At 44.5% G+C, this 102640-nt stretch overlaps 3 protein-coding genes across 7 annotated transcripts; 1 reads left to right on the top strand and 2 right to left on the bottom strand.

Annotated features, from left to right (window-relative positions):
• Positions 1 to 14664: 14664 nt before the first annotated feature.
• On the top strand, positions 14665 to 50359 carry HLF (HLF transcription factor, PAR bZIP family member). Of its 3 annotated transcripts, none has more exons than XM_051798032.1 (5): positions 14665 to 15017; positions 16159 to 16494; positions 42828 to 43048; positions 46124 to 46311; positions 46445 to 50359. In XM_051798032.1, exons 1-5 carry the CDS (start codon positions 14912 to 14914, stop codon positions 46458 to 46460), a joined length of 867 nt encoding a protein of 288 aa, XP_051653992.1. In that variant the 5' UTR covers positions 14665 to 14911; the 3' UTR covers positions 46461 to 50359. The 3 variants fall into 3 exon arrangements, with proteins under 3 accessions (XP_051653992.1, XP_051653990.1, XP_051653991.1); XM_051798030.1 differs by having other exon boundaries at positions 46124 to 46335; XM_051798031.1 differs by having other exon boundaries at positions 46124 to 50359.
• A 9059-nt stretch (positions 50360 to 59418) lies between these two features.
• Positions 59419 to 100655, bottom strand: MMD (monocyte to macrophage differentiation associated). 3 transcript variants are annotated; one of them, XM_051798035.1, is made up of 7 exons: positions 100600 to 100655; positions 70503 to 70584; positions 64135 to 64295; positions 63278 to 63352; positions 62846 to 62947; positions 62392 to 62461; positions 59419 to 61618 (listed from the first exon to the last, which is right to left on the bottom strand). In XM_051798035.1, the coding sequence occupies exons 1-7, from the start codon at positions 100638 to 100640 to the stop codon at positions 61418 to 61420; spliced, it is 732 nt and encodes a 243-aa protein (XP_051653995.1). In that variant the 5' UTR covers positions 100641 to 100655; the 3' UTR covers positions 59419 to 61417. The 3 variants fall into 3 exon arrangements, with proteins under 3 accessions (XP_051653995.1, XP_051653996.1, XP_051653997.1); XM_051798036.1 differs by lacking the exon at positions 100600 to 100655 and adding an exon at positions 76876 to 77069; XM_051798037.1 differs by lacking the exon at positions 100600 to 100655 and adding an exon at positions 75651 to 75736.
• A 68-nt stretch (positions 100656 to 100723) lies between these two features.
• Positions 100724 to 101604, bottom strand: SMIM36 (small integral membrane protein 36). Its single transcript, XM_051798040.1, has one exon. The coding sequence runs from the start codon at positions 101051 to 101053 to the stop codon at positions 100724 to 100726; it is 330 nt and encodes a 109-aa protein (XP_051654000.1). The 5' UTR covers positions 101054 to 101604.
• Between the last annotated feature and the right edge of the window lie 1036 nt (positions 101605 to 102640).

Here is a 102640-nt window from a genome sequence, read left to right as displayed (position 1 = left end):
CTTCAAACCAGAACTGTTGCTTTAAAATAAATAAGCAGAGAAGCAAAGCACAGCCAGCAGATCTGCTGAATTCCTGGGTGCACTGAATAAAATCAGTCATGTGATAATGATGGGATTTTCTAGAACACCTTTTAGGCATGCAATTTCTCCATTAAATCTATTCAGACGTCCCTAGAACATCTGTTTCTTCTATAAAATGGGAGTAGCAGCCACTTTTTACAGTGCACTGACAGCCACAGATAAAAGCCTGGTAATTGCTAGCGGGGACTACTTCAAAGTTAACCTGCCAAGATTTTTAGGACTATTGCACATGATAGCCCTGTGCTGGTTCACACAAATTTGGGAGGTGAGGTACATGTTAAAATTGTAGGTAACAGTGGGATTCAAACAGATTCCAGCCTCTCTTGAAGCCAGATCAGAAGCAGGCTGATGCCTGGAGTCACAGTAGCAGAGGGAGCAGAGTAAATCCCCTGATTCGCTGTTAATGTGACCTAAAATCAGTGGGAGCTGCTTTAGCACGTGGGTGCCACGAGCTGCTCTGCCTCCCTTCAGGGAGACACCAAAACACCTGCTAAAAGCCTGGATATCCCCGAAAGAGAGGAGCCATTTATAGCTCCTGCCCGGGAAGATCCACAGCTCTGCAGCAGCACGGGGCCTGGCTGCTTTTCATCCAGCTCTCCCGATGTTTATTCATGAGTCGGGGTGCAGGGAAGATGAAAAGGCTGCTGGCAGACTTCTCCCTGGAGTCTCCACTTGAAATGGCACCACATTTCCAGGGAAGCCTCACTTGTGCTCATAACAAGGCTGATCCTCATGGGAACACCGTTGTTCCTCTGTAGTTCTCAAGGCAAGCAAACATTGTCCTTATTGTCCAAACACTGAGGCACAAGGAGAAGTCATTAAACCTCACCTGCTTTGGTGAGACCCAGAGCTGGAGTGAGATTATTTCAGTGCTCTTGAAAAGCCCAGTGGCAATCCTGTGATTTGCTTGGTGCCTCTGGGCTTTACAGCAGCTGTAAAATAGCACCCAAAAAACCAGGGGCACAGGGACTGCTGGCACTCAGGGCTCGAGCAGAGCAAATTCTGCTGCAGAAAAGCCACCTGAGATCTTTGTTTGTAACAGGGAATGGCAGGTATTGGAGAAAAAAAAACCAAACCAAACCAAAACAAACAACTAAACCCTTGCCTGTATGAAAAGGAAGTGATGTTGTGGAGGACTTCTGAGCTCGGAATAGCTGCTGCCATCCTCTGTCACAGCCTCACTTCGTGAGCAGGGACAGCCAGGGACAGGCTGCCAGGGTGCTCAGTTCTTGTGTGCAACATCCTCTGCTAAGGAACAGCAGTTACTCACTGCCTGGAGAACCTACAACCTGGGGAAAAAAAAAGCTAAATCAACCCGATTTTTTGTAATTTTGAAGGGAAGTGTTTTAAATATTGAAAAGAAATCACATCTCCTGTTAGGTATTATAAAACTGGAAAGCTTAATTTTGCTTTTTTTTCTCGGTTGATTTGCAAACTCCCCCCAGTGCTGTCGGTGCTGCTGCATCCCGGGGGGCTCTCTGGGGGCTGAAAAGTGTGTTCTCCAAACAAACCAAACCCAGTGTTTTGTGCCTGCACCTGCAGTGTGTATGAGAGCTGCACAACTCTTTCCCGTGAACTCAGGCAGGTTTTATTTACTTTGTGTTCAAATTTACAAGCGCCTTCAATCAACAACAAATCCCACATGGATAACAAAGTCAGGGTTGCCTTTCCACCATGGACCCTTTTCTGACACTTATGCCAGAAATATGACATTTCCACAGATTTCTTTGGCTTTAAAACCTGTTCCCTGTGGCAGGGAGCTGTAGCACCTTCGAAGTTTCAACAGCCTAGTGAGAGTGAATTGTTCTAGTAGAGATTACTCAAGAGCTACTAATCTTAGCATAATAAAGCCTATGACTGACTTCCAAAGGACCTCAATGCATGTGGTAAGTAAACCACTCTCACCTTCTTTCTGGTCTTTCTTACAGGAAACAGAGTGAGAGAGACAGCAGTGATGGAAACTCAGTCCAAGGTCATGCAGCAAGTGGTGGCAGAGGCTGGAGAGGTGAACACTTGGTCACCAGCCTGGTGCTTCCACTGAACTGTCTCAGTAAGACTCCAGATCAGGTGTAAAAGTTTAAATTAGAAGAAAATTTTATTTTTCAAACACAGTATTAAAAAAAAAGCAACGGTGTTTAACTCCCCCATCTGGGTCTAACACCTCCCGCTCGAGAAAATTAAAATAATAAGGCAATATGGGCTTGCAGAAGGGACAGCTTTTGCAGGGAAGAACTCACAGAACAGAACAGTTGACAAGACAGTTAGATAATGACCCAGATAAAATGGTGGTGCTGGATGTCTGAGCAAGGCATCAGAGAAATGTTCCAAAAATCTTGTCTAAAAGTCTGGAGCAGTTGAAGCTTTGTTTCTGTTGCATGGAAGCTTTTTGGCCATGGAGGCACTGCTGTCCCCAGCGGCTCCAGCCCTCGCCAGGACAAGGAGGAAGGAGTTCCCCGAGGAGCAAAACAATCGCTGAGCTGTACAAGCACAAATGCAAAGTGCTGTGAGAGGCTGATGGTGCTGAATGGAGCCAGTGGATGGATCGTTGTATCCATGGCACCTGAGGAGGTGACTCATGTCACAGCTATAAATACAAACCTGCTTGTAAAGGACACATTCTAGTAAAATCTGCAAGAGCTCAACACAATTTGGGTAATTCAGTGTTTGCTTCACTCAGAAACAAGTCACCAGCTCCTCTCTGACAGGGGCAGGGCCATCAGGTGTTGAGAACAGAGTTGATGGCACCTGGATGGAAAGGCAGCTGCAAATGGGATAACCATTAAACAGCCTCCCGCCAGCTTATTTGCATCTTTCCTGGGAGCCAAGAACATTGCTCTGGGGGATCTGTGAGTTCCTAGAAGAAATCACAGACCTCACAAGGTAAAGCCATCAGGCAGAGCTCTGCTGGCAGGCTGGACTTCACATCAGCACATAGTTTGGTGCTGTTTGGGATGTTTGCACTTGGAGAGGAGACTGCCAGTTGCCTCCCCAGGAAAAAAAGGGAAAAGGATAAAAGGCAACTTCTCCAAATTGAGAAGTGCCATTTGCTTCTCAGCTGAGGGGCTCTGTGCCCCTGAAGTGAATGCAAAGACATCTGGAGTTCAGACCATGCTGCTGCCCAGCCAAGGTAATGAGTGTGGAGATGTGTTTCTGCTCCTCTTCTGGTTAAATGGTGAGGGATGTGATTAAATCAGTGGGAAAAGAGAGCTGCATTCATGGCTGTTCTGTAGTCAGAGGTCTTTAAGGGATACACCCAGGACTTTTAAAAAATAATATACTGAATTCTGAATGATTTTTAGGAGACACAAACAACTTTCTCATTACAGTGACCTTCTTCTCTCCCTGTGTTTAAATATTCCCTGGCTCAGTGAAGGTGGAAAAAAGTCAGAAAGCAGAGTTGGTTCAACATTACAAAGCTTTGAAAAAAAAGTAGTCATAGACAATTTCTTCCTCTCCATCCAGGGTCACAAAAGAGATGAAATCTCGCTGCTCTGGCAATTTTTTGCATGTGTTATTGTATGGCTTAAGATTCTGATAAAGTGGAAAGATAATCAAATTGGAATCCGATTTGTTTGTACCTTTTGGAATATTAGTAATTTCACAGTATATTAATTTTTTCCTAGGTTAGTTTCAATGTGTAACAGCACTTGAGTTAACAGAGACACAGGGGCAGACAGTATTCCAACATTGCTGTGAACATCTGTTCCGAGTTACCAAAATTCCAGCTCAAAAACAAATATTTCCCCTATAAATCAACCCAAACATTATCCTGAGTGTTGTAACAGATGCAAAGCGATTCTGGCTCCCTCTGCCCTGTGGTTTGGCTCTTTCCTTAAAAGTGATGTGAACATATTTATTTAAACACTTCAAGAAATACACATCTGAAATGGCTATTTAAGCTTCCTTGGAGTATGTCTGATGTTGGTTCAAAGCTGATGGTCAGTTGACAGATTGTCTTATTAACTACAGATCCTGTGAATTAGTATAAACTCAGGTTACAGCTTTGCAGATAAAGCTGGTCTAGAGCAACATTTAAACTCCCACTCAAGTGTTGTGAACACTTCAGCCCAGCACCACAGAAACGATGACCTGGAGTTTGTACAAGGGGAGGTGTTTGGTTTGGGGTTTATATTCATCCTGTTCTGGTGCCCTTTGGTGAGTTCTTTGCCCCCACTGTTACTGCTGCTGCTCCTCTTTCATTTCATGAGCTAAATGAATCAGAAGAGGTATTGATTTAGCTGGGATAAAGAAATGAGATTTGTTTACTAAACATGAAATTTGGAAAAAGGCCTTGCAGGAGAGTTCCCAGTTAATGGCCTGAGTATGTGAATAAAAATGTTTGCTTAGGCAGAAGCAGCAATTCCATACTCTGAGGTGTTTAATTGAATTAAGCTGCATCTGAGCAACTGGGATCCAAATCCTTTTCTATTTTTTTTTAAACAGTTTCTGTGTAACAGCTCAGCCAGAGAAGGAGAGGAGTGAACTATGGTACCACAGATACCCACAAAATCTTGCAAAGGGGAAAGAGAAAAGTCCTTTTGGTTCCTCCCTCGTTGCACAGAACATGTTTTAGGGGCAGGAACTGTGCTGTGAGGATGAGGTTTTGGAGTTGTTAATCGTTTTCTGTCATAAATGCTTGGAGAAAAACAGTGTGTGTGTGCACTAAATATAACTGAGCCTTTAGTGCTGGTTGGGAAATGGGAGCTGCAGGCCAGTTCTCTCCCACAAACAATGGGAACACATGGGCCACAGGGAGACAGGAGGATGGCAAAGGGAGCACTTGGGAAGTGCCAGAGCCAGAGCAGGGGCTGCAGAGTCTGTGCCAGTCAGAGGAAATCACACGGCCATCAGAACTATCCCCTTTAAAAAAGATCTCAAAACCATTAGGAAGTTTAGAACCAGGTTTTTCCAAAGGCAATTTGTTAATTTAGGCATAAAAGTAAAAAAAAAAAAAAAAAAAAAACCAACAAAGCAAACCCTGCATATGTGTAAACCAGCATAAAAATGTGCATTTTGTTCAACATTTCTATTTGTAAAGAGATGGAAGCCCGTTCTATATGCAGTAGGCTGCATCCTTCTATGGCATTATACATTTGCTTTATATATTGTTAATTAGACCTAATTTAGGCCTCGGAAAAACCTCATTAAAATTCTGATTAGTGCTGCTGGCAAGCAGCCATCTAAAAAGCCTCTATTTTTTCCTTTGATAAGTTTGAAGCTGCTATAACAAACAGTAAAAATAAGATCACAGCCTTCTTTCTCATGCCAATCAACGTAATGTATTCTCCAGGTCAAAGCCACTCGAGGGAAAATACAGGAGGAGAACATCTTTATTTCCCTCTTCATACATGCTGTCAGGTGGCTACAGAAAACTGGGAGTATGTTTATGCCCTTTGGCAGTTTAAAACAAACAAATAATACATATAAAACCCCAAACAAAATAAAAAAACCAAACCCATGAAACATGAAAATGCTAATTGTAAGCGTTCAATAACAACTTACTCTGCAAGACAGTTAAATAAAGGGGTTGTTAAGGCTTTAAAAATGAATGGGAATAAAAAACAATACAAAGCTGGCTTAATATTACACTAGTTCTGTCTGATGGTTTCAGTGTAACTTTCAATACAGCTTGTGCTCTAAATGCCTGACCAGGAAAACACATGGCACAAGAATATCCTTAGTCCAAATACAGTCAGTTATGAACCCATATTGCTGCAGATTAGAGCAGATAACTTTAAAAGAAAACATGGCATTAAAAAAAGGGGAAAAAAAAAAGAAGTCAAAGGCAGAATAAAGCAACAAACAATAGCAGGGCTGCTCTGCTTCCTTGTGCCTGTGTGTGTGTGGAGGGGTTGTTATGATACAGCTGCCAGCTATCATTGCATTCACCTCAATTAACTCCAACATTTCTCTTTAATGCAGAAAAACAACTTTGCAGGGCCGGGCGCTGTCTGAGATGGCAAACACTGCGGGTTTCTGTCCCTGCACTTCGTTTCTGGGCACATCTGTCCTCGCAGGAGACACGAGCAATTAGCCTGGTCTTCCAGAGGAGCCACCAGGAATCGTGTGGAGCTGCTGACTCCAGCTGGGAGAGGCAGGAGGGCTCCGAGCCCGTCCCTGTCCCTGGGAGCACAATCCCCACTGTGCAGCTGCTCCATCCCACATCACTGCACACGGTGGCCCTGGATGTGGGTGAGGCAAAGCCAACACATGATTATGGGAAAATACCTCCTTTTTCCTTCTGATAAACACCCAACCATGCCACTGAAATCCAGCTTTGGGATGCTACCAGTAAAGCTGATTCTGTGTTGGAATATACATTAAAAAAAAAAAATCCAAGTTACTAATACTCTGTTTTTCCAAGCTCTTTTAAACTGTAATCTTTAGAGATCTAATCAGACTTTCTGTATCAGATAAAGTAGGGAGATGCACACACAGAATCCAGGGTGCATTTGTCTCTTAAGACAGCGTTCAGTCTGCGTGTTGCATTATGGTATTTGCATAAGTAGGTTTCCAAAAACCTGGGAAGCCTGGTAGGCTGATATTCAACATATCCATGTGCATATTCTGATCTGAGATAGCAACTAGTTTCCAAGTGAAATTTTTGATGAGAGATTTGAACAGAATAAAATGAGCCATGAGAAATGTGGTGATTTAGCAGAACCCCCTGGCTGGGGGTACCCAGGAAGGGCACTGGGAGCTGGCAGCAGTGACAGGAACCTGCTCAGCTGCTGCATGGAACTGAGAGGGGGAGTACATTAAAAAAGTGGGGAGGGGGAAACCCCCAGTCTCATCAACAAGATTTAATGAATCTAAACCTGCAGGATAAACTGTGTATGGTTAATAACGTGCATTTCTGCACCACTTTCTGCTGTTACGATTCTTTCATAAAGAAACATAGCATGACTTCAATGCTGTTATGTTTAGAAGCCTGATTTCTGTCTGCAGGAATTTTCCCAGTCTTCTGCAGAAGGCCAGGCTTTCTTGCCAAACAGAAGAGAGGTTTATCATGTTTCTGTGTTCTTAATAATGTAAATTCACAGGATTAAAATGCTTTCTGCATTTTTTTTTTAAAGGGAAACCTGGGAGCAAGGTGGATGTCACAGAACTGATCACAGAAGTACAGGACAGAAAGAACCCCCAAGCTTGGGGTGGCTTTGCAAGTCTGAAGCCAGGGATACAAGTTACTTCAGTGACTTTCCCAGACCTCTGTTGAAGAACCCAAGTTTGCAGGATCAGGCTGCCCAGATCCAGAGCTGATAAGCCCATGCATGCGGAATACTTCAGGCTAAATTCTGCCTGACCTTCCCCAGCACCATGCCTCAGGCAAGCTCTCTGAAAGCAGCCATTTGAAGTCAGAGAAATCTGGGTCATTGACTTCAATAGAAACTCTGATTAAGGAGGGGATGCTCAGCTCCTGCACCTTTCACTCCTCCCTTTTGCTGCAGCTCTGCCTGGGGATGGGCTGTTTTATTCTGTGCTCGTGGGTGCTCTCCTGTCTCCAGTAAAACCAGTGCCAAATTCCAAAATCAAACAGTCTGAGCATGTAAGAACAGCTATTTCTAACTGTCTTCCTGCAGCAGGCGAGCCAAAAGTGAGAAAGGAAGAGGAATGGAGTGCACAGGAATAAATGGAAGGATCAAGTTGTTTTTCCCATTGGCACCAGCTGGGAGTTGTCCTTATTCAGGGGAAGGTCTGACTGCAAAACAGGCCAGCTACTCCCTTATCACTCATCTCAATCCAGTCCTGTCATCTGGCTGCTTACACCTACTGGGCCTAAATAATTTGCCAAGGCACTGAGGGCACGAGGTGCCTGGAATGGCCTTGAGAGGCTGGTTAATGCTTTACAAGGGTAAGGTTGCTTTAAAAAGCGTAGCAGAGAATTTGTTCCAAAACTGTAGTCATCACTGAGAGCCACACTTGCTGAGTTCAAACCAGGTCAGCTGCCCAGGCAAGTACATGTATTTGATCTACTGTCATGGTAAAGGCTGACTGTAAACTTTGGCAGGGAAAATTATTAATCTTTCAACTCGCAGCATATAAGCAATGACTGGTAATGCCTATTTTTCTGAGAACTGGAATGCCTTTTGGAACCACCCCAGATTACTTAAGAGAAGCTCCTCTGCCATCACCCAAAAGCAGTTCCAAACCTGTCTCTCCCACATTCAATTAGACTTTAAAAAAAAAATCAAAAATTAAAAAATAATAATAATTAAAAGGCGGAGGCAGCTCATGGTTCATTCAACAGGCATTTTTGCTCTTGTGAGGAGCCACAGCAGCTCACTCAGCTGCACCCCGCGGGGACAATAAACATCCAATTTTCGGTAATTCAGCGCTGTGGGTAGCAGCTTTCACTTGGAAAGCCAAGCAAGGGCTACATCCAGAACCTCTGGGAAAGGGAGGGAAGTGGGGAGCAGGCCTCCCAACCTTCTCTTCAGAAGCTGCTGCTTTTCTGCTCCAGTTGGGTGTGGGTATCTGAGCGTTCTCATGTGGCTTTTCACGGAGCTCTGAGTTATGCGTCACATAACGGAGCTGCCATCCCAGGCCAACCTGGGAACCTTCCTCTGCCTTGGGACAAATTAGAACAAAAAGGCTGAATCTTGGGCCTCTTCAAATTCTCTTCATTTTTTTACTCAATCCCTTCATCCATCGTTTTGGCTCCCAAAGGGCTGAGGTGGAGATCCACTTTGTGGATAAACCAGTGGGTATTTAAGGTACTGTGTAAACCATTTGCTTTTCCAACCTGTCCTGGGCCTTGACCCAAACACTTGTTCTGCATTATTTATCCCCTCCAAATTGTAGCTTGTTCTCTGTTCACCTACTTTTGCAGTTCTTTTCTCCAGACAAAACATATTTAACAGAACCTGATAGAGGAATTAAGTGACAGTGGCAGTCCAGCTGTGACCATACACATACCTGACCAGAGGAGGTTTTGCTCAGGCTTGAAAGATTTCCCACACTGCACACACACTATTGGCTTCCATTTAACCATGAGAGAGAGAGAGAAAAGCCTGAATTCTTCAAACCAGTCTATATTTAAATACACACAGAGCTCTAGATCACAATCTGTGTGGTACCTGTGTCCCAGCACAGGAGCAGGTGTCTCTCCATCTACCAGTATTCACATTTCTGCTGAGCCATGATTATTGCATTGTCTTCCAGCCCCACTTTTATCCCCTTTTAAGTTTTTTTTTTTTTTTTAATACAAGCAGGTCCTCTGGAAGATACTGGTCAGCTGGATCCCTAAAAAAGCCTTTCCCTCCAGCTTTCTGCATGGGGAAAGAAAATCGCAGTGATGTTTCCAGGAGATATTTCAGGACAGAATTCCCAATTTCCATTACAGGCTATGCCAGTGCAATGGGCAGGAGAACAGGAACTGCTGCAGAACAGTGGAGAAAACACATCTTGCAATCTGTGCTGAAGGTTTGTGGGTTTTTTTTACCTAAAACATGCAGTGCCTTCTTTGTAAAATGAGCTTAAAGTAACTTGGGGCAGGGAAGCAGAGGGGAAGGACAGGGACTTAATACTGAGTTTTAAACGAAGGGGCATGAGCAGATTTAGATCCAAGGGCAGGACAAGGTGCAGGCCAGGCCAAGGGTCACACAAACGCGTCACCGGCGGTCCCCGCTGTCCCTCCAGCTGGGACATCGCGACCCGAGCGCGGCCTCTGAACCGCAGCGCTGCCGGAGCAGCTTCGCCCCCGCGGGAGCGGCACCGCAACCCCCGAGGGACCGCCGGGGCCGGGGGGGGCTCCCGGCACACAGAGGGCACGTCCCGCACGGTCCTCCCGGAGGGGTCGGACACGGGACACGGCGGGGACACCGCGGGGACAGGGCGGGGACACGGCGGGTCACGGGAGGTGACGCGGGGGGGCGGCAGCGCTGCTGCGCTCCAGGGGTCGGTGCCGGAGCCGCCGCGGGACCCCGGCAGGAAAGAAAGACATCCCCGTCCCCAGCGGGGACACCATCCCACCACGGGACACCCCCCATTTCGGCAGGATAACCCCCCCCTCCCCTGGTAGGACACCCCCGACAGATCACACACACATCCCCTTCCCGGCAGGACATCCCTCCTGGGCGGAACCCCCGCCCGGCAGGACACCCCTTCTCCCACCGCGACACCCCCCATTTGGGCAGGACACCTTCCCCCTCCTCTCTGGCCCCACGGCAGGACACCGACACCCCCCGGGAAGGACACCCCCCTCCTCCCGACAGGACACCCCTTCTCCCAGCAGGACCCCCCCGGCCCAAGGCTGGGAGTGTTTTGGGGGGTGGGTTTTTTGGGGGGGGGTCTCTGTGCGCGCTCCCGCCCGCGGGCCCCGCCATTGGCCCAAAGTAGGTCACGGCCCGCGCGCGCTCACGTGACGGATCCGCGCGCGCTCCCCCCGCGCCGCGTGACCGGGGGGGGGGGGGAAGGGGGACACCCGTGTCCGTGTGTCCATGTCCGTGTGTCCGTGTCCGTGTGTCCGTGTGTCCGTGTCCGTGTGTCCGTGTCCGTGTGTCCGTGTGTCCGTGTCCGTGTGTCCGTGTCCTCGCCCCTGCCCAGCCCCAGCGGCCGGTGCCGCGCTCAGCGCTTTGCGGGGGTCGCGGTGTCGCTCCCTCGCCGAGAGCGCGTCCCCGGGGAACGCACCGGGAAAACCCCACCCCCGTTGGCCGCCCCAGCGATGCCCGCGACCCGCTGGGCAGGGCACGGGACTGGGGTTGAAACTGGTAAAATTCCAGCTGGAATCACCAAAACCCATCGTGCACTGGCTGTGCAGGGATGGGTGCCTGTGAGTGCAGTGATGGGTGTCTGTGGGTGCTCAGGGCTGTGCAGGGATGAGTGTTCATGGATGCTCAGAGCTGTGCACTGATGGGTGTCCATGGATGCTCGGAGTTGTGCAGTGATGGGTGTCCATGGATGCTCAGAGCTGGGCAGGGATGGGTGTCCATGGATGCTCAGAGCTGGGCAGGGATGGGTGTCCATGGACACTCAGAGCTGTGCACTGATGGGTGTCCATGGATGCTCAGAGCTGTGCACTGATGGGTGTCCATGGATGCTCGGAGTTGTGCAGGGATGGGTGTCCATGGATGCCCAGAGCTGGGCAGGGATGTTTGTCTGTGGGTGCTCAGACCTTTGGCAGGGACTCCCAATCCAACACCTGTCCAGATGGGATGGCCCAGGGCTGTGGTCACCTGGCAGTCCCAGCCCATGCTGTCTGCATGGCACCAGAGATATCTCATGGCTGTGTCCTGAGCACACCTTGGTAGAAGGACCCCTGAAAAGTGTAAAGGAATTTCAAGTTTAAAATCGTCTTCTAGAATTGTCTTTGCTAAAGAAAATAATCACATTTAAAAAAAAAAATCTTAATGGTACATTAAGTGATAGGTAATTGGTGTGAAAAGAATAGGATCTGTGGGCCATATAAATGATCCCACTTCTGTGGTGGAAACAGCCAGGAGCAGAAACACAAAAATGGGCTGATATTGGTGTTTTTTTTCTTAATATGACACCCATCAAGATAATTTCTATACAAAAACTAAGCAGCTGCATAGTCTTTCATAAATCATAAAATAAACATTTCATGGGTGAATGCTCAGCTAAGAACAGGTGCCAACAAAAGAGTATTTTGGTTGGGAAACGGAGAAATGCAGGTAGTGTATCATTAGCTGTGTTTTGTCTTGGTTGGCCTTACCTGGACTGCAGCATCTGGGGTCAGCCAGTGGTCAAAATAGCACAAAGGAATTGTAGCCAGTACAAATCAGTAACCTGTAGGTACAGACAGTGGTGTCGTGACAGTCTGGAATTTAGGCTACTTGGGAGGAAACCTGCCTGTGCGGTAAGGCTGGAGTTAAGTTACTGCTCCTGTTGTAGTGTGAAACTGAAAATAACAGCTCCAGCACCCTGCTCAGGTACTCACTCTGTTCAGCTTTTCTGGCAGGTTCATAAATCAGGAAGAGTTGTTTTGGCTTTCTCACCCAGGAGATTCCCAGCTCCTGGGTGTTGGGAATGCGGGGTCTGTAACTGTACACGGTGCTCAGTGTCTGGTTCTTCCTTTTGTTCCACTCTTGCACTGATCTACACGTAATTTTCCCCATTTTGTGTCAAGCAGTGAGGCAGTGCAGGTTTCCCGTCGTTCTGTTGCGTTGAAAATGTTGTTTCTTTCTGCCTCAAGCTGAGTTTCCTTTGCACCCCGAACTTATCTTGTTAGTGGTGTTTCCCAATATCCCCATTACATTTACATCTTCTGTTCTGTTTACTCCTCTTCCCTGCTTATCATATCTCCTAAATGTATCTATTTTTCTTTATGCAGCATAGAAGAAACATTCTGTACCACATCTGCATATGGATTAGCAATTGCCCTAAGTTTCATATCACTCATCTGTACCTCTGTAATTAAAGGTTTCCAGTAACCAGTAATTTGGCTTTCTGAAGCAATGTTGGTAATAATCCAGTGCTTTTTTTTCTTGGTTAGGTGACCCTTAAAAACCCCTGTGCTGATACTGTCACACTCCTGCTCCAGTCGTGAGCCATGTGGCATCTGTGGCATCCAAAGCCCTGCTCAGCTCTGCCCTGAGTCTGTTCATGTCACTCTGTCTCTGGTTCTGCAGGGCCTGACGGTCACAATCCCCAGCCTTCAGGTTTTTGGTTGTGCCAGTGCAGTTTTATCGATTTGAATGTACTTTGGACTTTGATTAGTCGCTTGGTTTAGCCAGATCATTTGATGACACGCTGGTCAGTGCACGGAATCACGGAATATCCTGAGCTGGAAGTAGAAGGGACCCACAAGGATCATCGAGTCCAACTCCTGGCCCTGCACAGGACACCTCAACAATCCCACCATGTGCCTGAGAGCATTGCCCAAATGCTCCTTGAACTCTGGCTGTGACTACTGCCCGGTTTCAGTGCCAAACCACCCTCTGGGGGAAGAACCTTTTCCTAATATCCAACCCAAACCTCCCCTAACACAGCTCCAGCCGTTTCCCTCGGGTCCTGTCACTGGTCACACACAGAATAGCTACAGGAGAGAATACATCTCACACTCAGGGCAGCTCTCTGTTCCTCAGGCAGCTTTTATTTCTAAATACTGGGCAGTTAATGTACATAATTTACCTTTATTTCCTTATAGTGAATATTTATTATTATTTATATTTGTTTGTGGTAAAAGAACTGTCTTTTGAAGAAAGAGTGACAATTAAATACAGATGGTAAAGCTTTGAAAAATGCCATCCAAAAAAAGACAGGTGAGAAGAAGGGAGATACAGATGCCCAGAGGCACCTGAAGGGTGATGTTACTCTGGCATGAGTACGGTTCTTGTGCAGCCTGCACGGCAGGTGGCTGAAGGCCTGAGCAGATGGAAAGTCAACTGTGCTTGACATGAGGATCTCAGCAAGGGGAGGAAAGTCCCTTCTGAGGCAAAGTGGGATCTGGGAGTCTAGGTGGGTGACAAGTTGACCATCGGGGTGCATCAGGAAGAGTGTGGCCAGCAGGTTGAGGGAGGTGATGCTCCCCCTCTGCTCAGCCCTGATGAGGCCACATCTGGAGTGCTGGGTCCAGTTCTGGGCTCCTCAGTACAAGAAAGGTGAGGAGCTACTGGAGAGGGTCCTGTGGAGGCCATAAAGATGATGAAGGGTCTGGAGAATGTCTTTTATGAGGAGAGACTGTGGAGCTGGGCCTGGTTAGTCTGGAAAAGATCTTATTAATGCAGATAAATATCTCCAAGGCAGGTGTCAGAGGATGGTGCCAGACTCTTTCCAGTGGTGCCCAGCAACAGAACAAGGGGCAATGGCCATAAACCAAAATACAAGAAGTTCTGCCTCGGCATGAAGACAAACTTCTTTCCATGCAGGGTGGCAGAGCCCTGGAACAGCTGCCCAGGGAGGGTGTGGAGTCTCCTCCTCTGGAGACATTCCAAACCTGCCTGGATTCGTTCCTATGTCACCCGCTCCAGGTGACCCTGCCCTGGCAGGGGGTAGGACTGGATGATCTCCAGAGGTCCCTTCCCACCCGAAGGAGATTATGGGAGCCAGCCCTGCTCGCGGCGGTGACAGCGCTGTCACCCTGGGTACCGGGTACCTGGGAGAGAAGCACTGGGAGCACTGGGAGGCACTGGGAGCTGCAGGAGCTCCGCGCAGCTCCAGCCAACCCCCGCAGTACCGAAGGCCGATTGCCCCCGACACCGGTGGGAGCCCCGCGCCCGCCGCCCGCCCCTGACCCACCGGGGTCCCGCTGCCCCTCACGCTCGGCTGCACCGCGTGCGGGGGTCAAACGTTCAGGGCTCGTTAACATCTCATTAACATCTCATTAGCGCATCATTAACATCTCATTAACGCATTCCTCCCGGTTACCGGGGAGACACGGGGAGGGGAGCCGCTGACGGGGGGGTCAGCCCGCGGTTTGTGTCCCCCCCCCCCCGACGCCCCTCACCGTGCCGGCCCCGCGCGTGCCGGGGCGGGGCCTCAGGGGGTGGGAGGGGGCGTGGTCCTCCCCGGGGTGGGCGGGGCGCGCCCGGCGGGCCAATGGCGGGGCCGTTACCGGGCGTGACGTCAGCGGCAGCGGCGGGTGCACGTGCGCGCGGGGCGGGCGGGCGCAGAGCGGCGCAGAGCGGGCGGCGGGAGCGGCGGCGGCGGAGCTGCTGCTGCTGCTGCGCGACGGAGGGGCCCGACCCGCAGCCCGGTCCCCACAGCCCTGTCCCGCGGCCCCCTCAGCGCCCCCCATCGCCACCGGCCCCGCGCCCGGCTCTCCGCGGCGCAGGAAGGGGGGAAGGAAGGGAAGGAACCGCTCGCCGCGCAGCTGCACCCCCCCCCACCCCCTCACCCCTCCTCCTCCTCCTCCCGCCTCACACCGACCATGTCGCGGCCGCTCCCGCTGAACCCCCCGTTCCTGCCGCCCACCTACGGCGTGCTGAAGTCGCTGCTGGAAAACCCGCTCAAGCTGCCGCTCGCTCACGAAGACGGTGAGGCTTCTCCCCGGGGGCAGCGATCGCTCCCTCGGACTCTCCCCTTCTTGGGACCCCTCGGGGGCCGCGGCGTCGCTTTCCCTTCCTTTCCCTTTCCCCCCCCCCCCGTCCCCCGGGCATTGAGCCCCGGGACGGTTCGCTCTGCGGGGCCCGACCTAACGGGACGGGACGAGCGCGGAGGGCACTCGGTGCCTCCCGGGGCGGTGTTGGGTGTTGGGACCCCCCCGCTCCATCCCGGACCCCCCCAGCAAACCCCCGCCGGCCCCGCGTCCCCCCCGGGGCTTAACGGGAGAAAGTTGCGGGTTCTGCGGGGGTCGGAGGCACAACCGCGCCGCGTATTGCGATGGATCAAAACCAGAAACCCCAGGGAAGGTCTTGCAGAGCCACAAGGCTTCTTCCTGTGTCCTCGGCTTCCCGAGTCCCATTCCCAGGCTTTCACCGGGGCTGTTGCGTGAGGTTAAAAATAAAACGCCGCGAGGGCTCGGTGGTTTGACAGGAAGCTTTATCAGTTCGGATTTCTTGCAAATCCCGTAGAGAAATCAGGCGTTTCGCTTCCAAAATGTGTATAGGAGTCACTGGGTGTTGTAAAATGGGGAAGCATCGGTTTAACTTTTTCTTTGCTTCTACCTTTGAGTTTTTCGTTGTCTCTTGTGCACATCAAAATCGTGTTCTGTCAAGCCTTTGCCACTGTATGTTGGTAACGTTAGGAAATGCTGAATTTCAGGGCTTGTGAAAGGACCAGCAAGACTGGGACCTTAATTTAGAAACATGTCAGGATAACAGATTCTGGGTATTTTAGGTTAAGACTGTTCCTTTTCAACGGAATACACCAACAGCTTCCAGTTTGCTGGAGTATTTATACTCACTTTTAAGTCTGTTGAGTACTTATTGAAGCTGACATTCAAAGCCATGCATGCAGTGGAATTGTTAACTAAAAATAGAGATCTCATAAAACATGGTTAGATCCAGCAAAGGTGCTCAGTTGGCTCAACTGTCTATCAGGTAGAGGGAATCAATATTTCTGAAGGGAGTATTCCTTTCTTACCACCTGTGAGTGCAGCAGAAAGGATGGAAATGTAGTAGCTAATATTTTTATTATTAAACTCTTACGTTTTTATTATGGTTTTTTTTGTTGAAGCATTCGGTAAAGAAAAAGACAAAGAGAAGAAGTTAGATGATGACAGCACCGGTACCACAGTCCCTCAGTCAGCTTTCTTGGGTCCAACATTATGGGACAAGACACTGCCATACGATGGAGACACTTTCCAGTTGGAATACATGGACCTGGAAGAATTCCTCTCAGAAAATGGCATTCCACCCAGCCCAAACCAGCACGAGCCTAGCCCACACCAGTCAGGTCTCCAGCAAGCTACCTCAGCATCACCTTCTGTCATGGACCTCAGCAGCAGGGCTTCTACTTCAGTCCATCCAGGCATGGTGTCGCAGAACTGCATGCAGAGCCCGGTCAGACCAGGTAAATCAGCCCTAAGAACTCCCCTGTGGAATTTGGCAGGAGCCCTCCTCCCCAGTGTAAATCAGTACTTCTCCCTGTGCACTTGACAGGCAGCTTAGAGCACATAGGATTCAAGTCACTCAACAGTCCAGAAAATAAAAATAATAGTTCTTGTTATCGCTAAGTTGTTGCTCCACCAGGATTTTTGTTTAAATTATCTAAGGAAGCTGTGGGAATTCCAAGGAAACTTCTTTCCTTTGTTGGTAGCCTTGCTGTTAGCATGTAAGAGCATAGAAAGGCATAGATGCCATAGTGTTAAATGAGCAGGGCAAAGGACTGTCAAAGAGAATATGCCAGTATGGGATGTGAGAACACAGGAGTGGGCAGTTATTTTGGAGTTAAAGCTCAATGCTTCCTATTTGAAATTTTGGCCATAATCTTACTCTCTGTTGAGCAAAGTAAAATTTGCCACAGGAACTGAATTTTGGAACTACATAATAATCTTGCTTAAATTGGCATAAACTTGAGTGCAACTCTGACCTGAGTTCATAGCTTGCATCTGTAGTCACCTTAAGCCTAAGAAAACATCATGGACTCCAAGGTCTGGTTGTAATGCACAATTTCAACCCCTTTGATGTCAGTGGAAGTCTTCTATTAGTTTATTAGCACTTGAGATCATCCCTTTAGAGACACTAGTATGAATCCAGAATAACTGCTCTGGCTTGACACCAGCATGGCTGAGATCATGGCCAGTGGAATAGTGTCAACACTGAAGTTTGGAAAACATGAAGCTTTGCCTTTTTTCTTTAAAGAAAAATAAAAAATACCACCGAGAGTGACTTATTTATTGTGCTCTTCTGCTCACACGAGGTGTGCTAGAGCAAAGTGTGCTCCTGGCAGCAGGAAACCACTCCTCTACTTCTGCTTGATCCTTTGCCATGCTCAGCGTGTGAAGTCATTGTCAGAATCATCTGATAAGGAGGCAAAATAAATAAATAGAAGGACAAAAGTTGTGGAGCAGGACGAAATAAAAAAGCCTTGCAAGGCTGTAACATTCCTGTCCCGTTAAAAAGAAATTAAACACCCCCCAAAACCTCTCAAACCTGTCAACAGACTCCTTTGGCCCCCCCCATCAGAAGTGTGTGTTTGGTCATGGATTTCATTTACTTTTACTTTCTGTGGATTTGACTTTGCTTTGCATTTCAGTTTCAAGGCTTTTCATAGTTAACTAATAACTTCTAAGGGTTTCCAAAGTTAAAATATATTTGGAGTTGGCAAGAGCAGGATATAAAACCCTTTGCTTTTTCTGAGCCAGCTTTAAAAATAGTGCTTCTGTGCCCCACCGTATTCTGTCGCATATGCACTCACAAAATTAAAAGCAGATAATCTGTCCTCATTCTCTTTTTTTTTTTTCCAGAGGAGCCTGGTTATGAGCCAGGCTGTTAACGATCACCTGTCAGAATGTATCTGTAATCAGCTGTCTGTGTGACTTTTCAACTCATTGATTTTTTGGGAGTTTTTTCCTGAGCCATTTGCAGCTCAGGGTTACGAACTTATCTCGCTGTGCACTTTTTTACTGTTGGAAAGGACATCATGTCTCTTGGGGTGGGATAAAACATCTAAATTTGCAGTTATTTTTCCCCACACCGTTTTTCCTTTACAAGAATAGAACGTTTTGTTGAATCTGTTTTTTATAAAAGGGAGCTCATTTCACTCCTTAAATAATATTTTTCTTGCCCCCCATTACAGATAGGAACTGTGACTTAATTAACAGTAGTCTGGTTTATCATCAGGTCGTTGAAATTTTTATGTGCTGTGATGTGAAAATATTACTTTGACAATCAGCTTTGAAGAGAAGATCTTACAGTTTAGCATCTGAGCAAGTTTGAGAATATAACATATTTAAAAAAAAATTGAGTAAAAGTGACCATTTAGGGTTGTCATAAAAGTGCCAAGGCAAATGTGCTGTTTTGAAATATGGAGGTGAATGTTAAAATCATTACAATGGAGCCTGTTGGTTAATAGATCTTAAGACTTTTAAACAGATTTTTTTTTTTTTAACTACCACATGAAGAATTTTTAATTGCTGTGAGCTACCATTCCAGTATGCATGGCTGTTGTGATTTGTACTGTTGCAATAAACCCAGGCAAAAATAGCATAGAGTATACAATTTCCATATAAATTCATTTCATGTGATCTTCCTACTTTTAGGAAAACTGGATTTTTTTAGGTGATAGTAATTCTCCTAAAAATATTTCACTGGTGTGTCTTCTGCCTTTTGCCTGGCAGTGGAAGCCTGTTAGAGGGTGTGGAGCTGAAGGAAGGGTCAAACCCTGTGGTTCTCGTGTCCCTGCTTTAAATGGCTCTGTGGGTTTTGGCAGCACGTGCAGGTGGTCAGAATTCCCAACTCCAGGGGTGGGAGTTCACCTGCACGTGGAACCCCGAGTGTGACTCAGGGACCTTCCCTGGGGTGTCTGGGCCATGGCTGGTCTGTGGAAGAGCAGCATAAGGAGATTTGATTTTGTGCATGCGTTGAAACACAAACCTTATCTGTCTGTAGAAGTGAGTGGCATTGCCCAAACTTGTTTTATACCATCTCTGGAAATCAGGAAATCTGCACTGGCGTAGAGTGAGGAATGTCATCAGGCTCAGCAGAGCGGTGCTGTAGATGTGACATTACCAAAATCTTCACTGATTTCCCCCCTAAAAAAAACTAACAACAAAACGGTTTTGTATAAATGTAACTTAATTCTGTATTTCCAGCTCACATTGTCTGCTCACTGGAAAAATGTTTAGGCTCACCAGTTTATCATCTGCAAAGAATTAAGGAAGCACCTACTTCCCATACATTTCTGTTCAGGGAATTTACATATAGCAAATGCTGGGGTTTTTTTGATGAGGAGGGACAGAGGGCAGTGACTGTTGCAAGGCTGGAACCACGTATTTTTCACAGCACTGATTTTGTTAATGAAAAATAGTATTTTGATTTATTTTAGCATTCCAGACCAACAGTCGTCATCTTGTGTAGATGCATTTATAACTTCTTTTTTGTCTTGGTATTGGATGCTGGTAGGTTGGTTTTCAGATTTTATGAAGCTTTTAAAGTAACCCATTACTGCAAACACATTTTTGTGGTTCTTCATCTCGTGCACCACACCTTGTGTTGTCTTTTGCCGTGTTTTTTGGTGGAATGTAAATTTCTGTTTAACTGCAGAGTCCTTAAGGAAATTTGGAGTAATTTTTAGTGGTTTGTGTGTAAAGGGAAGTACATATTTTGCAGGTAGCTACGTGGTTGTTGCCTTTTTTTTTTTTTTTTTTTTTTTGGCTCTTTTCCCTGGTGGGGGTGATTGGGGCAGGTACTGTAAGGGGTTTGAACGGTGTGAATTAGAGTTCAGAGGCATCAGGCTGAGTCTGGTGAAGGACCCTAATTAGGTTTTTGGGATTTTTGTGGTTTAGATCTGAGTTTTCTGTTTGCCCCCTGGACGTGGGGCTGTGCCTCGGGGATAACCAGGTGTTGTTTCTGCCCTGCTCCCTGAGGAGGACGGGGCTGTCAGAGGTTCTGAGAGAGCTCGCTCCTGCTTTGTGCTCTGTGATGGTGGTTTTCAGTCTCTGGTCCCTGGATGGCTGGGTGCCTTTGCCTACTTGCCAAAGATTATTTAAGGAAAGAAAAAAGGAAAAAAAACAAGCTTTGTAATCCACTGCAGAAATATAACTGTGTGCAATATCTGCGAGGCTTCACTTTCAGTTAAAAAAAGAAAAAAAAACAGATTTTGAGGCTTGTTAATCAAAAAGCTGAGAATTGTTTGCATGTGAGGTGCACTTACACCTCCCACCCCCCTCTAAGAACACAAAGATTTTTATTAAATGTCGTGGTTTATTTATTCAGCTGAGATATTCCATGTAGAGTGTAAGTATCCATTACCTCTTGCTCCTTAACGCAGCCACTGAGCTGCAGTGACTGACACCAGGCGGGGCTGGGTGGGTTTTTTGGCGTTTTCTTGGAGCTCTTGTTTGTGACAGGCGCAGCAGCCAACTGGGAGAGGTTTGTTCTTGCTCCATCCAGCCTCCTGGCTGGATGCTGGGGATGACTGGGTGCAGGGGCAGCCCAAAAAGGGTGTGTGTGCAACACTCCCTGTATTGCAGCCTCCCTTCCCCTGTGTTTCTTAACGTGACCTCCTCCTCCAGCACAGCCTCGCAGTGCGAAGGGCAGCATTCCCAGCTTGCGTGCGGAATCCTCTCCTGAGCTTTAATCGCTGTTTACAAGCAGGAAGGTGTTGCGGGAGCCCCCCTCTCTGAGAGGCGAAGGGCTCTACCTGCGGCAGCGGGAGGAGCTGGGAATGTCCTGACCTCTGGTCTCACACGTGCCTGTGGGAGTGAGCAGCTAAACCAGCTGCTGGGGCTGGGACCGGCAGCTGCTCTGCACATTGAGCCTCACGTGAGGCTCCCGGTGCCTGCAGGACCATGTGCTCCAGGCACGGATCCCTGCCCTGTGCAGCCGGCTCAGCACGGCTCTGCTCCTGCCATCCCCACCAGCCCCTGCCCAGGTGGCAAAGCTTCGCCCTGCGCTGCCACAGCAAAGGAGGCTCGGTCTGCAGACGAGCCTCACAAGCTCTCTGGATCAAAGGGAGATGCAAAATATATTCAGGCAAATATTAAAAATAGCCTGTCACATGATAACAGGGGGGGAAAAAGTGCTGAACGCACAAGGCTCGTTAGTGCTGGAAGCAAGAACACTGTGTCTCCTTCAAGGGAGCTAATTTTAATATTCACTGTTAAATGTTGATTATCGGTTAAATAATTGCTCGACTGCGTGAAAGGACTTGAAGTTAACTCAGAGTTCAAACAGTAAATAGCGTGAAATAATCTTGGGTGTTATGCTATACTTTCAAATATCCCTGGCCTGACTCTCCAGGTCTCACTGGGAATAGTCAATTCTACACAGGTAGAGCTCCTTGGGCAAGTAAGGGCTGTCCACAGTTGGGAAGAGGATACACACAGGGTTGTTGGTTTGTTGGGGGGTGGTTTTGTCCCCTTAAGGGTGTCTTGAGTGTCAAACTTGTTGCAATTACCTAGAACAAGCACAGTGACTTTCTCAGAGCTTTGCTTCCCATCTCAAAGCTCTTTGGAGAGTGATTGCAGGATTCTCTGGGCAGTGATTTGATTTTATTTAAGAAGCAAGTACACCCTGAAGTCTTTCATAAAACAATACATTATAGTGAAGAGAGCAGACCTCATCAGGAGGTGTATACAAAGACATCGATATTATCTGATTAGATGAAGCTACTTGGAAACACATTAAATTGTTCAATCTCTACATATTTATATGACAGCAAATTGGCAATTGTGGAAGCTGCAGAGGCCAGATTCTGCCAATTAATCTGAGCAATAAGTACTTTACTCCTCATGTGGTCTCACTGATTTCTGTGTGGCTCAGCAGGCAGGCAGATTGTTGACTGCTCTCCGTCAGCTCCCAGGTGGAGCAGCAAAATGTCACCATTCACTCACTTGTCATTCATCTTTCTGGAATTATTTTTTTTTTTTTAATGAGGGTAACAGCTCTCAGTGCACCAGTGGAGTTTTCACAGGATGAAAGGGCATAGTCACCATCAGTAAAGAGGACTTCAGAGCATTGTGAAATCAGAAGCTTGGTTGCCTGGCAGTACTGCTGTTTAGTATTTATATCACACAAACATGATCATAAATTTCCTTTTTTTTTTTTTTAAGTTTTCCTCTCATAACAAATAATTTTCAGTATTTTGTCTGAATTTGACGAAAGGCTGGTAATCAGAAAAAATATTTCAATTAAGTTATATTCAAGAAAAACTGTAGGTTGGTCTCTTCTACATTAAGTAGGTAATGAAAGCTCTGAAAAAAACCATTTGCTTAAACCTCAAATCTGTTCCATTTAATGGACTAAGTTATATATAGGAAATGAGTTTAAAATGCACAACTGTGTCAAAATGAATGTATGGCAAACAGATTTTTGTAGCTTGTATCATCTTTTTTTTTTTTTTTTTTAATGAACAAATGGTGTTAAAGAAGCTTTCTATTTATCAAAAAGCTGAATTTGGTCCTGAGAGCTTCAGAGCTGCTGTGGGGAGAGCTAACACAGAGGTAGGTGAGGCAGCACGTGTTGCAACATTTATTTTTTCTTTTTTCTTTTCTGCTGGGGCTCTTCACAGCTCTTCAGCCCTGCAGAACTGAGGTGTTCTCCATCACGTTTTAAACAAATGCCGGTTATTGTTCAACCTCTCACGTTTCTGACACTCCTGGAGCTGTTGCACAGTTCTGCTTCCCTGCCCATTCTCTCAATTACATTTTGCCAGGGTTAAATTTGGCCCAGATTTTCCTTGTGTGCCATCCAACACCGTGGCTTAGCTCCTCCAATGTGGCATGATCTTGCTTCAGGGTCCTCTCCTCAAGTTTGAGAGAAACAGCTTTAGCTCTTCGTCTTGCTGGCATTATTCTCTTTTTCATATTATTTGGCATTTAATGAAAACAGGCATTGAGCATCTTGAAGCTCTTGGCTTGTGTTTTGGTGTGTGGCTGTCGGTAGGAGGAAATAAAAAAAAAATCCAAATTTCATTAGGATTCTAGAAAACTGAGGCTCCCTTTTAACTGGAACACAAATCTAGATTATTACTGAAACAAAATTTGACAGGAACCCACAGATGGATTCATTAACATGCATTTACTACAAGCAGAAGCAGAGTGAACTAGAGCAGTAACTCACCTGTAACAAAATGCCATCCTTAGCTATGTAGGTGTATAAGCAGAGAGGCAAAAATACAGAGTTTGGCAAAGATTTGTTGAGGATGGAGAATAGTTTTAAAAAAAAAAAAGAGTTCTTTTCCAATTAGCCTTAGGGAGCTCAGCTTGCTGTAAATTCTTTGTTCTGGAACATGGCTGTGGACAATAGGTCAAAGATTAAGTAATTCATTACAGTACTGGTTGATTCTCCTGAATTTAATAAACAATTGAATGAACAGGGCTCTCTTCCATAGCAAGATCCATGATTTTGTGTGGCAATGATCAGATTTTAAGTTTTAAATAAAACACCTGCAAGGCCTCCCCACTTAGTGAACGTGTGTTTGGACATCGGTGTATTTGAGGTGACCTGGTAACAGCAACCCTGGTACAGCTGAAAGCACTCAAACACAAATTAAATGTGGAGAGGAAGGAAACTGTAAGTAGCATTTTGAAAGAAACGAAGGAACAATAATGTGAAACTTGAAAGCACAAAATACTGCAGAAGTGTGTTTATTGGAGCAATCAATATTTTTAGGGCAGCGAGATTACCGAAATAATAGCACTAAACCTTCTTGTAGGAGAGTGCCCTGCACAGGCTGCAAACATAAAGCACAGGCTCAAGGCGAGAGGGCTGCACTGAAGCAGAGCAGATGACTTAAAACTCTTCAGTCATTTTTACAAACTCACCATTGCAACATTTGGAAATGAGTCTTATTCCGGCAAGAAGTCTGCTTAAAAAAACCAGCTGTGGGCTTAGCTTAATGCTTAGTAAGTAGGAACTAAGCACTCCAACCCAAATCCTGTTCCTCATCAAAACAGAGGGGGTTAAACTGACTTAATTTGAAGGACCCTGTAGCAATCAGCCACAGCACTGTTCCCTCTTTGTGCTGCATAGTGGAAATGTGGATGTTGGTGACGTCTGTAATCCCTGCAGCTGCAGCCCCTCGGCGGGGGCATCGCCCCTCCTGGGGATGTAACTCCTGCAGCTCTTGCTTGCTGGGAGAGAAGGGCACTGGAGGGTTTCTATGAAAACAAACCAAATCCAGTCGTGCTAGGTATGTGTGGTCTCTTGCCTGTTCCTGCTTGCTGATTTTTTTGGAGGGTATTGGCTCATTTTAACCGCATGTGGCACAGAAGTAGCGATTCTGAAAGAATAGTTACAGTCCTAAAATTTCATGAAAATAGAGGAGGGGGTATAGGAGTGGATATAGGGTGGGAATACGTTGCTGAGCAGGAAGAGTAATATAAATGTGCATTTTCTACATCAAAAAAATCACATAAGACCTTTAAAATGCCTGATCCGTGTGAAATGTTTCTAGAAAAGCTGACACCCTTCTAGACACCGTGAGATGCCAATTCACTGTGAGAAAAGAATCTGCAAGAAACCAAATTTAATTGGTTTAGTGTGTGTTGGAGGGACTGTGGGGGGGTCACAAATTTTTTCCCACCGTTATTCTTCCTTGGAAATCCTCAGCTTCTTGAGCTTTGTGATTTTTATGAGACTCTGGGGTTTTATTTGAAAAGAGAAGTTAGAAAACCAGCTATAAGGTTTATAACCATGATCCTGGAGGTTCTGATCCTGAGCAGTGGAAGGGGCTTGGTCCTCTCTCAAATTGAGCAGTTGTTTTACCTAAAAACTTTCTGAACTTTTCCATGACCTTGCAATATCCTGTTCCTCTTGTGCAGCAGAATGGCCCCATCTCTGCTGCCTTGTTTGAAACTACCTTGTGGTGAGATAACTTCAGATTTGAGGGCTCTTCTCACCAGTATGGCAGTATCACATGTGGGCAGGTGTCCAAGTGACTTTGTGTGCCCATCTCCCCATTCATCCCACGCAGCACTGGCTCAAACCTGGGAAACTTTCCACTCTGCACCGGGGTCTGTGCTGGAGAGAGGTTAGGAGGGAGTGAGGAACAGGGGAGAGTGAGAGTGGGCTAAAAATGTTGAGGGATCAAAGAGGAAAAGTAGGTCGTGCAGGGTATGTGCGCTGGGAGGAGGGATAGGGGAGCACAAGTGAGGGGCAGATTTGTTTTCCCATTGGTCTTTTCAAAGTTGTGCAATTTAAGAATTGGATTAACCTGATATGACTTTGTTTTTCTGCCAGATTAGATATGTTGAGTTTCTTGGCTTTGTGAATTGTACAGTACATTGTGTGCTGTAAAATATGGGTGTGTCGGGCTAAGGCTGTGGTGACACAGCCCGCTCCCGGTGTAATGCAGCTCTGCTGGGTGGACCCCCCTGCTCCCCCTGTGTCCCATTCCCTCTCCCCCAAACACACACTTGGAAGGGCATTTACAAATGGGACAGAACCTCTCTTTGCCCCTGCATTCTGTTTCCAGATACCCTCTGTGGTAAGGTAACACTTACCTGAGGTCCCAAAGCCCGTTTGGTCTGGCAGTTGTGTATTTGATGTGAAGTACCTTTAAAAAAAAAAAAAAGCTGTATGAAAAGACACTCAAGAGTTTCTTCCTGTTTCCTCACTCAGGATTTTGGAGAAAGTTTATTGGGAAATGTTGCAATTTTTTTTCTCTGCCTCTCCTTTTTTTGGGGGGGTTAATGTGTCTGAAATATTACCTTGAGCTTAACTTTGGAAGAGTGAAAAATCAGATACACATCTGAAATAACTGCAAGTGCTGAGCTCACTGTTGTTTGAAGTACACCACAGCGGCATATCAATGTCAAAATAAAATTTTCACAGCAATATATGTTTGCTCAATGGTTTGTTGGTTTGGTTTTTTGTTGATTTTTTTTTTTTTCAGTTTTTTGGTGCTGCATTCATCCTGAGATAATTTAGTTTGGTGTATCCTTTTTATATGCTGAGCTGGCCCCGTGGAATAAACCAATTCTCTTTGCTTATTGAAGGGTGAGGGTGGAGTAATGCAACTAGGCAGCTAGAGGAGGGTGGCCAGAATCACAGCCCTGTTGAGCTGGGTGATCCTCTGATTAGTAAAGAGTGTGCAGATTTTGGGGAGTGAAACTACAAATACCTTAGGGCACTGCTGTTCAATTCCCACTCTCCATTTCCTGACTTTTCCAGGGACCTCAGCAACCCAAGCAAGTTAGTCACGAGGGACTGACAGATATTCGTTCAAAAATGAGGAGTTAATTCCCCTGCCCGTAGCAAAGGTTGTTTCCCTTGGAGGAGAAGAGCATAAATAAGAGATCAGGTTAATAAGTCACATATCTAGATTGTGTCATGCTCCTCAGCCATGTGCTGCTACAGTGTCTTACTCCACTAATTCACAAAAGCCAAAGGCAACGGGGCTTGCTCACCAGCAGAAGGTTTTTCTGAAGTGGAGTAGAATGGTGACTGAACCATTTTTTGAGAGCAACACCAGTTGAGTAAAATGGAGCAGGAGGTTGACCTTGTGAACACTGGCATCGCTCAACTCTATATTACATGAGAGAATTAGGAAAGAGCGCAGCGTATTTAAAGTTAACCTGCATATCTGCCTTCTGAGGAGGTTAAACCACAAGCCTTCAGTTACAGATGTTGGTCTGCTTGAAACACCTTGGTGCCTTGGCACTTAAAAAATCAGGGCATGGATTGTCCAGACTCCAAGGCCTGGTGTTCATGCACCTGTAATCACGTGGCTGCTCTCAGAAAGGCTGATCCTTCAGTTGGACCGGGCTCACCACCAGGTTTAAGAAACACTTTCCCAATGTCTCTTATCTGCTCAATTTTCTCAGTGCGACCTGGTTGATGTCATTGTTGAAAATCGTGGTAGTCTCAGTCTGGAAGCTGCTCTGAACACGTGAAAAGGACTCATTAGCCAGAGCCAGGGAGAGAACTGGAGGTGTAGTTGTCAACTCGTGCGCGTCTCTGTTTTCACCAGGTGCTGCACGTGTCTAGTTTATCAATTTATTTCTCTTAGAGAGTAAACAAATCTCACTTTTCTTAGGTGCTCTGGTGACTGTTTTAGCTGAGCTGCTCTTATCTGTAGCAGGGATGTACTTCTGAGATCTTGTGTTTGGAGGCTTTTCTTTCTGCACCCACATGTAACGTGCTCTCACGGGTCATGTGCAGCTCTGACTCTGGCCAGGGGTGCTGGTTGTCCACCCTTAAGTCAGTTATTTAAAAATATTATACTACTATCAAAATATAATACCTTATCCTTGATGCAGCTTCTAGCCCTTTAGACTCTGCATGTTCTCCCGATTGAATTCGTTGGCCAAATTCTGTCGCACTTCATGAATGTTTCTTTGTGTTCAGTGGTGCTACTGGGTGGCTGCACGGTCTGAATCCCAGGGGGTGTCCTGGACCACCTTGGGCCACATCCTGGGAGGCCTGAGCACCTCTGAGTATGGAGTTCTCAGTATGGAGTTCAAAGTCACTCAGCATTTTGCATTTTTGAACCACTGCTGGGTAGCTCTCAGTCCTGTACAGTGGAGAATTTACAGTGCCTTTGCCGCTCAGGTTCTCTCAGGATCTGCATCCTGAAGGAGCTGATGGGGTGTAACTCCCGAGCAGATCCAGGTGAATGCCGGGTGCTCAGCACCCCCGTGGAATGTGCTCAGCCCAGGAGCCCAGTTAACACCTCATTAACACCCAGCACTGCAAACCCCAACCTTTAGGCAAACTCCTCAAGTGGTTTTATGCTGCCCTTCAGTTTGTAGCCCGTGGCTGGTTGTTTCCCACTTTCTCACGTTTTCCCTGATGTGTACAGTCTGAAGATCACATTTAACCAACACAAGGAAATCAGCTTGGCCCGACGGGCTTCTCCATCACGTGGCTGCAAATGTGTTCACTCTGTTCTGCCAGATTATGGCTGGCTGAGCAAAATACAGTGGAGCTCTGGGCTGCTGGCCAAGCTTTTATTTCAGTTTGGAGCTTACAGCCACATATTTGCTATTTGGCAGGACATCCACTGGGGTATATTTGGATAGTAATCTAGCATTGTTTTGCTGCTTTTTTCTTCTCCTTTTTTTTTGTGTGTGTGTGTTTTTTTTGTTTTAATGCACACAGAGAATATAATCCCAACACTTACTTGGGCCAGTCTATACAAGGTTTCTCAGTGTGCACCGTTATGTATGTGCACTGAGAACTTGTAGTCATGACCTTTGATAAATATAAGTCAAAGCAATTAACTTTCTTTTATTGAAAAACGCTGGATGTCCTACTCTTTGCCCCCTCTGTGCCGATAACAGAGCTGTGTTGTTACTCTTTCCAAGATCAAAAGCTTCACTAGGGTTTGATTGAAGTCCAATTATGGAAGGAAGTAGCTGTGCTGGAGCTCTGAAAATAGCAATAATTGTTAAAATAATAAAGTGTGTCCTTGTGTGTCTTTATAATATTTAGAACTTCTTTTGGGGGGAAGGGGGTGGCTTTCCTCTAGTTTTAAAATGAAAATATTAGCAAATGTCTTGGGAAAATAGAAGTGTGCTGTTAGAAGAACAAGTATCCCTCTCTGGGTTTCTTACTTCAGTTCTGTTCTCCACCCCAAGTTGCCTTCCTCAGAAGCTGTTTGCATGCAGCCTGACTCATGCAGGAAAATAAAGCTGGATTTGATTTTTAGCTGTATGGGAGGCTTTGGGTTTGGGGGGTATAAAGCCTTTGTGATGCAAACTCATTTATTTCTCTGTGAAACAAAAAATGGGCTTTTCAAAATACAGTGTGTTATGGAAAATTGGCTCTGGGTTTCAAACTCCAACATCTCCGAGGGCACCCATGCATGAAAAAGTAGTACAAAAAGACATAATGCCTGGGGAGGGGGTACAAAATATGACGGCAAGCAGGAGTGTTTGAGGAGCAGTTCCTGTTGCTTTATGAAGGGACATCTCTTGAAATATAGTGAGGGGGTTGGTTGGTTTATTGAACTGAGAAACCTGTTTGTAAGGTAACTTTATCAGAGCTGTCTCTGAGCAGAGACATTTCTGGCAAAGCTGAAATACTTTTCTCCAAATCTGTATGTTGTTGTTTAGAATATAAATATATGTTTGCTTTCTCTTAGTCTCTCCTGCATCCTCAGAGATAAAAGGACTGACCTGGGAGGAAAACTGTGGTGAGACTCACCTGGAGTCAACTCTCAGAGCTTCAGGAAGGGAGAGCTTGGGTCTTAGTGTTAAACCTCAGCGTGTCTAAATGCCTGTTTATCAGTTGTTTAGTTCATTGAAACATCAGTGTGAAGAAATAGAAATGAAGATAGTATGGGCTGATGGCTGTAGGGGTTGCTTTGGTGGTTATACAGCTGTGACTCTTTTGAGGTTGCAGCAAGACTTTACCCGGGTTTGGTTTCGTTTGTTGTTTGTTTGTTTAGCTCACGTGCTTGCACACAGGTCTGATATAGGTAGGACAGGATAATCCTTGTGTGAAAATCAACCCTTGTGTTCATTTTTTTAACCAAATGGACTCAAAATCACTAAGTGCACAGAGTAAAACCTTTGCGTTATAGATAAATGGTATCAAGTAATAAGCCCAGAGGATTGTACAGAGCAGGATTAGAATGTTCTTGGCCCCTTAAATTATTAGGACAGAACCTGTTAATTTATTCATTTGAGTCTTACTGTTACACTCTCTCCATTGCAGTTAATAATTATTTCATTTTTCTCCATTCACTTAAACATTTTTTTTAAAAATCATTTCTTTATCCTGACTGTAAGCTTTATGTTTATAACATCTATAAAATACTCTGCCTTTTCAGTTCCCTGCTCTTACTGTGTTGGGGGATGGATCTTTGGAATACAAACTGCTTCATTGCCTTCTGGAAATTTTACTTGTCAAAAAAAAAAACAACAAACAGCCTTAGCAGGGGTAGGTACCCTGTTGTTCAGCTTAAAGGTGTTTATCCATCGACAGCTCTCAGAAACAGCCCTGCCTGATCTCTGGGAGCTGCTGAAACTCATCAAGCAGGTTCCTGCTCACCAATTATCCAGTTAAGCAGAAAGAGGAAAGGTGTTTCTCTTGCTTGTTTTCTTCTTGGCTGAGTTTAACCTGTTCTTCCCCAAGCTGGAGTAAGGGTGGATGTGCATGGCATGGGAATAGCAGCAGTGAGAGTGAGAAGGAAAAGGGTTAGAGGGGACCTCTGGTCTTGGCACAGGAACACACAGATCAGCATTCACATCCCTCAGGTGGGCAGGGACATGCAGTTTCCAGCATAAATCTAGAGCATTCTGATTCTCAGCTGAGTCCTACCCAACGTCCCTCAAGCAGCTTTTTGTCTCGGGTTTTAACAAAATCTTAAAAAACATTAAAAAAATTCCCCCCTTCAACCAAACCCCTCCCCACTGCAAACCCAGTAATGAATGTTCATTGCTGCCAGAGCAAATTTGTTGATTCCCAAACACTCCTACTGTGAGGACTTAAATTGCTTGCATAATAAGTGCTGCGGATAATATAAAAAAAGCTCTTTCTAGTAGAGTTCTGGTTTCCAGGACACATTATAAGAATAAATAAATGCTGGGGTGATACCAGACAGCTGGGTTGTCCACATCTGACTGTCTTCTACATTGATTTTTAAGACAGGACATGTGCATAACTGTTTAATGGCTATCAATCCCAGATGTGTCTGCATGGAATTCAGAGAGATTGTCAAGTGACAGTGCAGTTGTGAAACAAATAATTTTGCTCATGATTACTGAAAATAGTAAATGAGTGGGTAGAATAAAGTGAAAAGATACTCTCAATACCAGGAGAGAACAAGAGGATTAAATGACCTCTGAGTGCCATTAACAAATGGTAACGCTTTTCTTTTTTCCTTCTTACTGCCTGCCCAGGGAATCAGTTCCACGAGCAGCACAATCTCTGTGGGTTCCCTGATGTGTAATGAGCTTTTTCATTTGCATGGTTTTCACAAAGCATGTGTGGATACCCCTCTGCCAAATTTGTTTACAATTGGCCAACGATTTCCAGAGTTGTTGGGAGGGGGCTGGACAGACACGTGAACAGCACGATTGCACAAAACTCATTTCTCTGGGAAACTGAGCTAAAGAGTAACTGTCAACAACTGGAGCACTGAAAGGAAGTTTGCAAAGTGATTGAAGGAACTGAAAGGCCATTTGTTAACTTAATTTCATACGTGACAGTTAACCAGGTACACAAGAGACGGTTCTTGCCCACAGGTTGGATCCATGCTGGCAAATTTCCATCTGCCCAGGACCTGTTTGTAGAAGCAAAGTGTAATTTGGTGACTGCACTGATTGTTTTGGAAGTGACTGGAAATGCTTAGGATGAAGCAGATATAAATACCAGCTCAGGCTGTGGCAGAGCTTGATCTGGTGGTCTGAGCTGTGCTGGCAGCTGAGTGGTCTGAACAATAACCTTTGACTATAGGTCGGGCTTTTCTTTTGTTTCCTGAGTAACCTGAGGGTGTAACTGAATATTTACTACTGTTCCACATTGCTCTTTATATTTTTTAAAGGAAGACCCCTGAGTGCACGAGTTGGAATGCATGTTAATAACAAAAATTGAATAGGGCCTTTCCATCATCAGGATTTTATTGAGTTTTGCTGCTGCACTGAATCCTCAAAGACCTTATCCAGGCAGTAAAATGGAGGCAAAAGAGGTAGAGCCAAACTCTTGGGTTACTGAGCAAGGGTAAAGCTGGGTGACCACCTCATCCCTAGGCAGCTTGGACAAACCCTCTGAAACAGGTAAGGATGGGTTGAGATTTCTGCTTCAGTAGGTGCTTCTTCCAGGCTGCAGGTTTAGCAGGTGAGGTTGTGTGTGGTGGATGGGCAGCAGCATCTAAGCTGGGTGTGAGTTGTGTGGAATGTAGGCACATAAATAACCAGGTCATGAGGAAGCAAAATGTTTTCACCTGTGAATAGATGAGTTACTTCTGCTGAAGTGCACAGGAACACTTAGCTTCTGCAGGAAGAACACATTAAAGGTGGCATAAAACATCTTTATCGTGAGACCAGCCCTTAATTTATTTCTGAAAATCTGGAGCACCATAAATCTGTCAGTGCCATTTTCTATATTCCTTCTGCTACATTTGAAAAAAAAAATCATTTATATGACACAGCTCTATTTTGTATGATTTTTTATATCCAAAATGCAGAGGGCTTTAGAATAGATGAAGAAAAGGTGCATATCTGAGTTTAAGATAAAATAAGATGATCCCTGTGACAGAGACAGCAGAAATTATGTGATACGACAGTTGCTGTAGCAACACCACCTACTTCATGAAAATCAGAGTTAACAGGAGTGTAAAAGGTAAAACCCACATAATTTTCCAAGCCTATGAATTGTTGCTGCCCTCAGCCTGCAGTGCTTTCCAGCTCTCCAGGGTTCCTCCTTCCATTTGGGCACAGATACACCTTTTTCCACATGTCCAACTCCTGCAGACCCCATCCTGTGTTGAGCAGGGACACACAGTGGGAGTTCTGCAGTGCCTGTGCCTGCAGCTGACCTGTGAATAAGAGGGAAAGAACAGGAAGGGTTGTGTCCTGTGCTGTCCTCACCACAAATCCTCCCAAAAGCCCTGGACAACAAAATCCTGTGAGGCCTGTGCTGTCTCACGGGTGTCCTGTCCAGAGAATGGGATGGCCACCAGTGTGAAAAGGAAACCAGGCAGTCAATTTACTTTTGTGGGAATCAGCTTGTAATAAGGCCCTGGTATGTTTAATATGAATTATTAAGTGTTGTAGAGACTGCAGGTCTCAGAAATAAGTACCTTGGCACGTTCCCCTCTCCCAAATAAACCCCAAATAGTGATGTTCCATCCCGGTGATGTGTTGCCTGTGAAAGTAGGAAAGCACATTGTTTTCAGTCAGAATGGTGCTGAGCTGGTTGTCTGGGTGCTGGGAGGCCCCAAGTGCAGCACAGCATGCAGGGAACTTTATTCCCCTGAAATTTAATGTATCCAAAGGGGGTAGAAGGGTCTCCAGTAAAGAAATGTTTCAGAACCAAGGCATCATATGAAAGTCATGGGGTATGTCTGCATTGGCAGCTGATTTTGAAATTTGCAGCTGTGGATGCTGGAAGAAAAATACTGAATTAAATGTATGGTTACTGTAAATAAGGCTGCTGTTGGCTCACACTTCTCTTTATGATGATTTTCAAAGGACAGTGTCCTCTGTGTTTCTGTCTCTTTATAAAATGCAGGCACCCATGTTTAAAAGCTCCCATATGCAGTGAACTGATTAGTGATTTGCCAGTGCATGTTGGCCTCAAGTTTCAAGAAGAAATGGCAGTTCTCAAATGGCAGTCGAGTTTCCCTGATGCCTCCTGGAGACATCCCAATAAATGCACTGCTCAATAAATGGAAGGAGGCTTGACTTTTGTGTCTTGGGGCATTTTAATTTCATTTTTGACATAGTTCACAATCTGCACAGGTTCAGCATGCCTGTTGCATTCACAACATGCGTCAGTGGAGTGTTCAGAGGCTGAGGCCAGGGCTGTGGGCAGTTTGCAGAGCAGGAAAATAGAAGGAAAATAAGCATTAGGATTCCAGGATTTCTTCCAAGAAGTATTCCATCACCAACCTTTATCACTGCCTCTATTTTTAAAAGATAAACCCAAATATTTTGGTATGTGTTGGCTTTTCTGGTCAAAGTGAGGTGCAGAAATCTCAGCAGGCATTAGTTTGAGTTTTGAGGCTCCTCAGCAGAGCAGGTTCTTGCCACTTTCAGTGAATTTATCAGACAGTGTCTTGCCCAGTGTTGTAATTTCTTTTAATTAGACTTGCTTTTTGAAGTTCCCAGTTTTTGTCTGGTGTGTCTGATGTGCCACCAAAACCTCTATTTTGCAGCAGCTCTAAAGTAGTTACAGACACACAGGTAAAATCCGTATTCCACAGCCTGTTCTCCTGGAATTTTCCCTAAACCTCGGTGACGTGTTCCCCTCCTCCTCTGACCCCTTTTTCAGACTACCCAGGCCTGGTGCATCTGTGTAGTTTATAAATGAAGATAAACATATCAAAAGAGAAAAAGCTACAACCATACAGCCTTGTGCTTTCTTTCTGTGTGCTCCTTGGGAATAAAACCAGTATATAAAGGCAGATTAGACCTCTGCAGCTATTGGGCTGTAACAAACCAAATACAGTTTTTTGGGTTTTGCTGTTTGGGATTTATTTTCCAAAACATGTTAAAGGATCCTAATTTAAGGCAGAGAGAAAATAAAATGTACTCAGGCTTACTTAGAAGGTTATGGGAACAGCGTGTTCCCATTCTGGCATCCCTAATTCTTAAAATGTGATTATTTTACACAAATCCCCCTCTATGAATTGTCACATAAAGAGTGAACTTTCTTTTAGTGAAACAGAAAGTGAAAAAAAGTAAAAAAATTAAAAATACAAAGTGGCTGCAAGAGATAATTCTGATTTGTGTGCACAGAGCAGATCAAGAGAGAAGCTGAGATTTTCAAGTTGCTGTAACTCTGCCCAGTGACCTCTTTTTCTGGAGGGATATATTCCGAAGGCTGCTGATAGCATCTGTTGTCTGTCTCTCGGGCTTGCCACGAGCTACTGATTGGGAGGCAGAGGAAATGTACCTCCTGCACGTGGCCTTTCCATGCCAGCTGAAATCTCACTTGGGTGTGTTTTGATAACACACCCAAAGCAAGAAGGGCTTGGGTACCAGAACTGGGTGATAGATCCATGAGTCACGGGTGGCATATGCTGTCAGGATTAACAGGGTGGCTTTTTGCAAGACCTGTTTACTGGCTGAGAGCTGTCCTGGATAGACAAATAAAGAGAACAATGGGAGAGGAACTCACCTGGAGAGCACGTTGGCAGTGGCATGAACCCATCCTGAGGAGAAGTGTTGTCTTTGTTTGGAGCACTGTTCCACGTGAGGGCATATTTGAGGTCGGAACAAGGTGAGGGTCTCCAGGCAACTAGTGGTAGGACAAGAGGAAACAGCCTCAGGCTGTGCCAGGGGAGGTTCAGGTTGGACATCAGGACGAATTTCTTCACTCCAGGGTGGTTAAGCATTGGAACAGGCTTGCCCAGGGAGGTGGTGGAGTCCCCACCCCTGGAGGTGTCCGAGGAATGACTGGACATGGCACTCAGTGCTCTGGGCTGGATGACAAAGGTGGGGATTGGTCACAGGTTGGACTTGATGGTCTTGGAGGGCTATTCCAGCCTAAATTATTCTATGATTCTGTGCCATATCAGGCTTTTACATCAAGCAGTTGCCCTCTCTAAAATCTAGTGGTGATTGGTTTATTAAAGCCGGGTATTTAATGTCCAAGGAAAGGAAAATGGATCTTTTCATCTCCTTTGGAGAGGGATGACAATTGTGATGCTCTTCTGGGACCTTCCCTTTAAGAAAAGAAAGAATTACTGCACTTTTGAGGAACCTTACTATATGTGAATTGCCAGTTAATGAAAATATACCAAAGGATGCCATGAAGTTACAATGCACCAGAGAATATCAGCATCTTGAAGTGAGACATGCTTCTAAGCCAAGTGTAAATCAAAATTAAAACACAGTGTGAATGCTCTGCCCTGCAGCTTCTCTTCAGGCCCTGTCCTCGCTGAATGCCATCTTGGTTAATCTTTATAAGGAAAGCAGCATCCTACAAAAAAAAACCAGAAAGACATTTAGGAATGCTGTAGATTTCATGCTTTTCAAGAATTTTAAAATGCCCTTGCAATCAAACCCTCTGTTTCTCCTTGTAGCACTTCTGCAAGGGAAATGTTCAGAGCAGGAACAGCTACTGTCAGGTGTCTTGCAGGGGTAGTTTGAGAGGGAGTAAGTTTGATTTCCTGATTGTTTTCAGAAATGGGCCTCGTTGAGCTGAGTAAGTGCAGCCGTCTGTAGGTCGAGGTAGGGCTTTCACAGGATGGATCTTACAGAAGAGTAGAGTCCAGGAGACCTGGTAGAAAATTTTACCTGCTGGTGCCTCATATTTGTTTGTTTATTGCTTTTGAAGGGCAGAACGTTACATGTACACCATGTTAAACACATGCAGGAGCTGCAAGTCAAGCCCTCCAGGGTCTGCACTCGACTGAAGGCCACGTGTGCAGCTTCAGCCAGCAAACCCCTCCCTTGTCTGCTTGGAGATGCAGCTTTAATTCCATTATATCCTCTCTTTTCCCTTTTCCTGGTCTGCATGTGGAGGTCAGACCAGCTCTGGGTTGAATCAGGGCCGTATCAGGAAGGATGTGGGTGTCTGTAGGATCTTGGATCTTGACCTCATTTACTGCAGATGTGAGAGGATACAGGGAACAGCAGGGGCAGAAGGGAAAATCTGGCAGGAAGGACAGAAGGATTTTGTCTGGAGAGACTGGACTTTGCATAAAGTTTCAGCAGAGTTCTGAACAAGCTGTTTGATTATGTGAGGGTGTCAGTGTGTGTTTGCTTCCCTTTTCTGTGAGGAGCCCAGTGTGACACCGTGGCTGGCCCTCACCTGCAGCTGGAGTCAATGAGGGTTGATTTGAAATGCAGGCAGTGCCTACAACATCTGCTAACCTGAGGGGCTGGATCTTTGATTTAAAGTGTCTCTACTTCTGTCCTTCACCTGCAAAGAGAAGTGCTGCCCCTTCTTTCACGGGAGTCTTGTGCGTTAAAAAGTAGTTTCTGTGAAGCACACAGGTGCAATAGTTGTCAGTGCTGGAGAGAACCCCTAAAAAGTTGATGATTGTGTCTCTACAGGAGTTTGGAATAATTTGTGGCAAGTAATATAAGGGTTCATTTGCGTAAATCAAAATGGGTCAAACAAGCATCTCCTTAAGGAGGAAAGAATGTGGAAAAGACAATATATTATTGAAACTTTAAAGACTGTTGCAACCACGACCGTGCATCTTAAACAGCTTTTGCACTTAAAAGCAAACTGAAAAAACAACCTAGACTTTCTCATGTGCCACTCTTACAACAGACATATTGGAATTGTGTAGGAATGGAGCTGGCAGCCACCCCACAGTGTCCTGATGCTCGGACTGAGTAGAGGATGACAACTTACCCTCGCTGTAAGGAGCTGAAGGAGGACAGGGAGCTTTGCCAGTGCACTTCAGTGTTTGTTGAACAGGATCTGTGGGACACAGGAATGTGGAGCTGTGTTTGTGCCATCAGCACAGGCACTCTTCTGCCCTGTTCCCTTCGATGATGCTCTTCTGCTGAACTTGTTCATCCCAGCCTTTGCTGGAACAGCCTCCCTCTCCCAAGCTCTCCCTCTCCTTTTTGGCTACCAGGCTCCCTCATCCTTGCCTTCCTCACCTTCTTGCCCCATTCTCAGCTTTGAGTTCAATCACTTATTGAAATTACCCCCTTCTCTCCCAACCTGACCGTGGGCACAGCTGGAACAGGCAGCCCAGGGAAGTGGTTGTGCCACCAGCTCTGGGAGGTATTTAAAAAATTGTGTAGGTGTGGAACTTAAGACATGGTTTGGTGGTGGAGTCAGCAGTGCTGGGGTAATAGTTGGACTCTCAGAGGTTTTTTCCAATCTAAATGATTCTGTGATTCCATGAAATAACCTGCCCTCTCTTTTTCGGGAAACTGTAGAACCATTTTGGCAGAAACGTAACTGGCACACAAGAAATCCAAACAGAATGGTTGAAATCTGGCAAAGGCCAGAAGGAACTGAAGGCAGCATCCTCTAATGGGAAGTGTCAGACAGTCTTAATAAGACTACCAGTCCTGCCTGGAATAATACTGTAGAGGCCCAGAGCAGGAGGCATACAATGCTGAGAGGGGAAATGACAATTCTTTTGTAATTAAATGCACAAGGTTTGTAAACAATGCTGATATCTTTAAAAAGTACACATTTTCAAAACACTTTCATGTGCCAGTCTTTGAGTGTGTGTTAAAAGCAGCGAATTATGTTGTGGTTGCGTTGGATTAAGATCCTTCTTTCCTCAGGAAGTGTTTGCAGTCACCCCATGTTCGGCAGAATTGAGTTTGTTTAAGATAAGAAATAGAGGAATGTCTGTGCTGGGTTGGAGCCCTGGACAAAATACACTGATCTCCTGTTGCCTGAGAAGAAAATAAAGCTCCTCTAATAAGTGCTAACATAAACACACCCAGAGGTGAAAGTGTCTTCTTCACCCCCAGGCAGAGAGTGGTTGGGTTTGAACTTCCAGGTGAGGGCTGGAGGGTCATAACGTGTGGCTTATCCACCTCAAGGGCTTGGTTTCTGGAAGACACTAAAATCCTGATAGCAGGGAAATTAGATAGGAAGATAAAAGATTGCTTTTAATATTGTAAGTGAGGAATGATAACCTGACAAGATGCTGTCCTTAGATAAGTCTTGACCTCAAGAATCTTCCTTTTACTTTGCTGCCTGGGGATTTTTGCCTGTTTCAATCCCTGCTCGCTGCTGCTGCCGTGTGTTCTGCAGTGAGAGAGCTTTTCCTGGAGGCAGAAGGAGTTAATGCAGAATTGGATGACAGATTAGTCTGGGACAGGCTGTGATTTGGAGTGAGAGAACTATCCCAAATAGCTGGCCAGCTGCCAAGGGGATAGACTGGTTTGGAAAACACATTGGCAGAGCAGCGGCGTCCTCTGGAGCAGCTCTGGGTGAGGATTATCTGTCAGTTTAACTGCTGTGCTGTACAGCCTGACTGACACACACACAGTGCCTTCAGTTTGTATAAAGAAAAACAATTAGCAAACACATGTTTTATCTCTGGGCTGCTAATAAATTGAATAAGAAACTCCTCTTTTATTTCTCTCCAGTGTGTGTAAAAAAATAGGGAAAAATATTTTGATTAGAACATTTTCACTCCCTTTTCTTTTCTTTCTCTCGGAGCCGTTCTCCAGCCAGCTGTTGAGCTGATGAGGAGAGAGTGGAAGGGCTGGGAGAAGGGAGATTTTTCTGAGCATCAGACACATTTCTATGGGAGTTGAATGATTCAAAATTGAGTTCCACATAATTTACCAGGGATCTCTTGCAGTACAGATGAGAAGCCTGTCAAGCAGTGGTGCAGCTGAAGAGGTTATTTCCGTCTTAACTCTCCTGGGCACAGCTGGTAGGTGGGATGTTTCAAAAAGGGGAAATTAAGAGTCAGGATATGATGATTGAGCACCCCACGATACCAGATCAGCATTTGGGTTTTTCTGGGTATATAAAAATGGTACTGTACTTTTGAATTGTGAATTTTAATTATTGCAGGCAATTAAAAACTGCTTTTTTTTTTTTTTTTTTTCAACCAGCCATTTGGTGACCTAGATGACACGAGTGAATGGCCTCAGTCCATTTCTCTTTGAACAAGGAGCCACGCTGAAAATATTGCCATTACACTGAACTTCCTCACTGGCAGTCTCTGCCCAGAGGAGGAGGAGGACTGAAAGGGTTAGAACAGCCAACTTTCTTTCAAGTCCTTCTTTCTGGAAAATTTGCTGCTATTGCTCATGTCTGCCAGAGCAAGACCAAGAGCATTAGCAAAGGCAAGACGTTGGGGCAGCTGTAACTGCTGGGGTTGTCAGAACCTGCTGATCCCTTTGCCAGGAGACACCTGAGGCTATGTCTGTCCTGGCATACTCCCTGTTGCTTGAGTGGAGCTCTACAAGTGGGAAAGGCCCCAGACAAAAGGCCAGTGTTGACATAGTTGTGGTCTCTCCAGGGCATGGTTGAGACACATCACTAGGGTGGTATGAGGGGAAGTTTCCATTAACAATTGTTCCCGGCTTGCATCCACCACCACCACCACCGTGGGGTTCTGCAGCTGGATCTCCAGAAGAGCTCAATGCTTAAGAGCTCTCATTTCAGCAACTTAAATAGAGGGGTAAGTTCTTTCCAAAACACTTGGCAGTCGTCAGCCCCCATTGAGAACAAAGCTTAAGCACATTAAACAGTCCAGCCACTTCACTGCTGAGAAAATTTGGCCGCGGTTGGGAGCACAGAGTGTTTAAATAACACAGAGCCTGGCAAAGGCATCTGGCTCCCAGTGCTGGGCATTGAGGTGCCTCACCTTGCCTGGCCCTGGCAGCTGGCAGAGTGGGCTTCCTCCTTGGCTGATTCCTTGTGCATCACAGCCTCTTACCAGCCCTTTTCTCTGGATGTTGTGACAGCTGGGAAGTTTGCTGATGCGAGGATTAGTCGGCTGCCGGGCACATGACGCTCAGATCGCTGTGCTTATTTGACCTGCCTCTGATTGCGAGGAATTTTAGTGCATAAAAATAACACCCAGAATAAATTTGGCAGAAGGAGGCACAGCGAGAAGGGCCGTGCACACACGGGGAGAGGAGCTCGGGGAGCGATGTAACGCGAGGCCGCTGCGCTCCTGCAGTGCCAGCAGTGCCAGCAGTGCCAGCAGTGCCAGCAGTGCCAGGGCCAGCGCTGCCCACGCCGTCGTCTTGGGTTACGGAGGGTTCCAGCACCACGGAGATGCCGTGGCCATTGGCCAGTAAACTAATGAAGACAGGTTCCTGGCTTGCATTACTGGCAAAAACTTGATTGAATAAATAAAAAGATGCCGAGTGCCAGGAGCTGCCTCACGTAAAACGCTGCGCGAGGCAGTGCTGGTTCTTCTGCTCGGGGCTTGTTAACTCTGTTCTCAGGGGAGCTCCTGATGGTTTGCAGGAGCATGGCAGGACAGAGAGTTGGCTCACACAGGCTGAGGGGTGTGTGCCATGTGGCTGTAGGGGTATCTTACAGGGCAGTGCTCTTTGGGCTCCTCAGTGTTCAGGTGTGTGGGTGGTTTGTTCAGGCTTTGCTCTAGAACAGCGTTCTCCTTGAACGAGCTTCACACTGGCACTGGGACATCTTGTGTTTGCTGAAGGGCTGTGTTGGCTCTGGAGTTGTGAAAGCTCCTTAGGCTGGGGGAGATGAATGAAATGTGTGCACGTAGGAAGCCAGGCAGGATCTTGTTTGCCGTAGGTTCTTCCCCCAGGTCACCGTGGAGATGCATCACTCTTTATTTTGCTGTTGCAAATAAGATGCAATGCCTCGATTTCCCATGTTTAAAAGGAGTGGTTTTGCCCTTTTTCTGAGTGATATTGTAATATTTCTTGAGGCCAATGATTACAGAGCTCATGTAATTGTGTAATATGGCATGTTACAGATAAATGATAATATGCAAACTTATACTGTGTATCAAGAACTTCAGCAGCATTTAAATACAGGCTCTTTTGCGTGGGGCAATTGGAAAGCTGGGGTAGATTTCACAATCCACTTGACTTTTAGAAACACCCCGTGTGCTCACCAGAAATGTAAAAGTATTCAGCTCTCACATCTTGCTTCATTTTTATCTGTATTACAGAATTTGCCCGATTTGTGTGTGGATGTGTCTGTGTATTTGTGTACCTGGCTGCTCTGGTGCAGGCATTTAAAGGAGCCTTTCCTGTGTTTCATCCTTTAAATAGGATGCAGCAGCATCCTTTCCTCTCCCTTCCTCTACCATAGCCGTAGATACATATTTTAATAACTTTGATCCTCCTTTTCTCTTCTCCCCAGCCATTACCAGCCTTTCCTGAAAGCTGATTTTATCAGCTTTTAATAGGAGTTACAAAAGACAAAGCTCTCCCTTAGCAAGCCCTGGTTTGCACAACACAATTCCCTGGTGCCTTTTCCATGTGATTCCAATATTGTTGCCACGATCTTCTAGATTAAAATAAAACTTACATTGTTAACGCTGGCCTTGGTTTGGAATTAGAAATGACATTTAATGTTTACCATTTTACACCCTAAATATTGCAGATGTGGGCACAAAAAAGGAAATATTACACAGTCACAGGATGTTTTTGTAGTTATAAAAGCCGTCAGATGGCTAAAGTCAAAGTGAATTAACAAATAGCCAAAATTATAAAAGAATATCTGCTTCAATCAGAAGTCCTCCCTCTGAAGTCTGTGAGGCTTCTACTTCTGAGGCATGTGAAAACTTCTGAAAATTCTGCCCCCAGGGAAGGTCCATGTTTAGGCAGCTGACTTCAGGATCCTATTTTTGGAACCTTTGGTTGAGATTTTAAATTGGATTTTTAGTGGGAATGGTGCCTGAATTGGTGCTGTGGGATCTTGAAGGCTGTATCTAAGATAAAAAAAAAAAAAAAAAAAAAGAAAAATGGGAGGGCTAGCATTCATTCTCTGGGGTTAGGTTCCTTTTTATTAGATTTTATATATCATAAAAGAAATGCAGTATCAGTAAGTGTTCTTTCATTTTTGCAGAGCATTTTTAAGGAGTTGTAACCTTTCATGTTGCTGGTTTCCTTCACTGTCTTTTAGAATATCACTGGTAGGATTTCACAGAGAATTGATAGAGGTCTTCTTGGAGTGCTTCAGCACAGCTGAAAGTACACTCTCATGAGATGCTATCCATGGCAAAAACTGTACATTGATTGATTGTAAACTAAACATCCCCCTAAAGGTGTATGTGAAGAAATCTGTGCATGAGATAACCAGGAAGGGTTGCAGTGTGGTGGGTAAATCTGAAGCTGAGTACTCATGACTTGTTCCTGAGGATGGGATCCTACTGAAGTGGCACAGGTTGGAGCAATGTATCTTCTGCCTGCAGTCCAGTGCACTCGGTGTTGGATGAAGTGATCTTATGTGGGCATCCAAGATTAGCAGCTGGAAATAGGAATATAAAGGTATGAGCATGTCTGGATCTGAACAGGCACCCTAGAGAACAGACAATGTGATATTTAGCAACACAGATACCGAATTCTCAGGGAAAGCTTAAAGAATCATTGCTTTTGAACCGTGTGGAGATCTTCTAAAATCCCTGTTCAGTGCTATTATTTACATACTTTTCTGACATGCCTGTATTTATCTGTATTTCTGCAGGTCAGATCTTGCCAGCAAACCGAAACACACCGAGTCCCATTGATCCTGAGACTATCCAAGTCCCTGTCGGCTACGAACCCGACCCTGCAGATCTTGCTCTCTCCAGCATTCCTGGCCAGGAGATGTTTGATCCTCGTAAGCGCAAGTTCTCTGAAGAGGAGCTGAAGCCCCAGCCCATGATTAAGAAAGCTCGCAAAGTCTTCATCCCAGATGACCTGAAGGTAAATTGGAACTGGTGACGAGGCTGTTCCTGCAGGGCCTCTCACAGTCACTGTCTGAGGTGCAGCTTTGAGTGTGAATCTGTTTTCTCACATGAGGTAAATCTGTTTTCTCACATGAGGTAAATGTTTTCTCTTGTGAGGTCAGTCTGTTTTCTCGTGTGAGGTAAATCTTCAACCTAAACACAGCTCTGTTGTAGGATGAAACTGTTAACGGTTCTGAATGAGACTGGCAGGAGGATGTCCCTTATTAGTTATGCAACAGTTGAAATTCATGAGCTCAATATTCATTTCCTTTGTATGCCAGAAACTTCCTGTGTGACCTTGGATGAGCTTCCTTTGTCCCATATTTCCCACTTATGAAACAGCCTGATCATGTTTCCTTCTTCTTCATCTTCTGTTTATTCAGCATAGATTTGGAATTCTTCAGGGAGGAGTCCCTCTCCTTCAGGGTCTGTGGAGCACCCTGATGATAACAGAATGAAGTGTATTGTGTATTGTTTGGATGGTGCTTTAGCTCTGTGTTTAATAATGAATGGGAACACTACAGTAAACACTGCATTTCACTAATATATATTCACTAATCCAGGTGAAAGAATCATAGACAAGTTGTAGGAAAACAGAACAGAATTATTCAGATGAGAGGTGTGTTTTTAATACAATAGTTAAAACATAATACTACCACAATATTTAAAAAGAATGAGCACCCTGTCTGTGCCACTCACTGCCTCTGAGATGTGAAGAGCAAAGAACATGAAGACAGCAGGAAAATCGATCAACTGATCTAGGTTATCAAACATTGTGAAAATTATTATTTGCAAGATTGTTTTCCCAATATGTGCTTTTCCAGAAGATCTTTTTTATCAGGGGCAGTCAGTGCAGAATTTCATTCTGTTGTTGCTGCTGCCCCCAAGACACACACTGAGAGCCTGCTGGAGTGTGGGAATCCCTGGCTGCACGTGCACAGAGGCAGGGATGCCATGTGTTTGCACCAGATTGATGGCATTAGGGAAAGAGGCTATTTTTATCCCTAAGGATACTGTGGTGCAAGTTAAGAGCACAGAAATCACAACTCAAGGAGTGTTCAGGTGGTGTGTTACTGTTGCTTTGTAGTATCCTCATCTTTCCTTTGCAGAGGTTTGTCTGCACCTTGTTGCTTACCTGGGTGATCCCTGTTGGGTTGCAGTGTTTGGAGTTCTGCTTAGAGAGAGCTGTTTGTCACAGGCATGGCTGGAGTTTGCTCCCTAGTGCCATTCCTCACTGTCATGTCTCCCAGGTATCCTTATTCATCACAGCAAACTCCTGGCAGAGGTGCTTTTGGCTCCACATGTGGCACCCAGCAGCGCCCAGGGTGCAGCAGTGGGGCACTTAGTTTCCACTCGAGAGGGAACTAAAAGTTCAGGGTCTCTCATTCCCTGGGGATAATCCCCTGGGTTGCCCTTGACTCGTTTCAGAGCGCTTGACCCACGCGCTGCCTCTGCCCTGGCATGTGGAGGGCCCTGGGTCCTGGGGGAGGGTAAGCAGATTAGACCAGTCAATCGTCTCTGGGCTGCATGTGATTTGGAAATGCCAGCCTTACCTCTTTCAGGCCTGGATTAAGGGATTTGCCATAGCAATTTGTTAAAATAAAGAGGGATGAAGCCTAGGTGGCACACTAATAAATTGCTTAAAGCTGATTTTTATGGAGTGGAATGAGATGGGAAATTATAAACAAGATTCGGGTCATAGCTTTTTGCTGCGTGCTTGTTTTTAAGAGGATTTTTGGGGGGTCCCATCTAAGTACAGGTGAAGAGCAATTTAGAGATAGCACTGGCTCCAAATCAGCATTGCTGCACACCTTGTTGAGCCAGACATAGAAAGCAGTTCAAGAGTCCTCCTGCCAGCAGTTGTTTTGCTCCTGCTTTGCCTTAAGGAAGCAGCAGCAGAAGGTGCAGAGCAGCAGGATTAGGCTGGGAGTGCTCCAGGCTGAAGGACCCAGGAGTGGTGGGTGTTTGTGTGCTCAGTGCAGCGTAGGAGCAGCTGGGTCCTGTGCCCTGTGCTGGGCATGGTGCTGTGCTCCCGTGCTCGGGAGCTACACAGGGAAATGGAAGCATATTAAAAAGGAGGGGTGACCCTGGGAAGGGAAGTTTGACCTGTATGACCTGGCCAGGCAGTTTGAGGGTGAATGGCTGCATCACTCTTACTCTGCAGGGGGCTGAATTTCACTTTTCCTGAGAGATTCAGCCCACTTTGTATTTACTGAGTTGTTCCAGATTTCTAGAACTTGATTCAGTTTAAAAGAACATCAAAGCTACCATTTCACTGAAGGCCACTTCATTGGAAGGTGGAAAAATCAGGTGGAATTCAGTAGTTCCTTCGAGCCTTTGATGCACCAATGCAGTGAGGTGATAGAGGCAATCCTTCAGGAGTAACACTTTGGGAATGTGTTGGCTTATGAAACTTCAGGGGAAAGTGGAAGTATTTCTGGGAATACTTCCTTTTTTTCTCCCCAGTAATTGTACTAATCTCTGTGGTTGGTACCAGAGCAACCATTGCTGTTGTGCCAGGGAATCCTCTTCCAATGACTTGGTGGTGCACACAGGAACACTTTGGGGCTCTGTAGAGAGCTTTGAACAGAAAAAAATGAGCTGAACAGTAGATGAAATGGGTGATACCAACAAACAGAGTGAAGCAGGTGTTGGCTGGCAGAGCTGAGCAAGGCCAGAGGTAATTAGTGCTGCTCCAGCCACTGCAGAGGATGAGTCACGGCACGCGAAGGTGGATGTGCTAACTAGGGCAGCAGAGATGTGAGAGGGTTTGTACCACTGGAATATTCCTTCACTTTTCCTTGGGGGAATTCACTGTCAAGAGGATGAGGGGGTTAGTGTAAACATTTTGACAGAAACATGCAAGGGCATCTGTGCTCCCTGGGTGGGTTGTGCCATGTAGAGCCGCGACTCCTGTCCCGCCGTGCCCGGCGCTGTCGGGATGGGATGGCACCGAAGTCCCGGAGGCGGTGGCTGGGGAGCAGGTCCGGGTGGCGGCTCATCTTACCGAAATCTAATACCTTGTTTGTCTCTGCCTGTGTTTAATGAGCAGGATGACAAATACTGGGCAAGGCGCAGAAAGAACAACATGGCAGCGAAGCGCTCGCGGGACGCGCGGCGGCTGAAGGAGAACCAGATCGCCATCCGCGCCTCCTTCCTGGAGAAGGAGAACTCGGCGCTGCGCCAGGAGGTGGCCGACCTGCGGAAAGAGCTGGGCAAGTGCAAGAACGTCCTGGCCAAGTATGAAGCTCGACACGGCCCCCTGTAAATCTGAGAGGGGGGCAAGTGGGGTTTGGTTGTTTGTTTGGTTTGGTTTGGTTTGTTTTTTTTTTCTTTTTCCTTTTTTTTTTTTTTTTTTTTCTCCTTGTCGCAGGTTGGCATTTGACTAGATGGACAATGTGTTTCCTGTTTGATAGCACCACGCCCAAACCAACCTTTCTGTCTTCAGCACTTTACCAGAAGCAGAAACAAAACTGACTTAACGTTGGTTTTCTGTTTTGTTTTGGGTTCGTTTTGTTCTGTTTGCGTGTGCGTGTCCCCGCGTGCGTGCATGTGTGTGTGTGTGTGTGTGTGTGCACATGTGTGTTCCCAGGTCTGTGTCCGTGGGTGTGCCTGTGTGTGTGGGTGTGCACGCATCTCAGCACTTCCCATTTTTATGAACCCTCTTCAAAGGGTGCCACATTTTTACCTGGACTGTTGAGAAACCACCATAGTAAGCTTTTTATTATCTTTTTTTTTTTTTTTTTTCAGTGCTGCTTCAGAGTAGGGTATTTACGTTCTTGTAATCAGTTCCATCCTCCTGATTTTACTTGGAAAGATCCCAGTATAAATTACTTAAAAAAAAAAAAAAAAAGGAAAAAAAAAAGAAAAAAAGAAAAAAAAGTAGATCTCAGTTTTTTTTTCAAGAGTAACAAGCTATCGTTTTACGTCTGTCTAATCAGAAAAGTTAACATGCTAATAAAGTGCACAAATAATAATTTAGTACTACACTGCAGAACTATTAATTTATAGATCGCTTTCGTTGTATTTTAAGTTTTTTGGTGATAATTGTCTTCAGATTTTAAAAGTGCTGTTAGACTGAGTTAGCTGTACTCATTATAGATCCCATAATGGCTTCTCTGTAGCTACTTAAGGTTCCTTTTTCTCTCCACGGACCCCAGGTAGGTAGGTAGGAGTGTGTGGTAGAGCACAGAGTTTGTACCTTGCACTGCCTGTACCTGAAGCAATAATCCTGTCGTGCGCTCGCGTGCATGCTGCCCGGATGTTCCCACTGGAAGTAGGATGGTTCCCTACCCAACAGGAGTTTTCCTGTCTCTGCCAGCAAGTTCCAAAAGTCAGAGAGACGTTTCTGTGGGCACAGTACCTGTGTCCCCGTGGGGGAGCGCATGTGGAAGGAGCAGGATAATTAGTTGAAGTGAGAACAAAATCCGTTAGAATCAAATCAGATCCGATGTCAAAATCAGAGGGGCTTTTCTGTTTTCAGTTAGTTATTCCATTTTGTGATTAAAAGTTAAATAAATACCTAAATTCAGTTGGTTTTTCCCTCCCTCCCCCCCCATGTTTTGTAATATATTTTCTGTGGATTATATCTTGCTGTTTTAAAAATCACTTTTATTCAGTTAGAAGAAGTCACTGGTTTGCAAAGCCCATTTTTTCCTAGTGATTGTTGTTTTGAGTGTGACATGAACTGATGGTTCTGAACTTTATTGTTTTAAACTCTCTGCTTTTGAACATGTATGTTCTAATATAAAGTGGACTTCTGAAAAATGAATGTAAGAGACACTGGTGTATTTCAGGAGGGGATGGTGTTGTCATATACTGTGGTTAATCCAATCAATCTAAGTGTTTACTCTAGACCAAAAGGATAGATATTATAAAATGTATAAAGTTTATACAGAATAATTATAGTATGTTCGTTTTGTACAGTATTTTTCAAGTACAAATACTGACAATGTATTTTGAAAGACATATATATAGCAAAAAGAAAAAGCTATTCCATGTTTAAAATATATAGCAAAGATATATATTCTCCATTATTGTACAGAAAGGAAATGCTTAGGGGTTTGTTGGTTGTTGTTTTTTCTTTTTTTTTTTTAATCTTTTAATATTTTAAGCCTACCACTGGCACACCGACATGTTCTGTGCTTTAAATTAAATTTTTATGGAAGTAATATGGATTTCCAGGATGTTCCATATTACTGAAAAGGAGAGACTTTAGTATTTTCCATCAGAAACACATCAAGAAACTGTTTAACAGGGACAAAGCACAACATGGATTTTAGTCAACTATTGATTGGACAATACAATATTTTGTAATGGCAGGAAAATAACATATAACACAAAACCACTCACAGGCACTTCTGATCTGCTGCTGCTGCTACAATCTGTTTCCAGCTGAATACTTTTTTTTTTATAAATAGCTCAGACCCTGTACACACTTTGTGTACTGCATACAGTTAGTAACACGTGAGGAAAATAAGGTGCTACACGTCTTGCTTGCAGTTTTCTGAGTGTTCTGACATTATTCTCCAATAAACAGGTTGTTCATTCCATTAAATCATTTTTCATGCCTCAGGAGAAGGCAACAAAGAACTCAGCATTTTGGTCAGCATTAAAAATCCCCTCGCATGGATGGCATTTTCCCAGTATTTTTCCACAAACACACCTGGCTTGTCAGTGCCCCTTGACATGCAGGACTTGCCTGTGGAGCATTTATTGGGTAAGCTGAATTTCCACGTGCTGCAGCAAACTTTGAAGCGCAGTGAGTTATTCCCTGAAGGTCAGTATGAGGCACTGGGTGCTGGGGAGACCCAGGAGTGTGTGGCACAGGGCTCAGAGCTGCTGTGGGCACGTGGCAGCAGCACAGCAAACTGCAGCAGCCCCAGTCCCCCCCCGAGGGGTGTTTTTGGGGTGCCCCAGGAGCAGGAGTGAGGTCAGCAGTGCCATCGGCGAGGGGTGGGGTGTGACCACAAACCTTTCTGTGACACGTCAAAGGCAGCTTGGGGAAAAAAAAAAAAAGTGACAGAGAATTCTTTTGTTTCTTTGGGCAGGGAAGGGGTGGGTGTAACAGATTTATTGTTATGGCCACAGAGGAGCACAGAGGTTTCCAGCAGCTGCCTGGCCCAGCGGTGCCAGAGCTGCTCCAGTGCCTCCTCACCCCTGGGAGAACAGGAGGGACTGGGAATGTGCACAGGCTGCAGCTTCTCCTTTGGGGTGAGGACTTAACAAGGAGCCTGAGGGATTTAGGCACTCCCCATTTGCTGTGGGAGTGAGGTACCTTGGCTGCTGTGAAAAGCTCATTTGTAAAAAAAAATTAGCAGTTAAAAAAAAAAAAAGGCAAAATATGTGGGCCGATATCTGGAAAAACCCCAGGTTATCTAGCCAGGTTGTCTCCCCAAAATAATAAATAAATGGAAGTTCAGCTCATTTTCAGTTCCCAAGGACAGCTCAGCTGGGCTCATCACACCTCTGATGGCTTTGTTGCTCATGAAGGAGCTTGTAGGTATAAGAGATTGTAATTTTATAAAAATAGAAATATATATATTTGCAGAATAATTAATAGCTTATCTAAATAATTCACTGACCTCTATTAAACTTATAAGCATTGGTAAAATGCTTGTCTTCTCTTTTGTTTTTTTGCTGAAACTTAGAAGTGAATTTTTTTCTTTTTAAAAAAGAATGCCCTCTAGAAATCAGTGGGACTGGAGATGGATTTGTGATCCGAGCACCTTGGGGCTCTCCGTGGGAAAGCCCGTGGCAGAGAAGGCAGGGGGGGTATTTCTTTTTCTATTTTGAATGGTGCTGAAGTCACTAAAACCAAGCACCATGGAAATAAAGTTCTGACTTGAATCCACAAAAGCAAGAAATTCAAAATGCAGGGCAGGAGCCCGAGTGAGGCTCCGAGCTGTGCCCACGGGGATGGGGTCGGCTCACACCCCTCACACTTGAATCTCTTGCCTCTGTGGGTTTGTAATACCCCCAGTTATTGCTTTAAAACTATTTTTGCATGTAATTTACGATAGAGATGTGCAGTTTATTTTTATTTCGTCGACTTCTTTTTTTTTATGTGAAGAGATTAAAAAAAAAAATATATATTAAAACTTACAAGTGATCAACCATCGTATTTCTGGCAACACCACAAGACAGCATTAAATACAAGTTTAACAAACAGATCAAATTACCTGTATGACAAGAAGTGGATTGCATCCTGTATGCTGTTCAGCCCAAATATTTTTTTTTCGTCTGTTATTCTTAATGTTTAATAAACTTTTAAATTTTTCTTCTCTCACCTGTGTGCTTGTTTTGGTGTGTCGGGGCACGGGGCTTTTGGGAGGGGAGGTGTTGGAATTTTTCTCCCCCATCCTCTGGTCTGTGAGTGCCCAGAGCCTCCAGCCTGGATTGTGTCACATCAGGGGATGGACCCCAGGTGGGTGCAAATGTCCCCAAACCTGCCCAGCTGCCACCAGGGTTGGGTATAACCCCAGAAAATGGGTATTTACACGAGGGAAAATATTTCTAGTTGTAGTATAGTTAGTGCTTCTTATTATTTTAATAAAATGTTTAGCTTAATAAGTATTAAAGGGATACAGTGTAGGCTATATTCATCATTTATATATATACACACACACTATATACACTTCATATATCATGAGATGTGATCATTCCTTTGTAATACATTCACAAAAATGCTGCACATTAAAGAGTATTTTTTATTATAGTGTACAACAGAACTCATTAATTTTACTCTCCATCATATCTGATATTTTGTATAGACCACATGGCAGATAATACATACTGCAGGCTTTTAGATACCTAGTTTATATATAATAAAGTACAGCCAGTGAGAGAAAAATGTAACTCACTACTAACACTTCTTTCTACAAGTTATTAAAATGTGTATGTGTATGGGGGGGTGTATTTATCTGTATGCATAGAGGTCATTGATATAAAGGTCTAGTTTTAATAAATATATATATATATATTTTTTTAATATATATATATTATGCTCAAAGTACATTTGTTACACACGTGTGTGCACGTGCAAAATCACACACAAACACATCTATAAAAGTCTACATTTTAATATATAGTATATATTAGGCATAAAATCCATGTTTTAATAACACAGATGCATTCGGTCTCTTGCTTAATTTCCCCTTTGTCTGTGTGCATGCACTCATTAGTTTTATATATGGCTATAATAAATAGAAATAAAGGGACATATTTAAATGCACATATTAAAGGTATGTGTGTATACAGAAGAAAGTTAAAATTACATTTTCATATATTTATCATAATTGCTTTTAGCTTTATATTTTTATACGTGTTTATAAATATATAAACTAGACTTTATTAATACAAAGGTTTTAATGAGACAGAAGGTGTGTTTGTCTAATTCACACACCCTGTGCATCTGCACAAGCACATATATCTCTACATCCATATGGCTATACTTTGGCCAATTAGACTTTCATACAGCATATTAACAGCATTTACTCTATTAATAATACATCTTTTTATCATTTTAAAATACATTTCATTGCTATAAAGGTCTGGGTTTGCTATATATGCTATGCACAAAATATAATTTCTGTAATAAACAAGCACAGATGTCAGTGTGGGCACACAAGTCCTTGGAGCTCTCTCTCCATACAGATATGGCTTATATAGTTACAAATTTAATAATTGTATTTCATACAGAATAAATTCAGAATTTATTAAATTCTCTCAGAATTTAATTATTAAATCCTTTTAGAATTTACTCCTTGGATGCAGCTTTATAATCCATATGAAAAATATTGTTATCAAGGTCTTTTTTGTGATAAGACATAATGCTCTGATTATGCACAGGAGTTGTCTTAGTACACCCATATAAATCAATATTCAGTACACCCATATAAATCAATATTCCCACACTCATCCTTGTACCTAAATAGCTGCAGATCTGTGTCTTTGTACTGTATATATACATAAATATATATACATACATACATATATATACATACATATATATACATACATATATGTATATGTATGTATACACACAATATATTAGAATAATAATATTATAAAGTTATGCATATACATATATATCATACATATGTGTAGCATAATTTATATATTTAATATATGTACACTATAATATGTATTATCTGTGTATACTATGTATATGTATTACTTTATAATATTACTGTATATTTATGTGTGTATATATACATATATACAGTAATATAAAGTAATACATGTACATAGTGTATATATATAATATAAATATATGCTATGTATGTGTATTATACTATAATATGTATTATATATACTCTGTATAATCTGTATTATACATAGTATATATACACTATTTAATATGTATTTTATATAGATACTATGTATTTTTTATATATATATATACACTGTGTATTTGAGATATACATACACTATATATACACAAATATACACTATATATGCTACACTATATTCAGGCACATATATAGAGATACATATAGTGTGTATATATATATATATATAAAATATATATATATATATATATTGTGTCCTAATACTGTTGTATACACTGATATAAATTCAATTAAATTTTCATACGACATATTTAGCAGAATTTGATAATCTAGGTTAATATTTATATTATTTATATAATTTATATAAATTATTTATATTATTTATATATCTATATATATCTATAATTACCTCTTGCTATAGAGGTCTGTTTTTACTATACATTATGATGCACAAAGTGTATTTGCTGTAACACAGACATGTATGAGCACACACACACTGCCTGTGTCTGTCTAGTCAGAGAGAAATTTAATAATTTTATTTCCCTAGAGCATATGGAACAGAATTAATAAGGTTTTCATTCATATTTTCTATGAAGATGCATCTAAAAATAGTCATCACTGACGTATAAAGGTCTGAGTTTAAATATATAGCACCTACTGCACACCAAATATCTGTTTTAATAACCCAGAAACCCTCCCCTTCCCTGGACACACACGTGTGTCTGTGTCACACGTTTCCATCTTCACACTCAGGACAGAAAGAGAGGCTTAAAAAAATGGATTTGTTTTTATTTAAGCAGACACACATATAAAATGATGTGCAATAAAGGTTAAAAAAATCGTATTTTCACATACCATGTTTAGCTGCATTTATTTTTAAAGGTTAGATTTATATATATATATTGGTATTTATTCAAAAATATATAAAGTAGAATTTATCATGATGATGATTTGGAGTTAACATTTAATAAAATGTTATTCGAGGCACAAAGTTTGTTCTAATGCACACACTCACCTCCGTCTGTGACTGTGCATTGTGCGCACACAGAGCTAGATATAGACATTCAATAGTTACATTTTCATATGGTCTATTTTACAGCATTTACTTCATTTATATGGCTTTAGAGCTTTTTATATACACATATTTTATTGCTATAAAGATCTGGCTTTGCTATTTATTCTACATAATATATAAAATATATTTATATAATATATATTTATATATTTATATAATATATAAAATATACTATATATTGTAAATATTTATAAATATATATTATAAATATATATTATAAATATATTTATATATTTATACAATATATTTATATAATATGTAAAATATACTATATATTATAAATATTTATATTTATATATTATAAATATATATTATAAATATATTCGTTACAATGCAGAAATACACCCTTTGACTGCCTCTATATGTGCATTTAGCAGTGTTTTGTTATTATATTTTTATATATATGGAACAGATAATACATAAAACATGCTTTTGGAGATGTTTGTATTTTTTGTATACACTAATATACGTGACAAAAGATTTTTACATGAGATCTTCATCACATACAGCACATGTACACATAGAGAGAAAATTCAAGAAGTGTTAATATAGTAGCATAAATACACTTTAATATGTAAGTATATAAAATAAACCAGCTCCTCCTGGTCATCCCCTCCCCAAGCCCAGGAGACACCCCCCAAACTCATCTTTTTAAATGTGCCAAGAGCACATTTAGGATCAGTTTTCCGGAGCTTTTGCTGCTCTGGAGTCCTGGCACTCCCTTAATAACCCACCTGTTTTGACTTTAAGATAAATTTGGTGGATTTAACATTTCGTGGATGAAATGACCCCAGAAAATCCCCGATAAAAATAATAAAAAAGGCTGGAAAAGTCCCATTCCGAGGCATTCCCTTGGCCAGGCACAGCCCGGGCTCCGGCAGCTCTGGGGCATCCGAGGTCACCTTATGGTCGGGTCTGGTGTTTCTCTTTTTAGTTTCTTCTTCTCAAGCCCAAATTTTCACGAAACCTGTGAGAATTTAAGAATCCGTGAGATGCTTTAAACCCTCCATTAAACTTGCCCAGCTGCTCAAAAAAATAATTCAGGAGCAAAATAAAGAGGCAGCAAGAGACAGCAAGTCTGGCTGGTGGGAAAAGAACCCTTAACGTTGTACTTGAGAATAATAAGTAGGATTTGTCACTGTGCCTATGACCGGTGCATTTCCACCCCGTATTAGTGTTTCATTTTTACATGTAATCATCCCTTAAATGCGAGGGCAGTGGGAGATATCCATGGGTGGAAATGCTGGGAAGCAGGTCCAGCCTCAGGCAGTGCCGACACAAGGGGTCACACGAGAGCTGCGAGCGGCTCCCGAGCGCTGGGATCTGCTCCGAACTATCAGCTTTTCCTCCTCAATATCTGCTATGTCCTCCCTCCGTGGGAGGGGGACAAACACCGTGTCACCCCATCAGCACCACGGCTTGGCACAGTGGTAGACCCGATTTTAATTGAAACGTGAGCACTAACCCCACCTTCCCACAGCAACCAGCAGCCAGGTTCCACCTGGGGTTGATGAAACCAGCCAGGGGTAATCCCTTCTAACCACGACTTCGGCCCAGCAGCCTCATTCCTCTCACCTGTGTTTCACTCCCTGTTTTCCCTCTCCACCTCTGCAGCCTTCAGCCAAGAAATCACCTCTGGGAAAGGACACGTCCCCCTGCTCAGCCCTGGCCCCTGTGCCCACGTCGCAGATGAGCTGGATGGCAGCAGTGAGGCTGTGACATCCCAGTGGCCCGGGAGGAGGTGGGATGGGATGTCCCAGCATGGCACGGGCAGGAGAGACAGCAATGCCCTTGCAGGGAAGGGAATTATTGCCCTGCCCAGGCTTTGCGGCCCCTCGGACTCCTCCCCTGCCCTGCCCGTCGGGCTGTGGCTTGGAGGAGTCAGCAGCCAGGGTTGCAAAATGGGTTTGCAAAATGGGATTCCAAAGGCAAAGCCCCCCGGGAGCTGCAGCCACCTCAGCTGCAAACAAACAGCGGCGTCACCAGGGGCAGAGCCAGGGGATGCTGCTGGGGACTGGAAGGTTAGGGAGGAAAAGTCCCCCCATGGGTCAGTCCAGGCTCCTCCTTGTTCCCAGCACAGTTCCGTGGTGAAGGGTCAATTCTGCTCCCCCAGAGCAGAAATGATGAACAGAGAACTTTGGGGCTGGATGGAAGCAAATGTGTCCAGTGGGATGCCCAGCACACCCTGGCTGGGGTGCAGGGGATTGTCCTGGAGATGCTGCTGGGACCTCTGTGGGAAGCAAATGCAGCACTGGAGATGGGTGAGAGATTCCATTAAAATACTAAAAAATAATAATAATTTTTTAAAAGCCCAAAAAGTAATTAAAAACCAGAATTTAAAAAAAGAAAAAAAGAAAAAAAAAAAACAAAAACAGAAAAACCCCCACAAAAAACACAACAAAACCCAAAAAACCAACCAAAAAAAAAATTTAAAAAAACCCCAAAAAAACCAAAAAAACCCACAAATACCAGAAAACCCACCACCATCCAACAAAAACCCCCCACTCACAATAACAATAAAACAAACCAATAACTAGAACAAAGAATGCTAAGAAGTCACTCTCCTGGGATGCTGTGTGTGCTGGCTTTGGCTGGGGTAGAATTCCTTTTCCTGGTCGATGTCCCTCTCCTGAAACATGGGATTACAGCTCCTGCTTCCACCTCTCTCCCTCTGCACTGTCACTAATTTCTTATGTCCCTGTGTCACATCATCAGCTGGGAAAAGTGTCTGAAGTCACTCTGGAACACCCTGCTGACTCTGTCAAATGATGTGGCCATGAAGCAACATTGAAGGGCTTGAATTTGTTTAAATCTAGGGGAGAAAAAAGCAAGGGAAAGAGGTGACAGCCTCCAGCTACAGAAAAGCTGCCTGTAAGGGCTCCTCTCTGAGCAGCTGCAGACGGGACAAGGAGTAACAGGTTCAAGTACAGCAAAGAAAATACTGCTTGGGCAGCAGAAAAAAGTCAGGAGGGCAGAGGGTGAAACACTGAAATAAACTGCCTGGGAGGATTGTGAAATCCCCATTGTCAGAGGCTTTTCAGAAGGAGCTCGTCAGGAATAACAGGCAGAGTCCCTCTTCCCTGCAGGCAGAGGAGGGGCTAAAAATACCTCAGAGTCCCTTCCAGCTTCATTTTCACTCATTTAGCAGAAGGCTGATTAACGTGCCCACCACCACCATCAGCTTCAAGACAAAGGCCATTCCCATCCAAACATGTACATATATGAAGACACATATTAAAAAAAAAATCCAATCCATGTTCCCCTCCTAACCAAATCCTCAGCTTGCCAAGTGCATGGGTTCTGATTTGAGGAGCTGGTTGAGTTCCCACAGCAACAATGTTGAATCAATTTAGGAGCATTTATGATGCTCCTAAACCACTGCTGTTTGAAGCCAAAGGTACCACACGTTCCCCAAGTTCAGTAGGTGTTGTGGGTTGGGTTTCAGAGTTTCAACATCCAAAATAACTACAGCTCTCCATCCAAACATCCTGTGGTTTGCTCTGGATGTCCTGTCAGGGACAAGGTTCGGTCTCTGGCTGACCCTGTCACAGAAGCCACGTCTGGTCACACCTCTGTGTCACCCCTGGAAGCCAATCCCACCTACCACACGGCAGGAGATGTCTGCTGGAGCTACACCCACTCACCCAACAGCTTTTCACCTGTGAGAAAACCTAAGGGAGATTTGCAAAGGCACCCAAAGGATTTGGGCACCCAAATCCACGCCAGCAGGGCTCGTGCTGCTAAGCAACAGGAGCCTGTGAGAGCACAGGAGCCTCGTTAGTCAGTGATGTAACTTCTGTTATAAAACCCGTGCTGGCCTCTCTGCCAGCCTTTTGCAAGAGGATTTTGGTTGCCCAGCTTATCCTTAGGAACCAGCCCCCTGGTTCTATGAAGGGAACAAGTCTTGCTGCCCTCTCTGCTCACCACAGACAGGAGGAGGATGCCTGGTTTGGAAACAATCCAGCAGACAGACCCCCCAGCTCTGTAACAAAACATCACCCACAAAATGCTACCCAGACAGGAATTAAACAACTCTTTTTCCAAGAGAGCAGTGCTTTCCCTGGGGGCTGGACCTGTGAGGCTGAAGTGCTCCATGTGTACAGGTGCTCTGAGGGTGCTGCACCTCAGGCCTCCCTCTGCTGAATTCTCCAGACAGGCTGCAAAGCTCATCCAAACTCTGCTGCTTGTGCCACTTGGGCAGTGCTGGTCCTCCCAGCACTGCTGGGACATCAAATTAAGAGCATCCCAACACTTTCAAATAGCCACTAGAGAACATCTCAGGTGTCTTATGACCATTCCCTTCCCAGCCTATGACAGTGCTTGGTGAATGTATCCCAAAAAATGATGAGTGAAACACTTTCAAGCAGTAGAAGGGCAACAAGCAGCCTCTGTCTGTCAGAGCACAATGGTGGCACAAGCTGAGAAATCCAGGGAAGGCAGAAAGCACCCATACCCTGGAGGCAGCTCTGCCTGCCATCCTGCCCACTCTTTTGTTGACTATTTTTAGCTTTAACCTCATGACACCTCTATTGATGGTGAAAGCAATCAGCAGCAGAGCCCAGCATCCTGCCTTCTTTTAAAAATAGCAAAGCATGGAGAAAAGATTCAGTCAAGCACATGATGTGAACATGACAGCCTTGACCTCCAGGGACATCTCGTGGCTACACACACCAGACCCAAGTAAAGAGTTGTGCAGAGGTCCTGACCAGGAGGGGCATTTAAGCAAAAAAAAAAACCAAACTCTATGAAAAACTTCAGCATCTTGCCTTTAACTTGCTCATTCCAGCCCCTGTAAGATGATTTTGTAAAGTCACAGAATATGCTGAGTTGGAAGGGACTCATAAGGATCATTGAGTCCAACTCCTGGCCCTGCACAGGACACCCCAAGGGTCACCCCATGTGCCTGAGAGCACTGTCCAAACCTGCTGTTCCAGGGTGTCTCCAAGTATCCCATTTTTACACCAGAATTCAACTGATAACAGCAAAGGCTGCAAAAACCACATTCAGCCACTCGAGCCTCACTTACTTACCTAGAACTGGGAAACAGTAACACAATTTCTCATCACAATCACGAGTAATCAAAGGGATGTGGAGAAGACAGAACTGGCAAAGCAGCCCTGCTTCTACACCTGCTCCTGGTATAGAAGGAAAAATGCCTTTTTGCTCCTTTTTTTTTTTGCTGTTGGCTTAAAATCCCCAATGCAATTCAAAAATAAATCCTTCACTTCATAGAATTATTTTTCTATTCACATGATACTGTGTTATAAAAGCATGACCCAAGTACCTGCAGCATCCCAGACATCTTCTGGAAGGGTCCATCTGCAAAGCTGAAATGTGTGTTATCACTGCTTCATTTAGACTCGGCCTACTGGTTGCACTTCTAAAACCTAAAGGCACAGAAAATACAGAAGCAAGTGCTTTTAAAAACATTTGCCTCGGGAAGACAAAGAAATCACATCTCTGTACAGCAGCAAACATTACTGGGAAAAGCACTGTCTCTGCTCCTGGGAGGAAAGAGCCTGGAGAGCTGTAGTTAGATGGAGGGGAAAAAAAGAAAAGACTAATTGATATGCTTGTTTTCCAGAAAGAAACATATTTTTTAGTTCAGCTTGTCTATATTTTATGCAATGATCCTCCTCTAGGGATGGAAGCAAAGTTATGTATTTCAGTGTTCTAAGTTGAAAAAAAGAATCCCAATATATAATGGTATAAGAAAATTGATCCAGAACAGCAAAAGGCAAAGCAGCAAGTTCCAAATATTGACCAAATGGAGACAGAAATATACTTTTTTCCATACCACAAATTAAATAATTTGGATTGCAGACTTTCCTACTACCTTTAAAGCATTGACTGAGCAAGCATGAGGGTCATCAGCTTCAACTTGGGATCCCTTGTGCCAGGAGTGGCAGCAGTGTCCATCCCTGACTTCCCTGGGTAAGTGCTGGAGGGGGAAAAGAATAACCACCAAGAACACAGGAGTTTCCAAATTGCACCAAATGTTTATTGTTAGTCTAGTACATTCAGTATCATATTGACTAGAATACAGTAATTCAAAAGATTTTTGGCGAATTGAAATTTTTTAAAAACCATTTCAAACACTCCAAAAAGCAATGCCATGAAAAAATTAACTTAAAATTAAAACATACTCAAGCAAATAGTTTCACTTTCGACTACAGAAAACCTTTACACGTATTTTAGTGGTTTTAACAGTACTGCATTTCAACAAAATACATGAACTCACAAAAAGTGGAAAATATTAAAATAGACACAATGTTAAAAAACTGAGGCATCCAGATGTGCGAGACTGTTGCAGCAGGAATTACCTGCCCAGCTCTTCTCTTTGCTCTCTTTTGGGGCAGTTCATTATTCTTCTGTGGTGGTGCCACTTCTCTGATCACCTGCTAAACACCACACAGCATACTTTGAATTTTAAGTTTGTCCCTCTTGTAAATTCCCTGTACAAATGTAAATATTCTAAAATCTGCTGCCCTCTGGCAAATCTAAGTGGAACAGGACCTTTAAAATATCCCTATCTTGTTACTCATTGTTTGCAGACAGGCAATATCCAGAACAAAATCTGAGAAAGGCAACGCATTTTGGTTTTGTTTTTAAATACTGACATGAAAAACCGAGTAAATTAGAAAAAGGATAAAGTCAATCTTAATATAAGACATTCATTACATAGTGGGACAGGATACAATTATTGGGCAAACAGTATTACAATGACTCTTCTACACTGGTCATTACAGCACGTGTTCTACAGTCATGACTCGCTACCACAGCTGGATTTCCTGCACAGACAGACAGCAACAAGGACCAGTTTTACTGTGTGAAGCCCCAGCATGACACCACATTGAGTTCCCCAAGCTCTGCTCCCTGGAAGGCTGTGCTTGTGGAGAACCACGAGCTCCAGGTGGTCAGGGATGCTCTGAACCTGCTCTGACCAGGATTTCCCAGCAGAACCACCCCAACAAAAGCTGGTGGGTGGGACCAGGTTCTGTTGGTGGGTTTAAATCCCTCTGGAAATCCAAGCCTTAATGTTACAGCCCTGGAGAAATTCCTGGTTTGGACAGGGAGCATCAGCTGCCCCCTCCCTTCACCCTGCCCAGCCTTCACCCCAACCAGTGCCAGGCTGGGCAGGACTGGGAACCTCGAGGAGACAATCACCTCAACTATTCCCTTTAAAGCACTTCATCACAAATAAAACCAAGCTAAGGTCCGTTTCAGTGGTACTACAGACCAGTAGAGTGCTGTCATGTTAGAACTCAGCAGAATCACATTTAGATATTTGTTTGTAAAAGTGGTTACTACACTTACACCTTTAACACAACCTTTGGAAGAGGTACAAGGTTTGCTTGTCAGGACAGGGTGTGGAATGTAACCATTTCTTGCAAGAGTTTGCAACATGAGTAGCTGCATAGATGACAGTTGTGTGTCTTCAGTTCAATAAATGTACTTTTAAAGTTTACAAAAAACACAAAAAAGTTTCTATAAAAGTTTCACATTATACCAAGATAATGAGTGGTAAAAGTAGATTAGTTGTCTGTGATTCATGTTTAAGAAATGACTAGTGGAAAGGTGATAGAAACCAATTTCAAATCAAGAGCGTTAACGTTTGCACTATTGCACTGACTTCCCCATTTCAATCACTAATTTAGAAAAATTCACGTAGTTAAAAATTGTAAAATTAAACTAGGATACAAAATTTGTTTGTAAACATCAGGTAGCCAGTTCTGCTAATGTGGAATGGACTCTTGGTACTGCAGTGCAGTATCTTGGTTATTTACAGCACTTGCCATGTGATGGGCAATGGCAGGACACAAACATCAGTTCACAGTAATTGTGTTCACAGAACCACCAAAGTCAGTGCAGTTTTGCTGTGCAATTTTTTTTCCAATTTCCCCGAATTCCTTAAGTCAAATAATACTGTTACAGAGGCCGAGTGCAGATGATTTTTATACCTATAGATATCTATCTCTCATAAGTGGCGAATTTTGTCTGCAGGACTTCTGTAAAGGTACTTCCAGATGGCATAGTAATGGACAGCAGCTGCTGTGGCCACGAAGACGTGCCAGATGGCGTGGGCAAAGGGGATCACTCCATCACTCTTGAAGAACACCACGCCCAGGCAGTAGATCAAACCTCCCCAGGCAACCTCCTGCAGCCCCTCTGTGTTGGTCTGTCAACAAACAGGGACAGGTCAGCGTGGGCTGGGAAGGGGGCAAAGAGTTTTTCATGTGTAAAATGCAAAGTGATTTCCTCCCCCTGAGCAAAGGAAGGTGGGTGTCACAGCTCAGAACATCTTGGACAAGGAGAAACGCAGTGTATTTATATCACACTTTGTGAAATACACAGTGATATATTTATATACTGTGTCTCAACAGCACTGTGGAAGTTATGATAGCATAACTCAAGAATCAACACAAGTCTGATGGTTGGCTTCATGCTCATTAGCAGAGCCAAAGACCACGTTACTGTGTGCAAATTTGAGTTTAAAGCAACTCCTACTGGTTGGATGAAACATTCAACAAGGTTTAGGTACAGCATTCAGTGGAGCAGTTAAGGCATTAGCTTGAGAAGATGTCAGATTTGTATTATTTATATTTATTTTGTATTCAGCAGCAGAGAGGGTTAATCAACATTATTTAAAATGTGTAAGTACAAATAAATGATAGTCAAAGTTTTGAAGTGGACAAGAGCCAGTAGGACACTTTTCAGGTGCATCAAGAAACCCAAGCTTTGTTTATCTCCCCAGTGCAGCCCAGGTTCAACAAAACAAGGCAGCACTTCACTGAAAGGTAGATCCAAAATATAACCAGCTGTATTTGGTTCTTCTGCAGAGAAAATTTACAATTATGGTGGACTAAAACATTTTTTTCCAAAAAATTGAGCTGCACTGAACCTAATCTAGTTATAAAAGGCAAGTTTGTTTGTAATAGTCACATTCCTTACCATGGAAGTCACTACCAGAGCAGGAGAAAATCCCATCGCTAAATAGAAAAAGAGTTCAACGATCTTATACCTAAAAAGGAAAGATTTGAGTCATTTAAGGAGGTACAAGAGGATGAACATTTCCTTCAACAGTAAAAAAAAAAATTTATGTTAGCATGGGTCCATTAAATTATTCACAAAGCTTTCCATGCAGAGACATCACTAATGTTTTATGACAAAATTACTCTAGTATTTATCAGCATTGTACAGTTGCAGGCAATACTTTCTCTAAATACTGCCTAGATGCCTTCACTTGCATGAGGTGCTAGTGAGAATAAAACATTGAGACAATTTAAATTTTCTTACTGGATGAGAGCCTCAGTAGCTCATCTCCCAAACCAAAAAAAAAAAAGTCTAGTCTTGTTCTCTGAGGATGATTTTCAGTTTGAAGTCAAATGCAAAGAATAATTCTTACTTTTCATGGTAGAGAAATACATAGAGGGTTCCCCCAGCAGCCATCAGCCAGATAAACCATCTCATGTGAGATGCCAGAGGTCCCAGCTCACGGAGGTTTAACCTGGAGGCACAAAGGTTTCAAGAGACAGAAGTGATGAATGAACACACTGACACACTGGCAGTGGGGCTTGACAGAAGTAAATAAAGATTCAGGGCTTTAACTTCAGCATGATGGGGGAGCAGGCACTGGGACATTCCACCCACAGAGGGGCAAAAGGGGTTTGCATTGATGGGGTAGGTGGAATATAAATAAACTACTTTCTGATGTTTTCTAACATTACTTTCTGTTCAGCAAGTCCCAGGAGGTTACATTACATTGCCTGTCACAGCACAGAATGTGGGCAGTTGCAGCTAAGAAGGTACCCACAGATTTTGGGAGGCAGTTCCTTACCATGGTGCATATGAGGCTGCGATGAAGACGTAGATCATCATCCTGTCACACATGTGGAAGCAATGCTCCATTGTCCTGGCAGAGAGAGAGCCAGTCACCAGGGTACATTTGGCAAAGATTTTTGTATCATCTCATTCTCCTGATGCACTTTGGAATCACTTTGGGGAAAACCCCATCAGCTCCACGACCTCTTAGAGCCACGTGGAAGGAGAGAGACACTAAGAGCTGAGCACTCCTCCATTCCTCTTCCCTGCTCCACCCCACCGTGCATCCTGCTCCCTGGCAGGGAGGCAGAGCTGTCACATCAACTCTGCCTCATCCAGAAACTACTTAGTGACTACTGGCTAGGTCCAATTTACAGCCCAGAATTACACAGGGGTTATAATGGGACCAAAAACCCAAAATAAAATAAAAAATAAATAATAAATCACATGTCAGTTTTGCTGCCTTGCTCCCAGAGAGGCTTTCTGCTGGTTAGCTGGCTATTGTGTTATAATTCTCTTGGCAAACTCTGTGTTCCTCAAAGCACTTGAGCATGCCATAGTCCCACACAGTGTTCTCATTTCTGCAGTGGGGTATTATCCATCATCCACTTAGACTATGTTTTTCCCATTCTGCTTCTGGATTAAGAGCCACTAGGGCCTACAAAAACACATGTTTTCTTTGTGAGAAAGCAGCAGACATTGAAGCTCATCTGCACACGAGCTTGGCTCACTATTTCTTCCGACAGAATCGAGGGTGGTTTTTGTCATGGTTCAGTAAAAAGCACCACTCCAGCCTGCAGGAAAACCGGCTCTGACTGAGAGACACGACGGAAAAACATCCCAGAACAAAGTGAAACGTCTTCTCCCCGATACCTTAAGTGACTCTTTTTCCAAGACACGATGTGAAACACCGTGGAGACGATGAAGAGGGCGCAGAGCCCCACCCCGTACATCCAGGCCGTGATCTTCTCCCAGCGATCGTCAGACAGCCGGTGCAGGAGGGCACTGCCCACAATCGCGGGGACAATGAGGAACTGGGAAAACAAAGGGACACTGTTCAGCCTTCCCCGCAGTACCACCCACAGAGCAGCACCAGCGGGCAGGGAGAGCTGCAGCGAGGCCATATGGCCCGTCCCCACCCACTGAAAGTTTGTCAGGGAGTTTTGAGACACAGCAGCATCTTGGACAATGGCTCAGGCAACAGTTACAGCTGTTTGTGCTAAATCTCTCCTCCCATGGTAGCAGGGAAGGTTATCAGCTCCTCCAGCCACGACATAAAATCAGACAAAAAAAATTGCCAAGTCTTAGCAGTGGTTTTATTTTCACACTCTGCTTCGTTTCTTTAAGACCATGTCGATATTACTCCAGATTGGATTCAAGCCACCCCTAGTGCACAGAGGCAGAGCACAGGACAAACCAAAATAAACTTGAATCCCAAATGAAAAGAACAAAGCATTTAGCAGTGTGCAGTTGAGAGAATTAAGCAATAGTTTTGCAGAACTTGGGTTTTAGATATCATAAATAAATCAGCTGCAAACTTCTCTCATGAGCAGATTCTTAATGCACAAATATGTTCTTTTAATGCAGTGTATCCAAGTCTGTTTTCCTTCCCACCTCCCTCTCAAGCATTTTTAATTCACATCTTCCCAAACAAGCACTGTTTGAACACCATGATGGAACTAGAATTAGCATGTTTGCATGAAGCATCCAAGAAAAGGGCTGCAGGCTTCACATACATTTAAAACTACCCTCCTTTCCAGAATAAAATACATGATGCACCTTTGTATCCTTCAGAAAAAAAAGGAAAAAAGGGGGGGGGAGGAGGAAACAACCCAAACAAAATAAAAAAAAACAACAAACATGTCCAACAAGTATCTAAAGAAGAGAAGCAACTGGCTCAGATATTTCCACCCCTCTGCTTCCACTATCAAGGCATATTCTTGTCAGCCTTTTAGTTAAAAATGCTGCACCAGTTCCCTTCCAGGCCCTACAGTGTGTCTTAAGATGCTAATTGGTTCACTCGAATTGCAAATAAGCTTCTTAGGTTTAACTCTTCATAATTTAACCCAAGTCTGTATGCTAAACAATAAAGCCAGGAACAAGCAATGTTTAAACAAATCTGGCCACTTTGCATTACAGGTTGGATAGCTCAGAGATCAAAGTTCTGGCCTGGCCTGCACTGTCTGTCCTTTTTCTACTGACAGACCAGGAGACATTGAGGCTCCCATCAGTGCAGAGGATGCAGAGCAAAGCAAATGGATCTAATAAGCAACTGGTTGATCCAGAGAGCTAACAACACAAAAGAAGCAGCTTTTCCTTCTGGCTTTCAAGCACATCAGCTGTAGCTTCGTTACTATTGTATTTTCCTATGGTTTGCAAAATTTAGTACATTTACACCAAAGCTATAGAGCCATGGAAATGAAAAGTATGGCATTGCTTTATCCACAGCACTGGGACCAGAGGTGAAAACACTTCCTGAGCTCTGGAATGGGACTCTGGAAGTTGACTTTGTGCACTTTCAGGCCAAACATAGTCTGCCAGTCTGGCTCCTCGTTTATCACAAACCCTAAGTTTCCATACACATATCCCAGACAGCCCCCAAATTCAGGGAAGGTTGAAGGAGATCAGTCACTCCTGTTTCCCACGTATGACACACAGTTTGAAGTGTGGCTGAAGCCCTTGAGGCAGCCAGGAAGGGATGAGATGTGACAGTTGCTTCAGTTGGGTTCTGCAGGACACAGGAGGATACCCGGCCCCAGAATAGTGTTGTAGCCGTGTTTCTTTAGGTTGTACAGTCCCATTTATCAGTTTCCTTCCCAATTTCTAGTGCAAATTTCAGTTTTGACTAAACTTGAGAGACAACTAAAAGGTTTCAGGGACATTATGCACCCACAGGTACAAGGCAAAATAGGAAATCCCTCCTAATTCCCCACTAACAGCCGAGGCATGAGCTGCTCAGAGACTCTGCTCGAGACCATTTCAGAGGAAGGAAGCCCTCCTGGGAAACAAGATTTAGATACTACACAGAATAACTTGCCTTTCTTACCTAGATACCCCAGCTTTTTACTGATATGCTCAAATAAATATTTCACAAGTTAAGCTTTGATGTGTGATGCTCAAATAGGTCATAACAAAGTTCAGTGTCAATCAGCTTTTCCCAGTAATTATTTTATCTAAAGTAATAGGGTTAAAACAAATAAGCAATTTTCTTATCACTTCCTTCTCTGCACCTTCAGAATGAAGAGCACAAATGAGCACATGAAGGAAGACCTGATTTAGTCCCTTTTCTGCCTTGTCCTGGCTCTGCAGAACAATTCCCCTTCTCCCAGGGTACAGCTCTATACCCCAGGAGAAGGACTGACTGTTTTATTTTAAGTATTCTATCTGGAAACACTTTCCCCTCTGTGCCTGATAGGCACCATGGGAACAGTCAGACTAAACAAGAGATGTTTTATTACTCTGTTTTTTGGACCCAAAATAGCTAGATTAAATACAAAATCCAGAAATGATACCCTGCTGCTCCAGCCAACTGGATAAAAGTCCTTTAGATAGCAATGCCATGACAGATAACATATGGTACAATGGGCTTCATCCATCTTACAAAAGAAACACAACACTTCAATTGACAAAACAAGGCAGATTTTCCCATGTTCATTTGAAAAGTCTCCAGCACAAGAACTACATTTTAATCTCCAGCCTTCAGAAGGGAGAAGCAATTATCAGTCCTTTAAAAGGAGGGATACTTACCAAAAACAGTAGCCAGAGAATCAGATCTAAGAGAGTGAGTGTGATTGTGCCGTGTCATTTCAGGGTGATGACACAGCATTTCTAAGTTGCCAATATTCCCAGAAAAAAACAGCTACAAGTCACAAAACCTTTGCTTATTTTCATCAAGGAGTGCAACTCTTCCAAATGATTATGATCAAACCCAGTAACTTAATGTACTGAGAACAAACCCAGAACTGTGATACTCCAATTTACTAATTTTAGCACCTTGATTAATCCTGGCTACATCACAAGTGGATGATCTCTCACTGGAAGAGAGAGGTGCAGAACAGAGAAGGCAACAGTTTCCTAAGTTTTCTAGACAAATGCCAGAACAAACTGAGAGCATGAAAGTAAAAACCCCTTTGAAATAAGGAGGAAGACAAAGGAATAAAATATTTTTATTTACAGTTATAGGTAGGAATCTTTAAGAAGAGACTTGGGCACAACCCCCTCCAGTGTTACATATTTTGGGAAACCAACTACCACAAACTGTCAGGATGAGCAAAAAGCCTTAAGGCACAAAGAAAGAGGCTGAAACAGTAACCTGTGAACCTGAGCAGACCCACTTCAGGGAAATTACACTCTCTGGTTACCAACTTCCAGCAAAGTATCTTCCCTCTGTCTGGGATTCTGCTCAGGATTCTGCTCCATTGGCCAGTGTTTTATCTGTGTTCTTCGTTTCTGTACACAATTTCTCCCACAGCGAGGCTTAAAAATCTGTTGGAAAATTTGCTTTTGCACATAACAGTCATGGCAAATTAAGTTATTTTCTGTGCACTGAGGGCATAAAGATGGTCCATACTCTTCCTCTTGGGAAAGGACGACAACAGAAAGATCCACAAAGCTGCCAAAAATCACATGTGACACGTAGAGGGAGCCATGAAGGGCTGTGTCCATGTCCAGCTGCCTGGTCCAGCAGTGCCCTCCTGAAGCCAAGTACCATCTCTCCCTGCTCATCAATTGTCCCCTGAAATAAGGAGACCAGTGCCATGGAGTGGGAAGCCCACGGGCAACTTGTGCTGTGCCACACACAGTGCAGAGAAACTCTTCCTACAGTCAGGTGCAATGGAGGCATTTTCATCACAGGAGCCCTTCTCAGATTTTGGTGACCCCTTCTCCTGTGCTCACATGTCCTGCTAAATGCTCCAAGTCTCATTTTTTAAATATTTACTTTGCTTCTATTTTTCCAAGCACTGCACAAACCCAGCCTGGAATAGAGGCCATGGCTTAATTTAAAGAATAGTTCCTCCTTTTAAGGCAGCTGAAAGAAACTTTTTGAGCAGTATTAAAGCAAGCCATGCCTAAATTCTGAGGTTTTAACACAACAGGGCACATCTTTTGTCTGATAAACCTTAGGTACACTAGAAAGTTTCATGATGAAAGAGCCATCCCTCCCCTCAGACTTAGCTTACCTTACAACTCCAATTCTTACAACCCCTGCTCCTCTCATGCACTGCTTCCTTCCTGTTCTTCTAAACACAGAGAACAGTCTTTTCTGTCTCTGTTTTCAACTACTGAGCTGCCCTTCCTGTCTCCTACTGTCTGAAGGCAAGACAGTGCTTCACTTAAAGCTAAAAAAAAAAAAAAGATCAAGGCATTTTAAATAGCCTTACTGGTTGGAAATTTGAAGATGCCTTACTCTGCCACAAAAAGTTACCTTTTAAGTATTGTAGCAAAAAGCTATGCCTGGGATTCTGTACCCTCATTTATCATTGGGGATTTTTTTATTAAGCAACTGCCTAAACTGACTCCTGTGTAATTTTAAGTCAAAAACCAGATGGGATACCTGCTGAGGAGTACAGCCCCACTCATAAATTACAAGTGAACTGCTTCCTGAATTATGAATATATCTCTTTATTCCAAACCTTTATGGAGAGCCATTGCTAAATTCTGTTTAGAATTAGCAATGTCTAATTGAAAACTCACACTATGGCAAAGACTCACCCCTTTGACCATCTAACATTTAATAACAGTCTGTGACACAGAGAAGCTTTTTCTGTATAATCCACTGTTTTCCCAGCTTAGATTCCCTTTCAAGCCTTTAATTATTGATCAAAAGTTAGTTATTGCATCCCTCTTTATTTTAACAGTTCATGGTAGGTTTTAGCACACAGTTTGACTGTTCAGGAGGTAATCAGACAGCACAGACTGCAGCATTCCAAAAAATACTGATGCATCTTGGCTGTAACCTCCTGCTAACAGGCAGAAATAAGACATGCCTGTTTTTCAACTAGGTGAAAGCTAAAATTGCTAAGGAGTACAGTAACCTCCGCCAGATATTTTGAAATCTAACTTTTTGGCCAGAGCAAACAAGATTTGCACAAGGATTATGAGATAAACTACATATTTGTGCTAACTAACAGAATGTTGCTTCATTCCCTAGGCAAGTAAGCATATATTTACATAATGCTGTACATGAGACCCTTGGCTTAGGAACACAGAAGCTTCAGTTAACTTTTCTATGTGTAAAAACCAAGAGATTCTGTTTTTACCAGCACCATGGAGCTGTATGTTGGTTATTTATAAAATATTCACAAAGGATCCTTAAGAACAGAGCCCTTTCTAGAGCTGAAGAGTCCTGGGCACTACCTTGAGCTCTGCAGCTCACTCAGACACTCTGGAGATAAGGGACTGAGGACAAAGTCAAACATACTTCAAATGTTTGGAGTTAAACAAGGGATTGAGGAGAAGCACAAGCTGCTTTTATAAAAGGGCAAATGCTATCTCAAAAAACAAACAAACACATTTTTAAGTCCTTTTCAAAGTGCCAGACAGCAAATTAAACTTCCTAATTACTAAAAGAAAAAAAGAACAACCAGCAAAGGGGACTGCTTTCCTTATTCTGCAAGTCTATATTGTATATTCAAATGTAGAATGAGTCTTTAAGTTATGAAAATAAGGACAGAGTGGGAGTTTTCACAAGGCTGTCAGCACTACTGGTGCCTCTTTGCAGAACAGCAGATTTCTTGAAGAATCGATTCACAGATATCAAGTATCAGAACTGAGCCAGTCCAGCTTTTCTAGCTCATACCCACATGAGTCTGATGAAGCCTTTACCTGAACATGGATAAAGCTTTCTTGTACTTGCAGTACACAATATTATGTCAGCACAGAACTGGGAAATCCACCTTGCAGGGTTAACTATTATTGGCCTATATTCCCTTTCTCATAGGCATCCTTTGACTGGGAGAGAGGAAAAATGTCAAGACTTATAACTTTGCTAAAAAGGAACCTTATGAAGCATCTGGAGCTCCTAGAGATTCAGAACAGGCACCAGCCACCACCAAACATCTGATTTTCTGGACTGCCAGAGCTAAAGCTTACACACACAAAACCAGTGAGGTCGTAAATATGAATACACTTGGGCAAAGGTGAGCATTTAGCAATCCAAACCCACAAAAATTTACTGAAACATCTGGTTTAAGAAAAAAAAAAAGAAAGAGAAGAAGAGAAAAAAAAAGAACTGTACTTACTGCATGTGTGTAACAGTTAGCAGCATGCTCATAGCAAGTGGGTTTGTAGCGGCTGTTGGCTGGAGCTGGGTGGTTCATGAACCTGTTGAATAATTAAGAGGTACTTTTAGGCAAGTTAATAAACCATCTCTTGGAGTGTCCTGAAGGAATATCTCCAGCCTAGCAGCGTTAAGAATTATAACAGACACATTCAGAGTGACTGTTATTTGAGTTCTCCCAGGTCCCCCCCACCAGCAGCACACGTTAAAGCAGTTTCTGTGCCTGCCTGTTGCAGTGCTGGGTTATCTTCCATCAAGGCTTCCCATACATCAAGACTCCCTCTTTTCTGACAGCTTGGTCAGATGAAGAACGAACTACTTCCTATTTAAATTAGATAATATGGACTTGAATTGCTCTTGAAATCTGGACTTCATAGCTGCCAAGGGTTACACTTCTTTTAAGAAGTTCTTGAAACTACAGCAATAATCCAGTTCTTCAACACCCTGGAATAAACCAACCTGAACACTGACTTTTTGATTCCTACAGCAAGCAATATTTGTGTTTGGAGTATTGGATGGTTCATTTTTTTCTTTAAGGCCAATCCCATCTTGTGTCTGTAACTAAGATTCAAGATACACAGGGATGAAAGGAAACTCTCACGGTCAACTCTGAAGAGGAAAAATTTCAAGAGGTTTACCATAGACATTCCACCTTTTTCTCTAGGAATTTTCAAACATTACCTAACAAACAAACAATCACACCAAACACAGTCTGTGCAAGCCAAACAGAATATGATGAAACTTGAGAAAGCTTTGGAAGAACTTGCCAGTGTAAACGTTTCATTTCACTGTAGTAAGATACCCAAACACTTGAGTTGTTTCTGTGAAACTACACAATTTAGATTTGTGTAGAAACATCTGTAAAAGCCAGCACACATCTATATGCAAGCAGTTAAATCAGAGCTATAAACTGCTCCAGCTCCAGTACTGTGTGTTATCCCAGCACAGCTGACTGTCCCATGAAAGGGATTCTCCTTCACTAATAATTCCTGTTTACTCCAGGAATGGTTTATTATAAAACCATGCACTGACAATTAGTCACATATCCAACAAACCAGGAACAACTTCACAACAAATAGAGAATATGTCTTTATGTTCACAACTGAGAGCAGCTTTTTAAGCAAGATTTATGTAAAAAGCTTGTTAGACGAACGTTGGTCCTTCCCCATGTCCTCCTGGTTTAAGTCAAAATGAGTCCTATTCTTATGACATCCATAAAATATTGGCTGACCTCAACCCAGGGAAAAACAAACAACCAACCAACCAAAAAAATCCAACCCAAATCTTGAGTAAGCAGTTCCAAATCTGTGGGATATTTCATTTGGTTTTCTTGGCTGACTTATTAAGTGATTTGTGAACCATTTTTTTCTAAGCTCCTCTATGAAAATGTAGCAGCGATGATAAAACAAAAGCACAGTGATCTCTCCCCAAATTGTGGCAACTTCAAGAAACAGTTTCAGTTGTTACTAATACAAAGGATAAGACAAATATGAATTTAATTCACAGACACTGAGTTGGTAGCAAATTAGTAACTGCAGGAGTTAATATATGGTTAAAAAATGTCAATTCCTTTGTCAGTGACAAGTGGCACCTTGCTCTCCTCTCCAAGAGGACAATGACACCATCATCATATACACACTCACAAAACATTTGTTGTCCAGTGCTTACAGGTCTTCAACAGCTGCTAAAGACCATCTCTGCATCCTCTAAAGTTGGAACATTCAGTTCACTCAGTTCTGCTTCCAAATTAGGAAAACATTTAAAAATAAAAGCATCTCTTGGCTCAGCGAGTGACCAGGCTCAGACTGCCCTTGCCCGACTCCATAAATTCAAAGTCATGGGAAACTTTTCACTGATCACATCTAGAATATTATTGCATTTCTCTGTGATGGTACTTAGAAGTTCCACAAGAAGTAAAAAATAAAAAAAAAGAAAAAGAAACCCAAAGCTGAAGAACCAAAAGGAATAAGCTTATACTCGGTAGTAGCTTTATAACTCCCACTGTTCCTAATTTCTTTGGAAGATATTATTATCATATAAAAATCTATAAATAATTGAAGATAGCCTGCTAATGGGATGTTCTATTATCCAGCAGAGGACTACTTGTAATTCTTTTTCCTTTTATTTAGTAGAAAATATACTCCATCTTTCTAAAGCAGCCACAACAGAGCTCGGGGTAATGTTAGATTTTAGACAGAATTATGAACAAACACTTCAGAAATTAGAACCCCTTGCTCTCAGTAATTTGAAGACAGTTATCAGCAGCAGAATAGAACACAAAAACAGTAACAAAGCCATCCTTGCTCTGTTATCTACACAAGGAGTTGGGGGGTTTTCCCCTTTGTGGCATCACAGGAACAATGCAAATATCCGTTCACGTGTGGTAACTTCAGGCTGGCAAAACAGACAAGCACCAGATTTCAGAGAACTTTGCACTTACAAAACATTTCAAGCATTTATTCTTATTTTACATACAGTAACAACAAAAATGGTCAGGAACACGGCTGTTGAAAGATTTACTGGACGTCCTCGACATCCCAAACTCGCTCTTTCTCCACCAGAGAGGGTTCTGCTGGAACCAGCGACACTTCACCATCCCCTTCACCCACAGGTTTACACCAATAACACACCACCACTGGCGTGTTTTGGCAGGAGGGGCAGAGTTCAGCTTTACCTCTGCCTTAAAAAATGGGTCTCACAACACCCCAGCAGCACCTCTGCTGTAGATGTGACGTTCCTGCACCTCTCCCTTCTGAGAGGCACCGACTGCAACAGGCTGCAAGACCCAGGCATCAAACACCAGCACGTTTGCTCAGGTCACTTCTCACAGGCAGTGCTCTTAGTAGAGCAAAGGTTCAGTTCTTTCCCCCTTCCTTTTGATAATTAATTATTTATAAATGTTATCAGGAACAACTTCAGAGGGAGGATCACCAAAGAGGTGGTTGCACAGGGCACTAATTGCAGCTTCCCTTACATTTCTCTCATTTCCAGTTTGACAGTTCAGGCTTAATGTCTTAAGAAACAGACCTGAAGTTTGAAAATAGCTGCTCTGTGATATTACTGAAGTACACATCGAAACCAGGAGAAATTATTTTGACACATATAGTTGAAGTCAGCCATGTACTCCTGTAGTTACAGGGATGTATGACACTGCAACATGAAGGCAGAACAATGTGGTTACAGACTTATTCACACTCTAGAGGTAGAAACTGCTCCGTTCTTTCTTAGAGATAAATAAATAAATAAATCCCACTCCACCAACAACAGATGCTTCTTGTTTTCTGCCACATGAATACTGAAACACAGGGACATTGTTCTTCCTCCTGTCTACAGGTCACGTTTGCCTCTTCTGGAAAAGATAATTGTGGGAATTATAATCTCACCTTCCTAAAAGTGGAAGCTCAATTTACAGCATTCAGATGCTGTTTACTCCCAAACAAAGGCTCTCTATAACACAACCATTAAGGTTATTATCAAATGCAGGACAGTCTGATAAAGTCCCACTGAACTGGACTATAATTTACAGAATTATAAAGCTTCTAAGTGAAGCCTTTTGATTTTCTAGCAAATCTCTGATGTATTCTTTAATTGCAGGGCTCCAGTGAAACTGGAGTCATTAAATCAGGGGATATTGCAGCACATCTCACAAGAAAACAGAAATACTTCTCCATTTCAGATACTGACAATCCAAGATCTCCAATATAAAATATTAATGCCTTCAACACCAGAACATGAAATTACTGAAATTAAGAGACTAAGAACTGCTTGCAGCCAGCCAGGAGAACAGGATGCTTTCACACTGAGCTGAGCAATGAGTTCCTTTTCACAATTTAAATGCATTCTCAATGCTCAACATCTGCTTGAGGCCAAGGAAGTCCAAGCTCCAGAATTCCACAGCACGCAAACAACCTTCTTTGATGAGCACACTCCCAATATAAGTGGAAAAGGGATATTGAGAAAGACATACGACAATTTAAAACAAGAGGGAAGAAACTCAGATCCCTCCCTTCACGCTGCTTGAGCTCTGATCTTGAAATACTTTGAATATTTTAAATGCTAAACAAAGGGACTGATCCATCCTTTGTGAGAGACCCCAATCTCAAGCTCCTATTGATTCCCAAGGAGCAGATGCTGCCTGTTTCACAGTGATTCCAGAATTAGGAGAGGATAGTATTTGGGAGACAAAGCAGGAGGAAAATCTGAGGGTTCTTAATGCTTTATCTTTGCATGCAAATCCAGCTTAGAAAAATAAATTACAAAATCCCCAAATCTATTGCACATCTCTGTGTGGCACTTGTCTGGCAGCACAGCAAGATTAGACCCCAGACTGCAGAAGGGAAATCAAATCTCGCCTTATTCATGATTCCCATCTGCTGAATGAATTATTCTTTTAAGCATGAAGCAAAATGTCAGGAAAAACAGCAAGCACTGATAACGGCCTTGAAGATCTGGATATTTTTTTAGTCCTTTCGGGAAGTATATTTCCTTTATTCAGCTCAGAAGACCTCATACTTCCTTTTATCAACATAAAAGCACATTATCCCTTTCTGTGTCTTTCTTTCTTTGTGCTTTCCAGCAGCAGAAGCCATTTAGACCCAATAAACCACAAATAACAGCATATGAGAAACTCCAACAAGGTGGGCGTAACTGCACAAAACCAGCATTAGCACACATTAAATGGGGTTCAAAATTGCTTCAGTATCTAAATATGTGCTTCACTATCTAATATGTTATCTAGGCTCTTTGTTTTCAAGAGGAAAGACAAAAAAAAAATCACCAGCAGGTCAAAACAGATCAGCACTACATTTTCATGATGAAGATTCAGGTAAGATTTTGAAGAGAATCTAAAAGATTCATAAAAAGCTTGCCAAATTGGCTGATATTTCCTCTTTACAAATCCATTCAGTTAAAAATAGAGCCATATTCCTCTTCACTAGGCGCCTTCCTTCCTGGATTTGACAGTATCTAGTTGTGGTTTGTAACTGCTCACACAATCTTTACTATCACTGAGCATCTGAGGCACAGAAATAATTCAGATCAGTACAGAAGCAGTTCCCTTATTTGGAAATATCAGTGAAATCACACGCTGTTCAAAGGTTCATGTACTTACAGCACGATACTAAAGATGAAAGGAAATCTGCAATACTCAGAGAATCCATAAACAACTCTGGTACCATGCATAGATCAGGTCACGGAAAAAAGTGCCTGTGCATCCCACTGACCTCCCCAAAGGTCCTCAGCCTTCCAGCAAGTACGAAAGGCAACATTTCAAGTGAAGAAGGGGCAGCAAAAAGTCACCCCTGGGTGCTGCAGCTCATCTGAGCTCAGGGGCAAGGCACCAGCCAGCCTAACAGCCGAGGTGTGGGCTAGCACAGAAAAACCACATCCGACTGCATTTGCATTTTTCTCTCTCGGTTCTCTTTCAATTTTATTTCCCTTTTAGTACTTAGGTTTGAGTTTCTTGAGCAAGTTGGTGAAAGGAGAGCAGGGCAGCCCTATGGTGGGTACCTGCTGAGGAAAGGCACCACAGAAACTGCCCCGTCCCAGAGATGGACTGTCCATCAATAGTTATCAGCCTTGCATCCCAACTTTGGGCAAAGAAGAACCTAAAGCCCACGGATGTACATGTTTATCTAGAAACCCTGACCGCAGTTACCCAATCAACCCTGCCATGAACAAAAGCAGCATCTTTTTAAGCTGAAAAAGGGCTGATTTTTAAGCTGAAAAAGCGTAGGTTTAGATTGGGCATCAGTAAGATGCCCTGTGAGGGTGGGGAGGCACAGGTTGCCCAGAGAAGCTGTGGCTGCCCCATCCCTGGAAGTGTCCAAGGCCAGGTTGGATGGGGCTTGGAGCAACCTGGGATAGGGGAAGGTGTCCCTGCCCATGGCGGGGGGATGGAAGGTGGAAGGAGATGAGCTTTAAGGCTGAGCTTTAAGGTCTTTCCAACCCAAACCATCCCGGATTCTACGATTCTGTAACCAATCCGCCCGGAGGGGCAGCTGGACGAGGATCTCCAGCGCTCTGCGGGTGCCGGACCCAGCCCGGCCCGGGAGCCACAGGTCGGGCCCCGCGCGATCCGACCCACGGCCGGATGCGCGACCCTTCACCCGCTAACGGGGCAGCAAATAAACAAATAAAGAAACAAACCCCATCCAGACCCCCCATACACACCCACCCACCCATCCCCTCGCACCGCTCGGGACGGCCCTGCCCTGCCCTGCCCTCCCCGCCCGCCACCAGCGATGCCGCGGCAATCTCGGCTCCCCCACCCATCCCTCGGGGAGAGCGCGGGGAGGAAGGGGGAGCCCCGCCGGGGGACGGCGGGACGAGCTCACCTCCGGAACCGCTCCCGGAGCCGCCGCATGGGTCCGGGTCGGGGGGTCGGGCCGGGGGGCTGCGGGCGGCTCCGGGGGCGGCTCGGGCCGGGCTCCGGGCCCGCATTGGCGAGCGAGCGGCCGCGGCGCGCAGGACGGCGGGCGCCGGGCGGGCTGAGCGCGGAGCCGGGCGGGCGGCGGCCGCTTTAACCGGCCCCAGGGCTCCCTCAGCCCGCGCCGCCCCCGCCCCGGCCCCGGCCCCGGCCCGCCCACCGCAACACGGCCCGCCCCGGCCATGGCGGGCGGCACCGCCCCCGGCACCGCCGCCGCGGGGACCGGGCCGGGGGAGCGCCGGTGGCCGCGGCCTGGCTGTGGGGCTGAGGGTGCCGGGAACAACGGCCCCGTGTCGGCGCTGAGGGTTCCAGGCGGCAGCTCGGCCCGCAGCCTCGCAGGGGGGTGGAACGGCACCGGGGGATGGCGGTGGAATTGCATTGTCTTGGCTCGTTCACCCACACGAGATGAGGGCTTGGCGGTGGCAACGCGCCTCGTCCTCAGAGCCTGGAAGCTGAAGGAGCCCTTCCCCAGGGGATGCGGCACCGGCTGGGCCCGGTGTCCTCACCCCCCTGCCCGTGGGGTCCATCCCGCTGTGCAGATGCCCAGCAAAACACTCCTGCTTTGCTGTCACATCACGCTGCATGTGGGGTAATTTACTCCGAATCGAGGTTACAGTGTTGAGACTGCCTGTGATAACCTGACTAGCTGCCTTAGTTCCCCTGCCTGTACACCATAATCTTATCTACTCCAAACAAACTTCCAAGCAAGGGTTATTCCACTACGTGAAGGGACCACGTCAAGCGTGTTTCCGTAAGATAAATGTGGTGTTGCCTCGTATTGTACAAATCAGGGCATGAATTAGGAGAATATTATGTTCTATTCATGCTCCTGTTGTGGAATCTAAGCTCTTGTTTACAGTGGGATTTTGAATGGTTCCAGGCCTCAACAAAAGTGATTAGTAGAGGAACACCGAAGCAAGCCACAGGTTTAGACAAATAAACCATACCCGGTGTTAACATCTTTTATGGCAGGACTGAGACAGATGGGATCTGCTGGCCGCTGCTGCCATGGTTTGTAAGTCATCTCCCCAGCCAAGCACGTCACCTCTGCCAGGTAACCACCTCCATCACAGGCAGCAGAGGGAAGTGTGAACATCATGACTTGGCTGGTTGTCAGGCTAAATCTGACTTTTCATGGCCTTCACGGCCCTCAGTCCCATTTACCAACTCTTCCTCTGTGCCAGAAGTGAGCAAAGGATTCAGTGGTAACAGTTTTGTAAACTGCCATGGCAAGAATTGCCCCTCAGATTCTGTAGTTTCAGGATGGAATAAGCTCTTCTAGTACGAATTGCAGATTTTGGTTGTCTCCAACAGGGGCTTGCTGCAAGAACAGCTGGGGCTGGGCCAGAAGGCAGGCACTTGTCTCATCCTTGCTCAAAGGGGAAGGCAGAGCTTGTTGCTGGAAAGGAGAGCCCTTGAAATGCAGAGCTGAGCTGGCTCCCTGAGAAACACATCTATTAATCTCTGAGGTATCGCTGCTAATAAATGGGTACAATCTGTCATCTGATTTAACGGTGTCACCGGTAATAAGGTTTCATATTGCTTATGTTACCTGTTAATCCAAAAGGAGCCAAGTTTGAGGACGCGACTGAAGAGCCCAGACCTGCACACGCAGCTACATTTGAACAGCTGAAGTGTCAGCAGTATCCCAATATCCTGGCTTTATTTTGAGGTAGAACCTGTGGTGGCACAGCTCCCTTCCTGCTCAGTACCACACACTCATCCTTGCATTCCTCGACCTCTGCCCCAGTAATTTGCACTCTCAGGCTGTAAAAACATTCGGGATCATGTGACATTGTGGACACCGTGACTGGAAAGCTGCTGCTTTGAGATTCTGATAAAAGCCTGGACTGACTCCTGTAAAATGAATGTGCTGACACCTTCAAAGGGGCACACAGAGTCCTTGGATCTTGTCTTCATCTTCTCTCATTCCCCCTGCTCCTCTTTGACTCTTTCTTCTGTCTCTTCCCAAGCCACTCCCATTTTCATTTCCTTCTATGCTGCCTTGGACATTTGATCTGGACTCTACCAGCAAACACATCACAGAGAGTTTTTCTCCTCAGTTTTCAAAGCCTGTTTTTCCACCTTTGTTCTGCGGTCACAGATCTCAAACGGGCGTAACTTCCTGTTCCATCAAAGATGTACAGATTCAAGATACAGTTAATAAAAATAATCACTGTTTCAAACTTGTTTACTTTGAATGAAAATAAGAACACTCTTATCATGAAGCCTGACTGAGTGGAACCAGCTTAAGAAGATCCCCAACCATCTTGACAGTGGTGATGAAAGTGGAAGATTTGTAGTTGGATGTCTGTGTCTCTTTAGGAGAGCACTAAATTACTCAACACACATATTGTTAAAGCAGTCCTGACCAAGAACATATTTTTAGTACTGATGACTCTTGTTGAACTCATCTCTGTAATTGCTTTTGATGATCTATTTAATCAGAATGCCTTAAAAAAAATCACAACAAAAGAAACCCCTTATTATGGACCATGGAACCATTAAATCTAAATCCTAAAAATTGGCATTAAGCATACAACATTAAGGAACAAAAACTTATTAGTTTGATTACTCACAAAGTATAAAAGAAAAGAGCCTTCGAATACCCAAAGTCCATTTGATTAAAAATGTTCATAAGACTAGAAATATGTCCTGGTGCACTCAGCCAGAATTTTAATAGATGAGTCAGAGTTACAAGAAGATGGAAGAACTTTTCTTACTTGAGTGCATCCCTGCTGTGGGGCACAATCAGGTAGTGTGCATGGAAGGAGTAATGTATTGAAAATGAACAGCCAAGGGCTCGTTAATAAGACATTTAACCTATTATTTTTACACTGGGAAAGAGAATTTAGTTCTAATCAAGGCTGTGAGGTATTTGTAAAACGGGTTGTCCAAAGTGAACCAAGCAATCTCAGTTTGATACCCAACAGACTCCCATTTGGCACCTAATAAAAGGTGTTCACATAGCAAATCTGTTACTAATTGCAATTCTTGACAGTCAGGAGCACAGGAGCTGTGTGGTTTGCCCTTATTATTTCTAGGTCAAATTTTACCCATGCAGAATCTCCTCCTGGCCCTTCACAAGCACTGTCTGCTTGTCTAGGGATGGAGAAATTTGTTCTCCTGGACTATTTATGAGCATTAAATTGTCACACATAGCCATAATTTCTGAGTCAGACATCAAATGCCTGTAGAACATTATGCAAAGAGAGGCACAGAAGTGGGGTCTGTAGTTTTCACCGCATTGCAAAATTGTCTTGAGTTGCACAAATCTATCAAACGAATATCAAGGACTTGCCAAAAGCTTCCTTTTCCCCACCCAAGATGAACATTTAATTGCCACATGAGATGTCAAGTGGTGAATGAAATCCTCTCAGGAGGTTATCTTAATAAAAGTAAACACCTCACACAAAAGCTGAGTTTCTTCTGGCCCTTTGGCACAGACGAGTCCTTATTACGAGCCTGCACAATAACAAGTCCCCTGATTTGTTAAACAGATAACAGAGAAGCAGCTCCCCAGCTGCCAAAACGGATGTATTAGTGACAAGACATTGCTAACATTCCCAGGTACTTACTTTTTGGAGTTGCCAGTGGTGACAGGCTGGCTCTGGAGGCAGCAGGGCAGCACACGGGGAGCTCTTGGCCAATGTAATGCAGTGGGGAGGTGAAGGAAGCTGAGCAGCACAGAGCCTTAATGAGGCAAAGGAAACGAGTCTGACAGGTGAAACTCCTCTCCACTCCCACTCTACACCGGTGAGTAAATCAAGCATTTCTGGTAAATAAGGGCGGAGAGAAATACCCTTCTGCCTTCTTTTGACTTCATAATAAACAGAATATGAGGATCCAGCCTTCCTGTCTTAGCAGTGCACATGATAAAGGAGGAAGGGGATGGTTTGGTTAAGGTTTGATTTAGAAGCTTTAGTGGTAAAGAGAACAAAGGGTTTGGGCTTTGTTAGCACATCTGAGGACACGTGGCAGCAGAGCTACCCTGAGAAAAGTTACACTCTGGGTCTGAACCAGGATGAGGAACCTGTTGGCTTTTTTTTTTTCCTTTCTGCAGACTGACCCAGATTTCTGCTTTATTTGACAGTCATTTTGAGCAGAGTGTGAAGGAGAAGCATCACTTACTGAAATGCATGTCAATGGTCTTGTGAAACGAGCGCCTCTCCCTCCCTCAGCCTTCTCCCAGTCTAATTAATAAGGTCATCCCACTGAAGGCAGGCTTATAAATAGCTTTCCAAACACTAATGGAATTAGTTCTGGCCTGGACAACTTTTCCAGGGTGACACAGGTATCTAAGAAGGGCTGGCTCCTTGGCATAGACAGCCACTCGCAGTAGAAATGTTGAAACATAAATATTTACCTGGTGTCCCAGCTCTTGTGCCAGCACTGACCTGAAATGGGATTATAGCATTGCTACTAATATAATAGAAAGACCTCCTGCAAGTAAAACAAGGGGTTTTAGAGGAATGGGCCTTGTATTAGATTACATTAGGCTAGATAATGAAATGTCAAATTCGGCTGAAGGTTTCTCTTTTGTCAGTATTTCTGAGGAAAGTGTATTTTTCATGGCCACAAACCCACAAGATTTTGTGGGGATAATAAACACTTACCTTGGGGAATAACACCAAAGTACTTCAAGTCAATAGGAATCATTCATATGACAGCAATTAATGGGAAAGCTCTAAACTCAGAAAAGAGAGATGTTTTAAAATTGACTATTTAAATTACCTGTGAACTGAGCCATTGAACTGCTTTGAGAGCAATGGCTGAATTTTAAAATTTGGTGGGAGGCTGGAATTTTATAATAAAAATAAAACCTAAATGTGTGCAGAAAATGTAAGCTCTGATTTTTAGAAAACTTAAAGCAAAGTGTAGAGAGAATGTATCTGACTTAGGGACTTCAAGTCAATGAGCTTTAAGTTCCTAAACAAAAGACAGACATGAAATTATACTATGATTATCTATGTGACTATTGAAGTTTAATTGCAGGAAAATAATGGAGAAATGTTATTTTGTAGTCATTTGGTCTGTGAATCAAACAATAGTCCTGCCATGTATTGCATTTCCAGTAGTAAAAAAAAGGCCACAGATTTCAAAATGCATATTGGGAAACCCAAAGAAGATCAAATTTGATATTAATCCATCTTTTCAATCAAATTCCTCCTGGTGGCATGTTCTGAATATAACCCTCTCCTTGATGAAGAAGCTGACAAAAGGGCAGGAGGTGCTTCATGTAGCTGAGAAAAGATCATGTCTTCAGAGAGGGAGAGAAAAGCAGCACTTTTGAGTCTCTGAAATGGCCTTGGACCAGCTGCACAAACTCTGAGTCATCAGATGAATCAAGTCTGTTGATGACTGAAGAGAACTTTTACTTCAAAAAATACAGAAGTATCTTGTTTTCAGATATTGATTATGTAGCTTTTCCTTTGGGAAGCCTTAGTCATAGAGGTGCCAGATTTCAAGGCTTCTTTAGAAATAAAAAATGTCAGGGGATTTTGGCTTTTAGCAATTACACCATAAAAAGATGGTGTCCCGTAGCCCCTGGAACATGAATCAGTTCCTCCAGCAGAAATCAGTATGTAATTTTGGCTAAGAGGCAAAGAGGGGGTTGTCAAAGGGCAATGCAAAGGTAAAATTTGCTCATAAAGAGAATTTTATACAAAAGGCCAAATCAGGACAACCTGACTCAGGAACTAAGCAGCTGTCATTGCCTTCAGGTCCAGTTTGGACCATACCATGAAGAGCACCTAAAAAATCACAGTTTAGATTCTTAAACCAAAAGGATGAGAGTCATGAGACTCTGTGTTGTTGCTGCCTTTAGGGAGTCTACAACAGAGAATAAAGAACTATTCTGATTGTACTATAACAGTAGATACTCTCAGTGTCAGTAGATCCTAAGGGACCAAGCCTTCCACCCCATCCTCCAGTTGCACTGATGGGGTCTCATCACTGTGGCCTGCAAAGAAAACCATCACCAGCTTTTTACCCCACTCTTGGGGTAAAAAAAGACCAGATGTTGGATTTTGGCATCCAGAAGTTGAGGCTTTTGAAGATCTTTTTAGCAACCTGTTACCCACGCAGAACTGAATTATTTCTCTTTGACCCCAATATTTTATAAACTCCCAAGTTTTTGCCTTGTAAACAGTAAATGGAAAATGTTCACACTTACAAAGCCAGAGTGAAGCAGTTCCATGTTTAAATCCCTTTCCACGGTGGACCATCTTTAATCAATGTTTATAATGTTGACATGCACAAACCTTTACTCTCCTTTCTTCTTCCCACCATTGGGTTTTTTTTTTCTCTGTGAACGTGTCTGCCATCCATAATCACTCTTAATACCTCATCTTTGACATCACAATCAATGAAGGGAAATAAGCTGTTACTTAATGGGGCTGACACAAAATCCATTTAAGTTAACGGAAAGACGCTCATTGTTTCCTATCAGCTCCAGGTCAGGCCAAAGTGAACAGTGGGTGGAATTTAGCCTGTCATTTGTCATCTGAGAGGAAATGATTTCTACATCCCACTTGGAACCGCTTAGAGATTTTAAACATATTTAGCAAAAGAAAACAAACCGATTTCTTGTCAGAGGTTAAATAGTTGAAATTTTACTCTCATGGGATGGTGTCTCATTTTGAGGTTTTTGAGGTAAGTTTGCTCGAATTGTATTATTTTTTATGATTGTGTCGTAGCTTAAAATGGTACTTAGTTTTCTCAATAGTTTGGGGAAAAAAAAAAAACAAATACAGGAGAGGAAGATCAAGATGAATGTAAGGCAGGGACACTGAAGAGGTGCCTGAATGCCCCGTGAGGGTCACGAAGCACCGGCTGCAGAGAGCTCGGCCTCGCTGGCAGGGGCTGTGAGGAGCCCAGCAGCCTTTTGAACTCCCTTTGCCCTTCCTGCCAGCCTCCTCCCAAAGCAGCTTGCTGACAGCCTGCTAGTTTTATTTTTTATAGGTTCCTTAAATACATTTGGAAAGGGAGAAAGCATCTCTAATGCACAGCATTGTCTCAGCTCTTCTAGGTTTTGTAAACAGACTTAATAAAATATGAATCCATTTTTTTCTCTGGTTCATAAATATTTACAAATATAATTCAGAAGCAAAATAAACATGTTCTTTACTAGAGCCCAACAAACATCAGATGCACTGTCCCTACCATGTTTCCCAATCTGAATAATGCTTGTTATCCTTGAGAAGAAAGAGTGGAGGGACTGGCAGGGACGGGAAGATCCAAGTGATCATCTAACTTGCAATTCCTCTGATATGTTTAGAGACTTGTTTTTTTCACTGTTTCTGCAGAAATAACTTCTGGTACTCAAGGACAAAACTCCAAATGTTCTTTCTCTTGGTTAGGGTATGTTACAGAGTAAAGGGAGTTCTGTTTCACCACGTCCCTTCTGGCTGACAGGAAATTCTTGGGATGTAACATTTAATCACTGGTGGCCAGGCCAAGTTGCTGAGAGGTCAGAGGACTTGCAAGAGAGACAGGGGCATCAAGAGGTTTGATTCCAGTGCAAATTTGTCTACTCTGCTCCAAACAGAGTGATTGCAAAACCATTGTTACTGCTATTGGCTACCTTTGTATCCAAAGGTGGAGGCCTTGCATCCACCATCCACTGAATTCTCAGTCTGTCCTTGAGTTAGAGTTATAAACTGTGTTATCTTTGATGGAAGGGATAAGTTTTCAGACAGACCCCGACCCAGACCTCTTCCTGCTGTGGTGGATAAAAGTGTACAGCATTCCAGTGATGTAAGTGTGTGATTGGACTCACACAAATGAGACTCTGACCCGTCACATAATTGATGGAAGGCCTAAAGGGAACAAAATTCCCTAGTAGGTTTTTGGGAGCCAGTTGCACACCGAGTGGACAAACAACAATCCAGAGGGGCACAGGAGTCCCTCAACCTGTTTTTCAAGGTTGGAACCTCAGACAGCAAATTCCCATCCTCCCCATTCCTGGGTTTTGAGGCTCAGCAGCAATATTTAAAGGTAGAAGTAGGTGGAACAAAATCAATAAACAGGCAATGCCCCTGAGGAAGAGCTGAAATAGAGGTGTTTGTGTGTACAGAGCGTGGCTTTCCAGAAACTGCTCCTTCCCTGTCACTTCTGAGCTGCTTCTGCTTATCCAGAGGGGAGCAGGAACCCTCACCGGGGCTTAACCTTGTTCTGCAGCCCTGGACATTATAACCTTCTTATCTGTAGCTCATGTGCAAAATTGCAAGGCCACATTTTTGGGAACGGAACGCAGAGCCTTGGAGAGAGGCCACGCTTTCAAAATCTGTTTCCTCAGTAGCTTCCCCCGTGGCGGGGACGCGGCGCTGGCAGCGGATCAAAGCCCAGGAATTCCTGCACTGCTCCCAGACCATTCCTCCTGGCTGAGGTCACAGCACTCTACCCCTTTCTGCTTGGTTTTAGCGGGACCAATTTTATAAATTCCAGGGCGAGGTGCGGCCCCGGGGTGAGGGTGGGGAAGGCACAGTGGTGCTCACCCCGCGTGTGCCACAGCAAAGCACCGCGGTGGCATCTGCCCTGCCCTGGGCTCACCCCGCTGGCAGCTGTGCCCTGCACTGCTCTTATCGCCTGCCCACGGCTCATTTCAAGCAGCCTGACATCTGATGTAAATAGGAATGGTGGTTTCTGAACCGCTTCCAGCTCCTCAGAACTTTACTGGAGGCTTGTAATAGCAGTCTGCTCAAATTGAAGGAAAGAACCCCAAAGCTGTCAGCAACCTGGCACTGGGGAGGTTTCAGTCAAAATGACAAACTTTTGATCAGAAATTTATAAAGGCACTTTCAGCTTTTCAGTGGAAATCCAAATTCTCATGTTTTGGCAGTAGAGCTATATTGGGTAAATTTTCACTAACATTAACCATTTAAAAGCTCTTTAGTGCCCGCCCTTCCAGACAAAAAGGAGGGCATCTCCTTCAAGGAAAGATGTCCCTCAGCAGAGGAGAGGTGATACTCTGGAGGAGCTCATCTCTCTCTCCTTTTGTTCTGGAGTTTTGGGGGGCAGGAGCCCAACCTTTGGATGGTGACATCAATCCCACACAAACTGAGGGATGCTCTCCTTGCATTCCTGCAGCATAGAAGGTTAAAAGAAATGGTCTTTAAACTCCAGGCTGTCTAGTGCACTAGACATAAGTGCTGCTTTTAGTCATCAATATATTGCTATTTAAAGAAGACTGGTACTTTTAAGTCTCCTGATTATTCATATTAAAAGAGTGTTTCTTTTTCATTTGAGATTTTATGCTGTCATGCAGACATCTCCATAATTAAATGTGTGCTTGGCTCTTTCTGTTTCCAGCTAAGTAGACATTAATAGGGAACCTACCAAAACCAACTGCCAGAAATTTTCCTGCACTTCAATTTAAAAATATTAATATTGAATTACAGTAATGATAAAAGTCCAATATGAAATCACAAAAGGAAATTTAAGGCTAAATCATTTTGGAATCATCCAAGATAGTTTGTTCAAACTGATATTTTTCTTACAGTTTCCCTATAGGCACAGCAGAGACCTGTTCTCCACCACCCAAAGGATGGTTTAAAAATAAACACTTTTAAGCATAAAATACAGCATAAAAGACTAGTACTGAAGTTGCAAAATCAACTAGGGAGCCTTTCTGTATATGTCTAATATTGCACAGTACTTAATGCCATAATCAAACAGCATTTTTCCTGTGGGAAAAATCCCACACTGGATAGTCTACACCCACTTTGGGAGCAGCTATTCTATATTTCATTTTTCAATATGTGGCCTAGGGCTTAATCCCAGCTGGGAGGGAGAGGTCTTATAAACTGCAGTCTCAATAATCTGATCTGATCCTGGGTCATTTACAGAGCAGCCCTAATCTAACTTGGGCGCCCAATCCGCTTGCTGAAGTTTTGCTGGGAATTTTTTTGTCTTTAGAATTTTCATCCCCTACAGTAAGAACAGTATCTCCTGATGCAGTGCCCACAGGGGAGAACTGCCTGGAGCAGCCAGGCCTCACTGAGTGAATAACCCCCTGCCCATTGCTTGGCTGTTCCCAGCTAGATCCCGTGTTCGTGGGGAGCAGATGGATGCTTGTGATAACCTGTAGATGGAATTGTGCTGGTGACTGGGGATCCTAAACATGCCCTTTGCACAGCCACTGCCTTGATCAAGGCTCTTCTCTGTGCAGGAGGGTTTTCATCTGTCACAACTCTGTCACAACTCCTGCCTCTGCTCAGGGCTGTGGAGTGGGGGCTGAGCTACACATTACACAACCTGCAAACTGAGCTGGAGGTCTAGAACAAGACCAAAATTGGATCAAGTCTTTTGCAACAAGTGAGTGGGACCTTAAATGGAGATGTTGTTTGTACTCATCCCTTTGCTGCTAAGGAGCAGAGAACAAATATTTGCACAACTGCCTTCACAAATCCAGCTCACATAAACCCTCTCCTGTCCCTGCAATAAAAAGCTGCCAGAAAGGTTGGCTTTCCATTAAACTTTGCAGTCCTACACTAAGCATGGCAAGGCAGGAATGAACCAGCCATTCTACTCAGCTTGGAGGGCACATCCTGAGCCTGTCTTGGGAGCTGTGACTCCAGTGCAGATGGTGGGAGCCAGGTCTGCTCTCTGGACCTTTATTCCAGCTGTTTGGCTGCACAGCTTTATGTCCCAAGTCCTGTTTTTAATACTGAAATGTAAAACACAACTCAAGCAGTTCAGAGTATCTGTTTTGGTCACAATTTACTCTCTGCAAAGAGGGTTTGATGGAGGAAGGATGGAGAACAGCAGCATGAAGACATGAGTTCTGCTCATCCCCATTTCAGTCCCAGCACCCATGAAGGACAAATCATCCCATGAGGGATGAGGGACTGCATCCCAGTCATCTTGCACTGGGTTTGGAGCTCTGTGAGGATGAGCCTCTGCAGGGGTTCCCACCCTAACCCCCCCATACCATGCTGCTGGTCACAGCATGGGCCATGGTGTGTCTGTGCCCGCTGGTAATTTTTGAGAGTTCCCAGCTCAGAGGTGACTGGGACGATTCCCATCCTTCTGTCAAACAGGAGGTGGCAAAGCTGCTCTTTTTTGTTGTCAAAAATGGACATGATAGCAGGGGATGCAGCCTGAGCTAAGCACATGGGAATGCAGCAGCCACTCTGTGCCTGCCCCGGGGAGCTCTGCCAGCTCACCTCCACCCTGACCTCACATAGCCCTGCTATTCCAGCTCCCGAGTCCAGCTGGGAGCAGCGGCTTTGTCCTCAGCGCAGGAGGAGGGTTTGTTTTGACGGCAGGATAATTAACGTGCCTCAGCTCCAGGGCTGTAAAATCCCTGGGGAGACCAGGCATGTCTGATTGGTACCGTGCCACAGCCAGGTGAGCGTAACACCACCTCCCTGCTGGGGGGTGACCGCGCTCAGCTACCTGGCTGCAAAAACTACAGCTCTTTTCCTCATTTTATAACGGCAAAGCTGGTCTCCACTGACCATTCCACTTGGAAAAATGCCTCCCAGCTGCCTGGACAGGACACAGTGAGAAACCATCAGCTATGGTAAACTTTTTTTGATGTGATCAAGGACTTGAGGCAGCCCTGGAGGAGCGAGCCCTGTCTTCTGCTGCCCTGCAGAAGGAGTTATTAAAAATGGGCTAAAACCAGCAAACTTAAAGCCATCCTTAATCAAAGAAGCCCTTGGTTGCTGGAAGGTTCTGCTCTGCAGGGCAATCCCTGTCTGGTGCAGCCAGACTTTTGTGATTTAAGGCCTCAGGGAATTATGTATATGCACATTCATCCCTTCATATGGCAACGTCCACATTCACATATGGCTGCTCCAGAGTCTGCCCCGGTTTCACAACCAGTAATCACTGTCTTTTCCTCCTTGGCTCTCCTTTAACCAAACCATTCAGTCCCAGTTTGGGAATACTCAGCATTGGATAAATGCACTAAAGCAGCAGCAAGGACAGCTTTGCTGACATTCCTCCCATATTCCAGTGTGGTTTATTTCATGTTCACCACGGCTTATTTTTTTTTTTTTTTCACTTCACCATTATTTGTGCAAATAAACTCTGCAAATATGAATATAGAGCCATACTGGTTTGTATGGGTATTTGAAATTGATAGAAAAAATTACCTTTCCTACAGATTTTCCATTATACTGATAGAATAAATTACCTTTCCTCAAGGTTTTCCACTATATATCAACTTCCATTATGTGTTGAACACTGACATGAGAAGGAAACCTCTGCCATTACAGCCCTGTGCAAACATGGTTCACTTCCAAGCTTTCTGTCTTACTACTAAATAAATATGTGTGCAAGATAGCACGTGTGTAGTACTACAGAAGACCATTATTTACACAACTTCCAAACCTGTACAAATTCTAATGTATAGTTCACACACGAAGCATGTTCCAAGACACGGAGCTGCAGCGGATTTTCCACCTGTGCTGACACTACATCAAGGACCAGAAACCCAAAACGTACAGCAGAGACCAAACCTGTGTTATCCTCAGCTGAACCCAAATGAAGTGCCTTGTCACCTCAGAGGAAACTAAATCCACCTCAGATCTGAATTCCCTCTGGAGGTACCCGTCCCTGTCCCTTGGCTGTGAGAGCAGACTGGATTTCCAATCAGGCACTCAGGTTGGTAAAACAGAGGAGTGTTTCCACAGCCAGGAGCTTGGGCTTGAGATCTGATTGACCCAATAACACTACTTCTGGAAGAAATCACCCAACAAAAAGTGTAAAATAAGGAAATTTTTCAACACCTGAAAGGCAGCAAGATGCCTGGCCAGTTTTGAAACTTTTTGGTAAAAAAAAACCCAAAAATTAATCTGAGTTTTATCAACCACTGACAAATATTTTGGTTTTCTTTACAAACTCTTTCATTTCACTTGTACAACAGCATTGCCAGGTTAGACACAGCTCCTGTAAGCCTTGCAAAGGTGTTCACATATCACACAGATATCCACACACACACAGTCAGGGCACCCAGGGTTTGCCAGCCAGGCTTGACTGCAGGAGCGATGGGCAGGGGAACAAAGGGGTGATTTACACCAGCTGAAGATCTGGGCTATATTTTGCAACAAACCTCATGCAAAGTAAACATGTCCTTGCATCATAAACCATAGGAGCCAAGAAACAGCTCTGCTGGAGGAGCCATAGAATAAGGAGAGAACAAGCCTGTTCAGGTTAAGAGCTCTGTGTCTAAAAACATGTCCTGACATATTCACAGAAGGTTAGGTATTTTTGAAGTCGATTTTCCTTTTCTTGCAACTCCCCAATCCTCTGAGCTCATTAAAATGAAGACACTCTAATTTCCAGGAGTGGCCAACAGGGAAAGGTCAAGGAAGGACTTCTTTGTAATGTTGATTCTCCAATTCCAGGGAGAAGAACAGCAGGGTTTTCATTAAAACACTGTCAAATGATAAATTACTGCACTGTCAAAGGAAAGTAGGACTGCTATTACCTTATATGCAAATGGTAGTGAAAGAAAAGACGTGATGATTTATAGCTTGTGTACAGGTCTACCTGAAACGGGATCTTGGGTTGACAAAAACAAGGGTCTGGTTACCAGCAGCTGCTCCTGGTTGGGTATGGAGCAGCCAGAGCTGCTGCATCAGCAGCATTACACATCCCCTCTGGATGGAGGCTCTGTGGGGGTACATCAGGACTCCAGTTCTGAAGGTGCAAAGTTACTCAGAGAAGAGATGCTTTAGGCAGATACTAAAATGAAAAAGAAACAAAGAAGCAATTTTTGCTGTTACACCAAACATCAAACAAAGCAAGACAGCCCTGGGAACCCATTGAGATCTGTGCTGGACAGGACACTCAGTCTTTAGGGAGGGACTCGAGTGTAAAATCCAGAGCTGCTGCTTGCCACTTTGTGTTTTGTGTTTCCATGGATAGATGCCAGGGGAAGACAGTCTGATTAGACAGATTATTTTAGTTCGAATTGAAACAAATCTTTGATTTCATTCATCCCATCTCCACTTGAAAAACACCATCTGTCCACTACAAGGCATCCTGACTTTCAACTAGGAAAAAACACTGCTCGAGGCCTCAAAGGGGGAACAAAGTGAGGTGCTGCCTGTCCCGGGTGCAGCTCTGATGCCAGGGGTTTAGGGTGTTCACAGCTGTAACTGCCTTTGTCTCCAAGGAAAGCTTTCCTCAAACCCATGGGTTGGATCTGAGGACCAAGCCGCTGTCTTTTAACAGTTAATTAGCTGGAGCAATTAGTGGTCATGTTGTTGTACAAAGAGCAACAAAGGGAGTGTGAAAACCACCAGTCAGAGAGTGGCTGGACCTGAAAGCAGGGAGGGATGGCAGAAAACTGGGGCAGCACATCCAGGGCGGGACACAGGCTCTGGAGTGTGGCAGCCAAATGGTAATTGTGGTTGTATCCATGCAAATTTGGGCCCCTCTGCTGCATTGTACCTGCACTTAGGTCACCCCTGGGTATTTCCACCGAAATCCTGTTGAATTACCTCAAGTAAACTCCTGCCTGCAGCAGGGAAAGGGAGAGCAGAGCACAGACCTGGTCCAGGGTCACGCCTGAGTCCAGAGCAACAGAATCTGGCCCCTGGAAATCCCAAAAGTGCAGCATGGAAAGACCAACGATTTGTGGGGAGACACCAACTGCACATGATGTGCTGTACCTGCATCCCAGAACATGATTTTTAGAAAGCTGATGCTTGGGCCAGTAGTTGCTTTATGCAGTTGACTGTCAAATCATCCGCCCTGTCCCTTGAGCTTCTGGAGAAGAGAACAGGGTGATCCAAGGTGAGGAGAAGAATGAGAATCAAGCTGGGGTGACTTCTGCAAATTTAAGATACTGTAATACAGGGTTAAAATGGAAGCATTTGCAATCTTTATGCAACAGGCTGTAATTATGTGCACAAAGACATGTCTCTGCCTGTGTAGGTGTATGCATTATACATTAATATGGGTATAACAACCAAAGAAGCTGATATAGTTGCTTCTCATTCCATATTATCCTTTTATTAGGAGATGTGCACTATGATGGTTTCAGGTTTTTAAATCCATGGCAAAATATTAAAGCCCTTTCTGCCTTCACCACGTGCAGGAGCCTGTGCCGTGCCAGGGCTGCACCTACAAACCCAGTTCTCTCTCTGAAGCCTTGTCCTGCTCCGGTCATCTCAGGCACTTGCTGTCCCCATCCCAGGTTAAAGTCATGATCAGACACACTGTAAGTTCTAAGCCCAAAGTGCCCCTTTGAACTCAGGGCTTATCTGAGCCCTTGTTGCCTTCTGGCGGGTTATTCGGCGAGTTTGAGACGACGGATCTGGCCGACAGAGGTTTATCTGCTAAGACAGATGCCTGTAGCAGCAGAGCTAATCTGGAGTGCCCTGTAGGAGCAGAGCTAATCTGGGGTAGCACTTAAATCAAACGAGAGCAGCAAAATGCTGCTGACCCAGGAGGATGCTCTGGAGCCCTGTGCTAACAGGGTGCAGTGAGAGGAAGCTGCCCACGCTCCCAGCACTGTGCACACTGCTCCAACTCGGACACGTGTCTCGCCTGGCCCTGCTCAGGATGTGCCACGGTGCCATTCACAAGGTCCTGGTACTCATCCTGTGGGAACTGGCCTCTGAAGGTAGGCAGCTAAGATCCAGCTTTCACTCCCTCTGTCTGCACAGGATGGGAAGTGCCCAGAGATCCAAGGGTACAGACAGGTGAGAGTGCTGCTGTACACCTGCCTGGAAATCAGGAATAGGAAAAGGCTGGCCCTGGTCCAGTCCAGGTAAGCCTTTGCTACATGTAGAAACAAAGAGAGGTGCTTCACCCTTGTGTGATGAGAGCACAGCCTGGGCTTAAGCCATTTGCCTTCATCCCTTTCATCCAGTAAATATGCCTTGACTTCGGCTCTAAAAAAAATGGAAATGGGCTCCTGTAACATCTGTGACTGCAGGTTACCCTGAGTGCTTCCCAGCAGACAGGGCACAAAAAAACCACAACCCGTGTCCTCCCAAGCAGCTGTTAAACAAAACAGGAAAAGGCAGCCCTACAGCATGACCCTGCTTTGAAGCTCTGCCCTGAGGGCCAGGCTTGGGTCACCTGTGGGAAAGCTTTAGCAGGCACCATTCACCCTCTGCCCCCTGCCAGAGCTGGAACCTTGCTTTTCCTTCTTGCCTCAAACACAACTGCCTTCTGCTCTGAGGAGCTCTACCCCAGGCTGGGGCATCCTGTCTTTCACTGCACACCAGGAGAAAACAGGCAAAGAAATAAACCCACACGTTCACCCTCAGCAGCTGAAGTAGGGAAAGCGTTTTCTGTCTGCAAAAGGGGAAGAGCAGCCAGTCCATCTGCAAAACAGTTTCCCATTAACCAGCCCATGATAATATCTTACATGGCCCTAATGGCAGTTTAACTGTCACCCCAAGAAGCAGATGGACTTTTGTAACACCGAGAACACAAAATCACAAGAGGAGGGAAGCCCCAGGGTCTGCTGGCAGGACAGAATTGGTTGGAGGGAAAGAAAAAGGGTCCTCTGTCCCTTCAGCTCTCTTGAGGCAACAACAGGGGAGCAGCATGTCCCTTCCCAAGCCAAATAACCCTGCCAACACAGTTGCAAAAGCACACAGATTTGACAATGATGAGCCATATCTTCTCCTCCAGCCATGGCTTAGCCCTCCCACGTGTCCAAGCAGTTCTCCATCCTCTGCCACCGTGGATTGGTGAAAACCTCCATCCTCCCAAGGAACTCACACACCACCATGTTCTGTAAATACACGTCCCAAGGACGTGGTGTTAATACTTCACAATTATTTTTTTCCCTGCCAGAATGAGTTAACACTGGAGTCTCTGTCCTGGCTTCAAATTTCCTGGCTTTCCCCTGTCTGCGTCAGGACATAATTCTTTCCAGCCAGCCTTTTCCTCAGATGTTCAGAGTTAGCATTGGGATCCCTGCCAGCTCTCCTTCCCAAAACAAACACGGAGCCTCCTGATGCCAAAGATTTGCCTTCTATTCAGTTCCCCAGGGATAGAACTCTTGGCTTTACAAGCAATGCCCCGATTTTCATTTCGGCCTATGTATATAAATAAAAATGCAGCTTTACAGAGCCTTGTCTGCTCTAGAAAAGACTTGATGGCGTGTCCCTACAAGCTGTCTCTCTCCATCAACTGTAAATAGAGCTTCAATTAATTAATGAGATTATCTGCCAAGTTAGTACACATTGTTTCAGCAAGGAAAATAAGGCTTATTGTCAAATTGCTTTTTGCTGGTGCAATCATGGCAGCAGCAGAGATTTTGCTAGTAATAAAACCACCCACCCCTTATTAAACCACCCTGGTTCCAGTGTAAACCTGGTCTAAAACTAATGCCCTGAAAAGTGATAAAATACTATTCCCATCTCGGTAAAAAGCTTTTCTTCCCCTCCAGCAACTCTGAGTTCACACCTTGTCTGCCGTGGTGACCTGTGTGCTTTGCCTGGAGGGCTGGAAATTGCAGAGCTGCTGGTGGCTGATGAGAAATGATTCAAAGGAGGTGTTGCCCTGAGCCCTGCAGAGAGCAAAGCACAGCCCTGCAGGGGTACAGCTGAAATTTGGACAGAACCTTTCTCTCTGCCCAGGGACGTGTCCTTCAGGCTTAGGACAGGTGAAAGGTGTGCCCTCCAGCAAGCCAAGGCTGCTCCCTCTGCTCTTGGAAGGAAAACAAGTGGGTTTCTTCTTTTTGAGGAAACAAGTTTGTGACTTATGTCAAGTTTATGCTTAATATGCTCCTGAGAGAATGGGAAAGAAATCACCTGTTAAAAGTACTTATTCAGTCCATCGAGAACTGCATTTTTGGTTGTTGGGGAGGGTAAGAGGTACAGTGGTCATAGGGAATGCACAGGGCATGTGCAGACATTAAATCAACTGCTGCCACTCATGAATTTTTTCAATACACCTTTTATGCTTATGACATTTGTTTCATGCATGCCCAGTTTCCAGCAGTAAACTTGAGGCACCTCCCATTAATCCTTCAGTACTCTGGGGCTCTGTTTTGTCCTTTGAAAAAGGCAAAGGTGGATGTGCCCAATCCTTGCCTCCTCTCCCCTTTCTTGAAAGGTTTAGCCCTAGAACTGGCACATTTATTTTATATATAAGAAGTGGCTGAGCTAAAAATAGAAGGTGAAAAATATTGCCTAATAAAGTTACAAAAAATATTGATGATTTAGGAAATACAATTCCTAAAAATAGAGCTGGATGCTAAGCCTGTATTCTTTGCTCATCTGAAGTCAATAGCAATTAAATTCAGTGTATTTTTAGATAATGAAGAGCTATATCATGTGCCCAATCAGCTTCAATACTGAAGGAGTGTGAAATGTGGGTGCTTAAACAATATGTCCAGGTCTTCTATGCATTCAGGAAGAGACACAAATATATAATCATTCATAATTAACAATTTCTCTATAGCACCACCCATGAAAGGATCTCGTGTTCCTTCATAAATATTAATTAAATCAACCCAACACTCCACTTGTGTAACAATTATTGCTGCCATTAACAGATGGAGAAACTAGGGCACAGCTTCATTGCCCACACAGAGCATCTGCTGCAGATCTGGGATGAGACTGACCCATCCACAGCCTGGGCTGAACCATCAGATGCTGGATTCGGATGCCTTGTGACAAGGATCTGCCTCCAAAAGCTGCTCCCCGTTTGTCACGTTAGGGTGGAAATGCCTTTTTGAAATGTTAATGTCACACAGCGTCAGTATTAGAGAGGGAAACTAAGGAGCAGCGTCTCCAAGGAAACCAGCACACGTGAGGAGGAGGGAGTGAGGAGACTAAAGCAGGAGCAGAACAGGAGCTAGAGTTGGCAGCTGTTCTGCTTTTCCCATTTTTTACATTTCTGCTATGATTTTCTCTTGATAAGTCAGATACCTTCCTGCTGTGAATGCCAGGGCAGCTTATTTATAAACAATTAATTTAGCTCTCCATCATCCAAGCGTGAAGAACCAGAGCTCTACCTCAGAGCCCTGACAGCTGCCCCAGGAGCCCTCCTGCTTCCCTCCTGGGCAGCAGCAGCCACCAGCAGAGCCCAGCACACATCTCCCCATCCCTCACACCTTCCCCACGTGACATCCTCGCTGCAGCTCCAGCTGCCATTCCATCCACCACTGAGAGCAGCTATTCCAGGTCAGGCTGCAGGAGCCCCTCAGGGACACCAGCAGGACACGTGGATTTGCTTTCAGCCCCCAGATCCCACCTGATGGGACAGATTCTGCAGTGCTTGGGGGAGTCACGGAGTCATTTGGGCTGGAGCAGGACCAGGAGACCCAGCCTGATGCTTTGCCTTATAAAAAGGACACAGGTAGCTCAAGATACTTGGGTTTTAATCCATCTAAAAGATGACAAGTGGGCTGTAGGGCTCCCCAAAGCATGAAGCAGTATTGGCCCATGGCTGGAAGAACAGTATTTCCAATTAAACTCCCAACATCAATTCCTGCCTCTTGGCATCCCCACCAAAGCACCAACATCACACAAGCTGAATCACTGGTAACTCAAGGTGATGCAGTTCTAGGCAGCAAAAACTATTCTAAAGTCCTTCTTACAGCCCAGGGGTTTGACTTGGACATGTTACTGTGCTTCTGTACTCAGCACTATCAGAGGATGAGCGTTTCCACCATGAAACAATGTGCAAAATGAGACAAGACTTATCCCTTTTCAAATTCAAAACAATCACAGCATGGGAAGTAATTCTCTCTTGTGAATATGGGTTAGTCTGTCTGGACTAATCCTCTACTCATATGCAGTGGCTTATTAAGGATTTTAAAAAGAAATCTGAAGGCTCAGATAGTATGTTTACAGTGGAACAGGCTCACATGAAAGATGTACTTTCAGGGAATTTAATGACATGTTTGATTTGAACTAATGTTGGAGAAATCTAGAAATCCTTTTTTTTTTCCTGTGTTGTTTCTGTGAAACCCTTTAATGAAGGCTTTACAGAAGCAGTAATATGTGATTTTAAAAGGGCACTAAAGCCAACTGAAAGCGAGCCAGTGAAGACTGAATTCCTGTTTCCTGCAGAACAGCAATAAATCCTCCCAGCACCCCTCAGTTCCCTCCATATTACAGAACTAGAGATCAGTGCCATGGTGACCACAGGTCACTCAAAGCAGGTGTTGTAAGGCTCTGTGTCCAGGGTTTGCCCAGATTTAATGTGGCTTGTTCATCAACTCCTCTGTTCCTCCTGCTCCAGGCATTTTTTGTGGGAGTATATTTTATTTCATTCTCTTTGAACCTACCAGGGTTAGTTCATAGAGTGGAACTCAGGTGCATCCCCTGCATGCCAAGCTGTATAGTAACCCCCTTATGAACTGCATAAATGACTAAGAAGAGAGAAATCTCAGTGCAGAGGGCAGAAGAGCAAGAGAAAATAAATGCAGAGCAGACACATGGAGCAAAGAGGAGTGGGAACAGGAGCCCCATAAGCCAAGGGCAAAACTGGAAATAGAGAGTATTTTCTAAATCCTTGCCTGTCCATCCAATGTTCTCCAACTCATATTGCTCCTGAATAAATGCTAACACAATTTTACCAACACCTTGCTCCTTTGCAGGTAGCACCTGCTCCAGAACAGTATTTCTGTGCTGGATATCCTGGCCCTAAGCACTGCCTAATCCTCTGGGCAAAGCACACACAGATAGGCACGGGTAGGATTAAGCAAGGCACAAACCCAGGATCGACTGAACAGGGTTGGAAGAGCCAGGCACAGAGTATGTGCAAAGAGCTGCACAGGATGCTTTTCAAACCACGTGAATTCCAGCAAGGAACACACATTTTACACAGCACGATTTAGGGAAAATAGAAAATAGCAAAACTGCTCTGAGGATATTTACCCCCATTTTCTCACAGTGGTGCAAAGGACGTGGCAGAGGACTGAAAGCACTCGAGGGAATGCAGCTTCAAGGGTGATTTCTGGTAAGCTTGGCCTGATAAAAGCCCATTTGCATGCATTAATCCTGCCACAGTCATTAAAAAAGCGTGGTAGCCAAGACCTCCACAAAGCAGTAATTTCACTGGCAGTGACTTGATTACTTGGAATTCTTGGTACATACTCCAGGGCTCTCTCACTGCTTTAATACTCCAGTATTGTTCTAGTACAGACAAAACTAAGAAAGCCATTTTATCCCCATTGGGAAGGCAAAGTCCTGATGCACTTCAGTTTCTCATTTTCCAGAAGGGGATTTATCCTCTGTTTGCCTTCCTGCTATCAGGAGAAAAGTGCCATTTGCTGCTTTTGCCTCCACGTTTCAGGGCAGAGTCCACCAACTCTATCACAACTGATAAATTTCCTTATGAGTGAACACTGTGCTCCAGGAAACTGCTCCCAGCCTCCCTGGGCACCACTGGCAGTCCACGGCCCAGCTTCCAAAACCAGCAACTTCCCACTGAGTTTCAAGGAGCCAGGGGTCTGTGGTGGGTGTACACAAAAGCTTTGCCATTAGAGGAAACTATCAGGAGGATTTCAGCTGTCTGAAAGTATTTATCAACCCAGCCTTGCCAGTCAGTATTACAGAACCAAACACGTGGCAATGATATGGCACACATGGAATCACTACATTATCTGCATGACCTTCATCAAAGAACCACAGAGCTTTTCTGTTGGCATTATGACACCTCACCATCAAAGAAAACAGTTCTTTGGGATATTTTTGAGCTCTTTTTAGTCCCCCTGAGGTCTTCTTAGCAAAGATTATTATTTCTGTTCCCTTATGCCAGGGATCCCTTATCACAGAAAGGCTCCTAGCATGTGAGATGATACATGAACACACAAAAAGCTTTTAAGAGCTTACAGGCTGAATAGAAGGCAGATGGGAGAGCCCAAGAAAAGACAACAGTGGCCTGCCTGGGTGACAGTGGCCATGACATATGAGCAGCTTAGTCACTGCCAAGTTTTGCCAAAGCAGCTACAACTCGCAGTTGAATAATTGCACTTTTTCATTGCTAAATAACAAAAACAACACTCAACATAATTATTTCAGTTTGATACGTGGAAGAGGACCATGCCACCAACTTCAGATTTATTACCATTTCGTCACATCAAGGGTTTAACTCCAGCACCCAGCTCTCAGGACCCTTCCTTCCAAAACCAGGCATGTCCATAACTCGCCGGGGTGCAAAAGACAGCTTGAAAACAAAACTTGGGTTCACATACAAGAATTAAGAAACCAAAAGAAAAACCACTAATGATTCTGGCTCCTTTTCTTAAAATACAGTTAAATGAAAAGATACTCTCTAGATTTCTTTGCCACTGCCAGGATGTTCTGCGGCTGATTCATAATCCAGCACGTCTGGGGATGCAGCACAGGCTGACAGTTCCTACCCAGCTGGAGTACAAAACATGCAATCCAGCCAACAGCTTTGTTCAATTGTGGTTTATTTCTGGAAGTATTTAAAATGCCTGTCCTGAAGGCATTAGGACCACTGCAACCCAGTGAGTCATCCACCTGACACAGACAGGTAATAAGTCTCACTGTGTTTACTAAAGCTTTCTGTAGGACTCTGTGGGTGCTTCACATTAAGATGATGTAAAACAGCCCAAGGGACAGACACCTACAACAGTCTGGGGTCCAGGGCTAATTTTCCCTTAGTAACCAGTTAAAATCCACCAGTTAAGGAGCACCACATACAGGAACTTGAGCACTATCTAGAGGGACACAGTAACCTGGTGTTAAACATCCCATTAAGCACTGAGAGGGAGAAACCCAGCAGGATGAAGAAGAACATTGTGAACCAAAAAGGCCTTGAGCTTGTAGCTACCAAACTGTGGGAAGAACAACAGGAGCTGATGCAGATAACATTAGACTTACTGGAGATGCAATAACAGCCTTCATGTGGCTCAGCTGGAACATGATACAGCTGAAGGAAGGTTCAGGGGGGAGAGGCAGGGTCAGGCATGTGGAGATGCTCACTGGAAGCCAGGATGGAGGGTCAGAAATTCCTGTTCCAGTGGGACACATGGCAGCCATGACTCACATATCACATTACTGGTAAATTTACCCCATTTCACGCTGTCTCTTGGGCAGGAGACATCACACCCAGCTTTTCCAGGAAGCATATTGTATCCCATCAGGGTATTTATGGGGGCAAGGGGTAAAGAGTGCCCCGTAAGAGCAGAGCTCATGTTCTACCTATGAAAAATAGGCAGGTATTTGGCAGGTAGGTATAGGTAGTGCCCTTAGGGGAGCTCACAGACAACATGGAAAGTATTAAATTCTGATGGGAGCAGCAGCTGGCTCCTATCAGAAAGACACTATCTGTACCCTTTTAAAATCCTTAGTGTTTCTTTTCTCCCTGGGAACAGCCTACCAAGGTCATCTGCACTCTGCTGGCCGAGGAAGATGTGCCGAGGCTGCAGCACAGCTCGGCCCGTCCGGGCGGGATGCCTTGAACAGCACCGCGTTCCTGCAAAAATAACTGTGCCAGGCACAACTCGAGACTGAACCAAGGCCCCTCATCAGTGCCGGAGTGGATGAACAGCGTCACTGCTTCCCACTGCCAGTGGGCTGCGAGGCAGCGGCAGCGCTGATGGAAATGAGTCTCTTTATGGCTGGCAGGCAGAACTGCAAGCTCATATCGATGCAGAGCACAGCTCGACATAAACTGACCCCCTCGGCAACGGCACCGTATCAAATAAAGCGGCGTCTCAACTTACCTTGTGAGCGCGTTATCCTTTTGCGAACGGGCAGTAAACATAGCAGGCGAGGCAGGCGGAGCGCAGGTCCCTTCACACAGCAGTAGTCCTTTCCTCCTGCAGGTCGGCGGGGTTTTCGGTCCCCTTACACAGCAGTAGTCCTTTTCCCCTGCAGGTCGGCGGGGTTTTCGTAGGCGGAGATGAGCCCCTTCGCCCAGCGGGTGCCGGGGGAGCCCTGCTGCATCACCACCAGCCGGATCGGGGGCTGGGTGTCTGCGGGGACCTCAGGAGCGTATTCCTTGCTGGGATCCTTCCCCCTGCAGTCATAGAGCACGCAGGAGATCAGGAAGACCAGGAGCAAAATAACATAACTAGACACCAGAATGATGAGATTCAAGGTAACGGGGTCAATCTCCAGATAAAACTCCATTTGGTCCCATACTCTCGAGTGCAAACCCGGAGAATGAAGTTTCATATGCACGAGTGAGCGGCCGGTGGCCGATCAGAATAGATGTATTGGCTTTGTGGTAAAAATACACTAATCCTCGGGTCTCCTGTAGCAATGGATTTCCCTGAACCGGACGATTAAAGCAGCTCAGTTTAATAACTTAAGCTCCTTCTTTTAATGCCACGTTGCCTACAGTGGCAGAAGCTAAATTTGATTGCTGTATTGACAGGAAAACAGCCCCCTTGCTCAGGGACCATCTCTATCCTCGACAGGCAGGTACCAAAATGTGTTTCTCCTACAGGCATTTTGCAGAGCCTTCCTTCCTCAGGTGGGTTTGGGCTTCTAGGCTGTAAAAAACTGACCTGTGCAATTAGTAAATGAATTCAGAAATAATTAGGAAGTCATTGCAAAGTAACTTTTCTCAAAATCCCATGAGCCTGCTTCTGCTTTCGACTAAGACCTTTCTGGGCTAGTGCTACAGAAGGGTTTTAAAGTGAATTAAAGATGTTTATTACCCAAGTCCCTATCAGGATTACAGGGACACGTCACACTGCTGTGTCACACATGGCCCAGCCAGTCCTTGCACAATCTCCACTGCAGGATCCTGCTTCCCACAGGCTGCTCCATCCCCTTGGAGTCTCCCACATGTGAGAAGGTACAACATAGAGTTTCTTTAGCCTGGGCACTGCTAATTTATTATTCCTACACAGATCCTCTGCTTTCTGAAAAGAAGGGGAAGTTTGCAATGTGGCTGTTCCCTGCCTGGCAGCAGGGCCAGGCTCCCAACCCAATAAAACCTCCAAGGACCTATTGCACCTTCCAGGGTTACATCTCTGAAGCTGCTGAGTAAGGAGGGACACGCACAGCTGCCACACATCACACACACAGTGAGTGCTTAGAGAGACCACCCCTCTTCCTCCAAAATAGAGATGTCCCAGTGTGTGACACCAGGAAGGCAGACTGGAGGTGGTGTCAAGGAGCACCACAGACCCCACATCAGCACGCTCGCCGCTCCACCCGAAACTCTGAGGTTTTGGTTACAGCACAGCAGGGTTTTAGGAAGGGATTAGGCTGTCCCAGGTCTTAGCACTGCCAGAGCTGTGGAAAAGGGCTTTATGTGTCAGCGGGAATCCAATCTGGCGCGTCTAAGCTGTAAGAAATATGTCACGGGGCCACCCTGCTGCCATCGACCTCAGCACATGCCGCTCGTTTTAAGGTCAACATCAGCTGCGTCCCCCACCATCTGCCCTCACGGCTCTTTAGCTGAGAAGAAGTTGGTATCAAGGAGTAATCCCAAGGCTGGCACTGCCAGGGCACGCTTGGCGGGCAGAGGGAACCCAACAGCACCCAGGATGCACATTCATGTGACCCCACAGTTGTGTGTCTGTCACATGTCACGAGCTGTGTCTGAAGGAGGGCAGGCACTTGGCTCTCAGACATGGGTTAGATGAGCCTGAGATTTTTTTTCAAGACAGGCTCTTAATTATGCACTTTCCTTCCAAAGTGATGGCAACCAGAACTGGGATTTGGGTTTCAGTGCTCACTGGAAAACTCAAAGTGATTTGAAAATCCCTCCAAAGTGTTCATGAACACCCAGGCCTTTGAAGGGCAAAA

This window comes from Manacus candei, unplaced genomic scaffold, assembly GCF_025592945.1.
Source record: "Manacus candei isolate 608988 ecotype Guabito, Panama unplaced genomic scaffold, ASM2559294v1 h1tg000047l, whole genome shotgun sequence".
NCBI lineage: Eukaryota > Metazoa > Chordata > Aves > Passeriformes > Pipridae > Manacus > Manacus candei.
Note: the sequence above shows the minus strand (reverse complement) of the source record. Positions and strands in the feature narration are given on the sequence as shown.

What these genes read in the sequence shown, in the direction of transcription:
- HLF (XM_051798030.1), top strand. Translation starts at nt 14,912, where the DNA reads ATGTCGCGGCCGCTCCCGCTGAACCCCCCGTTCCTGCCGCCCACCTAC. An exon ending in GCAGAGCCCGGTCAGACCAG is followed by an intron (nt 16,495 to 42,827) that starts GTAAATCAGCCC and finishes GTATTTCTGCAG; the next exon opens with GTCAGATCTTGCCAGCAAAC. An exon ending in TCATCCCAGATGACCTGAAG is followed by an intron (nt 43,049 to 46,123) that starts GTAAATTGGAAC and finishes TTTAATGAGCAG; the next exon opens with GATGACAAATACTGGGCAAG.
- MMD (XM_051798037.1), bottom strand. Translation starts at nt 75,721, where the DNA reads ATGCATGGTACCAGAGTTGTTTATGGATTCTCTGAGTATTGCAGATTT. An exon ending in TGGAAAAAGAGTCACTTAAG is followed by an intron (nt 63,353 to 64,134) that starts GTATCGGGGAGA and finishes TCTCTCTGCCAG; the next exon opens with GACAATGGAGCATTGCTTCC. An exon ending in CTCTGGTAGTGACTTCCATG is followed by an intron (nt 61,619 to 62,391) that starts GTAAGGAATGTG and finishes GTTTGTTGACAG; the next exon opens with ACCAACACAGAGGGGCTGCA.
- SMIM36 (XM_051798040.1), bottom strand. Translation starts at nt 101,053, where the DNA reads ATGAAACTTCATTCTCCGGGTTTGCACTCGAGAGTATGGGACCAAATG.